At 49.3% G+C, this 121,896-nt stretch overlaps 1 protein-coding gene, 1 long non-coding RNA gene and 1 other non-coding gene across 5 annotated transcripts; 1 reads left to right on the forward strand and 2 right to left on the reverse strand.

The window, feature by feature from the left end:
- Positions 1-36,964: 36,964 nt before the first annotated feature.
- On the reverse strand, positions 36,965-65,651 carry LOC133052233 (uncharacterized). 2 transcript variants are annotated; one of them, XR_009692004.1, is made up of 3 exons: positions 65,538-65,651; positions 45,305-45,444; positions 36,965-41,356 (listed from the first exon to the last, which is right to left on the reverse strand). It is a non-coding gene; the product is annotated as an uncharacterized LOC133052233 (long non-coding RNA). The 2 variants fall into 2 exon arrangements; XR_009692003.1 differs by lacking the exon at positions 65,538-65,651 and adding an exon at positions 64,687-64,942.
- Positions 55,685-55,789, reverse strand: LOC133053357 (small nucleolar RNA U13). Its single transcript, XR_009692269.1, has one exon. It is a non-coding gene; the product is annotated as a small nucleolar RNA U13 (small nucleolar RNA).
- On the forward strand, positions 64,557-121,308 carry PRKX (protein kinase cAMP-dependent X-linked catalytic subunit). 2 transcript variants are annotated; one of them, XM_061137005.1, is made up of 9 exons: positions 64,557-64,720; positions 86,155-86,323; positions 97,186-97,449; positions 105,846-105,965; positions 109,847-109,942; positions 111,648-111,705; positions 113,468-113,545; positions 115,070-115,219; positions 116,212-121,308. In XM_061137005.1, the coding sequence occupies exons 1-8, from the start codon at positions 64,588-64,590 to the stop codon at positions 115,193-115,195; spliced, it is 1,044 nt and encodes a 347-aa protein (XP_060992988.1). In that variant the 5' UTR covers positions 64,557-64,587; the 3' UTR covers positions 115,196-115,219; positions 116,212-121,308. The 2 variants fall into 2 exon arrangements, with proteins under 2 accessions (XP_060992988.1, XP_060992989.1); XM_061137006.1 differs by lacking the exon at positions 64,557-64,720 and adding an exon at positions 65,725-65,865.
- Positions 121,309-121,896: the final 588 nt, after the last annotated feature.

The following is a 121,896-nucleotide window of genomic DNA, read 5'->3' on the forward strand; positions in this document are numbered from 1 at the left end:
CATCAGCATGCATTGAATCCCAATGACTGGTTAGGAGGCTGATGAATCGGCCCCGAGAACATTAATTTAATGCTTGAGATGTCAGCAAATAGAGTGAGGGTATTGTTTCAGGCCCGGCTTCGTGAAGTCTCCATTGGATAGATTATTTTTTCAGGCAAGGCTCTCAGTGGGAAAGGCCGATCTTTGTTAACAGACGCAGTCTTGAGCCTGAGAACAAAGCCGGTTGAGTTAATCCCGGTTTTTAATGCTCAGACAGACGTGAAAGAAGGCTGGGCGCTGAAGAATTGATGCATTCGAACTGTAGTGCTGGCGAAGACTCTTGAGAGTCCCTTAGACTGCAAGGAGATCAAACCAGTCACTCCTAAAGGAAATCAGTCCTGAATATTCATTGAAAGGACTGATGCTGAAGCTGAAACTTCAATGCATTGGCCACCTGATGCAAAGAGCTGACTCATTGGAAAAGACCCAGATGCTGGGAAGGATTGAAGGCAGCAGGAGAAGGGGACGACAGAGGATGAGATGGTTGGGTGGCATCACCGACTCAATGGACATGAGTTTAAGTAAGCTCCGGGAGCTGGTGATGGACAGGGAAGACTGGCGTGCTGCACTCCATGGGGTCGCAAAGAGTCGGACATGAGTCACTTAGAGTCACTAAGGTGACTGAAAAATAACAATAACCATAACAGATGCTAAACAGTGGCCTCATATAGCATAACCAACAGAATGGTGGGTGGCTCTAGACAATAGGAAATGTATTGCACTTTCTTTGTTTCTTCTTTTTCTGCCATACAACGTAGCATGTAGGATCTTAGTTCCCTGACCAGGGATCAAACCTTCATCCCCTGCAGTGGAAGTCTTAACCACTGGACCACTGGACCAGCAGGGGGGCGTTCCCTAGATACAGGAAACATTGGTAGGCATCTTCATTTTAGGAAGCTTGTTCATAATGAGTTCTGCTTTATTTTTCTTTTTTAAAAAATTTAGTTTTTATTTTATATTGGAGTAGAGTTGATTTACAATGTTTTGTTAGTTTCAAGTGTGTAGCAAGGTAACTCAGTTTTACATATGTTCATTCTCTTTCCACAATTATTAAAGCTTCAGTTCAATCTCACTCATGTCTGACTCTTTGCGACCCCATGGACCGCAGCACGCCAGGCCTCCCTGTCCATTACCAACTCCTGGAGTCCACCCAAACCCATGTCCATTGAGTCGGTGATGCCATCCAGCCATCTCATCCTCTGTCATCCCCTTCTCCTCCTGCCCTCAATCTTTCCCAGCATTAGAGTCTTTTCCAATTATTCAGCCATAAAAAAAGAATGAATGAAATATTACCATTTGCAGCAACATAGATGGTCCTAGAGATTGTCACACTAAGTGGAGTAGATCAGACACAGAAAGACAAATACCAGACGATGTCACTTATATATGGAATCTCGGAGGATGAGGGACTTCACTGACGGGACAGAAATAGACTCACAGACATAGAAAAGAGACTTACTGTTACCAGAGGAGAAGAGAGCCAGGGATAAATTATGAAGCTGGGATTAGCAGACGCAAACTACTCTCTATTAAATACATAACCAATATGAACTGCCCTGGCGGCTCAGATAGTCAGGAATCCGCCTGCCAATGCGGGAGACCTGGGTTCAGTCCCTGGGTGGGGAAGATCCCCTGGAGAAGGCAATGGCAACCCACTCCAGTATTCTTTCCTGGAGAATTCCATGGACAGAGGAGCCTGGCGGGCCACAGTCCACGGGGTCACAGAGAGTCAGACACGACTGAGCGTGTAAGAATACAACAACGCAAACCTACTGTTCGGCACGGGGAACTCTATTCAATATCTTGTAATAACCTCTAATGGAAGGGAATATAAAAATGCAGTATACATATTATATAAATATATCTATAAGATAGATATACATACGTATCTCTTCTATATATACACATTTATAGTCTATTTTAAGTATACGCATATATATGCTGCGTTTAGTTCTTCAGCCATGTCCGACTCTTTGCGACCCCATGGACTGCAGCCCGCCAGGCTCCTCTGTCCATGGGATTCTCCAGGCAAGAATGCTGGAGTGGGTGGCCGTGCCCTCCTCCAGGGGATCTTCCCGACCCAGAGGTCTCCTGCATTGCAGGCAGATTCTTTAGCATCTGAGCCACCAGGAAAAGCCCCAAAATAGACCTCTAAATGAATCTAAAGGGATGATTCCCACAAGAATTGTGTGTAGTCTTGTGCGTGAGGTCTTGAGCTATGAGTGTGCTATCTCCACGCTCCCAGCAATCACCCTTGTGGAGAGTGTCCCTGTTAGCATCGTAATTACAATCACGGCGAAGTGGAATCATCATTTAATGCATCATTTGCTATGCAAATTGATTTTCACACAGAGTTGTTTTCGCTCTGACCTTTCTGGGAGTTGTCATCTCAAAGACCCAGTCGTCCCTTATTCTTCACCTCTCAGAATACTGCTCAAGAAGCTCAGAGATGAATTGAAATAGTGGAGGGGTCGCCCGCAGACCATATTTATTTAAACCCAGAGAAGGCAGAAGCTCATGCTCCTGAGAGAAGAAATAGCTTGGCCGGCAGGAATTCATCCTTCTGAGCTCCGTGTTCATCTGGATCCCTGGTCTGTATCGGAAACCATCATCATTAGAACATGCCCCCTCCAGTATTTGAATACTATTCTATAACTTGCAGAATGATAGAGGCGATTCGATTCAACTAGATTGCCCACCCTATAAAACACACCCCCTCACCTGAATGTCCAACCAGCAGCAGTCCCCAAGCTTTTCGGCACCAGAAACTGGTGTCTTGGAAGATAGTTCTTGCATGGATCGAGGGCAGGGGTTGGGGGGATGGTTTTTGGAATGGTTGTTCACTGCCTGCTTGCCTCCTCAGGCCCTCAGTCATGGCCGACTCTTTACAACCCCATGGATGGAAGCCCACCAGGCTCCTCTGTCCGTGGGATGCTCCAGGCAAGAATACTGGAGTGGATTGCCATTTCATCCTCCAGGGGATCTTCCCGACCCAGGGATCGAACCCACGTCTCCTGCATCTCCTGCATTGCCAGGCGGGTTCTTTCCCACTGAGTCGCCAGGCAAGAAGGTGCACTGTGTCTCCATTACAATTACACCAGCTCCAGCTCAAATCAGCCATTAGATCCTGGAGGCTGGGGACCCCTGTTCAAAAAAAAACGAAAGTTTGATGAGATCAGCCATCATTTTTCTGGCTTTTATGGAGAGATAACTGACACGTACGATTCTGTACATTTCAGTTCAGTTCAGTTCAGTCGCTCAGTCGTGTCCACCTCTTTGCGACCCCATGGACTGCAGCACGCCAGGCCTCCCTGTCCATCACCATCTCCCGGAGCTTGCTCAAACTCATACCCATCGAGTCGGTGATGCCATCCAGCCATCTCATCCTCTGTCGTCCCCTTCTCCTCCTGCCCTCAATCCTTCCCATCATCAGGGTCTTTTCCAATGAGTCAGTTCTTCGCATCAGATGGCCAAAGGATTGGAGTTTCAGCTTCAGCATCAGTCCTTCCAATGAGTATTCAGGACTGATTTCCTGAATATTTCCTGAATATAGGATGGACTGGTTGGATCTCCTTGCAGTCTGAGGGACTCTCAAGAGTCTTCTCCAACACCACAGTTCAAAAGCATCAATTCTTCAGCGCTCAGCTTTATCTATACTAATAAAATATAAGCTTTATCTGTACTAATAAAGTATTAGTTTTATGTATAATAATATTGCAGTCAGGCTAACAAAGCTTCTGTCTCTACTTTGCATTCTCAGAGTACATTTCTGTCTCTTCCTTAAAGCTAGGAACCGTTTTTCATTCATCTTGCTTCATCCTTGGTGTCAAGCCGAGGCCATCACACAGTGAGTGTTGGAAACACGAAATGAAGGAAGGGGAGAAGGGGGCAAGGAGGAAGGATGGTGGGTGGAAGGAAGGAGGGAAAAATGCAGGAAAGGGCAGAATACAAAGGAGCTCTTATCTCAGGGTTGCTATTAGCCAGTTTTTCACAGACTTCCCTTTAATTCCTGTCACTGATAGTGATAAGCTTTACCTTTACAGCTCAAGAACATTTCACTGATAGATGGCTGAATGCCTTAGGGACAGTATCTGCATGATGTAATAATAATTTCCTCTATTTTTATAGCTCACCAAAGTCCTAACTCTAGTGGAACACAGTGGTGAGATATGATAGCCCCCATTATTCAATCTGGCAAAAAAAAAAAATTCAACAGGCAAAAATAACATTAGCGAAGTCTCCTGGAAATTTATGTTTTTCTACAGTACTTCCTCAGTAGCAGACTATTTGCAACCCTGTTTGGCGCATAATTTACAAAGAAACAGGGAGACGCCATCAAAATGTTAATTCGAAATAAATAGCTGCTCGGGTCCCTGCTCCAGACCTCCAACTGTGCCACACAATTTCATGCTAATGGATTATTAATTACAATGCCCTCTGCATATTAACTGATGCCTTGCAAATATTTTCATTGCAAGTGGTTTGTTCGTAAAAGAAACAACAACCAAAAAATAAATAAATAAATAAAACACACAAAACCAAATCTACATTATCTTTTTTATTGGAATATAGTTGATTTACAATGCTGAGTTAGTTTCAGGTGTACAACAAAGCTATTCAATTACACATATAACTATATATATATATATATATATATGTAACTATGGGGCTTCCCAGGTTGCTCAGTGGGGAAAAAATCCACCTGCCAATGCAAGAGATGCAGGTTTGACCCCTGGGTTGTGGGAAGATCCCCTGGAGGAGGAAATGGCAACCCACTGCAGTATTCTTGCCTGGAGAATCCCATGGACAGAGGAGCCTGGTGGGCTACAGTCCGTGGGGTCTCAAAGACTAAAGCGACCGAGCACACACCTATATGTAAATATGTATTCTTTTTCAGATTTTTTTTCATATAGGTTATTACAAGATATTGAACGTATTTCCTTGTTCTATACAGTAGGTCCTTGTTGGTTATCTATTTTATATATGTGCGCATGCTCAACCGCCCACTCATGTCCGACTCTGTGCGACCCCACGGACTGTAGCCCACCAGGCTGCTCTGCCCGTGAAATTCTCCAGGCAAGAATACTGGAGTGGGTTGCCATGCCCTCCTCTAGGGGATCTTCCAGACCCAGGGGTCGAACCTGTCTCTCCTGCCTTGGCGAATAGATTCTTTCGCACTGAGCCACCACGTTTCATATCTAGTACTGTGCACCCATGAATCCCAAATTCCTAACTGATCCCTCCCAACCTTTGGTTACCCTGCATTTGTTTTCAGCACAAAATCACCCCATCTCCTAGAAACGCAGAAAGCTTTAATAGTTTTGCCTTGAGTTCGCTCTGATCATCACAGTGGATGCAGCTGAACAAACTTGCAGAGAACTTCATTAGCAATTATTAAGCCTTTCGAGGTAAACTTCCCGTGATACGAACCGTGTTCAGTGGACAGAGTCGAGGTTCTTCCAACAGGGGGGCCACTTGTATAAATCAGGTTCCCCCGAGTTGGTGGCGGGGTAATGGAGAGACCGACATTGAGTTACCGCTTCACAGGAATATTGAATCCTTAAATGAACTGTACACTCTCATTTTTTAATAGGAGCGAGCAGTAGCCGGGCATAATAAAAATAATTGAAACGAGGGTTCGGATCCATTAATCTGCTGAGAAGCGCCTCGGAGAATAAGTGAGGCAGAAAAGGCGGCAGACGGTCATGACAGCCCCCGATAGATGTCACTGGAGCCTAATGGTCTCAGCGGTCATCAATAAAAAAGGCTGAACGGTGTAGATAATGCGGAATGAAAGTTGAAGACAAATTCCTGCCCTGGAAGGACAGAAGAGAGAACAGGAAAAGTGTTGGATGACGCAGACGTGCCTCTCCATTGCCGTCGAGAAGGAAAAATAGGATCCTGTATGTACACTGTGTTGGTGGGCTAAGTTGTTCCAGTCGTGTTGGAGTCTTTGCAACCGTACGGATGGCAGCCCGCCAGGCTCCTCTGTGCATGGGATTCTCCAGGCAAGAATACTGGAGTGGGCTGCCATGCCTACCCCCAGGGGATCTTCCCGACCCAGGGATCGAACCCACCTCTCTTGTGTCTCCTGCACTGGCGGGAGGGTTGTTTACCACGAGCCCCACGTGGCAAGCCCTTGTATCTACGCAATGCACAGAATTCATGCAGAGCCAAAAGGGCTACCAGATGACAGATTTCCCTAGTGGTCTAGTGGCTAAGACTCCGAGCTCCAAGGCAGGGGGGTCTGGGTTCCATCCCTGGTTACTGCACTATATCCCACACGCCACAGTTAAGAGTTTGCATGCTCCGAGGAAGACTGAAGATTTGGCTTGCTGCAATTAAAATCTGGCACAGCCAAATAAATGAATAAATAGAAAAATACATATATATATATATTTTTTTTTTTTAAAAAGAGTGGCACTTTTTATCAATTACAAAAAAATCTCCTACTGGATGAACAAAATTTTTTTACCCTTCCCTTCAGCCATGTACGCCATATACAGCAACATGTAAATCCATCCTGGAAGAAATATCTATTATTGACTCAGATTTCACCTGAGCCTTTTTCCTGGTGTCTGAGAAGGACATGGCCACCCACCACACTCACAGGTTTCTAAACAGTATCTTCTTTTTTTGTTCCCTTCTCATGAATTCTTTTAGTTTGGGGAATAGAGTTGTTTTCCATAAAATTATCTATTTATAGACAGATGATACTATAACATAGCATTATCTGTATTAACATGTAGTGATTTTATTGTTATTTTAAGATGAATTAACACATAAATGCACTTCCCCGCTGGCTCAGTGGTCAAGAATCCAGCTGCCAATGCAGGAGATGTAAGAGATGTGAGTTCAGCCCCTGGGTGGGGAAGATCCCCTGGAAAAGGGCATGGCAACCCACTCCAGTCTTCTTTCCTGGAGAATTCCATGGAGACAGGAGCCCGTTGAGCTACAGTCTGTAGGGTCACAAAGAGTTGGTCATGACTGCAGCAAATTATCATTCACGCAGCTCATCAATACTGAAAAAAATATCTGCTTCCATTTCCTCCATGGTCAACATCAATAGACACAATTCAAATAGACAAAAGTTTTTTGGGATCCTCAACATTTTTTTTCCCCAGCTCTATTGAGGTCTAATTAATCAGTTAAGCTATGTATATATTTATCTTTTAACTTAAATGTGTTTATTTTTAATTAGAGAATAGTTGCTTTCCGATATGGTGTTGCTTTCTGCCATCCATCAACGTGAGTCTATCATAGGTATAGGTATGTCTCCTCTGTCTTGAACCTCCCTCTCTAAACACTAGCTTCCTAAGAGCATCTTCTCTCAGACCTCTCCAGGTACTGATTTTTCCAGCTGGACCTCTGCACAACTGGACACGGAGATGGATCTTTGGGGGAGTGGGGGTGGCTCAAGGTGTTTGTGAGCTCAAGAACAATAGAGCAGGTCCAATCTAGCTTTGCCAGGGTAGCACTGGTTTCTGCAGCCAGCTCCCCTCATCTGAGCGGAGCCATGGCGGCCAGTCCTCTAGAGCCTAGATCCCATCGCTGGACACGGACTGCCTCCGGAAAGAAAATCAGGACCCTGGACAGCGAGGTCTTTCAGGAGGAGGAACCTAGGAGTTGTTTTTCTGTATTTACAACAGGAGTTATTGTGCATGTATGTGTTTAAATATTTATGTGTTTATTGGGCTGTATTGGGTCTCAGGCGAGGCATGTAAACACTTAAGTTTTGGCATATGGGGTCTAGCCCCTCGACCAGGGATCAAACCTGGGTCCCCCATACTGGGAGCAAAGAATCTTAGTCACTGGACCATCAGGGAAGTCCTAGCATGACTGTGTTTGATTGCTTTGGGCTCCTCTGGTGGCTGAGATGGTAAAGAATCTGCCTGCAGTGCAGGAGATCCAGGTTCCATCCCTGGGTTGGCACGCTTCCCTGGAGAAGGCAATGGCAACCCACTCCAGTATTCTTGACTGGAAAATCCCACAGACAGAGAAGCCTGGCTGACTATAGAGTCCATGGAGTTGCAGAGTTAGACAAGACTGAGCGACTAACACTTTCAATTTCATTTATAAAAATCAGCTCTGTCCTTGTGTGTGAGTATCGCTCAAATGAATGAGTTTGTATAGGAGCAAGCCAAGTTATAAACATCATTCAGGAAGACTGTTTTCAGAGTTATAGTCCCGCGTTTGTGATTGTTTTCCTTTGTTTCTGTAAGATCTTTACAACCAGCTAACATGAGATTGTTATGGAATCAATTTGTTCCACTGTCTTGTCCCACTGTGATTCATTAAATACTGTCCATGGAGTCAAATCTCACCTACAGAAGGATGAAGGGTTAATTTGGGGAATTATCAGTTAAAAAAAAGATAGGAGCCTCTTTAAGGCATTTTGTGTAACAAGTGCATCACTGAGGACTCACTCTTGCATTTCTGTACAATCTCATTGAAACAGAAAACCTGTTGCTTATCGTGAACCCCTTTCAACGTCACATGTCCTGAAGCATTTGTGGCTTATTGAGTTACTTCCAGTCGCTTCAACATCTGTCTTTGAAAATCTTCAAAAAAAAAATTAACATCCGCTATTGAAATCCTTCAGACAAAAGTAACTCGAGTGTCCTCGAAAGTACTTGGAACCAGATTTCCCTGTTTAAGTATGATGTGATCTATTTTATTTTTTTTTTGCTGAAGTGTAGTTGATTTACAATGTCAAGTTCATCTCTGCTGTACGTCAAAGTGTCTCAGTTTTATATATATATATAAAATTCCTTTTCATATGCTTTTCCTTTATGGTTTATCACAGGATATTGACTATACCTTCCTATACTGTACAGTACCATCTTGATGTTTATCCGTCCTATATGTTACAGTTCACATATTCTCACCCCAAACTCCCACGCCTTCCCTCCCCACCCTGCCTCCCCTTGGCACCCACAAATCTGTTCTGCGTCTGTGAGCCTGTTTCTACTTTGTAGATAAGTCCACCTGTATCACTTTTGAGATTTCAGGTGTAAGGGACATTGTATGATATCTGCGTTTCTGTGTCTGACTTACGTCACTCAGTATGACAGTCTCTAGCTCCACCCATCTTTCATACCCTTTTCCATCGTATGTATTGCAAGATGCTGAATATGGTTCCCTTGGCTATATAGTAGGACCTTTTTTTTTTAAAATCTATTTTATACAAAGTTGTGTCTGTATGCTAATCCCAAACTCTTAATGCATCCCGCCTCACCTCGCCTCTTTAGTAACCGTAAGTTTGCCTTCTATGTCTATGAATCTGTTTCTGTTTTATGGATAAGTTCATGTGTATCATATCTTTAGTTTCCACGTATGTGATACAATGCGATATTCATCTATTCAAAACTTTATTAATGTAAATACAAAAACTGATACAACTGTAACTTATATTGTATTATATTGTGTGTGATGTAATATATTGTGTACAACATATTGTGTATAATTATACATGTGATATAAGCATATGATACAATATCTTTACATATATCTTGTACATGTGCATTATTATACATGTAATAATATATGCATATAATATATATGTAATAATATATGCACTCTATAGCACTCTGTACTTGTCTATACAAAACTATACTGATATACACACAAAATTGATACAAATATAATTTAAATTGGGTTATATCGTGTGTAATGTGTAATTATACATGTGATATGGACATATGATACAGCATCTTTCCATGTAGCACTCTATGTGTAATAACATATGCATATAATATACATATAATAACATATGCACTCTAAAGCACGATGTAACAAAACTATATTAATATAAATGCAAAAATTGACACGAATATAATTTTAATTCCATTATACTGTGTGTAATGTGTAATTATACATGTGATGTATACATAGGATGCAATATCTTTACATGTAGTAGTCTACCTGTGATAATACATGCATATAATATAGATATAATAAAATGCACTCTATAGTACTAAAGGACTGTATTTCTATTAATATATAAATATAGCGATAGTAAACAGTTTACTTGTATAAATATATATAATAAAATACAAATATGATCTACATGAGGAGGGCATGACAACCCTCCCCAGGACTCTTGCCTGGAGCATCCCATGGACAGAGGAGCCTGGTGGGCCGAGAGCAGAGAGCAGACGCTCATTCTGATTTGCAAGCCTGTGTGGAATAGTGAGTTTGAACGTGTTCAGCAAGAAACGTTAATTACTTTATTTTGGGCTGTGTGAGTCCACCTGTTTCGGGAGTACCAAGCCGACGAAAATATGCTTGAGATCACGCCTTTGATTAGAGGGGCGTCAGATGCGGCTGATTAAAGACAGCAGAAAAGTCCTGAACATCTGTCCTTTTTGACACCTTGGGGAAGAGACGCCTACCCCTCCTTAGACACTGATGAAGCCAAGAACAAAGCTGGGGGAATCATCTTCCAGCCAATCACCCTGACAGCAGGTGCTGGCAGCCCCAAGCCCCTCACACAGACCAGGCTGGGAAGCAGTCCAGAATATTCCCCAGCTAGAAAGGGGGACTATTCATCGTAGCCCTAAGGAAGTTCTGAGGACCGTGCTTTGATGAAAACATGAAAGTCGCTCAGTTGTATCCAACTCTTTTCGACCCCATGGAATTCTCCAGGCCAGAACACTGGAGTGGGTAGCCATTCCTTTCTCCAGGGGATCTTCCCAACCCAGGGACTGAACCCAGGTCTCCCGCATTGCAGGTGGATTCTTTAGGAGCAGAGCCACAAGGAAGCCCAAGAATACTGGAGTGGGTAGCCTATCCCTTCTCCAGGGGATCGTCCCAAACCCAGGAATCAAACCAGGGTCTCCTGCATTGCAGGCAGATTCTTTACCAGCTGAGCTACGTGAAATACCACAAGGCAAAGCTTTGGAAGCGCTCTCTCTGGGAACATCTTTTTGAAGTCCCTCGTCGTGTACATGAGAAGCTCCGTGACTCATCATGTGCAGATTAAAATGCTTCCTGAACTCTCCAATCAGAATTCTAAGACAGATACCCTGCCCTGCCTGGGACTCAAACACACAGCCTGAAGACCCTTCTCCGGCAGAGACGTTCTACCTTGTCACTGCCTGGCCGAGATTTTCTATCACGATTCCAAACAAGGACCAAGAGAGGATGTCCACAAGAAGAGATGAGGTCTATTTAGTCTCACCAAGGTGCTGCCCAGGTGATGAAAATTTGTTAAACACTCTGCCAGACCTTTTCGGTTAAGTGGTAAGTGTCTACGCTGACAATTCTTCAACCCATAAAGAGGGAAGAGGGGCTTTACCATCTGAGGGTGGCTCAGATGGTAAAGAATTTGCTTCCAATGCAGGAGACCTGGCTTTGATCCCTGGGTCGGGAAGATCCCCTGGAGGAGGGCATGGCAACCCACTCCAGTATTCTTGCCTGGAGAATCCCATGGACGGAGGAGCCTGGCGGGCTACAATCCATGGCGTCGCAGAGTCGGACACGACTATTTTCACTGTTTCACGACTGTTTCACTTTCCATGGTCTCTTGTACATAAGGAACCACTTTGAGTCAGAAAGAACGGACGGGATGTTTCTTATGGAAATGTGCTACACCTGATCTTGCTTGGATTCATATAATAGATCTGCACTTACTGTTTCTTTTTCTTTTATGACTATGAATAGAACCAGACGACTATCAGTTAAAGACCAACTTAAGCAAAAATGGCATTTAAAATATGAAACTTTCAATTCCGAACATGTTATACTCCTCTATTTATTGAAGCCATCCTTTGTTTTTCTTAGCATTTTATAGTCTCCAGTGTAGAACCCTTTTGCAATTTTTGCTAAAATTCTAAGCCAGCTCTGTTGATGCTATTGTAAATGGCATTTTCATTGCACGTTCTATTTGTTGATATGCAAATCTATATTAAGATTTTTATGTATATAAATGTTGAATCACTGACGATGCACACTTGAAATGAATATAATGTTAACTGTAGTTCAATAAAAAAGGATAGATAGATAAGTAAAAATTTTAAAAAGAACAGATTTTTATCCAGGCCCTGTAGTCAGTAACTGCACTACAGTCACTTAAAAATTTAAAGGGTATACAAATTATTTCAAATTTTCTGTATATACAAACATGTCAATTATGACCAAAATTTCCTTTTCTCCAGCTCATAATTTTTTAAACTTTTTGTTTTTTACTGGGGTATAGCCAATGAACAATCTCATGATAGTTTCAGGTAAACATCAAAGGGACTCAGCCATACACAAACATGTATCCATTCTCCCACAACCAACTCATCATAGTTTAATCTGATAATGCAACCTTTAGAATTTTGCTTTGATGTTCATGATGACAATTAGCCTGTAATTTTATTCTTATAAGGTCCTTCTCAGACTTATATTAAACAGGTACACTGCCTTCAGATAATGAGTTGGAAAAACATCCTCTCTTTTTCTGTTTTGTGGAGAAGTGTGTAAGATTGATGTTATTTCTTCTTCCTAATGGTTTTGTAAAAACCACTGGTAAATGTCAGTCTTGAGTATTCATTGGAAGGACTGGCGCTGAAGCTCCGATACTTTGGCCGCCTGATGCGAAGAGCCGACTCACTGGAAAAGACCCTGATGCCGGGAAAGATTGCAGGCGGGAGGAGAAGGGGACGACAGAGGATGAGATGGTTGGATGGCCTCACCGACTCCATGGACATGGGTTTGAGTGAGCTCCGGGAGTTGGTGATGGACAGGGAGGCCTGGCGGGCTGCAATCCATGGGGTTGCAAACAGTGAAACATCACTTCATGACTGAACAGAAACAAGAAAAAGCCAAGTGTCCTTACTAACATTTTAAATTAGATTCAATATCTTCAGTGGATAAAGGCCTTTTCCTAGTTGAAAAAAAGACACGGACGGGTCCCAACTTTATGTTTGCCTGGGGTGCCTCAAATTCCCATTTTTCACCTGAATCATCTTTGCTCAGGCCGTGGGTCTGGCTTTCTGCAGTAGATAAAGGAGCCCTGCTATCGCGCTTTGAATGTTACCCTGGGTTTCTTTGATGCCGAAGGACACACGTCAACACCACGCTGGCCTCCAGGTTTCCCCCAAACCGAAAGCCACTTTGTTTGAAAACCGACAGCGTCCACCCGTGCTGTCGACAGCCCTCTCCCCATCCGAGGTCACGAGATGTCTTAAAAGGAAGATAAATGCCTTGTGGTGGGGGAACAAAAAGTCTTTTGAGTTCTGAAGCTACGCAGCTGGAATAGCAAAGGAGCCGTGAAGGAGAGAAGTAAACAAACCAAAAAAACCTCTCTTAGATGCTCTGTTGTTGTTGAGCTGCTAAACAAAACCGGCACATCCTTACCGGTGCTAGCCTGGGACCCTGTTGCTGGCTTTTTTAAAAAAAAAAAAAAAAAGTTTTTTTAAATTGATTTTTGGCTCTGCCGGGTCTTCATGGCCGTACCAGCTTTCTCTGGCTGCAGCAAGCAGGGGGTACTCCCGAACTCTGCCATACGGGCTTCTCATTGCGGTGGCTGCTCTTGTCACACAACACGGGGTCTAGACCCCAGGCTCAATAGTTGGGGTGCACAGACGACCTAGTCTCCCCACGGCATGTGGGATCTTCCCGGCCCAGGGATCGAACCCGGGCCCCCTGCCTCGGCAGCTGAAGAGGCAGGAAGCTTTGAGCCATGGGCAAGAATAGCTGTCTTAACAAGTCTTTCGAGTGGCTTGAAACAAATGCTTTCCCCAGGACAGGGGGCTGGGGGTGGGGTGGGGACACGATGGTTGCCTCATTTTGTCACCCACTGGGATATACACGCTACAGGCCAGGTATCGGCACATAGCAGGCAAGATTTGGATGGACAAAGGTGTCGCTAGGAAGACTGCTCTGTGGGTGACTTTTGCCACTGACGAGAAGAGTCCGCTGGGCACTTTTCCTCTCTGTCAGCTCCGTTGGACCGGGGAGCATGGCAACCCACTCCAGTATTCTGGCCTGGAGCATCCCATGGACGGAGGAGCCTGGCGGGCTTCGGTTCATGGGGTTGCAAAGAGTCAGACGCGTCTGAGCAAGACGGGTAACCCATGCCCTTGTTCCTTCTCTCTGCACATGTTTTTTTTTTTTTTTTTTTTTTAATTTGTTTCAAAGAGGTGCTGTTTCTCTCTTACTTAAAGATCTATTTACTTAATATCTGCGCTGGGTCTTCGCCGCTGCGCACAATCTTTTTTTTTTTTTTTTCTAGTTGCAGCGATCGGGGGCTACTCTCTAGGCGTGGTACGCGGGCCTCTCTGATTGCGGTGGCTTCTCTGCTTGCAGAGCACTTTCTCTAGGGTGCTGGGGTTTCTGGAGATGCAGCCCACGGGCTCAGTCGTCGCGGCCCGCAGGCTGGAGAAGACAGACTCAAGTCGCTGTGGCGGACGAGCTGCGCCGCTCCAAGACGTGTGCGATCTTCCCGGACCGGGGAGCGAACCTACAACTCCAGGACCGTCAGGCGGGTTCTTTACTAGACCCGGCGCCCCAGGGGAAGGCCCTCCGCGCACGTCGTGGCCCTAGCGAGAAGCGAGTCTGAATTTCCAGCGGCAGCTAATGGATGAGCCGGAAGCCACAGACTGCAAGCCCTCCTGAGGTTTACCAGCGGGGTGTGCCTTCGGGTCGGGAGAGCCTCGGAACCCTCCCCACGGCCAGCATCGCAGAACCCGCTCGGCGCGTCCCCCGCGAACCGTCAGAGCTCTTCCTGGCGTGAGGTCCTGCTGGCTCTTTCCTTTGCATTTCTTTGTTGGAGGGAGAAAGGAGAGGTGTCCGGAGCTCCTCGGAGTGGCCGTGGGTTTTCCATGGACACACAGCTCCCCCTACTGTTGCGAGGTTTATCCGCGTGAACGAAACGGAAGGAACGGTGACCAGCCTGTCCAAAGGGCAGCTTCGCGCGCTTCTTGGGACCTTGAAAAGGCACAGACGTGTCCGATCAGATGGGCCAGGCTGCAGAGAGAGGGTGGGTGAGTTTCGAGCTCACGCCCGCTGTAGGACTTTCCTCTGTATCAAAGATGTTAATGTCTCCAGCCCAAGAGATACTGAAACTGCATTTTCTTGTTGTTGTTTTCTGGTTGCTCCGTTGCGTTCGACTCTCTGCGGCCCCGTGGACCGCAGCCCCGCCAGGCTCCTCTGTCCGTGGGATTCTCCAGGCAAGAATACTGGAGTGGGTAACCATGCCCTCCTCCAGGGGATCTTCCTGACCTAGGGATTGAACCTGGGTCTCCCGCATTGCGGGCGGATTCTTCACCAATGAGCAACCTGGAGACTGTCTCAGCCGTGAAGTTTCTGATGCTCCAAGAATATCCAGTCTCACATGGCAGCTTTCCCTGTCCTTGATATGCTGGGTGTATTATAATTTTATTAGCATCTATTAAAATGGTATCATATCCTAAGACGATGCAATTTCATCGTTTCTGAATTATCTGAGAACTTGGTTTAGGTGACTCTCCTTGTGCTATTATTTATTCTGCCTCCTGAGAGCCTTTTTTCCTAATATTTATTTATCTAATGTTTATTTTCGAATAGTTACTTTTTCTATTATTTATTGCCCCTTTAATATTTAGCTAGTTACTTGTTTGGCTGCACGGGTCTCAGCTGCAGCATCCGGCATTTTCAGTCTTCGTTGCAGTACGCGGGCTCTTTGGCTGAGTCATGTTCCCCGATCAGGAATTGAACCCAGGCCCCCTACACTGTGGGAGCTGGACCACCTCAGCCCCGGGACCCCTAGAGAAGTCCCTAGAAGTCCCTAGAAGCTTTTTAAGATGATCTCTATAATTCTTGATGTATCGTATGTATGCTTTTTGCATATATAATGAGCTTGTCAGTCTCTTAATTGGGTTACATTATCTTGCCTGGAAAATTCCATGGACGGAGGGGCCTAGGGGGCTGCAGCCCACGGGGTCGCTAAGAGTCGCACATGACTGAGCGACTTCAATTTCACCTTTCACTTTCAGGCATTGGAGAAGGAAATGGCAGCCCACTCCAGTGTTCTTGCCTGGAGAATCCCAGGGACGGGGGAGCCTGGTGGGCTGCCATCTGTGGGGTCGCACAGAGTCAGACACGACTGAAGTGACTTAGCAGCCGCAGCATATGCCAGGGTAGGAGGGGAAGGGGGGGCTTCCCTGCTGGCTCAGATGGTAAAGAATCCACCTGCAATGCAGGAGACTCGGGTTCGATCCCTGGGTCGGGAAGATTCCCCTGGAGGAGGGCATGGCAACCCACTCCAGCATTCTTGCCTGGAGAATCCCACGGACCGAGGAGGCTGGCCGGGCTGCAGTCCATGGCGTTGCAGAGTCGGACACGACTGAGCATGCCTAGCCAGCATACGCCAAGGGGAAAGGAAGTCTTAAAAATTTGAATTAAGGTCCCTGATCTGGTCACTGGGACCTAATGAAATGCAGACATGAACTGGGGTGGGCCTTGTCTACTCTTCTTATGAAGAGGGTCCTGACGTTGCCTGAGAAGAGTGTGTGTGTGCGTGCGATGTGTGTAATGGAGTATCACTGAGCCACAAACAGAAGGACATCCTGCCATTTGCAACAACACCTGTGGACTCGAGGGGCTTAGGCTGAGAACGCTGAGGCAGACAGAGAAAGACAAATACAAAGCTATGGTTTGTTCAGTGGTTGTGTACAGATGTGAGAGTTGGACCATAAAGAAAGCTGAGCGCCGAGCAATGGATGCTTTTGTACTGTGGTGTTGGAGAAGACTCTTGAGAGTCCCTTGGACTGCAAGGAGATCCCACCAGTCCATCCTAAAGGAAATCAGTTCTGACTATTCATTGGAAGGACTGATGCTGAGGCTGAAACTCCAATCCTTTGGCCACCTGATGCGAAGAGCTGACTCATTATAAAAGACCCTGATGCTGGGAAAGATTGAGGGCAGGAGGAGAAGGGGACAACAGAGGATGAGATGGTTGGATGGCATCACCGACTCGATGGACATGAGTTTCGGTAAACTCTGGGAGTTGGTGATAGACAGAGAGGCCTGGCGTGCTGCGATTCATGGGGTCACAAAGAGTCGGACACGACTGAGCGACTGAACTGAACTGAACTGATATGGTACCACTTGTATGTGGAATCTAGAATCAACCACCCAATACATAGATACAGAAAGCAGATTGGTGGTTACCAGAAAGACGTGATGGGGTCGGGTGGGATGGGGAGGGAGGGGAATGGGTCAGAAAGAAACAAGAAGGGAGGAAGAAAGGGGGAGACAGAGAGAGAGAGAGGGATGGAGGAAGAGAGAGAGAGAAACAGGGAGAGAGGAAGGAAGGAGACAGATGCAGTGTAGAAAGCCCAAGGGGGGAGAAAAAGCATAGTTGGGAGCCCTAATCTTGAGTCTCAGCTCACCTTCTGTGAGTGCAGAAGGCCCCGGAACATCTATTCTGAGTACTGACCTGGCTCCTTCACAAACCAAATGCCTTTCCATGAAAGCTTCTCCCTCGGCGACAAGCATTGCTTTCCGAGAACATCTCATTTCCTACTTGGCATCTTGCTAAGTCTCAAGATCTAGTCACACGTTCACACAATGATTGCCTGGGAACTGAACATTTTTTTAAAAAAATCTGTTTTGCTGCCGTGGGATCTTTAAGGGCTCACATGTGGCTGGGTTCATTGAACGCCTTGCGTTCTCTCAGAGCTCTGAATTAATTTGCTTCTTGAGATGTCTATATGGTGAGCTCCTGCATGCGGGCCAAGTGGCTTCATTCATGTCTGACTCTGTGCGGCCCCATGGACCGCAGCACGCCAGGCCTCCCTGTCCATCACCAACTCCCGGAGCTTGCTCAAACTCACGTCCACTGAGTCAGTGATGCCATCCAACCATCTCATCCTCTGTCTTCCCCTTCTCCTCCCGCCCTCAATCTTTCCCAGCATCAGGGTCTTTTCCAATGTGTCGGCTCTTCTCATCAGGTGGCCAAAGGATTGGAGCTTACGTGTATACACGGGGCCAATAGACATACAAAGGTTCTCAACATCATCAGTCATTGGAGCGAAGCAAATTAAAATGGAAGTGAGACATACAATTATCAGGAATAAGATATCTGTGCTTTGTGGTTAGTCGATCAGTCGTGTCTGACTCTTTGCGACCCCACGGGCTGTAGCCCAGCAGGCTCCTCTGTCCATGGGATTCTCCAGGCAAAAATGCTGGAGTGGGTTGTCATTTCCACCTCCAAGGCATCCGCTCAACCCAGGGATGGGAACCGAGTCTCTTGTATCTCCTGCATTGGCAGGCGGATTCTTTACCGCCAACCCACCTGGGAAGCCCATAAAATAGCTACAAGGATATACTCTACAGCACAGGGGAAATAGCCAGTATTTTCAAATAACTTTAGAGGAAATATAACCTTTAAAAATTGTGAATTCGTGTATCATACACTGGTACCTTACGTGATACTGTACATAATATTACTTCAATTTAAAAGAAAAAATAAATTAGACAAAATGACAGTGAGATACCACCACCCAAACACGAGAATAGACAAAATTTAAAAGCCTGACAATAACAAGCAATGCATGTATATACCCGGTGAAATTCTCATGCCTTCCGGGGTGGGGTATTAAATGATACTACTCATGAAAAATAGCAGCCTGGCATATGAACCAGAAATTTCACTCCTAAGTAAGGAACCAAGAAAAAAAAAAAAAAAATGGCTGGGGGAAAAAAAGAAATTTTTTAGTACCAAAAAAAAAAGAAGATTTCTGTACTAAGGTTATTGCAGTTTCATGCTCACGCCCTGGGTCAGGGAGACCCGCTGGAGAAGGGACTGGCAACCGACTCCAGTGTTCCTGCCTGGAGAATCCCATGGACAGAGGAGCCTGGTGGGCTGCAGTCCCTGGGGTCGCAAAGAGCCAGGACACGACTGAGCAACTAAGACTTGCACTTTCATGCAAATACCCAAACAGATAAATTGGTTATACAAACTATGGTCAGCACAGGCGTCACACACACACACACACACACACACACAAACGTTTTTTATTTATTTGTTGGCTTTTTTAAAGTCTTTACTAAGTTGATGACAATGTTGCTACTCTTTGAAGTTTTGGGTTTTTTTTTTTTTTTTTTTTTAATGCACGGCACCTGAGATGTTAGCTCCCCAACCAGGGATTGAACTCATACCCCCTGAATTGGAAGGCGAAGCCTTAGCCGCTGGACCGCCCTGAGAGTCCCCCACAAAGACATAGAGAGGTGTAGATTCTGCTCACAGCGCTGCATGTGTGCGAACCCATTCTTGTGTCCGACCCGGCGACCACAAGGACTGTGTAGCCCGTCAGGCTCCTCTGTCCATGGGACTCTCCAGGCAAGAGTACTGGAGCGCGTTGCCGTTCGTTCTCTTCTCCAGGGGATCTTCCCCACCCAGGGATCCAACCCGGGTCCCTTAAAGTCTCCTGCATTGGCAGATGGGTTCTCTACCACTAGCGTTTACCTGGGAAGTAAACCCATGACACCCGTGCGTTCCAGCTTCCCACCTTCGTCCTGTCTTTCCTGCACGGAGTCACCCCCGGCAGGCGATAAAAAAGCCTTTGCTCACCCTTTGATTGCCCTCACTCGGAGGTATTAACGCTATTCTCGCATCCTAAGCCCACCGGGGGGGACCTCTAATGGGATGATTAACATGCCGCAGGTGGGGGTCCGTGAACCAGGTGCAGCCTTTCCGTTCCAAATTATTACCAGTGCACGTTTCCACCTACCCGCTGTCTCCAACGAGCTTTTAAAAATTCTTAAGATGTGTCCAAAATAATGTTTCTGAGTGAAATCAGCAAAGAAAAAAAAAAAAAAAAAAAAAAATGCTGGTGTTTGCCGCCACCTAGCGGCAGTGTTTTGGTATGACGCCACTTAACTATTTCTTGACCGTTAACTATTTCTTGACCATTAACAGAAGGAAGGCAAGAAAAAATTTTTTTAAGGTTTGGCTTTTTTTTTTTTTTTTTTTCTGACGTGGACCAAGACGAAAGAAACTGAGATGTGTCCAAAATAAAGTTTCTGAGTGAAATAGAAAAAAAAAAAATCGCCATACTATTTTTTTTTTTTTAAAAACAATCAGATACCATTTTTCAGGACCAGATGAGCAAAAATCTATTAATTAGAAATCACCCACTGTAAGAAAATGGATATCTCAGTACATGCTTAATGCACATTTATATTGCTATAACCTTTTTGCAGAACAGTACCTGAGTTAGAATTTTATTTAATTTAATTTTTTTTTCTGAGTTAGAATTTTAAATGTGCGGTCCTTTCAGTCTAGAAATTCCACTCCTACAAATCTATTCTAGAGTAATGTTTACACATGCACACCGGAAGGCACATAGGAGGGAGTATTAATATTCATATTGAGTATTAATGTTAATATTGAGTATTAATACTGATGTGTTGTGGGTGACAAGTGGCTCAGTCTAACTCTCTGCGACCCCATAGACTGTAGCCCACCAGGCTCCTCTGTCCACGGGATTCTGCAGGCAAGAACACTGGAGTGGAAGTGGTGTTTAAAAGACTATAGCATGATGTATATGGAATTTAGAAAGATGGTAACGATGACCCTCTATGCGAGACAGCAAAAGAGACACAGAGGTAAAGAACAGACTGTTGGACTCTGTGGGAGAAGGCGAGGGTGGGATGATCTGAGAGAACAGCATGGAAACATTTCTATTACCCTATGTGAAACAGACCGCCAGTCCAGGTTGGGTGCATGAGGCAGGGTGCTCCGGGCTGGTGCTCTGGGATGACCCTGATGGATGGAATGGGGAGGGAGGTGGGAGGGGGGATCAGGATGGGGAACACATATGCACCCGTGGCTGATTCATGTCAATGTAAGGCAAAAACCACCACAATATTGTAAAGTCATTAGCCTCCAATTAAAATAAATAATTTAATATAAAAAGACTATAGCATAATTACACTAATAATGTTTTATATTAAATCTACTATCACATCAATTGTAAGATCCATCATTAAAAAACTATATTTTATTGAGGTTAAAAAAAAAGAAAAACTTCCAGCTTTACTGATGTACAGGGGACAAGTAACATTGTATACATTTCGGGTGTAGAGTGTGTATAGATCCTGCTAGGATCAACCCCAATCAAGTTGCTTCACACACCCATGACATAGTTCGCTTTTCTCTGCGTCTGTAGTGAGAACACTTGAAAACTACCGTCTTTGCAAATTTCAAATGCAGAATGCAGGCGGGTGGTGGTAGTTTCATCACGTTAGTCGTGTCTGACTCTCTGCGACCCAGTGGACTGCAGCCCGCCAGGCTCCTCTGTCCACAGAATTCACCAGGCAAGAATACTGGTCTCCTGCATTGGCGGGCAGGTTCTTCACCACCAGCGCCTCCTGGGAAGACCCATCTGATGTATATTCACAATTCCTCCTGGTGCCTCAGACGGTAAAGAATCTACCCGCCAATGCAGGAGACCTGGCTTCGCTCCCTGGGTGGGGAAGATCCCCTGGAGAAGGAAGTGGCAACCCACCCCAGGATTCTTGCCTGGAGAATCCCCTGGGCGGAGGAGCCTGGTGGGCTGCAGCCCGTGGGGTCACAGGGAGTCGAATACAGTGGAGGGACTAACACTTTGACCTTTATCACAATTACACATCTTCAAGCCAGGATAGTACTGACTTCAGAAGCATAGATACAAAATGTAAGCCATTCTCTTTGGACAGAAAGGAAGTTCAAGGGCTTTATATGTCCTGGGTCCGTGTGTTCTTGGATGTTCCCTGGCCGGGCTGCCTGATGAAGCTCGTTGTCCGAGTGTGGCTTCTCGGGACCTCCTGACTGAGATGTGAAGGTCGTTTCCGAATGCTGGTGGTCGCGATACGATTCGCTTTTTGACTATAAACAGCCCCAACGTGCTTCTTTTCTGCCCTCTGCCATCCCTCCGCAGAAGCAAGGTGGGGTTTCCTGTGACCTAGAAACCTGTGGGTGATGCAAAACCATTGTCTCAGACTCCTGAGATGATGCAAAGTGAAACACGAAGGAAGAGGGCAGGGCGCGCGACTTTGAAAAGAATGACACAGCCTGAGGACAAAGTGAAAACTGATTAGAGTCAAACGGGTCCAGGATGGCAGCCAAGCCAACATGACTAGACCTTCATCCTCAGTCTGCAAGCTCAATGACACGTCCAGGGGCGTCGCGACACTTCCAGGTGAGGTGAAAGTCGCTCAGTCGTGGCCGACTCTTTGCAACCTCATGGACCATAGAGTCCATGGAATTTTCCAGGCCAGAATACTGGAGTGGCTAGCCATTTCCTTCTCTGGGGAATCTTCCCAACCCAGGGATGGAACCCAGGTCTCCCGCATTGCAGGCGGATTCTTTACCAGCTGAGCCAACAGGGAAACCCAAGAATCCTGGAGTGGGGAGCCATTTCCCTTTCCAGCAGATCTTCCCGACCCAGGAATTGAACCTGGGTCTCCTGTATTGCAGGCAGATTCCAAAGCACTTCCAAGGCACTGTCAAAAGACCAAAGAGTGGGCAGGTGGCCGACTTCCTGGAAATCTCCACCTCTTCCCCAGAATAGTTGGAATAATCCTCCCACTCGTTAGCCTGTGGAATTACCCAGCCCACGGAAACTACCCACGCCACGTATTGCAGCCGCTGAGCGTGCCCTCGGCAATGGCCTCCAGTCTGTCTGAGGACTGTGTTTCTCTCTGAATAAATCCACTTCTTACCTACCACTTTGGGTCTCGCTGAATTCTTTCTACGATGAGACATCACCAACCTGAGCTTCATGACATCCTGAAACCAACGTCTGTGATCTCAGTTGGAAGACCATGGGTTTTGGCCGGGTTTGAGTCCCAAGCCACGTAGGTTCAAGTCCCCATCGGAGGTCAGTACGTTCAGTCACTCCGTAATGTCTGACTCTTTGGGACCCCATGGACTGCAGCACGCCAGGCCTCCCTGTCCATCACTGACTCCCAGAGCTTTCTCAAACTCATGTCCATTGAGTCGGTGATGCTAACTCTCTCATTTCATTCCAATCTGACATAGACAGTTTCAAAAGGAATCCTGGGACTATGGACCAAAACAATTCTGGATGAAACTTCTCTAACCAGGGCAAGAGTGCCCACAAGACAGGCAGTGACGGTCATGAAACTATAATCAATCTGCAGAGCAGTGTTCCAGGTATGATAGTCCATGCAGGAAAGAATTGAAACTGAGGAACTCAGGAATTCACAGGATGAGATGTTTGGATGGCATCACCGACTCGACGGACATGAGTCTGAGCAAACTCCAGGAGACAGTGAAGGATAGTTAGGGAAGCCTGGCGTGCTGCAGTCCATGAGGTTGCAAAGATTCAGACATGAATGACTTACAGCCTGGACAACAACTCAGATTGGTCTTTTTTTTTTTTTTTTTTTTTAACTGAAATCACACCTAGTCTTCTCCAGTAGTCACATATGGATGTAAGAGTTGGACCATAAAGAAGGCTGAGCACCAAAAGAATTGATGCTTTTGAGCTGTGGTGTTGGAGAAGACTCTTGAGAGTCCCTTGGACTGCAAGGAGATCCAACCAGTCCATCCTAAAGGAAATCAGTCCTCAGTATTCATTGGAAGGATGAATACTGAAGCTCCAATGCTTTGGCCACCTGATGTGAATAGCCGCCTCATTGGGGAAGGCCCCAAAGCTTAGGAAGACTAAAGGCAGGAGGAGAAGGGGATGACAAAGGATGAGATGGTTGGGTGGCATCACCAACTCAATGGACATGAGTTTGAGCAAACTCCGGGAGTTGGCGATGGAGGCCTGGCGTGCTGCAGTCCATGGGGTCACAAAGAGTCAGACACTACTGAACAAAGACAATGGACTCTTTCCGTTGATGGTGGCGAGAGAACGCCCTATAGATAAGCACGGGTCTCCGTGAGCACCTTCTCAGCCTACGAGATATGACACGCTTCAGTCGGTCCTTTCCTGATTAGAAGTGTCAGACCCTGAACATCCTCTTTGTCATAGAGCCCTCTCCCCTGGCCCTTCAGTTAATGGACAGCTACATGGGCTGGTGATGTCATTGTTCCTAAACAGCCCCGGAGGCTGTGAGGGGTTCACAAATTCAATTGTGTCGATAGCATTTCCCTCCGTGTTTCCATTAACTAACGTTTAATTCTGATTGGCAGCAACACCCCTACTGAGACTAACCAGAGCTTCCTGAGTATCAGGAGAGTCTTTGTCATCAGCAGCCTCTGCATAGAGAATACCAAATCAGGGATAGAAGAAAAAACATTACAAAGTGACAGAGCCTTCAGAATCAAGGGGTAAACATCAAAACCTTAGAAATTCCTTAGAAATTTCGTCATGAGGGCAGTTGTGGGAATGGGGGCATTTAGAGACAATATGGGCTTCCCTTGTAGCTCAGTCAGCAAAGAATCTGCCTGCAAAGCAGAAGACACGGGCTTGATTCTTGGGTTGGGAAGATCCCCTGGAGGAGGGCACAGCAACCCACTCCAGTATTCCTGCCTGGAGAATCTCATGGACTGAGAAGTCTGGCAGGCTACAGTCCATGGGGTCGCAGAGAGGCTGACATGACTAAGCACAGAGCCAAATTAATTCTGCCAAGTTGCATTCCCTTCCACCTCCTCAAGTGGATGGACCTTTCTTCAGTCAGTTCAATTCAGTTCAGTCGCTCAGTCGTGTCCGACTCTTTGTGACCCCATGGACCGCAGCACGCCAGGCTTCCCTGTCCATCACCAACTCCCGGAGTTTACTCAAACTCATGTCCATCGAGTCGGTGATGCCATCCAACCATCTCATCCTATGTCGTCCCCTTCTCCTCCCGCCCTCAATCTTTCCCAGCCTCAGGGTCTTTTCAGATGAGTCAGCTCTTCGCATCAGGTGGCCAAAGGATTGGAGTTTCAGCTTCAGCATCACACCTTCCAGTGAATATTCAGGACTGATTTCCTTTAGGATGGACTGGCCGGATGTCCTTGCATACAGGTTGGATGCAAGAACTTTTCTTGCATACAGACAAAACATTTGGATCTTTCTGCTTGGGAAAGTGTAAAGAAGGAAGTGAAAGGGTTAGTCACTCAGTTGTGTCCGACTCTTTGTGACCCCATGGACTGTAGCCCGCCAAGCTCCTCTGTCCAGGGGATTCTCCAGGGAAGAATACTGGGGTAGGTTGCCCTTCCCTTCTCCAGGGGGTAATCCTGATCCAGGGATCGAACCCCAGTGTCCTGCCTTGCAGGCAGATTCTTCACTGTCTGAAGTACCCAGGAAGCCCTCCTTGGGAGAATCTGTTGCTTTTGTGTTAATTATGCTTCTGTAGTTAAAACATGATGACCAAGTGAAGTGGTCCTGTGTGGGGGATCCAAGAGGTATTGTCACAGTATTGCTTTCTCCTCGATTGTGGAGAGAGCAGCTGATTAAAGACTTTGTTTTCTTGCAGTCTTAGGACTTCTCTGGTAGTCAAAACCCATATTGTTTTCTCAGAGAGAAAGGGGAGTGAAGCCAGCATTTGAGATGAGATTACTGAAGGATTTTTACGAATGTCAGGAGAACGTGATGAATCCTACGCAGGAAAAGCAGAACGCCAAGCAGTGTTCTTCCCCCTACGCAGCAGCAAGGTGGTGCCTCAGGCAAATGCAAACTCAGCTGTGTGCGCGCACACAGGTGCCAGAGCAGAGAGCAGAGAAGCAGCTTCTGTCATCAACACCATCACCGTGCTCATAATCATCTCATCAATACCGTCATCACCACCATTGTCATCGTTATCATCACCACCACCATCACCACCACCATCACCATTACCAGAACCACTCATCACCACCACCATCGCCATCGTTATCATCATCACCAATCACCACCATCATCACCACCATCACCATTACCAGAACCACTCATCACCACCACCATCGCCATCGTTATCATCATCACCAATCACCACCATCATCACCACCATCACCATTACCAAAACCACTCATCACCACCACCATCGCCATCGTTATCATCATCACCAATCACCACCATCATCATCACCACCATCACCATTACCAGAACCATTCATCACCACCACCATCGCCATCGTTATCATCATCACCAATCACCACCATCATCATCACCACCATCGCCATTACCAGAATCTTTCATCACCACCACCATCATCATCGTTATCATCATCACCAATCACCACCATCATCATCACCACCATCACCATTACCAGAACCACTCATCACCACCACCATCGTCATCGTTATCATCATCGCCAATCACCACCATCATCATCACCACCATCACCATTACCAGAACCACTCATCACCACCACCATCGCCATCGTTATCATCATCACCAATCACCACCATCATCATCACCACCATCACCATTACCAGAACCATTCATCACCACCACCATCGCCATCGTTATCATCATCACCAATCACCACCATCATCATCACCACCATCGCCATTACCAGAATCTTTCATCACCACCACCATCATCATCGTTATCATCATCACCAATCACCACCATCATCATCACCACCATCACCATTACCAGAACCACTCATCACCACCACCATCGCCATCGTTAGCATCATCACCAATCACCACCATCATCATCACCACCATCACCATTACCAGAACCATTCATCACCATCATCATGATAAATGCCCGGCAGATGTCAGCATCATATTTGCAAATGCACATATAACAGGTTTAACATAAATCAACTCAGGAGGTGCCTGGAATAGGCAACTGCATACACATAAAAAGTACAATTCTGGTTCCCAGAGGTTGGAGGGGATGAGAAAGAGGGGATGAGGAGTTGGTATTTGACGCTGACAGAATTGGCTTCCCAGGTGGCTCAGTGGTAATGAACCCGCCTGCCAGTGCAGAACATGTGGGTTGGATCCCTGGGTCAACAAGAGCCCATGGAGGAGGAAATGGCAACCCACTCCAGTGTTCTTGCCTGGAGAATCCCATGTACAGAGGAGTCTGGCGGGCGACCATCCACGGGGTCGCAAAGAGTTGGGCACGACTGAGCACGCGGGCATGCAGGTGGACTTTTAGTTGTGAAGATGAAAAAGTTCTGGAGATGATGGTGTGATGGTTGCACCACCATGTAAATATGCTTAACGCCTCCTCCAAACTGTGCACCCAAAAGGGGCTGACGTGGAAGTTTTTGTCAAGTGTATCTTGACTCAATTAAAACACACATACTCGCAGAGTTGGATTTATCTTTGACCTCTGATTTCAGGCATTCCTGGGAAACTGTCCTGTCTTATCACCTCCCCACCACAATGCCCCGATCCCATCACAAGCTGCGTGATACACGCCTCCTTCATGTTGTCTTCTTCCCCCAAACCCCTTAAATAATTATTTTTTGGCCTCAACCATCCCTTCTTGTTAACCAGGAAACTGTGTTCTGGAGGAAGACCATACAAGTCAGATTGTTTGGAGACTGGAAGGAACTGCTTCTATCTGAAGCTGGATGCAAAGCCTTCTTGAGCTAACAGGAGCTGTTATCTGGCAGCACCAATACTGGCAAAACCCCAGGACTCAGACGGCTGATACTACATCATCGGTCAGCCTGATAATTGAGTCTCCAAGGAGAGGGTCACTCCTGGGAGCAGGGATGCTCTCTCCCCACCAGGACGATGAAACGGGTGTGATTTTCCTTCTTAATCCCTCAGGGCTCCCAGGCAAACCTCACGATTAGCCTGCTGCTGCTGCTGCTACTGCTAAGTCGCTTCAGTCATGTCCAACTCTACAAGTGAAATAAACACAGTTCCCATATCAGAACCTGTATCCATGCAGAGAGCCTAAAAACACAGCACCCCAATACTTCAAGGGTGATCAGAGACCTGTGACCACGTGGGAAGATTTAAAAGATGGTACCCTAACACATCAAAAGTGATTAGAGACCCGTGTCCATATGGGGAGGTTGAAAACACAGCACCCCAATTCTTCAAGGGTGATCAGAGACCTGTGACCACGTGGGAAGATCTGAAATATGTCAGTCCAATACCTCAAGTGTGATCAGAAACCAACCTCTATGCAGAAAGCTTTAAAATATGGCCCTCCAGGTGAAGAGCCGACTCGTTGGAAAAGACCCTGATGTTGGGAAAGATTGAAGGCAGGAGGAGAAGGGGACGACAGAGGGTGAGATGGTCAGATAGCATCACTGACTCAATGGACATGGGTCTGAGCAAGCTCCGGGAGATGGTGAAGAAGAGAAGGCGGGTGTGCTGCAGTCCATGGGGTCGCAAAGAGTCGGACCCAACTGAGCGACCGAGCAGCAACTAATACTTCAAGGGTGATCAGAGACACGGGACCACGTGGGGAGACTGAAAACATGGCACCCCAGTACTTTTCAAAAGTGACCAGAAACCACTTAACAAACCAACACTTCAAGGGTTAAATGATTAGATTTTAAGGAGGCACCCACTTGACATAAGGACATTTTCACTCTCTTCTACCTCCTGCAGAAAAAGGCATTCGGAATGATGCTGGAAGCAAGCTAAGAAGAGCTGATCCAGGTTCAACCCTTGGGGCCCCCTCTTCATTCTTGGTGGCTCAAACGGTAAAAAGAATCTGCCTGCAATACAGGAGATTCGGATTCCATCCCTGGGCCGGAAGAGGAAGACACCCCCCCGGAGAAGGAAACGGCAGCCCACTCCGGTATTCTTGCCTGGAGACAGGCAAGGCATGGCCGGCTGCAGTCCCTGGGGTCGCAGAGTCGGGACACGAATGAGTGACGAACTCTTTCACCCTTCACCCTTTCTTTCAACAAGAAAACTGCCTTTTGGAGAAGAACATGAGCTTGGCTGTGCCATATTGGAGAGAGGAGGTCCTGATGAAAATAAGTAGTTAGTCTACGGCCATGCCACCCTGAACGCGCCCGATCTCATCTGATCTCGAAAATATGTAGTTACCTACGGACTTGCATTGAACGAGGACCCTGAGGAATTTCCCCAACCCAAAAGAAAATGACATTTGGGAATCAGCAGTCACTTTGCTGTCTTTTTCCTAAAGGAGGGGGAAAGGAAACAGCCCATGATTCTACCTCGGTTCTGCCTCTAACCTACCTGTCTTTATTACAAGTCACGTTGCATCAAATCTGACCGTGGTCCAAGCTTCCGAGGCTGCCAGCATCACCCACAGGCTGGTTAGGAAAAGAAACATCCCACCCAGGCTTCTGAACTCAGCCTGTGCACTTTATTACAATCTGCAACTGATCCCTTTGCAAGTTAATGATTGTGAAACACTTAACTTAGAGGGCATTTCCTTAAGCTGCTCAAACTCCGGGGTCTAGACCAACTATCCTAGCTGGTCTAGCACCTGTTCTCAACCAGGACTGGTTCTGCCCCCATAGGGACACTTGGAGGTTCCACAGACTTTTTTTTGGCTGGGAAGCCCATACAAACAGTGTGTATGATACATGTATCCTTGAAATTTTTGAAAATTTTTGAATTGTTACCTAGCTAAAAAATGTTTGACACTTTGATTCCACTTGTTTGGCTTAGTATGAATAGAACGCTAGAAATCTAACTTTAAAAAAAATAAATGCGCAACAAGCAACAAAGGTTTATTGTATAGCACAGGGAACTATATAGTCAATATCTTGTAAAAGCCTGCGATAGAAAATAATCTGAAAAATAATATCTGTGTATACGTATAACTGGGACTTCCCTGGCGGCTCAGATGGTAAAGAATCTGCCTGCAATGCAGGAGACCTGGGTTTGATCTCTGGGTCGGGAAGATCCCCTGGAGGAGGGCATGGCAACCCACTCCAGTATTCTTGCCTGGAGAATCCCACGGACGGAGGAGCCTGGTAGGCTGCAGTCCATGGGCTTGCAAGAATCGGACATGACTTGGAGACTACACCACCACCGTATGTATAATTGAATCGCCTTGCTATGTAACTGAAATACTGAGTCAACTATCCCTCAATTATATATATTTATATATGAGCATAACTCTCAGCTTTTAGGTCGTGAACACTTTTTCAGTCCACAGCCTCCTGCCTTATGCTTTCCCCCACCCCGAGCTCCGCTGCTCAGCCACGCCTGACTCTTGGAAGCCCCATGGACTGTAGCCCCACCAGGCTCCTCTGTCCATAGAATTCTCCAGAATTCTAAGGATACTGGAGTGGGTTTCCACTTCCTCCTCCAGGGGATCTCCCTGACCCAGGGACCCACTGTGTCTCCTGCATCAGCAGGCAGCTTCTGTACCGCTGAGCCGCCAGGGAAGCCCAAATTGCCTCCAAACGGCCCGTTTTCTCCACTACAAGAAAAATCCACGTGGAAAAAAGAACCACTTACAGCCGTGGCTCGGAGCCAAAGAAAACTCACCTTAGAAGCGCTGCAGGGGGGTGGGGTGGGGAGGCGGAGGGTGGGGGAGGGGAGCTGGCCTCGCCCCCATCACCTTCCAGAGGGGGCTCCCGGTTCCCTTCACAGCCCTGGGGGGCAGGGCTGGGGGCGGCCTGCAAAACCTCCTGCGGGTCCATCTGGGGCAGAGCCTTTAGCAGACAGATGCACTGGAGTCAGGCTTCAAAAGGATCAGCCTGAAAGGTCGGCGGGGGTGGGGGTGGGGGTGGGGGGGCCTCACCGGCCCTCTTTCTCAGGACCCCTGTGGGGTTGGATTGCACCCAGGGCGCCCCAGCTTTGTTGGGAGAACTCCTAAGGGGCTCAGAGGAACCAGGTCTCTCTCCCACAGCCCCTCCCGTCTCTTTTATTTTCCAGGTTTTTGGAGTGGTCTCCAAGGGAGGCGCCAATGTGGCATCAATTTACAGAGGGCTGGAGAGAAAGAGAAGGTGAAAAAACAACAACAACAAAAAAAAACACTTAAGGGCAACCTGGAGCTCTGGCTGGTGTGTCTTCCCTGTTCATTTCGTGAAACGGGGCGGAAAAGAAAGGCAAAACCAGCCACCCCCCCCCCACCCTACCCCCCTAAAGTCAGGCGAATGGAACCGCTCACTCCAGGCGAATGGGACCGCTCACTCCAGAGCCCTTAGCTCTGAGCTAACCCTGGAGTTCCTTTCTCCTTTCTGTTTATCTCCTCCGACGGGAAACAGGCCAACGCATGTGGAAAATTCCTCCAGCGAAGCACTCAGCTCGCCCAGGGGGTCATTCCAGGCGCGATTCACACCCACGTCCCTCTTTGCAAATTACGCCAGCTTTCCAGCGCAGGAGGAGACGTCGAAGGGGACAAAGCTACGCTGGTCCCCGGTGCCTCCTGTTCTTTTCACTCACCCTTCCTATTCCTAACGTCAAAGTCAAGTTCAAGATTCCGTTTATAATGGGACTGAAGAATTTATTTACAGGGCAGCAATGGAGAAACAGATGTAGAGAATGGACTTATGAACGTGGCGAGAGGGGACGAGAGGGGGGAAAAAAAGTCAAGCTCATCCTCGATTGCACACACCAGAACGGGCTTTCCTGGCCGGTTCTAAAGTGTCTTTCAAATGGCTCCCATATCTAAAATTGGCTTTGTCACGGGACATCAATCCTGCATAAAAGGTATTGTTTCATGTTAAGCTTGAAATGGGATTTGAGAAATGGAACATTTCCTGCTGTATCTAGACAGCGTATGAAAAAGCAGAGACATCACTTTGCCCACAAAGGTCCGTACAAAGTCAAGGGTTTTTTTTCAGTAGTCATGCATAGATGTGAGAGTTGGACCACGAGGAAGGCTGAGCTCCAAAGAATTGATGCTTTCAAACGGCGGTGTTGGAGAAGACTCTTGAGACTCCCTTGGACTAGCAAGGAGATCAGACCAGACTATCCTAAAGGAAATCAACCCTGAATATTCTCTGGAAGGACTGATGCTGAAGGTGAAACTCCAGTACTTTGGCCACCTGATGCGAAGAACTGACTCGTTGGAAAAGACCCTGATGCTGGGAAAGATTGAAGGCAGGAGGAGAAGGGGCCGACAGAGGATGAGATGGCTGGATGGCATCACCGACTCGATGGACATGACTTTGAGCCAGCTGCAGGAGCTGGTGATGGACAGGGAAGCCTGGCGTGCTGCATCCATGGGGTCGCAGAGAGTCGGACACGACTGGGCGACTGAACTGACTGAATGTGTTTATGTTAAATGCAAACTCTTAAACTAACTGCAATTCAACAGAAACCAGCCTTTTTTCCCTGTCATTTTGCCCAGAAGTTAAAAGCAGACCCATGCAAGTCCCAAAGTCATTCTTTGCCCAGAGAGAAGCCCTGATATCTCTGCCCCAGATCATTTCTAAGAACTGAAGAAAAAAGAAAAAAAAAAAAGACCTCAGAAAACTGTTAAGAGCTGAAACACTCACCCACCCCCAGGAGCAGGAAACAAGATCCCCACATGGATAAGCACCCTGACTCCCTCCCTTATTCAAAATATAATCACGTGGATTGAATGGTAGCTTAAAAAAAAAAATGAGCAAGCCTCAAAACAATGGCATTCGAAGCAGTGGTTGAATGACAGTGGTCATGGATTGAGCATCTTGTCTCTTTGGGGAAAGAACACAGTTGAATTCACTCCATGACCCTGGAAGACCTAACCCAGGACATGCTGGAGGAGGGTAGTGGAGACCTTGTGTTCCCGTGATGGCTTACTATAGGATATCAGATATAGCCCCCCGTACTATACAACGTGTGTATATGTCCTCACTCACTCTTTGTGACCCCTTGAACTGCAGCCCTCCAGGCTCCTCTGTCCTTGGGATTCTCCAGGCAAGAACACTGGAGTGGATTGACATACCCTCCCCCAGAAGATCTTTCAGACCCAGGAATCAAACCCCGTGTTTCCTGCGACTCTTGCATCGCAGGCGGATTCTTTTTGAACACTGATCCACCACGGAAGCCCTCACACGATACAGTAGAACGTTGTTTATCCATTCTGTATGTAGTAGTTTGAAAAAGAAAGTGAAAAATACTGGAGTAGGTTGCCATGTCCTCCTCCAAGGGATCTTCCCAACCCAGGGGTTGAACCCACATCTCTTATGTCTTCTGTATTGGCAGGGAAGTCTTTTACCACTAACTGGGAAGCCCAACCTCAAGCATAACTTGTATCTATTTAATTGTTTCCCTCTTGCTTTCATTAAAACCCAAACCCCAAATAAAGGTCTCCCTGTCCTTGGGAACCTTGCTTTAATGTCTTATTGTCAAGGAAAGAAGACATAGAGAATCAGGACCAATTACTTTGGTGAGAAATCCAAGATGAGTAGAACACACATTTTCAAAATTGCATTTAAAACTTGCGTCTACGGCATACTTTCCGGTTCATACAAATGCCACTCTCTTCATAACTGGAACAGTGAAGAAACCCAGATGATCACTTACTCATAATACACTTTCACAGAGATAGCTCTTTCCTGGCAATTACGGGGATGCATCGAGTTGAAGACTGGTTTGATCTATCGCTGCTTCTTCTAGAGAGAAATTTAATTTCTCCTGTGTTTCTCAGAGCACACGTCAAGAGAAATTCTCTTTCATCCGTTTAGTAGAGTCCAGCCATCCTGGGCACCAGGGGAGAATTGTGGAGACAAAGGAGTGTCCTCCACGGGAAGCAGATGATAACTAAGATTTCCTTCACAGGAGCACTTTATTGATTTTAGTACATATTGTGCTGTACATATTCTGCCTTTTTCCTACTAAGAACTGTAACCTCGGAGAATCATGAGTGAGAGATGAAAGTACCCCTTTCTGTCTTCTGTACATGATGCTGCAATTTCTCCTTTTTTTGATAAGTAGATTTTTTTCTCTCTTTTTTTTTTAATGAAAAACCTAGACTGTATTAAGAAGCAGAGACAGTACCTTGCCAACAAAGGTCCGTCTAGTCAAAGCTTTGGTTATTCCAGCAGTCATGTATGGATGTGAGAGTTGGATCATAAAGAAGGCTGAGTGCCAAAGAGTGGATGCTTTTGAACTGTGGTGTTGGAGAAGACTCTTGAGAGTCCCTTGGACTGCAAGGAGATCAAACCAGTCACTCCTAGAGGAAATCATTCCTGAATGTTGATTGGAAGGACTGATGCTGAAGCTGAAGCTCCAATACTCTGGCCATCTGCTAGGAAGAGCCGACTCATTGGAAAAGACCCCGATGCTGGGAAAGATTGAGGGCAGGAGGAGAAGGGGACGACAGAGGTCAGTGAGATGGTTGGATGGCATCACCGACTCGATGGACATGAGTTTCAGTCAGCTCTGGGAAATAGTGAAGGACAGGGAGGCTTGGCGTGGGTCATCTAGAGATCGACATGACTGAGGGACTGAAAAATACCAAGAAATGAGGCACTGGTATCTTCCCTCCCAGACCAGAGATGGAACCCAAGCTCTTCGTGCAGTGGAAACCGGAATCTTAACCCCTGGACAGCCAGGGAGGTTCTCTCCTCTGTCTTCTTCCATCACTTCAAAGCAAGTCATTTCTCAGTTCAGGCAAGCTTTCGCTTGCTTAGGACAAGAACTTCCTCCAACAGCCATCAGCTCCTGAATGAAATGTGTCCACGGGGCGCATTGTCTACTTTGCATTCTTTGATATCTACACACCAGTATGAGTTGCTGAGAAATCTTTTTTTTTTTTTTTTTTTTAATGTGGACCATTTCTAAAGTCTTTATTGAATTTGTAACAATATTGACTCTGTTTTACCCCTTGGTTCTGTGTTCTCAAGGCCTGTGGGATCTTAGGTTCCCCAACCAGGGATTAAAGCCATACCCCTGGCATTGGAAGCTGAAGTCTTAACCACTGAATCACCAGGCAAGTCCCTCAGAAACCATTTTAATTCACCCACAAGTTCACAGGGAAACATTTGGAAGTCTAGCTTCCTTGATGTCTACACACCAGTATCAGTTGTTGAGAAGTCCTTTATTTTTTTTTTAAGAATTTTTTTTTTTTTGGTCTTGTTTTTGATGTGGACCATTTGCAAAGTCTTTACTGAATTTGTTACAATATTGCTTCTCTTTTACATTTTGGCTTTTTAGCGGCAAGCCAAGCTTGATCTTAGCTCCCTGACAAGGGATGGACCCCCACCCCCACCCCCACCTCCTGCATTGGAAGCACAGAGTCTAACCCTTACTGGGCCACCAAGGAAAATCCCTGAGAAATCTTTTTATTTCACCCAATGTTCACAGCGGGACACTGAATCACATACACGCCCGTAAAGAACAAGTCTTAAAAGTGAAGAAAGAGTGCATAAAAAGAGAAACGTTTTCTAAACGTCACCATAGTTGACATGGCTGAGCCTCTCAGAGTAAAGCCAAAAAGATGACCCAGTATCTATTTAGCAAAAAAATAATAATTACAAAGAGGGGAAAAAAAATGCAATTTAAAATAGCATCAGAGGAACTGCCTTGGTGGTCCAGTGGTTAGAACTTTGTACTTTCAATGCAGGGGGCAGTGGGCTCAATCCCTTGTCAGGGAATTAAGATCCCACATGCTATGCAGCATGGCCAAATACATCTAAAATAAAATAAATAAATAAAAAATAAAATAGCACCCCCAAAAATTACATTCATGGGAATGATTACAAACAGATACATAAGATGTCTGTGAAAAAAACAATGAAATATTACTGGTAAAGATAAATGAGAAGACAGGTATATGCAGGATCCGATTCCTGTGTTTCCTCCACCTGCTCTCATCCGTTCATCATTCCTCCTCTTCCGACCTCTGGGAAATAGATGACGCGGGCGAACCACATTATCTGAACACACTGCATCAGCTCATAACCTGCTTCCACCGCGAAACATAACCACCGAGGGAGCTCCGCGATGGACCCCTCCCAGGAAGCAGTTACATCGTTGCCTGCAGACCACTCCCCTTGCACAGTTTGGGGTCTTACATACCCCCAGCTGTGCCGGTCACAAGATGAAGCTTCCATCCAACATGATACAAATGAACTGATTTACAAAGCAGAAAGAGACTCGCAGACTTAGAGAGGGAGCTTATGGTCACCAGGGGGAAGGATGGTGGAAGGGATAGTCAGGGAGTCTGGGATGGACATGGACACACTGCTGTGTTTATCATGGAGAACCAGCAAGGACCTGCTGGACAGCCCAGGGAACTCTGCTCAATACTCTGTAATAACCTGATGGTCACCAGGGGTAAGAGTGGGGGAAGGGATAGTCAGGGAGTCTGGGATGGACATGGACACACGGCTGTATTTAACAAGGAGAACCAGCAAGGCCCTGCTGGACAGCACAGGGAACTCTGCTCAACACTCTGTAATAACCTTATGGTCACCAGGGGGAAGGATGGGGGAAGGGACAGTCAGGGAGTCTGGGATGGACATGGACACACTGCTGGATTTAACATGGAGAACCAGCAAGGACCTGCTGGACAGCTCACGGAACTCTGCTCAATACTCTGTAATAACCTTATGGTCACCAGGGGGAAGGATGCGGGAAGGGATAGTCAGGGAGTCTGGGATGGACATGGACACACTGCTGCATTTCACATGGAGAACCAGCAAGGACCTGCTGTCCAGCCCAGGGAACTCTGCTCAATACTCTGTAATAACCTTGTGGTCACCAGGGGGAAGGATGGGGGAAGGGATAGTCAGGGAGTCTGGGATGGACATGGACACGCTGCTGGATTTAACATGGAGAACCAGCAAGGACCTGCTGGACAGTGCAGGGAACTCTGCTCAATACTCTGTAATAACCTTGTGGTCACCAGGGGGAAGGATGGGGGAAGGGATAGTCAGGGAGTCTGGGATGGACATGGACACGCTGCTGGATTTAACATGGAGAACCAGCAAGGACCTGCTGGACAGTGCAGGGAACTCTGCTCAATATTCTGTAATAACCTTATGGTCACCAGGGGGAAGGATGGGGGAAGGGATAGTCAGGGAGTCTGGGATGGACATGGACACGCTGCTGTTTTTAACATGGAGAACCAGCAAGGACCTGCTGGACAGCCCAGGGAACTCTGCTCAATACTCTGTGATAACCTTGTGGTCACCAGGGGGAAGGATGGGGGAAGGGATAGTCAGGGAGTCTGGGATGGACATGGACATGCTGCTGTATTTAACATGGAGAACCAGCAAGGACCTGCTGGACAGCACAGGGAACCCTGCTCAATGTCACGTGGCAGCCGGGATGGGAGGGGGGTCTGGGGGAGAGTGGATACGTGTCCACGTATGCCTGAGTCCCTTGGCTGTCCGCCTGAAACTATCACAACGCTTTTAATCAGCTATACCCCAATACAAAATAAAAAGTTAAAGAAATTAAAGCTCAGGTTCTTTTTTATTTTCCTTTTTCTAAATTTTTTTTTTTTATTAGTTGGAGGCTAATTACTTGACAATATTGTAGTGGTTTTTGCCATACGTTGACATAAATCAGCCATGGATTTACATGTGTTCCCCACACTGAACCCCCCTCCCACCAAAGCTCAGGTTCTAAATGTGAGTTTATTGTACTCAGTGCTATAGAGAACAGACCAGAAGGGAAGCACAATGTCAGTACCATTAGACACTGTTGTTTGGGAAACTTTGCTGTCAGAGATGGGTGTATTTTCATTACTGGTGAGAACCAAAACCCATCCCAGTCCATCCTAAAGGAAACCAACCCTGACTATTCACTGGAAGGACTGATGCTGAAGCTGAAGCTCCAACACGTTGGCCACCTGATGTGAAGAGCTGACTCACTGGAAAAGTCAGCTGGGAAAGATTGAAGGCAGGAGGAGAAGGGGACGACAGAGGATGAGATGGTTGGATGGCATCACCGACTCAGTGGACATGAGTTTGAGCAAGCTCCGGGTGATGGTGATGGACAGGGAAGTCAGGCGTGCTGCAGTCCATGGGATTACATGACTGAGCATGTATGCATGAGGGTGGAGGGAGATGGGTTGGTAGCAATAAACTGGTAGAACTAAAAAAAAAAATAAAAAGAATCAGAAACCCTTCTAAGCAGTTTCCAAAGCCAGTTCTTGTGCCAGCAGCATCAAGGCAACCTAGAAACTTGATCCAAATGCAAGTCTTCAAGCCAAATACAAACCACCCTGCAAGACCCACTGAAATAAAAACTGCTTTCAGGGTTTCCCTGGCGGCTCAGTGGTAAAGAATCTGCGTAGCCACGCAGGAGACACAGGTCCGATCCCTGGGCCGGAAAGATCCCACTTGCCTTGGAGTAACTCAGCCCGTATGCCACCATTATTGAGCCTGTGCCATAGAGTCTGGGGGTCACAGCTACTGAATCTGGTGTGCCCTAGAATCTGTGGTCTAGCAGTGACAGAAGCCACTGCAATGAGGAACCACAGCTATAAACAATTAACCCATAACAATGATCCCCAGCTCATTGCAACTAGAGAAAAGCTTGTACCCAGCAACCAAGGCATAGCGCAGCCAAAACTAAATAAATCAGTACACAGCCAAAAAACAAATAATTAAAATGACTTTTAAAAAAAAAAAGCTTTTCACAGGTCCTGCGTCTTTCTGAACCACCCTGACGTTCAAGACCCACCGCGTCTGGCGTCCCTTTCTCGTAAAGTAGTTTCACATCATATTTGGTGTCTGGTTTCCGGAATCACATTACTGTTCCAGCACAGCCAAAACCACAATGAGCAGAAGCCGTTCTGGAGATAATGGCTCAGACGTCTGTGTGTCTAATGAGATGAGGGAAAAAAACAACAACAACAACAACAAAAAACACAGGCTGCCCTGCCAGACAGGGCGTTTAGGCAAAGATGGACGAGCTTGTCTCTAATCCTGGGACAAGAGAAATTGCCTTTGCGGAACAGAGCATCATCTTGAAAATGACGTTTGCCTTGAACTTGCCTATGAGGGGTTTGGAGGGTGGTGGGTTATCAGGTACAGTCACGGATACGACCTCCTTTATACATCACCTGGTGTGGTTATTCTAACTTGACAGTGGGTGACCATCCCTCATTTTAAATGAATAAAAGTCCATATGTCCCCAGGGAAGGGCCCCCCTGGTGGCTCATGCGGTAAAGAATCTGCCTGCTCATACGGGAGACCTGGGTTCCATCCCTGGGTCACGAAGACTCCCTGGAGATGGAAATGGCAACCCACTCCTGTCTTCTTGCCTGGAGAGTTCCAAGGACAGAGGAGCCTGGTGGGGCTACAGTCCATGGGGTCGCAGAGAGTCGGACACGACTGAGCGCCTAACACGCACACGCACATCCCCAAGGAAAATGAAACGTGTGTCTCAAAGAGATTTCTGCCCTCTGATATCCGCTTCAGCATCATTTCTTGGTTTATTTTTTGGCTGCCCTGGGTCTTCCTTGCCGCCCTTGGGCTCTCTCTAGTATTCTAGTTTCTCTAGCTGTTTCTTGAAGTGGCTTCTTGTGCTGCAGATCACAGGCTCTAGATCTGTGAACATGCATTGTGGCTCTCGGGCTTAGCTGTTCCGTGGCAGGTGGAATCTTCCCGGACCAGGGATCCCCTGCACTGGCGGGCAAATTCTTATCCACTGTCCCAGCAGGGAAGTCCCCATTGCATTATTAACATAAGTCATTAACACATGGAACAATCTAAGTGTCTGCTGCTGGCTGAATCAATAAAGAAATTTTGGTGTATGTATGTGTGTGTATATACATATAAATATATGCAATGCAGTATTAGTGAGTGAGTGAAGTCGCTCAGTGGTGTCCGACTCTTTGCGACCCCGTGGACTGTAGCCTACCAAGCTCCTCCCTCCATGGGATTCTCCAGGCAAGAATACTGGAGTGCGTGGCCATTTTCTTCTCCGGGGGATCTTCCCGACTCAGGGATCGAACACAGGTCTCCTGCATTGCATGCAGACGCTTTAATCTCTGAGCCACCAGGGAAGCCCAATGCAGTATTATTCAGTCTTAAAAAAGAAGAAAAGTTCAGACATTTCCAACAACTTGAATGAACCTGGAGGACAGTATGCTAAATGGAGTCAACTCATGACCAACCTAGACAGTATTAAAAAGCAGACAGATTACTTTGCAACAAAGGTCCATCTAATCAAAGCTATGGTTTTTCCAGTAGGCGTGTATGGATGTGAGAGTTGGACCATAAAGAAAGCTGAGCACCAAAGAATTGGTGGCTTTGAACTCTGGTGTTGGAGAAGACTCTTGAGAGTCCCTTGGACTGCAAGGAGATCCAACCCGTCCATCCTAAAGGAAATCAGTCCTGGGTGTTCATGGGAAGGACTGATGCTGAAGCTGAAACTCCAATCCTTTGGCCACCTGATGCGAAGAGCTGACTCACTGGAGAAGACCCCGATGCTGGGAAAGATTGAAGGCGGGAGGAGAAGGGGGCGACTGAGGGTGAGATGTTTGGATGGCATCACCGACTCGATGGACGTGAGTTTGAACAAGCTCCGGGAGTTGGTGATGGACAGGGAGGCCTGGCGTGCTGCAGTCCATGGGGTCGCAAAGAGTCAGACACGACTGAGTGACTGAGCAGCAACCGGGAGTGACCTGGGTGGATAGCTTGGAGAGATTTCCTGCCCTCTGGTTTCCCGTGAGTCACAAAGGAGGGGTTTCCCAGCAGAAGAGAGGAAGGTGAGGGCGGATTGCAGGGGGTGGGGGCGGGGGGGCGGGGCTGACCACACAGCCCTCTAAGCGTCCAGGTTCTGGGAACCCTTCTCCCTCCCAGGAAGACAAAGTCCTTCGTGACGCAGACTTTGGCATTCTTTTTTAAATAGTTGGTTATTCCCTGATATACATTTACCTTTTTCTTTTACAGGTCTCATAACTCCTTTCAAAGCCACACTCAGGTTGGATTATCTACGCCAGTCCTTCCTTATACTGTGAATTGTTGTTTTTTCTTTTAATTTATTTGGCTTTCTGGGTCTTATTTGCACCTTGTGGAGTCTCCATGGCATCACAGGTTGGGTCTTTGCTTGTGGCGTGTAGTCCTCTAGTTGTGGTTCACAGACTTCGTTGTTCCAGAGCCCGTGGGATCTTAGCTCTCCGACCAGGGATTGAACCCGCGTCCCGTGGGCTGCAAGGCAGATTTGTAACCTCCGGACCACCAGGGAAGTCTCCTGCGTTCTTGCCTGTGTCTTTCCCAGACTTTTGAAATGAGTTTCCTGTTCACAACCCATCACAAAACTCAAGGCTCCCGTGTGTCCCCACCCGGGACCACCCGCTTAAGTGTCCCCCACGTTTGGAAGAAAACTTGCTGGCTGGCTGGCTCCCGTGTTTAGACGTGGAGTGCCTCACGTGACCGTAACCCCGTAACATGAAACCCACCTGCTGTCAACATGTTCATGTTCTGCCCTGTTTGCGGGTGGGCCTGTTGACCGTGGTTTCTTTCTGCTTATCTCAATGACCACAGAAACGCCGTTAGGTGATTTGAGATGGTGTTTGCAGAGCGGATTTCAAATGACTCACGGGAGACTCTCGAAGAGAAAAGGACTTAAGGTCTGACGGACGCGGACAGCCCCGTGCATTATTTACATGCTGTGTGAAACCTGTAATTATGAATAGAAGTGATAGTATAATGCTCACTGCAGGAAATCAAGAACAATTTCCACAGTCATGCTCTCGTAATGTACTTTGGTTTTTAAGACCAATGGGTCACGGGCAGGGAGCTGCAACTATTTTTTTTTTTTTTTTTTTAAGTGGATCATTTTTAAAGTTTTTATTGAATTGGTTATCACATTGCTTCAAGGGTATGTTTCGGTTTTTTGGCAATGAGGAATATCAGATCTTAGTTCCCTGACCAGGGATGAAACCCACACCCCCCTGCATTGGAAAGCAAAGTCTTAGCTACGGGACCACCAGGGAAGTCCCAGGACTGGAAACTTTGGAACCCAGCCAACGGTACCTAGGAGAACTCTCACTGTATCATGAGATATTTCAGACTGGAGAAATTCGTGCAAACTGAAGCATCCCAAGGATGTTGACTCCTTAACATCCTTTAGTAGCAAAGCTGCTACTGAAAGAGGCTGATTTGGGAAAGGAAGCCTTGCATGTCCGCAAAAATTATTGGATATTTCAGGTATTTCTGGCTGGAATGAACGAGTAAAATGACTCAGTCCTTCAGTTGCACTTTCCATGTTTCTTGGCATTTAACCATTGCGTTATAACAGCATCTCATTGCAGTCAAACAGATGTGGGAAATATTGGGAGTGGAGTGGGGAAGGTGAATACACCTGTTCAAGCTTTACACACAGACAGTGAAGACTTCCCAACTGCTCATTTTTACCTCCAAAGCCGTGGACACAGAGGGCTCTGTCTGAAAGGCAGTGAAATTAGATCAAATAGAGAAATGTTGGCAAATGTTTTCTTTCTTTCTTTTTTCTTTTTATTTAGGTCTTTATTGAGCTTATTATAATACTGCTTCTGTTTATGTTCTGGTTTTCTGGGTGGTGAGGACAGTGAGATCATAGCTCTCTGACCAGGGATCAAACCCATACCCCCTGCTTTGGAGGGTGAATCCTCAACTAGTCGACCCCCAAGGAAGTCCCAGCAGATGTTTTCTGCAAAAACAGCCACAACAAAACAGTGACCAAAAAAAAAAAAACAAAAAAACACAGAATAAACGAGACTCTCAAGAGTCTTCTCTAACATCACAGTTCAAAAGCATCAATTCTTTGGCACTCAGCTTCCTTTATGGTCCAATTCTCACATCCATACATGACCACTGGAAAAGTCATAGAATTGACTAGATGGACCTTTGTTGACAAAGTAACGTCTCTGCTTTTTAATATGCTGTCTAGGTTGGTCATAACTTTCCTTCCAAGGAGTAAGCGTCTTTTAATTTCATGGCTGCAGTCACCATCTGCAGTGATTTTGGAGCCCCCCAAAATAAAGTCTGACACTGTTTCCACTGTCTCCCCATCTATTTCCCATGAGGTGATGGGGCCAGATGCCATGATCTTAGTTTTCTGAATGTTGAGCTTTAAGCCAACTTTTTCACTCTCCTTCACTTTCATCAAGAGGCTCTTGAGTTCCTCTTCACTTTCTGCCATAAGGGTGGTGTCATCTGTATATCTGAGGTTACTGATATTTCTCCCAGCATTCTTGATTCCAGCTTGTGCTTCATCCAGCCCAGCGTTTCTCATGATGTACTCTGCATATAAGTTAAATAAGCAGGGTGACAAAGCCTTGACGTACTCCTTTTCCTATTAGGAACCAGTCTATTGGTCCATGTCCACTTCTAATTGTTGCTTCCTGACCTGCATACAGGTTATTGCATACCCATATACAAATGAATGTATGCAGCTGTGTCCTAATAAAACTTTATTTATAAAAGCAGACCGAGGGCCAGACTTGGCCCACGGTTCGGCGCCTACGGAGGCTTGACATGGAGCAATGAAACCACTTCTAAGAGATTACTGAGAGCTTACAACTGATATGTGAACTTCATGTAGAGCATCTGTTTCCCAGACACTGAGTTACCTTTTCCATTTTCTTTTCAAACTACGAATCTCTGCCTGCACACCAGAGCTTGATCGCAAATCCATTTAAATTCTTAATATGGAAAATTTTAGAGACTCTCAGGGAAGCACTTCGCTGTTCTCTTTGCCTTCTGCATTAGTGACCACAGAGGTCTTCCAGGACAATGCCCTGATCATCACCAGCAATTGAACTTTCCAGCTCTAAGCTTTTCGTACTGAGCAATTAAAGTAAAACCCATCAAAGGGGACCTTGCCTGTGCTCAGGTCTACTTCCAATTATTATTTTTAAGATGTGGACTTTTTTTTTTTTTAAGTCTATATTGAATTTGTTGGGGCTTCCCAGGTGGCTCAGATGGTAAAGAATCTGCCTGCAATACAAGAGATCTGGGTTCAATCCCTGGGTGGGGAAGATCCCCTGGAGAAGAGAATGGCAACCCACTCCAGTATCCTTGCCTGGGAAATCGCATGGACAGAGGAGCCTGGAAGGCCACAGTCCATTAAGTTGCAAGAGTCCGACAGAACTTAGCAACTAAACCACCACCACTTATGGCATTTGTTACAATAATGCTTCTGTTTCACGTTTTGGTGTTTTTACTGCAATGCCTGTGGGATCTTATTCCCGGACCGGAGATCGAACCCTCACCCCCTGCCTTGCAAGGCACAGTCTTAACCACTGGACTGCTGGGGAAGTCCTTTGGACTCTGCTTCTTAAAATACATACAGAAAGAATGAATATAGGTAGATGCATAACTGATTCACTGTGCCATACACCTGAAACCGACAAAACATTGTACATTAAACTCTGCTCCAATGTGAAATAAAAACTAAACTAGAAAAACACATACACAGTCTGAACCAAGGCAGTGTGCATGTGAGCTTAGCTGCTCGGTCGTATCTGAGACCTTGTGACCCCGTGGACTGTAGCCCGCCAGACTCTTCCGTCCCTGGGATTCTCCAGGCAAGAATACTGGAGTGGGTTGCCCTTTCCTCCTCCAGGGGACCTTCCCGACCCAGGGATCGAACCGGGTCTCCCTCATTGTATGCAGACGTTTTACCGTCTGAGCCACGGGGGAACCAACTGCAGAGGTCTCAGCTAACCAGCCTCTAGGAAATCCCCAGATAAAACTGTCTGATTCTTCCAGTCTGATTTGCCTCAGTCTCTCTCTCTCTCCCTTTTTTTTTTTTTTTTCCTATCACAAAGCCACTATGGAATGATGCCTTTAAAAAAAAAAAAAAGGGAAAAATTAGTTTCGGATTCCAAGACATAGCTATAAAGCCAGGGTAAGAGTAAAAATTTCAAATGGACAAATGGACAACTCATCTTAGCTCCCTTAAAGGAATCATCCATGAGGCCCTTCTTTCTGGCTTGTGCTGAAAGCAAGTTATCAGCCCAGCTCCTTCCCCCACCCCCCCCCCCCCCACCACTTCCTGGTTCTGCCAGCAGGTCAGAACCCTCCAGGTGAAACCCCCTCTCTCTCTCTCCTTGAACTTCGTCACTCAGCAAACGGAGGTTACTCTTGCCTTCAACAACTCTTGGCTGCTCTTATAGCTGTTCTGCGTTCCAGAACCTTGGACCTTAACCATCAAGATCTGCGGTACCCAATGAGCCGCTCCCTGTCCCCTCTCTACGATGATCACCCCGAGCAGATAAGTCTTTTTGCCAGGCTTCTTTCACCCCATATTGTCGTTCAGTCACTCTGTCGTGTCCGACTCTTTGCGACCGCATGGACTCTAGCCCACCAGGCTCCTCTGGCCGTGGGATTCTCCAGGCGAGAATACTGGAGTGGATTGCCATTTCCTCCTCCACGGGAATCTTCCCGAAACCAGGGATCAACTGCCCACATCTCTTGCATTGGCAGGTGGATTCTTTCCCACTGAGCCACCAGGAAAGCCCATCAAGCAGAGTGCCAAACATGAAATTTATTATAAGGATTATTATTATTATTCTGTATGCAAAGCACCACAAAACTGATTATTATTGTTATTGTTAAGCAATGTTTATTTTTGGTTACTCACCAGACGTCAGACGTTATCATAAGCTCCTTACAGGAAATATCTTGTGCTGTTTTCATCACATGGGTTTGTTACATAGGCGTAGCCAGGATGCAACGTCAGGGTGGTTGGACTTGAAGGCCAGTTTTCTTAACCTTGACAGTCTGATAAGAACATAAACATTCAATGCAAAACATGCTGCTATGTGGGACTTCCCTGACAGTCCAGTGGTTTAGACTCTGAGCTGTCAATACAGGGGCCACGGGTTCGATCCCTGCTCAGGAAACTAACATCCTGCATGTCAAAAGATTTTAAAAAGATAGAAAAAAACGCTGCTATTTATCCTGAGTTTGATCCCTGCATCAAGAAGATCCGCTGGAGAAGGAAACGGCAACCCACTCCAGTATTCTTGCCTGGAGAATCCCATGGACAGAGGAGCCTGGTGGGCTACAGTCCATGGGGGTCGCAAAGAGTCGGACACGACTGAGTACACACACACACATGCATTTATAACTACAGCTATTTTAAGAGGCTGTTCAGTCGCTCAGTCACGTCTGACTCTTTGTGACCCCATGGGCTGCAGCACGCCAGACTTCTCTGTCCATCACCAGCTCCCAGGGCTTACTCAAACTCATGTGCACTGAGTCCGTGATGCCATCCAACCACCTCATCCTCTGTCGCCCCCCTCTCCTCCTGCCTTCAATCTTTCCCAGCATCAGGGTCTTTTCCAGGGAGTCAGCTCTTCCCATGAGGTGGCCAAAGAAGAGGGACTCTCCCTAAACAGAAATCTTGATGTTATTCTGGGTCTTATGAGGGACTGAATATGTGGCTTGGGGAGAACAGGGTAAATTTTCAGAATCAGTGGGAAGGGAGAAGAACTTTCAGGAAGCCAGAGGATATGTTTACAAACAGGAAGCTTTACCTGGGTGAAAAAGTGTTTGCGTTTCTCCACCATAAACTATTTCCACCTTCCCTGGTCAGTAGACAAAAAGGAGTATTAAATTCAATTTTGGCTTCAAGATACACAAAGACAAACAGAGAATAAAAGATGGATAGATGGATGGATGGGTGGGTGGGTGGATGGATGGGTGGGTGGATGATGGATGGATGATGGGTGGATGGATGGGTGGATAGATGGATGGATGAGTGGATGGATGGATGGGTGGGTGGGTGATGGATGGATGGATGGGTGGATGGGTGGAAGGGTGGATGATGGATGGGTGGATGGATGGATCAATGGATGGGTGGATGGATGAATGGGTGGATGGATGAGTGGGTGGATGGGTGGATGGATGGATGATGGATGGATGGATGGGTGGATGCATGGAGGGATGGATGGATGGGTGGATGAGTGGATAGGTGGATGGATGGATGGGTTGCTAGATGGATAAGTGGGTGGATGGATGGATGAATGGAAGGATGACTGGGTTGGTGGTTGGGTGAAAAGGTGGATGGATGGATAGGTGGATGGATGGATGGATGGATGGATGGATGGACAGGTGGATGGATGAGTTGCTGGAGAGATGGATGCATTGGTTGGTGGATGGATGGACGAGCATTTATTCATCTGTGGATGGAATAGTACTATCTAAGAAAAATCATTCAGTCTGCTTCATCAGGGCGTGTGATAGTCCAAACAGAGCCCCAGAGGACGGCTGTGGCCAGCACACAGGTACCGGCCCCTCACGGTCCCGGCTGGGAGGCTGATGGCCGAGATTAGGGGAGAAAGGTTTCCATCTGAAGGACCTGATAAGACCACAGTCAACAGGATGTGGCCGTGACCCGCATTCAGAAAAAAGAGAACAAAGGCTCAGATAACGTCCCCTTTAGGATCTGGCATGATTGAAAGGAAACGTGTGTTTATTTATTTTTAATATTGAGAAAAGGGAACTACCAGCTTGAATGGTGGGGGGGGATGTGCTGTAGAAATGAATTCTACTTGTTATTTTTGTGATCCTTACTCTAGACCCTGGTCTTTCACAAGGAAGTAATCAGAATTAACAAATCATGCTGACTTTTAAAATACATGTGCCTGTTTCATTTATTGATTTGCATTATCCGAGATTGCCCTTATTATTATTATTATTTTTTAATTTTATTGGAGGGACTTCTCTAGTAGCCCCAGTGGTTAGGACTCTGTGCTTCCAATGCAGGGGTCTCAGGCTCAATCCTTTTTTGGGGAACTAAGATCCTGCAAGTTGTGTGGTGCCAGCAAAATAATATATAAATATAGATAAAATTTGAAACGAATGTGTTACAAGTGCATTCTTAAATAACACTAATTTTAGCAAAATTCGATGCTCACTTTCAATGGATTTTAGTAAAAATTTTTAAACGCTTTTAATGTGGACCACGTGGATCTTTTGTTTGGTTATTTTTTAAATTTACTTATTCTTCACTGAAGAATAATTGCTCCACAGTGTTCTGCTGGCCTGTGACACACACCAGATGCGTCAGCCACAGCTACATGTGTGTCTTCTGTCTCTTGAGCCTCCCTCCCACCTCCCACCCCATCCCAGCCCTCGAGGTGGTCGCAGAGCTCCTGTTTGAGGTCCCTCTGTCAAACAGCACACTCCCGTTAGTTACCTATTTCACACGTAGTGTAATGTACACTGCTGTCTACTTTCCTTTCTGCTCCCGCGGTGTGTGTTCTGTTGTACTCTTTGCAAACCTCACAGGTCAGACTCTTCTTTTTTTGCTGACACCAATTCTCCCTCCCTGACACAAACTCTGGACCTTTCCACGGGACCTCTGTGCGTCCCATGGCTTCTAAACCGCTCACGTGGGCACAAAGCTGCCGAAAATGGAACTCCCAAACGTTTTCTCAGGAAGACGAGATTGTCCCGGTACATAGATGGGCGCAGATGAGTTTCAAAGACAAACATTTGCCCCTCGTGAGGGTCACTCTCTTCTCTCTTCTCGGCAGTGAGTTTGGAAAGAAGAGATACTTTTTTTTCGTTTCTATAGTAGAAAGGCATCACTATAAGAGATGTGTGGTTGTTCAGTTGCTCAGTCGTGTCCCAACTCTTTGCGACCCCGTGGACTGCAGCACGCCAGGCTTCCTGGTCATTCACCATCTCCCGGAGTTTGCACAAACTCCTGTCCATCGAGTCTTTGATGCCATCCAACCGTCTCATCCTCTGCCGTCCCCTTCTCCTCCTGCCTTCAATCCTTCCCGGCATCACGGTCTTTTCCAATGAACCGACTGTTTGAATCAGGTGGTCAGAGTATCGGAGCTTCAGCTGCAGCCTCAGTCCTTCCCATGAGCATTCAGGACTGATTTCCTTTCGGATTGACTGGCTTGATCTCCTTGCAGTCCAAGGAACTCGCAAGAGTCTTCTCCAGCACCACACTTTGAAGTGACAACATTCCCTGAGCCCCTTAGGGGAGACTTGTGTCGTTGGAACAAAAGAAGCAGGCAGGCAGATGTCCGTTCCTTTTGCCCGTGCTAAAAGCATCTGTGACCGTGTGACTGGGTGACCCGAAGTAGCACAAACAAGACCCAGAGGGAAAGCACGGAAGGGAATTCGCTTTCACGCCTGTGTCTCTGCACGTAGATGGCAAGCCCCCTTGCGTCTTGTCTTTTATATATATATATATATTATGAAGGTATAGTTAATGTTGGATGGAGGATTCAACGGACATGAACTTGGGCAAATTCAGGGAGATGGTGAAGGACAGGGAAGCCTGGCGTGCTGCAGTCCATGGGGTCGCAAAGAATCAGACATGACTGAGTGACTGAACATCAACAAAATAGTTAATGTACAATCTGTCAGGTATACAATGTGAAGTGAAGTGAAAGTCGCTAAGTTGTGTCCAAGTCTTTTGTGACCCCATGGACTGTAGCCTGCCAGGCTCCTCTGTCCATGGGATTCTCCAGGCAAGAATACTGGAGTGGGTTGCCATGCCCTCCCCCAGGGGATCTTCCCGACCCAGGAAGCTAACCCACATCTCTTATGTCTCCTGCACTACCAGTCAACTTGTTTACTGCTAACACCTTTTAATAAAAGGTACCTAAAGTAAAATAAAGGGCTTTCCAGATGGCAGGAGTGGTAAAGAACCCCCATGCCAATGCAAGAGACATGAGAGACACAGTTTGATCCCTGGGTGGGGAAGATCCCCTGGAGGAGGGCGTGGCAACCCACTCCAGTATTCTTGCCTGGAGACTCCCATGGACAGAGGAGCCTGGCGGGCTACAGTCCGTGGGGTCGCAGAGAGTTGGACACAGCTGAAGCAACTTAGCATGCACGCAAAGTAAAACAAAACCCACCTTTTCCCCCAAACCACTGTAATAACACTATAATTACTAATGCAAACACACACACACACACACACACACACATTCCTGTCCTTGCAAAGAATGTGGTCCCATTAGCTGGAAAACTTCAGATTATACTTAACTGTATAGTAATTAGGCTTGTAATGGCACTTTTATTATGCATTGGATTAGATGGTTAGCATAATTATAGCAACCGGTTCAGTCTGTATCAAAACCATGTAATTGCTTGGTGGGGCTGGGTGATACAACACAGAGCCGATGTTCCTTGAAAAACATAGATGTTAAATCAATTTTCCCCCATGTCCTTAAAAAGTCCTTTTCAAGCATGGCTGTTTCTTTAAAAAAAAAAAAAAAGAAAGAAAGAAAAGAAAAAAACCCAGCTATTTAAAAAGAATTGAAATGCAGCTCAGAGTTGCCTTTCTTGGAAAAGGATGTTGTTGTTCTGTCACTATCACTAACGCATGCCCAACTCTATCCATCCATCCATTTATCCATCCATCCTTCAGAGTGAGGCTGAAAAACCCTGACACAGCATGTGAGAGTGTCGAATTATCTATCTAGTTATTCTGGTGGCTCAGCTGGTAAAGAATCCACCTGCAATGCGGGAGACCTGGGTTTGATCCCTGGGTTGGGAAGATCCCCTGGAGGAAGGCCTGGCAACCCACTCCAGTATTCTTGTCTGGAGAGTCCCCATGGGCAGAGGAGCCTGGCGGGCTACTGTCCATGGGGGTGCAAAGAATCAAACATGACTGAACGACTAAGCAAAGCATTTATTCTATCCATCCATCCATCTAACCATTTATCTATCTATCCATCCATCTATCCATCCATCCATCCATGCATCCATCCATATATCTATCCATCCACCCACCCATCCATCCACCCATTCATCCATCTATCCATCTATCTATCTATCCATCTGTCCATCCACCCATTCATCCATCCACCCATTCATCCATCTATCCATCTATCCATCCATCCATCAGAATGAGGTTGAGAAATCTGGAGTTAGCATAAGAGACTGTCTCATTATCTATCTACTTATTCTATCCATCTATCTATCCATCTTTCCATCCATCAGAGTGAGGCTGAGAAATCCCGAACTAGCACAAGAGATTGTCTAATTATCTGTCTGTTGAGTCTATCTTTCCATCCATCTATCTATGTATATACATCTAGCCATCCATCTATCCATCCATCCATCTATCCATCTATCTGTCCATCCATCCATCAGAGTGAGGCTGAAAAATCCTGAACTAGCATAAGAGACTGTCAAATTATCTATCCACTGAGTCTATCTATTCATCTATTTATCTATCTATATATATATATATCCATCCATCCATGTATCTATCCATCCATCCATCCATATATCTGCTATGGTTGCGGTTCTCAACCAGGGACAACTTTGCCCTGAGGGAACATATGACAATATCTGGAGGCATTTTTAGCTGCCAAAACTGGGGGACAGGGTGCTCCTGACACCTGGTGAGTGGAGACCAGGGACACTCCTCAACACCCCACACAGTGCCCAGGACGCCCCACATCAGAGACTCGTCCAGCCCCGGGCATCAGACATGCTGAGGTTAGCAAAGAGTGATTTCACACACAGTAGATCAGTTCAGTTCAGTCACTCAGTCGTGTCCGACTCTTTGCAACCCCATGAACCGCACGCCAGGCCTCCCTGTCCATCACCAACTCCCACAGTCCACCCAAACCCATGTCCATCAAGTCGGTGATGCCATCCAGCCATCTCATCCTCCGTTGTCCGTTCTCCTCCTGCCCTCAATCTTTCCCAGCATCAGAGTCTTTCCCAATGAGTCAGCTCTTCGCATCAGGTGGCCAAAGGATTGGAGTTTCAGCTTCAGCATCAGTCCTTCCAATGAACACCCAGCACTGATTTCCTTCAGGATGTACTGCTTGGAGTTGCAGTCCAAGAAACTCTCAAGAGTCTTCTCCAACACCACAGTTCAAAAGCATCAATTCTTCGGCACTCAGCTTTCTTTATAGTCCAACTCTCACATCCATACATGACCACTGGAAAAACCAAAGCCTTGACTAGACAGACCTTTGTTGGCAAATTAATGTCTCTGCTTTTTAATATGCTATCTAGGTTGGTCATAACTTTCCTTCCAAGGAGTAAGCGTCTTTTCATTTCATGGCTGCAATCACCATCTGCAGTGATTTTGGAGCCCAGAAAAATAAAGTCATCCACTGTTTCCCCATCTATTTGCCATGAAGTGATGGGACCAGATGCCATGATCTTAGTTTTCTGAATGTTGAGCTTTAAGCCAACTTTTTCACTCTCCTCCACTTTCATCAAGAGGCTTTTTAGTTCCTCTAGACTTTCTGCCATAAGGGTGGTGTCATCTGCATATCTGAGGTTATTGATAAACATCAGTGTATTTTAGTTGGGGGTCGGGGGGTGGGGTGGGGATGAGCCACGTGCAGTTTCTCTGTGCTCATGTCTCATCTCTTAAGCAAGCGCTGTGTTTTAGATCTTCTTGTCCAGAAATAAAACATTTGCGAAATTTTCCCTATCGCTTGCCAGAGAGCAAACACAGAATCCTAAAACACCTTTCAAACGGACCATATAAGCAGACTTCATATTTCAGTTCTTAAGGGTGTATCCATCCTTCCAGTTCAGTTCAGTTCAGTCGCTCAGTCGTGTCCGACTCTTTATGACCCCATGGACTGCAGGCTTCCCTGTCCTTTACACTTTGGACCTTTTAAAATTCTTTTTGGCTTCATTTGTTTGAAGCATTTTATTCCACTCCAATATCCAAACTATATTTTAGGAAATGCATTTTGGTTTGCCAGTGTGTTTTTGTAATACAGGTAAGTGCCTCAGGGGTAGAGCTCACGACTATATTTCTCTAGGTAAAAATAGAAGATCAGACCTCTTAGGATAATCAGAGGCTATTTTGACACAATGGAATAAACACAGCAGTCTCAGGTATCTCAGGAAAGTTGAGAGGATGAAAGCTAAACTCAGCATTGAAATGACAGCGTCTTTCAATTCCAACTTAAATCAATAAAGGAGGTTTCATCTTAGTTGCTAATTCTACTTTGGCCACCTGATGTGAAGAACTGACTCACTGGAAAAGACCCTGATGCTGGGAAAGATGGAAGGCAGGAGGAGAAGGGGACGACAGAGGATGAGATGGTTGGATGGAGCGGGGAGTTGGTGATGGACAGGGAAGCCGGGCGTCCTGCGGTCCATGGGGTCAAAAAGAGTCGGACATGACTTATTGACTGAATGACAGTAACAACAATGCTGAGGAAGACATCCAGCTCACCTGTGTCTTCACAGAATTCCATTTAAATAGCACAGATGTACTGATACATTGTTTCACGTTTTTAAAAATCCTTTATTAAAACAATCAACGTAACATATCTGATTCTCCTTCCTTTTAAAAACTAAATACATTACCATGTATCAAAGAGATAACTAGTGGCATTCTTCCTGGTGGCTCAGACAGATAAAGAATCCGCCTGTAATTCAGGAGACCCCAGTTCATTCCCTGGGTTGGGAAAATCGCCTGGAGAAGGGCGTGGCAACCCACTGCAGTGTTCTTGCCTGGAGGACAGAGGAGCCTGGCGGGCTACAGTCCAAAGAGTCAGAAAGACTATACAGTCCATGGAATTCTCCAGGCCAGAAAAGTGGAGTGGGTAGCCTGTCCCTTCTCCTGGGGATCTTCCCAACCCAGGGATCAAATCCAGGTCTCCCACATTGCAGGCAGATTCTTTACCAGCTGAGCCACCAAGAAAGCCCAAGAAAACTGGAGTGGGGAGCCTAACCCTTCTCCAACGGATCTTTAATGAACATTATTCATTTAATAAAAGATTAAATGCATTCATTTTAAATGAATTCGGCAACATCTCTCTGTTCATACAACTAGGCTTTCTCCACTTTTTTTTGTCCATTGTTAAAAGAATCTCCAGGTCAATCAACAACCCTTGAGTCAGACTCCTGACCCTAGATTTTCTCTTCTGAGTCACTATGAGATAAGCCCTAAAGTTAGGAACAGTAAGGTCAGCTGACATAAACACTTTCAACCCCCAGGAAAGGCAGAGACTCATCAGACAGATAAGATTAGAATTCCTTAGACAGATCACCCTTTTCCCCTCTAAGTCGCCAGGGCTCCATTTAAACCAAACACCACAGACCAAAAGAATATGGGCATGTCTACAGATGCCTTAGGGGTGGTCGGCTCCAACGTTTCACACTTTTGTGTTTTGGCCTCGAGGCATGGGGGAATCTTAGCTCCCCCACCAGGGAATCCACCCCACACTCCTTGCGTTGGGAGGGGAAGTTCTGACCACTGAACTTCCAGGGAAGTCCTTGAAACATTTTAAAAACGCCTCAAAAGTCAGGACCAGTGTCTGAGTATTTTTTAAGAGTCATCATCGCCTGACTTCAACCTCATTTTAAGCTGTTTGCTTGAAGGGAAAGTGAAAGCCTTCATCACTGAGTTGTGTCCGAGTCTTTGAGACCCCAGGGACTGTACCCCGCCAGGCTCCTCTGTCCCTGGGATTCTCCAGGCAAGAATACTGGAGTGGGTTGCCATTTCCTTCTCCAGGGGATCTTCCCGACCTAGAGGTCTAACCTGCGTCTCCTGTTTTGACAGGTGGATTCTTTACCCTCAGAGCCACCAGGGAAGCCCATAATAATCTATAGTGGAAAACAATCTCAAAAATAATATATATGTATAACCGATTATAAAGCGATTATCCTTCGACTAAAAAAATAACAAACTCGTATAGGTATATGTAAAAGCTAAGGCACTCTGAAATTCAGTGAACTCCAGGTCAGCCGAGGTCACAGCACATCAGATTCATTTGGAAGTTGTTTTCGGTTCTGTGTCCCTCAAAGCTTCCACACCCCTCGAGGTCCCTATCCCACCAAGGTCGTTTTCTCTCTGTATTTACCCTCGGGCTTATCTGCCACACTTGCCTCATCTCTGTGTTCAACTGAGAGTTGAGGTTCAGTCGCTCAGTCGTGTGGGTGAAGAACCTGCCTGCAAAATGCAAGAGATGCGGGTTCGATCCCTGGGTCGGCAAGATCCCCTGGAGGAGGGCACGGCAACCCACTCCAGTATTCTTGTCTGGAGAATCCCATGGACAGAGGAGCCTGGTGGGCTACAGTCCACGGGCTTTGCAAAGGGTCAGACAGGACTTGGTGACTCAGCATTGCAATGCAGAGGACATGGTCTGAGAACTAAGGTCCCATGTACTTTGTTTGCAGTGCGGCCAAAAACAAACAAACAACCAGAAACAAAAGCCAAGACTTCTCCTTTCACAGAGAGTTCCAGAATCCCATTCCTATCTCTTATCTGGCTTCCCTGGTGGCTCAGATGGTAAAGAATCTGTCTACAGTGTAGGAGACACAGCTTTGATCCCTGGGTAGGGAAGATGCCTTGGAGAAAGAAATGGGAACCCACTCCAGTATTCTTGCATGGAGAATCCCATGGACGGGGGAGCCTGGTGGGCTACCGTCCGTGGGGTTGCAAAGAGGTGGACACAACTGGGCGACTAACGCATTTCTCATCTGGCAGCTTCCGGGAAGCCAGCAAAGCCCCGTTCTAAACGAACAAAAGACTTGATGCCTTCAAAGGTGTCCCAGAATCTTCTCAGCTCAGGTCCAAATCCCAGAGAAGAAGCAAAAGGTTCAACTCTTTGGCTCTCTTACCCAAGTGCAGAGTTGGGTATTACCTTAAAAACCAGCCACGTATTTTCCTTAGAAAGACGTTAAGAGCCCAGTTTATTTATTTCTCTGAGTGTCTGCTCTCTATCCTCCATCGCAAGGCATCTTTTGATGAGAACGATGCTTATAAATTAAAAAAATAAATAAACAGCAATTAGTGGCGTGATTTTTCATAGCCCATCATTTTGGGCCTCAAGTGGGTTGGTCTAATTATACAGGGTAAACCATAAAAAATAAAAAATGAGGACCACGAGATCATTAAACAAATCCAGTATGGACTAGATGGTATTCTACCCTGTCTTTATTTTAGGTGTTTTTTGTCTTTGCCTCCATCTACTTTATAAATACAGACCAAATCGTAGGAACAACACAAATCATCCTAATTATGGGTCTAGATGTAGTTTTCTTTTTTTTTTCACGTCAGACAGGTTATGTGCCGATGTCCTTACAAGCTTTGGAGGGAGGCACATATCACGCAGCAGCGTGGACACCCAATCATCATGCTCATGAACTACAAAAGGATCTAGATGTAGTTTTCTTGTTGTTGTTCAGTCACTAAGTTATGTCTGACTGTTTGTGACCCCGTGGACGGCAGCACGCCAGGCCTCCCTGTCCATCACCAACTCCCGGAGTTTACTCAAACTCACATCCATTGCGTCAGTGATGCCATCCAACCATCTCATTCTCTGTCGTCCCCTTCTCCTCCTGCCCTCAATCTTTCCCAGCATCAGGGTCTTTTCCAGGGAGTCAGTTCTTCGCATCAGGTAGCCAAAGTAGAGTTTCAGCTTCAGCCTCAGTCCTTCCAATGAACATTCCGGACTGATTTCCATTAGGATGGACTGGTTGGATCTCCTTGCAGTCCAAGGGACTCTCAAGAGTCTTCTCCAACACCACAATTTGAAAGTTTACAGTCTTCATATTCTATTTTTTAAACTGAAGTATATTTGATTTACAATGTTGCATTTTTGTTGGACACCTGTGATTCAGTTGTACATATACAATGTATATATAACATATATATAGATATAAGTTGTATATATTGTGAATGCCATGGGTGCTCAGTCACTTCAGTCATGTTCCATTTTTTTTGTGACTCTATGGACTGCAGCCCGCCAGGCTCCTCTCTCCAGGGGATTCTCCAGGCAAGAACACTGGAGTGGGTTGCCATTCCCTTCTCCAGGGGATCTTGCCAACCCAGGGATCAAACCAGGGTCTCCCGCATTGCAGGCAGATTCTTAACTATCTGACACACCAGAAACACCCATAGATTTCCCCATACATGTGTAAATGTATGGCATTTTCTCTGAATAAGATTTCCTGCATGACCCCCGTTCTCTGCGTTGTGAAAATAGCATTTGCGTTCCAGAGTCTTGTCAGGTGCAGTTCTCAAGATTTTCTTTCCTCTCTAATCCCAAGATGATTTTCAAAATCGTGGCTTTATTATGAGCAAAGCTAGCTGCCACCTCTCGACCAAACTTAATTTTCCGCATTGTAGAGCATCATCTCTCACATGTGCCCTTCGAGATAAATGTCACTTCGTTTTCTCTGGTTCAAATTGTTGACTAAAACTTAGTCACAACCTGAAAGTAGAGAGTTATTTTATTTGGTGGGCATGTTTAGGACTTGGAGGCGGGGAGACAGCATCTCAGTAGCTCTGAGAAAACTGCTCCAAGGAGGCGGGAGGGGAAAGTGTTAGAGCTCAGTCGTGTCCGGCTCTCTGCGACCCCAAGAACTATAACCCACCAGACTCCTCTGTCCATGGGATCCTCCAGGCAAGAATACTGGAGTGTGTTGCCATTTCCTCTTCCAGGGGATCTTCCCAACCCAGGGATTGAACCCGGGTCTCCTGCATCGCAGGTAGACTCTTGACTGGCTTAGCCACCAGAGGGGACTCATGGGAAGGGAAGTCAGACTGTATACAAGTTTGCTACAAAGAGAGCAGGTAGTCCCAACATAGAAGATCAGGTATCAGGTTAAGGAATCTAGCATTCTATGAACGGGAGGATGTAAGCCTCTGGGCTCACTGAATTCATTCCTTTCCCATGCACTTCAGTTCAGTCACTCTGTAGTGGCTGACTCTTCGGGACCCCATGGACCACAGCACGCCAGGCCTCCCTGTCCATCACCAACTCCTAAAGTTTACTCAGACTCATCTCCATGGAGTCGGTGATGCCATCCAACCATCTCATCCTCTGTCATCCCCTTCTCCTCCCGCCTCCAATCTTCCCCAGCATCAGGGTCTTTTCCAAGGAGTCAGCTCTTTGTATCAGATGGCCAAAGGACTGGAGTTTCAGCTTCAGCATCAGTCCTTCCAATGAATAATTCAGGACTGATTTCCTTTAGGATGGACTGGTTGGATCTCCTTGCAGTCCAAGGGACTCTCAAGAGTCTTCTTCAACACCGCAGTTCAAAAGCACCTTGGTTATCTGGGGCCAAATGCTGTTCCTTGTTCCCCTGGCTAAGTCACTCTTGAACCTCCCTCCCACCTGCCATCCAGTCAGACCCCTCTAGGCTGTCAGAGAGCACCGGGCTGAGCTCCCTGTGTTACACGGCAAATTCCCACTGAGAGTGAGTTGCCATTTCCTGCTCCAGGGGACCTTCCCAACCCAGGGATGGAACCGGATTCTCTGACGTCTCCTGCATTGGCAGGCAGGTTCTTTACACTAGCGCCACCTGGGAAGCCCCGAGTTTACCTTAAGGAGTGGCAAAGATGGCAGATGACTGCTTCTTGCATCCCACCCTCCCCCAGCTCATCAGCAATCACCTTGGGGCGGCGGAGGTGGGGTGGGGACAGCATTTGTTTGGTTGAAGGCATTGTGTCCAATTTGGGGAGCCCTCATTCACATTTGGAGGCCAGGAATCGCTCATGGCTGTGACATTTCTTGCTCACCGATACAGCAGGAAATAGTTTCATTTCATGGACTTCCCCGGTGACTCAGTTGGTGAAGAATCTGCCTGCAATGCGGGAGACCCGGGTTTGATCCCTGGTGAGGAAGATCACCTGGAGAAGAGAGAATGGCAACCCACTCCAGCCTTCTTGCCTGGAGAATCCCATGGGCAGAGGAGCCTGCCGGGCTACAGGCCACGGGATCTGCAAGAGTTGGACACGACTGAGCAACTGACTCTTCATTTTCATTTAACCTCCAAACCTCCGAGGGAATGTTACGGTGGTGCTCTGAGGTGCTGGCCTGAATCACACATGAAGGGAGAATTCTAGCCACAGACGCCTTCCTCCAAGGTCTGGGGGACTGTTTCTACTCAGTCACATCTTCCTCATGTCCTTCAGGAGTTTTCAACTTTCCTCTCTGTACCCATAAGTACTGATGACCAACGACAACAATCTTTCTCAGATAAGGATTAACAAACGTTCTTGCTGTCCCTCCTGGAAGTTAAGATAAACTACAGAACCACAGCTTCTGAGCAAGACCTCAAGATAACTCTAATCTAATCCATCACTATTTAAAAATAGAAAAGAGCAGGTTTCCAAGCCTTTCCATCTGTGTCTCCTGTGAAATCCTGTGTATTCCAAAACCTGTGTTCTCAGGATCAGAAAATCTGCACAATAGAAAATTTACTGTATTTTCTAATCCAGATAAAACTTTTTGGATATTTTCCTACTTTTCAGGTGGGTGGGCCATCTCGTTACATAATGAAGATCAGAGTCTGTTAGAAAATGTGGATGACTATAATACTTCATGGGTTTCCCTGGTGGCTCAGGCAGTAAAGAATCTGCCTGCAATGCAGGTGACCTGGGTTCGATCCCTGGGTCGGGAAGATCTCCTGGGGAAGGCAATGGGAACCCATGCCAGTATTTCTGCCTGGAGAATCCCATGGACAGAGGAGCCTGGTGGGCTGCAGTCCATGCCAATCTGCTTCAGTCTTGTCCAACTCTTTTCAATCCCGTGGACTGTAGCCCACCAGGCTCCTCTGTCCATGGGGATTCTCCAGGCAAGAACACTGGACTGGGTTGCCATTCCCTCCTCCAGGGGATCTTCCCAAGGCAGGGATGGAACCCAGGTCACTGCAGGCAGATTCTTTACCATCTGGGCCATCAGGGAAGCTCACTCTGTCTCAGGGCTGCAGTTCATGGGGCTGCCAAGTGTCGGACAAGACTGAGCAACTTAGCACGCAGGCAATCCTAAAAGAAGTGTCTAGCTGCACTCCCAGACCACCCTTTGCCTCTCTCCTCTCTGCCTACACCTGTTATGGCGTTGAATTGACACCTCATCTTTGGTAGAGGTGGTTGTCATTCCTTCTTGATTACAGAACTCTCTGTCTCCCATCACAACCTCAAGCTTATCACAAAGGCAGTTATGACTATATAATGTCTTGCTTAAAAGGCTTCCCCCCCACCCCTCTCTTTTGCCTTTCAAGAAATATGCTGTGGTTGCTGAAGACTTTTTATGAACCTTGCAGATGAAAGCTGCTTTGTTTTCAAGGTGTGGTGAGACCCGCCCAGGATATTTATAGCAACAGGTAGGTAACAAGATCACTCCCCTGGACTAGACAGCTAGGGTCAGATCCACCCCGCAACCCAGACTTGAAGTCTCAAAGTGTCTCTGTTAACAGTTTTCCTCCTGGGATATCACTGTTGCAGGGAGAAAGCCAACTCTGACTCCATGTTGGAAACTTGTTTGTCTGACTTGCTTTAATTATTATAATCATACTCAGTGGCTTGCCTGGAGGACCCTGCCCCTCTGCTGGACTGAAAACTAAAGTGTCTTTGTTCAGCTCAGGGAGACATGGTTTGTCTCTGCCCACCTGTGAAGAGATGAGATTCAGTTCTGTTCAGTCGCTCAGTCGTGTCCGACTCTTTGCAACCCCCATGGACTGCAGCACGCCAGGCCTCCCTGTCCATCACCAACTCCCCGAGCTTGCTCAAACTCATGTCCATTGAGTCAGTGATGCCATCCAACCATCTCATCCTCTGTCGTCCCCTTCTCCTCCTGCCTTTGATCTTTCCCAGCGTCGGGGTCTTTTCCAGTGAGTCAGTTGGCCGCATCAGGTGGACAAAGGATTGGAGTTTCAGCTTCAGCATCAGTCCTTCCAGTGAATATTCAGGACTAATTTCTTTAGGATGGACTGGGTGGATCTCCGTGCAGTCCAAGGGACCCTCAATAGATGAGATTAACACATCCCTCCCTTGAAGATGTTTTTGCAAGACTGAAGGCCCTTTCAGTTTACTTCCCCAGTTCCTCTCCCTCTCTAGGCTTCATTTTGACCTTAGTTCCTGATTGCTTATTTCTCTCGGATCTATAAAAGAACCTAGCATCCAGATGCCAATAAGATGCTTATTTGGAGGCGCTAGCCTGCCCTCCTCTCATTGTCCCGGCTCCCCGATTTAAAGTCTCTTCCTTGCCTCAACATCTCCTCGCTCGGATTCACTGGCCTGTCGGGCTGTTGAGCCGGAGAAGGAAATGGCAGCCCACTCCAGTGTTCTTGCCTGGAGAATCCCCGGGACAGAGGAGCCTGGCGGGCTGCCGTCTATGGGGTCGCACAGAGTCGGACACGACTGAAGTGACTTAGCAGCCGCAGCAGTTAAACAGAGAGAGCTTGGACTCAGAAGGGGAAGGCGTGCCTCTCCCTGGGTGTAAAAGCCCAGCCTTGACCATCGACCTTCATCAGCCCGTCAGACACCCAGGCGACCCCTCTGCGGGATAGAACCTGGCGGGTGGCCTGAGCTGAGGGCACTGGCCTTTGTCTAAACCAGCCGCTGGGGCGAGCGGCCCTCCCCACCTCCCCCGTCCCCCGCCCCGCCCGCTCCCGGAGCGCATTCTTCGCATTCCAGCCCACTGCCTGGCAACCTGCCGAGAGCAGGCGTCACGCGCCCGGGGCTGAAAGCCACCCACAGGGCCACAACAGGCTGGGGTGAGGCCGGCTGCAGAGCCACACCCAGGGTTGGTTCCGATTTCCTGCCACCCCCTCCCAGCGGGCCCAGGCCTCCTTTCTGAAGTTCTTCCCGCTGCGGTAGGCGGTCCCCACCCCGACCCCCAGGACGCAGGGGCCGGACACACCCTTCCAAGGGCGGAAGGGCTGGAAATCCGCCAAACTATTGGCTGGCACGGTGCTCAGATTGTAGGCCGCGAATGTGTGGCCCGGGGAGCCGGGTCGGGGTGGGGTGTGGGGGTCGTGGGGTTGGGGGGTTGGGGGTGGGGGCGGGCGGGGACGGCTCAGAAAGGTTCATTAGAGGCGTTTCTAGTTGGGCCAGCCGGGCTGCAGCTGGAGAAGACTCCTGAGAGTCCCTGGACTGCAAGGAGATCCAACCAGTCCATCCTAAAGGAAATCAGTCCTTGAATGTTCTTTGGAAGGACTGATGCTGAAGCTGAAACTCCAGTACTTCGGCTACCTGACTCGAAGAGCTGACTCATGAAAAGAGCCTGATGCTGGGAGAGATTGAAGGCGAGAGGAGAAGGGGACGACAGGGGATGAGACGGTTGGATGGCATCAGCGACTCAAGGGACATGAGTTTGAGTAAACTCCGGGAGTTGGTGTTGGACAGGGAGGCCTGGTGTGCTGCAGTCCATGGGGTGGCAAAGAGTCGGGCGGGGGGCTCTTTGGTCGTTGGCGGGGGACTCGTCGGTCGTTGGCGACTGACCAACGACCTGAGAAGCAGTGCCTGGCTGGTATAAGTGGTACAGCTATAATCATAGGTGGCCTGAGACACACTTCCACTAGGGAAAAAGAAAACAAAAAGTATCCTTGTGTGTCTGAAATTTGAACGTATCTGATCATCTTGCATTTCTTTCCCCAAATCTTCCCTGGTGTGTTTAAACCAGCAGCCCATCAGCTCCCATGCACTTCATTGGCTATCATCTGCCTCTTAGTATTTTTTAAAATAGTTCTTTTGAAATAATTAAAGATTTATCAGGGATTTCCCTGGTGGCCCAGTGGTCAAGACTCTGTGCTCCCAATGCAGGGGACCAGGGTTCGAACCCTGGTCATGAAACTAGATCCCACATGCTGCAACTAGGACCTGCAGCAGCCTAATAAATTATAAAAAAAAAAAAAAAAGCATTTATCTGAAGCTGGCAAGAGACCCTCAAGGGAGGTCCCCGTGCAGCTCCACGCCTTCCCCACTGTGCACATCTTTATAACATCACTTTTGTCCAACAAGGCTGGGCTGGAAGTCACCCTGGTCCCGCTGATTACTCGCCAGATCTGTCTACCCCCTGCTGTGGACTAAAGGGCAGGACGCAGTCAGCTGAGCACCCAGTCAACTCCAGTTTTATTTTTTAGTGTAAAGTGATAGTCGCTCAGTCGTGTCCAACTCTTTGACAGCCCATGGATTATAGCCCACTAGGCTCCTGTGTCCATGGAATTCTCCAGGCAAGAATACCATAGTGGGCTGTCATTCCCTTTTCCAGGGGACCTTCCAACCCAGGGATCGAACCGTAGTTTCCCAGCTTGCAGGTGGATTCTTTACCATCTGAGCCACCAGGCATTCAGTCGTGGCCGACTCTTTGCCAGCCCATGGACTCTTTGCCGCCAGGCTCCTCTGTCCGTGGGCTTTTCCAGGCAAGAATACTGGAGTGGGTTGCCATTCCCTTCTCCAGGGGATCTTTTCCATGCAGGAATCAAACCCATGTCTCCTGCAATGCAGACAGATTCTTTACCAACTGAGCTATAAGGAAATGCCAAGGGACCAACCAGGGGATCTCTTAGAAAAAGTGATTTTTGAACCATGCCCTTAGGCTCCTGGGTCGGTGACACCTCACACGCTCAGTCTCCCAGAGGAGCTTGGCAGGGACTCCACCCTTGGGGTGCCCCGGGATGTGGAGGCTGAGTGCGCACCTCCCCCTATGAGCACTTGCTCTCACTTGTCCCTTGGAAGAAAAGCAATGACAAAACCTAGACATGTAGCCAAAAGCAGAGACATTACAGTCAAAGCTATGGTGTTTTCAGTAGTCATGTATAGATGTGGGAGCTGGACGATAAAAAAGGGCTGAGCAACAAACAATGGATGCTTTGGAGTTGTGCTGGAGAAGACTCCCCACAGTCCCTTGGACTGCAAGGAGATCCAACCAGCCCATCCTAAAGGAGATCAGTCCTGGGTGTTCATTGGAAGGACTGATGTTGAGGCTGAAACTCCAATCCTTTGGCCACCTGATGCGAAGAGCTGACTCAGTTGAAAAGAGCCTGATGCTGGGAAAGATTGAAGGCGGGAGGAGAAGGGACAACAGAGAATGAGATGGTCGGATGGCATCACCGACTTGATGGACATGAGTTTGAGTAAACTCCGGGAGTTTGTGATGGACAGGGAGGCCTGGCGGCCAGGGTTCGCGCGGCTAGGGGATGAGGGCGTGGTACCCCAGTGTGTGGGCGGGGCGGAGGCGGGGCGTACCGGAGGCGGGGCGCAGCGGACGCGAGCAGCGGCGGAGGCGGGGCTTAGCAGAGCGCAGAGGAAGGGGCGTGGAGGAAGAGGGGCGTGGCGTGGGCGGGGCTTAGCGGAGACTCGCCGGAGGCGGGGAGTAGTGGCGGCGCAGAGGAGGCGGGGCCTAGCGGAGGCGTGGCGTGGCGGAGGCGGAGCATAGCGGAGCGCAGAGAGGGGACGGGGCTCGGCGGAGGCGGGGCTCGGCGGAGGCGTGGCTTAGCGGAGGCGTGGCGGAGACGGGCCATAGGGACATGGGCTAGCAAAGGCGGGGCTAGCCGAGGTGGGGCGGGGCGGAGGCGGGCCATAGTCGAACGTAGAGTAGGAAGGGGCGTGGCTAACGGAGGCGTGGCTAGCAGAGACGGGCCGTGACGGAACGCAGAGGGAGGCGGGGCTTAGCGGGCGGGGCTAGCAGAAGCGCGGCCGGCGGAGGCGGGCCATAGCCGAACTTAGAGTAGGAAGGGGCGTGGCCAGCGGAGGAGTGGCCAGCGGAGGCGGGCCCACGCCCGAGCCGCGCGCGCAGGGTCGGGGCCGGCGCCCGGGGCTGGCGCAGGGAGCGCGCTCGCGGCCCCGCCCAGCCCGCTTCCGCCGGCTGTTCCCTCGCTCGGAGCAGCGCGCTCGCAGCGGTCGGCGTTAGGGGCGGCGCACGCGGGCCCCGAGGAATGCACGCGCAGCCCGGCGCCCGTGGCCTCCGGGACCCCGCCTCGCCGCCGCGCACCCGAGCCGCGCCTCCGCAGGCCGCGGGCTGCTCTCTCCAGCCGTCCCTGCACTGAGCGCCGCCGCGCCGCGCCTTTGTCCCCGGCGCGCTCGGCCGCCCCCTGGGATGCGCATGGCGGGGCCCGGCTGATGCCGCCGCCTCCGCGCCGCCCTCCGAGGCTGCGTCCGCAGGAGCCCGGCCCCGCGCGGACCCCTCGCCGCGCCCCGCGCCCCCCCGGGACCTCTGCGCGCCCCACATGGAGGCGCGCGCGCTGGCCGAGGCGGACGCCGCCGGCCCCCGAGAAAGACCCGCGGAGCCCACCGCGGACGCGCCCGAGCCCGAGCTGCTCACCTACCGGCCGGAAGATTTCCACATGCGGGCCACCGTGGGTGAGTTTCGTGCGCCGCCGCCGCCCCCGGAGTGTACTCGGGCCCGCACACAAAGGGGTCGCGTGCGCTCGCCTCCCCAGCGCCGGCTCCCGGGGCGCGCCCTGCTGGCGCGGTCCCTCCCCGCCTGCCTACGCGGGAGTCACCGAGCGCCCCTACACTTGGAGGGCTTCTCCCGCGACTCCTCTGGTCCTGGAGAGCCTTCCCTCTCTCCCGATCGTCCAAACTCTCTTTATTTACATCTCTCCCCATCCCCCAGAGTCCCCCAGCAACCTTCCCCTTGTCTGGACTCTGCCCCCCACTTCCCGAGCGCTCCTTGATTTAGAAGACCTCCCCCTCTCTCCCTCCACCCCGCCCCGGTCCTTAAGAGCCACCCCACCTGAAAACCTCTCCGGATCTTTCAAAGTCTCTTTATTGCGATTTCCCGACCGGACCCACCCCCCCCCCCCCCCCCCCCCGCCAGCAACCATCCCTTTCTCTGGACTGTCGCCCCCCACCCCTCCCCAGCGCTCCTAGATTTGGAAGGCTTCCCCCCCCCCAACCCCGGCCCCGGAGGTCTCGTCTCCCCACCTGCGGGCACTCTCTCTGGATCTTTCAAAGTCTGTTTATTGAGTGCCCCCCCAACCCCCCAACGCGCGGTCTTCCCCAGCGACCGTCTCCTTGTCTGGCCGCCCCCACCCCCCACCCCGACGTCACAAAGCCTGCCGGGGATCACTTCACACTGGTGGGCTCGCGCGGGCCTTCCCCACCCCCGCCCCCTACCCGGGCCGGGACTCTTGGGCGCACAGGCAGCTTCCGTGGAGACACCTGCCGACCTCACCTTGGTCAGTCTCCCCTTCCCCTGCCCAGCGGCAGGATGCTCCCGCTTGGACTTTAGAATTCTGGGGTGTCCCGTGGCGTTCTGGGGGGAGGTTCCTTACATCGCAGTTCTTTTCCTGTGTGCGTTTGAACACCTGGGTGGCCCATGGAGTTTTGGGGGGCAGTGGACGGCATTGGAGGTAGATGACAGCAGACTTCACGTTTCGTTGCATCCTGCTACTTTTCCTGTGTGCATTTGAAACTTGGCTTTTTTTTTTTTTTTTTTTTTAATGCAACACTAACTTTCCACCTCCACCTTTGTACCTGACCACTCCTACGCAACTGAATAGGTAAAGTGTCCCGGTCCCTGGGCGCCTGGGTTGGTTTCTGGAGTCCGCCCCCGAGTGGTTAGAATGTCCCAACCCCACAAGGGCGCTTCATCCAGCCCCGGGGGCTCAAGCCAGCCTGTGACTTCTTGACCACTCTTTGTTGCTAAGGGCCTTGTGCCAGCCTGTCCGTCTTTTGCCTTTTTCATACTCTTGTGGGGTTGTGGAGAGACAAGAATACCGGAGTGGTTGGCCAGTGAAGGACAGGGAGCCAGGTGTGCTGCAGTCCGTGGGGTCCCAAAGAGTCAGGCATGACTTAGCAACTACCATCACTACCCTCTTTTTTCAAGGGAGGAAGCACGGAGTTCAGGATCATGCTTGAGGCATCATAAGACCAAAGGGCACAGCCGGGGTGGCCTTGAAACTTCCCCTTTTCTTCTGTAACCTCTTGGCCGTGTGTAGTCAGCAGTGAGGGAAGGGTCCCCAAGAAGCCTGATTTGGGACAGAGTGAATGGATGGCATCCTCCGTCTGTCCTGCCGTTCACCTCCTCTCCTTGTCTGCCCAGTTCTCCTCTTCCTCCTTCCATCTACTCTGTCTCTGTCTGTCTCTTCCCTTTCCTGTCTCTTTCTGTCCCTCCTTCTCAATTTCATCTCTCTCCTGTTTCTCTCTCTCTCTCTGTCTCTCAGCTTCTCTGTCTCTCTCTTCCTCCCTCTGGGGCACTCCACTGGGCTGGTTTAAGAAGCTGCCCGGGTTTTTGTGTTTTTTTTGTTTTGTTTTGTAGGGCAGCAGAGGAGGTGAGAAACCCCAGACCCGGGGCAGCCACCGCCCCTCCCCACTCCCCCAGGCTGTAAAATGCACATCAGCCAGCAATGGAAAGTTGGTGGAGGCCCTGCCGGCCCCTTGGCACACAGCTCTGGCAATTGGATCTGTTTGGGGGCACTGAAGCCAGTCTGTCCTGAAAGATGCCAGGGCGTTGGGCGGGGCCCCTCCGGGGGTGGGGCAGATGGGTGGGTTGCGGGTGTGACGTCACCTGGTGTCTGCAGCACCCTGGGGACACTCTGGGTGCTTGCCTGGTGGGCATGGGGAGCCCCGGTGAGTCATCTGGTCCTTAAAAATAGAGCCTCACTGCCTCTGGGGACGGAGCGGGGCCAGGTAGGGTAAGACGAGCTCTCTTTGCTTTTCTTTAATGAAGAAGATGCTTACGCTTGAAGGATAACTTCCTGTGGGCTCCAAGGGTATGAAGGGAGAGCCAGGTCATCCATATTTAGGATGTTGGACTAGGTCAGGGGTGGGACCAAGGCGGGTGTGTGTGTGTGTGTGTCTGTGTGTGTGTGTGGCTTTGGAGCTTTGCTGACTTTTATTTATTTTTTTATTGAAGGATAATTGCTTGACAGAATTTCGTTCTTTTCTGTCAAACCTCAACATGAATCAGCCATGGGTATACAGCTGACTTTTTCTTTTTAAATCACATTTGTTTTGAAATCACCTTTTGCCAAGACCTTTTTCTTTACTGTTAAAAGATTCGTGTGAGAATCTTTTAACATTAAAATCAGGCAAACTGCACTGCCCGAGATGCTAAGAAACTCAGAATAGGCTTGAAGAAGTCCCAAAGCCTCCAGAGGTGTCACCGTTTCCAGTAAGTTTATATCATAAGGTGTCCCGAGCAAAAGCGAGAGGCTGCCTGCTGTTAGCATGCAGTCCAGGCTAGCCTGCTGTCTCTTCATCCTAAGGTTCCACTCGGGGAAACTGCAGTTTTCCTTTTCACTGCTTACGGACCCGTGCCTCACCAGCCCCCATCACAGACAGGCACCCCCGGTGTCTGTAAACTGTCTGTACGCACTCTTCCAGCTGAGGAAGGCCTTTCTGCATGATGTTAAAGGAACCCACACGCAAAGCACAAAGCAAAGTAACTGCTCCCGCAAGCCTCTCAGCCTTTCTTATTGCAGGCCCCACCCCCTCGGAAACTTCCAGAATGAGTCAGGGTGGCCGGACCTGTCCCCCAGCCTGAATGTGTCACTTGCCCTGTTGTGTCCAACTCTGCAACCCCATGGACTGTAGCCGCACCAGGCTTCTCTGTCCATGGGGATTCTCCAGGCCAGAATACTGCAGTGAGTTGCCATTCCCTTCTCCAAGGGGATCTTCCCGACCCAGGGATCGAACCCGGGTCTCCTGCATTGGCAGGTGGATTCTTGACCAACGGAGCCAGCACCCTGAAAGCTGTCTTAGAGCCCTGGCCTCACACAGTCAGGCATTTGCATCAGGTCTCGCGTCCACTCCAGTGGGTGAGCTCTTCTGTTTTCTTACCAACACACATTATTTTTCCTTTCATCATTTCCTTTTGCCTGTGAGCTGAGCCCCAGGCGGAGTAACCCATGGGACCGATTTGCTGACTCACCATCCTCCAGGGATGGTTGTGATGACGTTTGATCTCTTAGCTCAGGTGGGCACAGGTGTGCCTCTGCCTGATTTAGCAAAAAAAAAGGGGCCAGGGCTTCTCAGATGGTGGGACAGCCCCCTCCGCCCCCCAGCCTCCCCGCTGTTGGGCGGAGGGACCATGACCTCAGAAGCCGGCTGGAAGCAGACGGCCCGGTTCGTGGGGAGGTCACGACACCTTGGAGGGCTAGACGAAGGAAAGTCAGTGAGCGGTAAGTGATCAGATGCTCTTGTCCTGTGCTCCTGGATAAACCCTCTCTGGGAAAACTGTCTGGAATTGTTGACTAGTTCTCCACGAATTCAAACAGCTGGGAAGAACGCTCTGCTTGTGTTGGTGAAAAATCTCAGAAAGGGCATTTTTCTTTATTCATTTTTAAAATGTGTATTTATTGGGCAGCGCCAAGTCTTAGCTGTGGCACGTGGGACCAGGTCCCCCAACCAGGGAGCGAACCTGGACACCGCTGCATTGGGAGTGTGGTGTCTTATCCGCTGAACGACCACGGAAGTCCATGAAGGGCATTTTTCAAAGGGCGTGAGGCGGCGGGGATGGGGTGGGGTGGGGTGGGGTGGGGTGGGGTGGGGTGGGGTACCATCTTGGCCTAACTGATTTCCTGGATTGGGAAACTCAGGCTGATTTACAGCAGGAATGGTTGGCAGCCGCGCTGGATTTCTTGCCATGAGCACAGACAGTGGTCCTGTTAAAAAGAAATGTTTGTGGGAATTACAGTAGATGCTCAGGGCATTCCGAAACCCTCACCTAGTCTCGTGTATCAATCACAAAGCTCTCCTTCCTGTGACATCTTCTTTGGCTGTCACACGCTATCCAGACCAGGAGGTCGGCTATACCTATGGCTGTGTTTAACACGGAGAACCAGCACGGGCCTGCTGGACAGCACAGGGAACTCTGCTCAATGTCACGTGGCAGCCGGGATGGGAGGGGAGTTTGGGGGAGAAGGGATGCGAGTGTGCGTATGGCTGAGTCCCCCTGCTGTCCACTTGGGACCATCACAACATTGTTAATTGCGTATGCTCCAGTATAAGATAAAAAGCTTTTTATCTTCTATTTTTTTTAGAAAACGAACCAGGATGTTGGAATGGGTTCCATATCCTGTGAAGAGAGCATAGCCCCGATCACTGTGCCCACTTTTCATGGAAGCTCTTTTGAGTATATGAGAAAGGGGTGTGTGTGTGTGTGTGTGTGTGTAATTCTGTGCAGTTTTATCCTGTGTGTCTGGCCAGCCCCTCTGTGGCCGAGATCGAGATCAAGGCACAAAACTCCTTCCCTGACCAGGAAATGTGCTCACGTCTGACTTTTTGTTTTTTAGCGTCGCGTCACGCTGTCAGAAGGCCGTGTGTTCTTACACGACCTGGGAGGCCTTCCGTAGTGAATAATTAAACCTGCACTGTTCTCTCTTACGATTGTTTTCCTCGCAGCTGCTCCGCCTCTTGGTTCCCCAGAATCGACCCTAATCTTGCTCCCTCCCACGTGGGCGAGCTTCTGCTCCCAAACCACAACACAGACATAACCTCCGTGGCAGGCGGGATCCCGACGGGCGAGATCTCCCATGCTGCTGAATTGATTCCTTGTCCGGGCGGTGTTGACAGGAGCCGCCATTAGCAGGGAATGTGGTTTCTTGTGCAAGGATACCCAGAAAAATCTGTTTGTGTTCACCTTTTAATCTTACTCACCTTGCGTGGGCGCGAAGGATAGTTTCATCCTGAGAGCGTCACGGCAACTTCGCAAGTTGGGTTAAAGACCAGAAAAGAATATTGCTTCTTACACAAGTCCTGCAGGCTGTTTGTCCTCATTTAAAAAAACAACAACAACTTTATTTTTTACTTTATGGCCATGCTGTGTGGCTTGTGGGATCTTAGTTCCCTGAGCCGGGGTCGAACCTGCACTCCCTGCGTTGGAAGCGTGGATTCTTGACCCCTGGACCACCAGAGAAATCCCTGTCCCTTCTCAGTTTTTTAAAGATTGCAGTGACACTGATGTAACGTAAAAGGAACTGTTTTCAAGGAAACCGTCCGCTGGCCTTTTGCATATTCAGAGTTGCGTGGCCCTCCCGTCTGTGAGGTTCCAGAACATTTTTGTCCCCCGCAAAGGAGACTCTCTCCCAGTCATCCCCGCCCCCCACCCCAGCCATTTCTTGCTCTTGCAACCACTAAGAACCCCCTGTCTGCTGTCTGTCTCCTTGGTTTTGCCTGTTCCGTGTCGTCGTCTTCATATAGGCTCTGTTTTCTTACGTTCCATCTCTGGGGGGGGGGGCTAGAGCCTTTGTAAACTTTCATCTCCAAGGGTTGGGCTTCCCTCGGAGCTCAGCGGATAAAGAATCCGCAATGCAGGAGACCCGGGTTCGGTCCCTGGGTGGGGAAGATTCCCCTGGAGGAGGGCATGGCAACCCACTCCAGGATTCTTGCCTGGAGCATCCCACGGATGGAGGAGCCCAGTGGGTTACAGTCCATGGGATCGCCAAGAGTCGGACATGACTGAGCGAGTGATGCTTCCCTTCGCTTCAAGAGAAGCTTGGGAGGTGCAGAGGTGGAAGTTCCCTGCTCGGGAGAAAGGAGAGGAAAATTAACCTGAGGAAGGAAAATTACAGGAGGGGCAGGACCATGCAGGAGTAGAAATGTGCATCGGAAAACAATTGCGTTCTCATTCTCCCTCGGGGAAAGAGGGACACCGGGATGCGTGAACAAGCCACAGGTACGTCCACGCAAAACCCGTGGTCCTGGGTAGGCTAGACCCCTGGCCACGGACACACAAAATTATGTCCTCTCATAAGCTCACAGTGGGGAGCCTTACTTTGAAACAGGCTCTCTGCAGATGTGATGGAGTGAAGGGTCTGAGATGAGTTCCTCCTGGACGGGGGTGGCCCTAAACCCAGGGACAGGGTCCTTATAAGACTCAGAAGAGGAGAGACACGGACACAGAGGAGAAGCCAGGTGGAGACGGAGACGGGAGGGAGGCGGCCACCAGCCCATGGACTGTAGCCCAACAGGCTACCTCTGTCCATGGCAAGAATACTGGAGGGGGCTGCTATTTCCTTCTCCAGGGGGATCTTCCCGACCCAGGGATCGAACCCGCGTCCCTGACGTCTCCCGAGTGGGCAGGTGGAGTCTTTACCACGAGTGCCACCTGGGGAAACCCCTTCAGAGGATGAGGCGTTCCCTCATCCACCCCCCCCCCCCCCCACACACACACACTGTTTGGCAGAGCTCCTTGGGGCAGAGTCTCCACCAGCTTCCCGTGTGGTTAGGCCAGCGGGTACCATCTTGAATCCATCCCAACCTCGATGTCCTGGTGTGCGTGGGCCCGCCAAGAGCACCATCCATGGGGTATCTTGTCCGCAACACAGACCAGCTTCTCACGGTTCTGGAGGCTGGAAGTTGAAAGGCAGGGTGGTTGGATTTTGGTCCCCCGAGAGGTTTCCTGGGTGGGCTTCTAGCAGTGTCCTTAAGGGTGCTGGATAGTAGAAGTACTCCTGAGGATGCTCATCCCATCCTCGTGAATTCTTCTCAGCCTCATCCCGTCCCAGAGAGCCACCTCAAGACACCATCTCATGTGTGTGTGTGTGTGTGTGTGTGTGTGTGTGTGTGTGTGGTGTTTGGACTTCCACCTGAGCGTTTTGAAGGGGCATGCACGTTCAGGCCGTAAGACCAGGGTTGACGTCTCCTGACGTGTTGACCTACCTCCTCTTGAGGTCGAAGGTTGACCTGCCTTTGGGGCTACAGGGGGCCGTCTCCAGGAGCACCAGCCCCTGGCCACGTCCTAGAATCCTCACAGGAGAGCATCTGTCCTGGGGCTGGGAGCCCCTCCTGGGTCATCCGTGTGGACCAGGACACGGCCGTGTGATGCTGGAGTCAGCCTTGCTTCTCGCCTGGGTACCACCCAGGAGGTCGCGTCCTTCTCTAAGGAAAGGGCCAGAACAGCATGTGGCACAGACATGACCATCCCCTCCCTGGGCGCACTTGACGCTTGTAACCACCTTGTCCTTCCTGTAGGGGGGAGGGGAAAAAAAAAAGCCTCATTCACCACTCTCAAGAAACCTTCCTCATTCGCTTTGGGCTTGACTCTGTGGGTCTTTCCTGATATTTTCCCCAAGTTTTCTTTTTTTAGACACCCACATGTCACCACCCTCACACCATTCGGAAACGTTTCCCTTTGTCCTCTTTTTGTTGACACTGCAAGTAGTTTTTCTTGCCGGGAGGAATCAGGCAATACCGGGAAAAAGCAAGGTTCACTGTTTTGGGAGCTCCGGTCCCGGGGAAGACCACGGGCATCTCCCTGGATTTTCACGGAGGTCTCTGGGAGGAAAGGGGTCCAACCGGGGCGTTTTGGGGTGTCCTCCCCAGACGCTCAGGATGTGAGCTGATAGGGGTTTGCGGTGACAGCACGTGGCTTCTGGTTTGGCAGACGGCTGGGTCCACAGGTCCTCTGTTGGCTGTGTGTCCGCAGAGAGAGAGAGAGAGAAGAAGGAAGTGTCATCTCTGGGGTTTCCTCTTCTGAGGACACGTGGATGGGCCCTCTTGGATCAGGGTTCTTAAGACATCCTTACTCCTTAGAGGTTTCATCTCCACTTACCGTCCCACCAGGATGCTGGGTCATGTCAGACTCTTTTTCGACCCCATAGACTGTAGCCCACCAGGCTCCTCTGTCTGTGGGATTCTCCAGGCAAGAGCACTGGAGGGGGTTGCATGCCCTCCTCCAGGGGATCTTCCCGACCCAGGGGTGGAACCCAGGTCTCCCACATTGCGGGCGGATTCTTTACCAGCTGAGCCAGAAGTGAAGCCCAAGAATACTGGAGTGGGTAGCCTATCCCTTCTGCAGGGGATCTTCCCAACCCCGGGATCAAACCTGGGTCTCCCGCATTGCAGGTGGATTCTTTACCATCTGAGCCACCAGGGAATGCCTTGGGACAATTTAAGACCCGTAGCAGCCAAATAAATACTGGGAAAAAAAAAAAAAAGTTCTTCCTTACTACAAATGGGAAACACGATGAGCAACAGATGGGGCTGGAGGTGGGCGTGTGTGCGCAGCGGGGAAGGTATTCATGACCACTTGAGGCTGTCAGGCTGTTCCGGAGTGTCCACCACTAATCACCATCTCCACCAGGCCCGCCCCTCCCTGACGCCGGACGAGCAGAACCAGTTCTGGGTGTTACAGGATGGCCCCAGGCCCAGGGCTGCTCCTGGATAAGCTGCAAAAGCTTCCCTTCTGAGGAGGAGCTTCTGGCTCCGGCATGCGCCTTTAGACACGCAGCTCTGAGCCACGGGTCTCGGAGTGGGGACGTCGGGCGGGCAGCCGCGTGGAATCCCGGAAACCAAGCTCGTATCCACCCGGGCGAGGGAGATGCGGGTGATGGAGGGGAGGCTTGTTCGCAAAGAGCCTTTAGAGTGGCGCTTGATTTGACATCACGAGTCCATTTACCTCCCTTTTTTTGGTAACCTTTGTTCAGTCGGGAACTCCTGTCTGACTCTCTGTTACCCCGTCGTGGACTGCAGCACGCCAGGCTTCCCGGTGCTTCACCGTCTCCCCGCGTTTACTTAAACTCATGTCCATCGGTAAACTTGGCAGGCTGTTTTATTTTTTCTGAGGTTACCCTTCGAAGAATAACAAGACCAACACTACAGATACTTCTGCGTTTGTGTCAATTGCTCAGTCGTGTCCCACTCTTTGCGACCTCATGGACCGTAGCCCACCTGGCTCCTCTGTCCATGGGATTCTCCAGGCATTCCCTTCTCTATGGGATCTTTCCTACCCAGGGATCGAACCCCAGTCTCCGGCCTTTGCAGGCGGATTCTTTATGGTTTGAGCCACCAGGGAAGTTAATGAATGCTTGTAAGCTACTCCTAATTGCAGAAATAGCCTTCCCCACCTTTCATGGCTGGGATCGCCAATGCTATGGTGGATTGGGTAGACAGGATGCTGCATCTTTTGCTAAACTCCTGAAGCTGAAGCTCCAATACTTCAGCCACCTGATGTGAAGAACTGACTCATTGGAAAAGACCCTGTTGCTGGGAAAGATTGAAGGCAGGAGGAGAAGGGGATGACCGAGTATGAGATGGTTGGATGGCATCACCAACTCCATGGGCGTGGGTTTGGGTAAACTCCGGGCATTGGTGATGGACAGGGAGGCCTGGCGTGCTGCGGTTCATGGGGTTGCAAAGAGTCGGATACAACTGAACTGAACTGAAGAGACATTTCTAAGTATGAGGTGAGGAAGGATCAGCAGGTACATGCCTGACTTTATCTTATAATCTGTAAACAGTACATTAGAATACATGAGTGCAACACCCCTTTTCCAAAGAAAGACCTGAGGGAAAAGGAGCAATAAAGTCATGATTGCGAGTCATCAATCAGATGAAATAATTCAGTTGAAGCGTATCTCTTTCCAAGACATGGGGACTGGGCAGGTGGTCAGGAAGGAAATACGAAGTGTTTTTAGCTTTGTGTGAGAAATGGTGTTGCTGAACGTAGCTAGGTTTCTGCTGGTCTCTGAATTCTCTCCAGGTGATTCGTGTGGACACTTGCTTGATGAGGCAGCTCGTTGCAGGTGGCGGGGTTTGAAGGGAAGCCTCCCTGGGGTTCCTGTGACAAGGCCAAGGATGACTTGAACAGATGGCTTCCCCCTGCTGGCTCCTTCTCTGGGGAGCCTCTTCTCGGAACGAAGCAGCCAGCACATCTGAGGCTGGGTGTGGCCAGCGGGGCTCTGGCTGAAGAGAAAGCCACCCTTTGTCGTGGTGAAGGCGCCCGGACTCTGAGTCTGGAGGTGAGGGCGCCCGGAGTCTGAGTGTGGAGGGACAGACGGAAGCAGGGCTCTGTGACCCTGGGTGTGTGTCTCTGCGTGTGTGCGCGCCCGTGCATGCACGCTTAGCCCTGGGGCTTGTAGGAATCGTGGAAGAGGTGGACAGGGAACCAGCTGATGTTTGGGGGCAATTATTTCCCCCCCTCAAAAAAAAATTATTTAGTTCAGGTTGAAAACTGGAGCTTGGAGTCTAAAGTAAACTCAAGTGTTATTTCCTCAGTTGTGTCTGACTCTCTGCGACCTCATGGACTGCAGCACGCCAGGCCTCCCTGTCCATCACCAGCTCCCGGAGCTTGCTCAAACTCGGGTCCATGGAGTCGGTGATGCCATCCAGCCATCTCATCCTCTGTCGTCCCCTTCTCCTCCCGCCTTCAATCTTTCCCAGCATCAGGGTGTTTTCCAATGAGTCAGCTCTTCCCACCAGGGCCTATTGTATAATACAGGGAACTCTGCTCAATACTCTGTGATAACCTTATGGTCACCAGGGGGAAGGATGGGGGAAGGGATAGTCAGGGAGTCTGGGATGGACAAGGACACACTGCTGGATTTAAAATGGGACACTATCTCAAATTTCATCTTTCGGAAATTCTGCTTGCTTGAGTGATAGTTTCCACTTATCCTTAACACGTTCATAAAAAAAAAAAAAGCAAATTTACCCATTATAAAAAAACAAACCCACCAAGGAATCAGAGGATTATGTGGATTCTTGAATGGAAATAGTTCCTGTTGGGATGTGATTTTACTCACAAAGATGTTCATTTGGTTGATCCTCAGAAAGATTAGTTAGCTTTTTTTTTTTGGTAACAGATTCTGGGGTATTTGTTGTATCGACTCAGTAGCTTTATTCCTATTTTATTCCTAGTTTTTTTTTTTAAGGACTCTCCATAGTGTTCTCCCAGAAGCCTGTTTCTGAGAGGTGTCCATTTCGGGACAGTTGTTTGGCTTCCTTAAAAGTAAAAATGCAGGGGCTGACAGCTTTCAACATCACCTTAAGGATTGCCGTCTAGCACCTGGGATGCTGCTCACGGTTGGGTGTGAGGTTGGGTGGACCTGGCTCTCGACCTCCTGGGTAAGGTCTGCCTTTGGACAAGAGGAATCCAACTTCTTTTAATTGTCCAGCGACTTCGTGTGCTTTTCTTTCTGCCCACATAAGTCGGGGCACACACCCGTATACGTAGGAAGGTTTCTGCCCAAGGGGCGGGGGAGAACCCTTCTGGCTGTCGAAAACACTCCGGTTCTTTGCATGTTGACAAATAACTCTGGACGAAACCTGAGACCCGCTGCCTCTTGGGACGGGAAAAGCCATCCTCTGTTCTGGGACTCAGAGCCTGGCCTGCCTGTTGAGTCAGGACGCAGGTCATTCCTACCTGGGCAGGTAGTTCCCAGGTGTGTGTGTGTGTGTGAAAGTCGCCCGGTCGTGTCCGACTCTTTGCAACCCCGTAGGCTGTATAGTCCATGGGATTCTCCAGGCCAGAATACTAGAGTGGGTAGCCTTTCCCTCCTCCAGGGGGATCTTCCCAACCCAGGGATCGAACCCAGGTCTCCCGCATCGCAGGCGGATTCTTTACCAGCTGAGCCCCCACGCAAGTTCCCAGGCAGACAGTCCCAAACCTGCCCCGGAGGTGGTTTGTGCTTGTCCCCTTAGAACGTCTTAGGTGGGAAGCAGCGTGACCTCTGACGGTCGGGGCTCCAGGCGGCTGCGTTCCCAGCCCAGAAAAGACGCCAGTGGATGGTGACCAACATCTCACAGGGATACGAGAGCGGAAGACTGCATTCGAGTAAAATCAGGATGTCAGCCCAGCCCAGGAGCTACCCAGCACCACTGAGGGCAGGTGGATTCTTGAAGGAAGGCGGATTGACAGGCGGGCCGTGGAGACGGAGCGACCAGCTTTTATTAGGGCTCTTGAGGAACGGCTGGGGTGGTCCTAGGAGTAACAGACCCGCCTGCCACGCAGGAGACCTGGGTTCCATCGCTGGGTCGGGAGGATCCCCTGGAGAAGGGAATGGCAACCCACTCCAGTGTCTTGCCTGGAGAATCCCCACGGACAGAGGAGCCTGGAGGGCTAAGTCCAGGGGGTCACAAAGAGTCAGACACGACTACAGTCCAGGGGGTTGCAGAGTCAGACACGACTGAGCAAATGAGCACGTATTTTCGGTCCACTTGAAGAATGGAGCCGTGGTCTTTCGGTGGCTTTTTATTTGTTGCCGGCGTTGAACTTGACTTCCCCAGGTGGCTTGGCGTGGCGTCGCCCTTTGAAGACAGATCTCTGGCGTGTCCAGACTCTGCTCCGATCTGCCGTGCCTGGGCTTGCAGAACGGTGTGTGCCCTGGGTAATGACTGTGCTCTCTGCCTCCTGCTGGGCCAGCCTCAGGCCGGGAGCGTTTGGAGACACACCGCTGTTTGTTTTTCCTCATAGACGTGAGGATCCCGTGGGCTTGCCCAGAACATGGTTTGCGTGCATCGTGCAAAAATGAAGGGTGGGTGCTTACCCTAGTCCGGGGTCACAGACTAGGGGGGCTTTTTTGTTCAATGTGCTGCAGCATCTTTTAAAAAAAAATTACTCATTTATGTATTTATCTGACTGCACCAGGTCTTAGTTCTGGCATGCGAGCTCCTAGTCACGTGGCATCTGGTTCCTGCTCTTTAGTTGTTAATGAGTATCTGACACTTTGCGACCCCATGAACCGCAGCACGCCAGGCCTCCCTGTCCATCACCAGCTCCTGGAGTTTGCTCAAACTCATGTCCACTGAGTCGGTGATGCCATCCAACCATCTCATCCTCTGTCGTCCCCTTCTCCTCCCACCTTCAATCTTTCCCAGCATCAGGGTCTTTTCCAATGAGTCGGCTCTTTGTGTCAGGTGGCCAAAGGATTGTAGCGTCAGCTTCAGCATCAGTCCAGTGAATATTCAGGACTGATTTTCTTTAGGATGGACTGGTTGGATCTCCTTGCAGTCCAAGGGATTCTCAAGAGTCTTCCCTAACACCACAGTTCAAAAGCATCCATTCTTCGGCGCTCAGCTTTCTTTATGGTCCAACTCTCCCATCCCATACATGACCACTGGAAAAACCATAGCTTTGACTAGACGGACTTTTGTTGGCAAAGGAATGTCTCTGCTTTTTAATATGCTGTCTAGGTTGGTCATAGCTTTTCTTCCAAGGAACAAGCATCTTTTAATTTCATGACTGCAGTCAGTGTCCACAGTGGTTTCAGGCCCCAAGAAAATAGAATCAGCTGCTGTTTCCGTTGTTTCCCCATCTATTTGCCATGAAGTGGTGGGACCAGATGCCATGATCTTAGTTTTTTGAATGTTGGGTTTTAAGCCAGGTTTTTCACTTTTAGTTCCCTGACTGGGGATCAAAACTGCGTGTGAGAAGGTGACGTTTGAACCACTGAAACCCCAGGGAAGTCCTTCTCTCCCACTTAACAGGAAAAGGCCAGCAACCTCACTGTGACCGGTACGTTGACAACTGTCCAAGGCTTCGAGATAGCAGAAGGTTTGAGATCCTGGAACAGACAAAGAATTCAGGGAACCTAAGTGACGATAAGAACCAAGAGGGGACCCTGAGAGGATTTTTTTTTTTTTAACAAGTCTCACTTTGACTAATATTTTCAGAGCAGTTTGACAAGATGCTGTGTTCATGAACAAAAGTAGGAAGTGGCAGTAAGTCACAGTCAGACTTTTTGACAGGCTGTACGGACATGACAGAGGAGAAGGGGCTTATTCATCCTGGTGAATTTTGTTATCGTTCTGGAGCCGGGGGCTCCCAAAGGCACCACTTGCATCAACAGCTCTCTCTTGTGGGCTTGAGGGGGTGTCCCCAAGGCAGTGTTTGTTGGGGGTCCGTCTCTCTCTGTGAATATCCAGGGGTCCCCTTGTGTTAGCTTCCTGGAGCTGTTGTTACAAATCATTACTAACCAGGTGGCTTAAAAGCACACCCATCCACCCTCCCCCAGCCCTGGAGACCAGACGTCTGAGTTCAAGGGGTCCCAGGGCTGGGCTCCCTGCAGCGTCTTCAGGGGAGGGTCCTTCCAGCCTCTGGGGGCTCCAGGCGTCCGTCCCTGGGCTGGGCTCCCTGCAGCATCTTTGGGGAGGGTCCTTCCCGCCTTTTCCAGTTTCTGGGGGCTCCAGGCGTCCGTCCCTGGGCTGGTGGCCGCCTCCCTCCCGTCTCCGCCTCCGTCTCCACGCGGCTTCTCCTCTGTGTCTCTGTCTCTCCTGTTCTATGTCTGATAAGGACCCTGTCCCTGGGTTTAGGGCCACCCCCATCCAGGAGGGCCTCATCTCAGACCCTTCACTTCACAGTGTCTGCAAACACCTTCTTTCCAAGTAACTCCCCATTCTAAAGTTCTGGGTGGGCACTTGCCAGGTGGTCCAGTGGCTAAGATCCGACGCTCCTAGCACAGGGGGCCTGGGTTCGATGCATGGTCCGGGAAGCAGTTGCCACATGCAGCTAGTAAGACCATTTGCAGCCAGGTAAGGGAAAATAGTGTGTGTTAGTCACTCAGTCCCGTCCAACTCTCTGCGACCCCCTGGACTGTAGCCCACCAGGCCCCTCTTCTCCAGGCAAGAATACTGGAGTGGGTAACCATGTCCCTTCTCCAGGGGAATCTTCCCGACCCAGGGATCGAACCTGGGTCTCCTGCATGGCAGGTGGATTCTTTACCAGCTGAACCAAATTCAGTAAATATTAAAGAAAAAGAAAAGGTTGCAAGCGGATATGAATCTTGTTTCGGGGACGAACATCCTTCCGTCCACTGTATCCCACATCCTCCGCTTGTCCGAAGCCTCCGCACGGAACTTGTCGCCATTTCTCCCCCAGAACAAAGCAACTCCGCAGACCCCTCCGGACACCCGCCAGGGTTCCCCTGTCTGCGAGGGGACCGTCAGGACCTTCTCAGATGCTTCAGCCACACCCTGTGGTCCTCCTTGCCCTGCCTCCCTCTGCCAGCCCCATCCCCGCCCGTCCCCAAAGCAGCATTTTCTCGTTGAGTCTGCAAGGCCTTCTTTTTCGGTTCTTCCCTGCGGCCACAGGGAAATCTCTGAAACAAACGGAGAGCACGCCAGAGCTCGGATCCGCCGGGCCACTTCCCTCCTCTCTGCCTCGTGACTTCCTGGAACCCGTCTCTTACACAGAACACTACGGAAGGCTTTCAGAAGGCCCGGCCCTTCTCCAGCCCCGTTTCCCCCGCCCTCTTGAATCTCAGCTGGTCTGTGGCTGGCACCCTACGTTGATTTCAATGAGACCGCAAGCTCCAGTCTTCTCCCTCCTCCCCTGTTTGCACCGCAAACTTCAGTCGCTCAGTCGTGTCCGGCTCTCTGCGACCCCGTGGACCACAGCACGCCAGGCCTCCCTGTCCATCACCAGCTCCCGGAGTCCACCCAAACCCATGTCCATCGAGTCGGTGATGCCATCCAGCCATCTCATCCTCTGTCGTCCCTTTCCCCTCCCACCTTCAATCTTTCCCAGCATCAGGGTCTTGTTCGATGGGTCCGTTCTTTGCATCAGGCGGCCAAAGGATTGGAGTTTCAGCATCAGTCCTTGCAGTGAATATTCAGGACTCATTTGCTTTAGGACTGGCTTCCTCCAAAGACAGTGTCTTGGGACTTCCCTGGCGCTTCAGTGTTAAAGACTCCACACTCCCAGTGTGGAGGGGACGCAGGTTCCAGCCCTGGTCAGCTAACTACATCCCGCACGCCCCGACTGAACGTACTGCGTGCTGAAACTGATACAGAACAGCTAAATATCAGTCTCGCCTCCGGGAGGGCTTCTCTGGTGACCCAGTCGGTAAAGAATCTGCCTGCAGTGCGGGAGACCCGGCTTCGATCCCTGCGTCGGGAAGATCCCCTGGCGGAGGAAACAGCAAGCCACTCCAGTTTTCTTGCCTGGACAATCCCATGGACAGAGGAGCCTGGCGGGCTGCAATCACTGGGGTTGTAAAGAGTCGGACACGACTAAGCACGGACCATACGACATCGTCACCTCCCACCCTGGATGCAGTTTACTGCTTTGAGTTTGAAAGTGGCCAGCTCCTGTTATCAAATTACAGAGACCAACCTTTGCTTCTGGGTCAAGAGTTACCAGGTGAGGTTCAGAGCACCTCATATCTCCTTGCTGGGAGCCCAGTGCAAGACCAGGAATTCCAGGCATCTCCTTGTGTAATGTTTGTTAGCAAGTGGGAGTTAGCCTGGCGACTTCCCGTGTTCCTGGTTTTCTTTTGTGATTATATACTTTGTGTCTTTGATAGGAGACAGCGTAACTTAAATAGCCTGCAACCAGAGGAATTGGGTGGGCGCTGAAGTATCTGTTCTATTTTTATCCTTTAAAAGTAAATATCTTACAGAAGCAAGGAGGGCACTGTGCAACTGGAATGTGGCTTGACTCTGCTGCATTTTGATGGAATGACTGGTTTTTGTTTTAGAAAGCCTGTCTAGACGAGTGGACTCACAAGGGCGGTCTGCCCCACCCAGTGCCCAGCTGAACTGTGTCCAGCTTATTCAGCTGATCTTTGAAGCTGAAGATTCCAAGCTTAAAAAAATAAAAAAAACCTTCATCACTTTATCCAAAGCACACATTTTTTTGAGGGTAGATTTTGCTTATTAAGAGATAATTCCCAAATCAATAAAATTCACCTGTTTGAAGGGTCCACTTCCGTGATTTTAAATTTAATCAAAGTTAGTGCACATTCTTTACAGAACACTTGAAGGTTCCCCCCGGCCCAAATGAAACAGGAGTTTGTACTGGTTTACAGCCCAGAAGCCAAATTTTGTTCTGTGTTTCTTAATCTTTTTTATTTTATGCTGGAGTATAGCCGATTAACAGTGCCGTGATGGTTTCAGGCGGACATCAGAGGGACTCAGCCATACATATACACGTATCCACTCTCCCCCAGACTCCCCTCCCATCCAGGCTGCAACGTGACATTGAGCTGAGTTCCCTGAGCTGTCCAGCAGGTCCTTGCTGGTTCTCCATGTTAAACACAGCCGTGTGTCCATGTCCATCCCAGACTCCCTGACTATCCCTTCCCCCGTCCTTCCCCCTGGTGACCATCAGGTTATTACAGAGTATTGAGCAGACTTCCCTGTGCTGTCCGGCAGGGCCTTGCTGGTTCTCCATGTTAAATACAGCCGTGTGTCCATGTCCATCCCAGACTCCCTGACTATCCCTTCCCCCGTCCTTCCCCCTGGTGACCATCAGGTTATTACAGAGTATTGAGCAGAGTTCCCTGAGCTGTCCAGCAGGTCCTTGCTGGTTCTCCATGTTAAACACAGCCGTGTGTCCATGTCCATCCCAGACTCCCTGACTATCTCTTCTCCCTGGCAGTCATGAGTTCGTTTTCTAAGTCTTGTCAGTCTCTCTCTGTTTTGTATGTAAGTTCATTTTTGTATTGTTGATATGCAATGTTGTATTAGTTTCAGGTGTATAGCAAAGTGAGTCAATTATACATACATCTCCCCCGCCTTTTTTTAGATTCTTTCACATATAGGTCGTTACAGAGTATTGAATAGAGTTCCCTATGCTATGTAGTAGGTCCTTGTTCATTATCTGTCTTCTGTATTTAATGTGTGTGTGTGCATTCAGCCACTCAGTCGTGTCTGACTCTTTGCCGCCCCGTGGGCTGTAGCCCACCAGGCTCCTCTGTCCATGGGATTGTCCAGGCAAGAATACTGGGGTGTGTTGCCATGCCCTCCTCCAGGGGATCTTCCCAACCCAGGGATCGAACCTGGGTCTCCAGCATTGAAGACAGATTCTTGACTGTCTGAACCACCGGAGAAGCCCCTTTAAAGCATGATCTCGGTCATCTTCAAGGAACCAGTGCTATTGGCTTGCCCAAAAAAGTTTGTTTGCCTAGCGAGTCCATTGTTCTGTAAAATTCTTGGTGTGAAAATGAAAAATGTTTTACTCAAACCTGGATGAACTTTTTGGCCCACCCAGTGCTTCTGAATTTCTGAAACAGGAAGATAAGGTGATTGCTCATCGGGTGAAACTAATAGTTCAGTTCCCTGTTTTTCAGCAGATCACAGGAGATGAAATTCCTGCGTGTAGGGTCTTCTTGTATGTTTAACCAGGCTTTGGTAAATGTCTGCCTTGATGGGGTTTCTGTCGATTCTAAATTCACCAATTATCATCATTCTGTTGTTTCCCGTTGTCTTTTCCTTTATTGGTGAAATAACGTTTCTTTTTAAACGTGTCTTCAGATGGTTTGTTTCTGCCCCTTTCCTCATCAGAACCCGCTCCAGAACACTTGCCTGGAGAATTCCATGGACAGAGGAGCCTGGCGGGCTGCAGTCCACAGGGGTGGTAAAGAGTTGGGCACAACTGATCGGATAATTCTTTCATTACTCTCATTTTCCTTTCTTCATGAACGAGTGAATATATCCTTCATCACGGGGTGTTTTCGTTCTTAAACAAAGAGAGAAATATGTCAGAAAATGCTACTACTGGCCTCCTTGATGTTAAAGGTATTAAAAAAAAAAAAAAAAAAAACTCTGTGATTCTTCCAAGTTAAATTGTGCCAGAAGTATCTGGATAAAGATACAGAGGCATCGCATATTTTATTTGATTCCTGCAGTCTCAAGGGTAAAAAATGTAACACAAGGTGTAAGCATGTAAGAAAATGCCTCTGATGGTCTCCATGATGTGGAACAATTAAAACCAATGCGATTTCTTCCAAATTGTGTCAGAGGTATCAAAAAAAAAAAACAGATAGAGTGTCATCACATATTTGATTCCTGCAGTCTCAAGGATTAAAAATACAGTTTTGGGGAAGCAAGACTTTATGTCTTAAGAGAAGTGTTACTGTGTCCATTTTCTGCATGATTCACCCTGCAGAGACACGTGTAGAAACATTTTTTAATAAGATGAGGAATCCTTTCCCTTCCAATAATTAAAATGTACAGGGCGAGTAAAGCTCGTAAAAAGGACTGTGGATTGTGGCAGCCTTTTTGGAGAAACTTCCTCTTCTAGGAAGTCTGAGAGTAATTCCCCTTTCTAGCCAGCGTGTGTTCCCAGTGAGGACCGCCCAGGGGCTTACCCCACGGGTAGCAGAAACTCAGCACCATTTCCTTTGCCAAGAAAATGTTGCTATTATTAGCCAGAAGCAGACACACTGCTTGCGCCTGCTTCTTTTGATAAGCTTTTGGAAAGTTCATCACTTTTCCAGAACAGGCTGGCTTCTCTTTTTATGATTTCTGATTGTCTTTCTTTTGAATTTGTCCTCATCAGCATTAATCTGGACAAAGACAATTGAGCGTGGTGTCCTCACTGTTGGCCTTTAATTTTCCCAGACCATGCCAGCGTTATCAGAAGACCTGAGCGGAGATCTGCTGGGGCACTTGAAACATGTATGTTTCTATGTCCAGACCTGTTCTCAAACCAGAGGAAGATTAAAGTTGTGTTAGGTTCTATATGCAAAAACATGAATGTGTGGTATTAAGTGATTAAACAACAAGGATGCTCGGAGAATTCCTGAGCACTGTTGGGTTGAATTCATACCCCCTGGTGCAGCCATAATAAATTTCCACCAAACTGGGAAGCTTGAAACCGTAGACATTCATCTTCTCTGAATCCCGGGGACCGGACGTCTGAGGTCAAGGGGTCCCCAGGCTGAGTTCCCTGCAGAGGCTCCAGGGGAGGGTCCTTCCCACCTCTTCCAGCTTCTGGGGGCTCCAGGCGTCCGTCCCTGGGCTGGTGGCCGCCTCCCTCCTGTCTCTGCCTCCGTCTCCACGCGGCTTCTCCTCTGTGTCTTATAAGGACACTGTCCCTGGGTTTAGGGCCACCGCCGGTGACTCAGTAAAGAGTCCGCCTGCAATGCAGGAGGCTGGGGTTTGATCTCTGGGTCGGGAAGATCCCCTGGAGAGAGGGCACGGCAACCCACTCCAGTAACCTTGCCTGGAGAATCCCCACGGGCAGAGGAGCCCGGCGGGCCGCAGTCCGTGGGGTCACAAAGAGTCCGTCACTGCTGAGCGAGTTTACGGCAGCAAGCGTTAATTGCAGTGTGGCGTTAGTTTCAGGTGTACGACAGAGTGAGTCAGTTACATATCTGCTCTTCTTCACATTCTTTGCCCATATACGCTTGTTACAAGATGTGGACTCAATTTCCCTGTGTCGTACCGTAGTAGCTCCTTGTTTGTCTAATGTTTTCCGTCTAGTCCTGTGTGTCTGTTCATCCCAAACTCCTCATTTAACCCTCCCCCAACCCTTTGCCCTTCGGTCACCCTAAGTTTGTTATCTGTGCCTCATCCTGATTTGGAAAAGCGTCAGGAAAAAGACGCGTCGAAGGAATGTATTTTGGTAGGCTTTTCCATCTGCCTTCACCTGCGTGTGTGTGTGTGTGTGTGTGTGTGTGTGTGTGTGTGTTTTCTCTGGGGTGACTCATTTCCAGGAACGATGGTCAGTCACGCTCATCGAAGGACAATTCAGGGGCAGGTTACGCTTCTTGTCATTAAGTTGCCGAGTCGTCTCCGACTCTTTGTGACGCCATGGACTGCAACATGCCAGGCCTCCCTGTCCATCATCAACTCCTGGAGCTTGCTCAAACTCGTGTCCATTGAGTCAGTGATGCCATCCAACCATCTCATCCTCTGTCACCCCCTTCTCCTCCTGCCCTCAATCTTTCCCAGCATCAGGGTCTTTTCCAAAGAGTCAGCTCTTCACATCAGGTGGCCAAAGGATTGGAGTTTCAGCTTCAGCATCAGTCCTTCCAATGAATAATTCAGGACTGATTTCCTTTAGGATGGACTGGTTGGATCTCCTTGGAGTCCAAGGGACTCCCCATAGCTCGAAAGCGTCAATGCCGAGGTGCGCTCAGCCTTCCTTATGGTCCAGTTCTCAGGTCCGTGCGTCACTCCTGGAAGAACCACAGCTGTGACTGTATGTAGCTTTGTCGTAGAGTGAAGTGATGCTGTGTGCGCGCGCGAATTTAACTTGACCATTCCAGAGGAGTGTCTGTTGCCTGGCGTCTCGCAGGGTATCGAGTCGTCCGAACCTGCCGGGTTGTCTGACCTTCCCGGTGCGGGGGATCCGTGGTCGCTGAGCACGCCTCTCCCCCCTCTCTGCCGTCCGCATGCAGGGACAGGGACGTTCGGGCGCGTGCAGCTAGTCCAGGAGAAGACGAGCAAGCATTTCTTCGCCCTGAAGGTGATGACCATCCCCGACATCATCCGCCTGAAGCAGGAACAGCACGTCCACAATGAGAAGTCGGTGCTCAAGGAAGTCAACCACCCGTTCCTGGTCAAACTGTGAGTCCTTTGCTCCGGGTCCCCTTCCCGCCCGCCCGCCCACAGCCCGCACTGTGGGGTTCTCCTGTGTGTGCCGGGGACGGAGCGTGTTCCCGGCGGGCCCTGACACACCTCAAGCTCCCCATCTTACCCGAGGAAGGGTGCTGTTCCCACCAAGTGCCTGCCCAAGGTCGGCGGGGAGAAGGGAAGCCTGGCTGCCCCAGCAAGACATCCACGTGGGCTCCCCGCCTCCCATCGCCAGAGCGCTCATCTCCTGGGTTTTCCTGGGACCTCAGTCACCCGCTCACCTCTGCTCACTCCCATCCTCTCTGGGGTGTCTCGTGGACTCTCTGAGTGTCCTCTCCTCCGATAGATCCTGGCCTCATCCAGTTGATGGTGCCCATCATGCAGTGGATACATTCCTCTCTCTCCCAGGCTCTTTAAAGTTTGATTTATTAGTTGATTCATGTTTTGGTGCGTCTTTGTTGGGCTTCCCAGGTGTTGCTAGTGGTGAAGAACCCGCCTGCCAGTGCAGGAGAGCCGAGAGACGCGGGTTCAATCACTGGGTTGGGAAGATCCCCTGGAGGAGGGCATGGAAACCCACTCCAGCATTCTTGGTCTTCTCTGGCAGCTCATAGGGTGCAGAATCTGCTTGCAATGCTGGAGACCCAGGTTCAGTCCCTGGGTTGGGAAGGTCCCCTGGAGAAGGGCATGGTGACCCACTCCAGCATTCTGGCCTGGAGATTCCCCACGGACAGAGGAGCCTAACAGGCTACAGTCCACGGGGTCACAGAGAGTTGGACACGACGGAGTGACTTTGACTCCCCTGCACGGGCCGGTGGAGTCTTTACCGCTGAGCCACCAGGAAAGCGGCTCTCCCATGCTCTTTGCTACTGAAAGGTACGCCCCTGGCCCACGGCTCAGAGGTGTCAGCGTCCACGGGAGGCTGTCTGTCCCCCTCCCAGGAGGGGGAGGGGCTTCATTCCCGGTTCCCACCTCCTGCCTCCTCCTGTATTCCTCTCAACCCCGCTTCTTCCCCAGCCTGGCCCCCTCCTCGAGGCTCTGAGTAAACACCTGTTCTGGCCTCCCCGACTTGCCTGCTTTCAAGGCATCCTTCGCTTTCCTGCAGCCGTCGGGGTCCACCCACCCACAACGCGCCCCACCGGCGCTCTGCGTCTCTACCCCAGGGGTTTTATTTAATCGTGTCCTCGAGACCGCTGGTCACGGGCTATGGCTTTGACTTCGGCTTTGACTCTTTTTTCGGGCTTCCCAGGTGACTCAGTGGATAAAGAACCCAGCCGCCAATGCAGGAGACGTGGGTTCGATCCCCGGCTCTGCAAAGATCCCCTGGAGGAGGGCATGGCAACCCACTCCAGTATTCTTGCCTGGAGTATCCCCATGGACAGAGGAGCCTGGGGTGGGGCGGGCTGCAGTCCATGGCGTCGCAGAGAGTCGGACACGACGGAAGCGACAGCCCGTGGGCACGGTGACTGTTTTGAGATGCCCTTCCCTCCATCATCCCAGCACAGTGACCCGCAGTGGAAGATGGGGTGCCACCCACATGGTCAGCCCAGGATCACCCCTCCGCTGTGGTGCTTGCCTCCGCTGCCCTGCCCCTCACCCCCTCCCGCCTCAGCCACCCACACCTGCCTTTCTTCCGCGATCCACCCGCCCGGGCATGCAGACACAGGACCATTTACTGTGGTCTCAGAGCATCTTGCGTGTCTCCCCTCCTCTCCGCCGCCACGCACGGACGAAAACACCCGTAAAGTCAAAACCACTGGACCAGCGTCTCGAGACGAGTAGGGGCATGTTTGATGGGAGACAGAAGGGAGCAACTGGCTTTTTTTGTGTGTCTGACTTTCCTTTTACGGAGCCAGAGGGCAGTCTGGGGTCCGTGTGGCCGGGTCACTAGAGTCTCATGTTCTGTCTGTGGCCAAGGCATTCTCACATGATTTAGGAGAACCGGCTTGAGCCTTTTTTTTTTTTTTTTAACCAAATACAGGAAGTCCTCAAACCAGAACCCCAGGGTGTGTCCCCAAGGATGCTTTGTGGCCCAGTTTTCCCAGGAAGACAGGCCTCCTGGTGACCGGATTCCTGTTTGTTCTGGAGACGTACTGGTCTGTTGAGCTGCTGTGGTAGCTTATGTGATGGTTAGAGAATCTGCCTGCGATGCAGGAGACTCGGGTTCAATCCCTGGGTCGGGAATAAGAGAAGGAAAGGCAACCCACTCCAGTGTTCTTGCCTGGAGAATCCCATGGACAGAGGAGCCTGGCGGGGTATGGTCCATGTGGTCGCAGAGAGTCGGACAGGACTGAGTGACTTAACACACGGAAGAGAAGCAGATAGACTTGATGGTGAATAGGAAAAGTCCGAGATGATGTTGTTGAGCAGACAAGAGTTTGCAAAAGAGGCAAGAAGCCGGCGGGAGAATCTCTTTTCAGGGCTGGGGGTGGCGGGGTGGAGATGCTGAGTTGACCTTGTTGCGTGTGTTCTGGGCTCAGGAAACATTAGGGTGATGCTCTTGTGAATCTTGGGCTGGGGTGGCTTTTCAGCTCTGGATATTCCACCTCTTTGTGGGTTTAATTGTGTCTGCCCCCCAAAAAGATGGGTCTTCCCTGGTGGCTCAGACGGTAAAGAATCTGCCTGCAGTGCAGAGGACCTGGGTTCGATCTCTGGGTCGGGAAGATCCCGGGAGGACGGAATGTCAACCCACTCCAGTGCTCTTGCCTGGAGAATCCCCATGGACAGAGGAGCCTGGCAGGCTACAGTCCATGGGGTCACAAAGAGATACACATGACTGATCATCTAGCACCCAAGCCCAGAAAGATGCCGTAAGTCCCCGTGAAAGTGACCTTGTTTGGAAATTGGGTCATTGCAGGTAGAATTAAGTTGCTGAGGTGCTGTAGAAATGTGATGTTCATCCAGTTTGATGGGTGGCCTTATACCAAGAGGCCTAGCTCGGGAAGATCCCCAGGAGAAGGCAGTGGGAACTTTTCCCTGTGATTCAGTCTACACAGCTGTCCCTCTGTGTCTGTCTGTGTCCTGACCTCCTCCTCCTGTATGGACCCCAGTTCTATGGGATCGAGACCCTCGCTAGTGACTTCATTCGGCCTTCATGCTCTCTTTGAAGACCCGTGTCCTAATACAGCCATATCGTCAGGTCCTGGAGGGGTTAGCAGTTCAACATATGGGTTTGGGATGAGGCAGACGGTTAAAAAAAAACAAAAACAAAATCTGCCTGAAATGGCAGGAGATGCGGGGTTCCATCCCTTGCTTGGGAAGACCCCCTGGAGGAGGAAATGGCAACCCACTCCAGTATTCTTGCCTGGAGAGTCCCATTGGACAGAGGAGCCTGGTGGGCTACAGTCCATGGGGTCCCAAAGAGTCGGACATGACCCAGCGACTGACACTTTCACCATCCAGTCCAGAACACCAGCTTACTGACTTGCTAAGTGTGGATCTTAGCCCATGAGGGTGTTGTTATAAGGTCCTGGAGGCTTGGGATGTTTTCCATGGCTTATCACTTTAGAGACCAGGTTGTGTTTGAAAACTGTGATTGCGTTGATCCAGGGCCAGCAGGTTCTGGGTGCACCCCTATACAGAGCTGTGGCGAGAGGGATCTGTGACCAGCCCTGGGAACAGACGGCAGGGGACTCCCAGGGCCACGGGGTGGAGCACCCAGTTGAGTGGGAAGAAACCAGGAGGCCAGCAGGTGTTGAATCCTCCCAGATGCGCAGTTTTCTCTTGGAAGGAGTCACTTCTCCCAACATCTGCCTTTTCAAACACTGTCCAGAAACCCCTAGTAGGGTTTTCCTTGCATTTACATGAAGCTGCGTGGAGCACGGAAGATCATGCTGAAGAAAGACTCCAGTTTGAACTTTCTCTTGAGTGGTTTGGCACATTTGCTCGGGGTGTTATCAGCAAGTTTGTGATTTGAAGTGCTACTGGTTGCATTTTTCTGAAAACCAGCCAGGAGGTTCATTACATAGAGAGTCAGACAACGCTTCTCTGTTCTGGGATAAAGCCATTCCGAAGGTCAGTGCGGCCTGTGAAGAGATAATTTTAGAAGAGCCGAGTAACTCAGTGTCCAGGGTGTAGAAGGATTGTGACGCTGTCAAGATTTCCCCGGGGAGGAAGGCTTCGGTCCTGTCTGAAGAACGCTACCCTGTGTCTGCTCTCTGTCCTTTCTGCCATATAGACATTGCTGGCATCAAAGAGTGGGACCTGGAAAAGGGCATGGCAACCCACTCCAGTATCCTTGCCTGGAGAATCTCATGGTCAGAGCAGCCTGATGGGCTATAGTCCATGGGGTCGCAAAGAGTCAGACATGGCTGAGTGACAAACACTTCCTGTTCTTTCGAGAGTGGCACCAGGACAGGTGTTCTCAGCACTGCTGACATTTTTAGGACTTAAGCCCAGGAGGCAGCATCTCTCTTAATCCTGAGAATTGCTCTTAGGAAGCAGGATGGAGCAAGGTTATATAGAAGTTTTGCAACAGAGAGCAGGTCGTGTCAACATCAGAAGGTGGTTGTTAATGAAAGAAATCAGATATCCGAAGTTAAGGAATTTAGTGCTTTTCTCTGTATGGATGTGAGAGTTGGACTATAAACAAAGCTGAGCGCTGAAGAGTTGATGCTTTTGAACTGTGGTGTCAGAGAAGACTCTTGAGAGTCCCTTGGGCTGCAGGGAGATCCAATCAGTCCATCCTAAAGGAAATCAATCCTCAATATTCATTGGAAGGACTGATGATGAAGCTGAAACTCCAGTCCTTTGGCCACCTGATGAGAAGAGCTGACTCATTGGAAAAGACCCTGATGCTGGGAAAGATTGAAGGCGGGAGGAGAAAGGGATGACAGAGGATGAGATGGTTGGATGGCATCACTGACTCGATGGACATGAGTTTGAGCAAGCTCTGAGAGTTGGCGATGGACAGGGAGGCCTGGTGTGCTGCAGTCCATGGGGTTGCAGAGTCGGACACGACTGAGCGACTGAACTGAACTGAACTGATGTGTAGGAAGATGCCAAGAATCTGGACTCACTGAAGACATTCTTTTATTCTGCATCTCAGCTACCTGGGGCCAGCATCCTGTGTGTTCACCTCCTGAGTTTCCTCAGGGCTCCCCGTGGGGAGTGGCTCTAGTCTGCTGGCTGCTAGAAGGCAGGTGCTCTTTCCTGAGTTCCCTTAGGAACTATCACTCATGACTGTGACATCCTTGGTTTACTGATAAGGCTGGAAATAATTCCATTTCTCACGAGTTTCCATAGAGGTTCATTGTGCAGGGTCATCAGTCACGTGTCATTGGGACCCTAGAAAACATTTCCCCATCAGAAAAGCCCTCTCTGAGTGCTAAGCTCTCCCATAAAAGAACAGCGAGGCTGTCATGCCTTTGGGATACTGTGTGCTTCTGTTTGAGCCTCACGGCAAGGAATAGGCTGGCTAGACTGAGACATGTCATGACGTGACCCAGAGAAGGAGTGCATGCAGCCCAGAGAAAGAGGCTTGTCTCGATTATAAATGATGGAAAAAAGACGGGCGTTTCGTCACCTGGTTTCTCTAGACAGTGATGCCAGGGAGGAAGACATGTTCCTGATCCTTCCAGGCTCTTCTGGCTGGTCTAGGAATGACATGGACGTGAGACAGATGAACCAGGAGAACAAGCACACAAAAATTTAATCTCACATATACATGGGAGAGAGCTATGAAAATGGCCCAACGTGTAGCCTGCATGTTCAGTTGTGTCCCGACTCATCATGACCCCCGTGGACTGTAGCCTCGCCAGGCTCCTCTGTTCATGGGAATTCCCAGGCAAGAATCCTGGAGTGGGTTGTCATTTCCTCCTCCAGGGGATCTTCACACCCCAGGGATCGAAGCTGCGTCTCATGGGTCTCCTGCATCGGTGAGCGGACTCTTTACTATTGAGCCAGCTGGGGCTCCCCACATGGCCCTAACCCTCCCCTTAAATACCGTCTTCAGCTGAAGACAAAAGAGGATGTTGGGGGTAGTGGTTTGAGATATCAAAGAGGAGGAAGGGCAGTTGACATAGAAACAGATAAAAAACAAAAGTTTTATAAATAAATGTTTGCTGGGCCAGGAGAGACGTAGAGACCTAGCGTGAACTCTGGCCTCCAGGCTCTGTTCGCCCCACCACAGGGGGGCCCGTATCCTATGCAGACATCTCTGCTGAAACTAGAGATTCCAGGACCAACTCCTCTATCTGCGTTCTTTTAGGCAGTTCAGCGAGAAGCTCCAAGTTTTCTCGGGAGTCTGCTTGACTTTCTCTTGATTGTTTTCAGCTGGAGATAATCTGCATGCTAGAGAGATACTGGGGGAGGGCAGGTTTTGTTCCTTTTCCAGTAACAAAAGCCACAAACCACCCCCACCCCACCCCAAGCCCTCTTCCTGCCCCCTGCCTTCCGTCACATCTCAACACTGCAGATCTCAAGCCTTGATACTGGGAGCGGGACAAAGATACACAGGAACTGGGGAAAGAGAAACCCCTGGAAGTGGCTGCCACTGTGCTTCCTAAAGACGCGGGTCCCTGGGTAGCTCTGGCCGCAAGAGGCAGAAATCTAGCAATGCAGAAAGAAAGGCATTTGTAGGAGTGCAACAAAGTGACGTTAGTATATCACTTAGCATGCAGCCCTCAGTGTGCATCACTACTCTACACTGTTACTAGGCAACAGGTCCCGCTCAGCCGTTGGTCAGCTCTGCAGCGGCCCTGCCTACAAGCAACCAACTGTCCATAAGCGACGCTTAGTGGGCCTGCTCAGGCATGGGTTGAGGCCTCAGTGGGCTTAGCCCACTGGCGACCAACTATGAATGAGCGCCCATCAGTGGTCCCGCTCAGCCATTGGTCGGTGCTGCAGAAAGACCCGCCCAGAAACAATCGTCAATAAGCGACCCTTAGTGGCCCTGCCCAGCCATTGGTTGATGCTTTGGTGAGCTCCGCCCACTGACAACCAACTGCCAATGAGTAACCCTTAGTGGTCCTGCTCAGCCATTGATTGGCACCACAGAAGGCCCCACCCACAAGCAACCAACTGCCAATGAGCAACCATTAGTGGTCCTGCTCATCTAGTGGACAGCGCCTGAGTGAGCCCCGCCCACAAGCTTCCGGCAGTGAGCAACGCTTCATGGATCCAGTCAGCCATTGGTTGACTCTGCAGCAGGCCCCGCCCACAAGCAGCCAGCTGCCAATGAGCAACCCTTAGTGGTCCTGGTCAGCCATTGGTCAGCATAGCAGTGGCCTGCGAAGCAAGCATCAATAAACAGCCCTTAGTTATGCTGTTTAGTCATTGGACGGTACTGCAGTGGGGCCCGCCCACAAGCAGCCAACTGCCAATGAGTGACCGTTAGTGGTTCTGCTCAGCCATTGGACAGCACCGAGTGGGCCCCACCCACTGGCAAGCAAGCATCAAACAGCTTAGTGATGCTGCTCAGCCGTTGGACGGTGCTGCAGCGGGCCCGCCCACAGGCTAGCAGCTGTCATTCAATGATCGCCCTTTAGTGAGGGCCTTCATCCAAAGGTGTGTGGACTGGTGGTCATCGGGTGGACAGAGAGCGCAGACGCGGGTCCTGGCCTTCCCCCAGGGGCCCTCCAGCTCACCCGGCCTTGGTCCAGCGGGAGAGCCCGGAGCGCCCAGAGAACAGGCTGCGGGTTTTGACTTGGGAGGAGGGGGCGCTCCACGGTGCTTGCCACGGCCACCCACTGGCTGGACCCGTGGCTTTAGGCCGCAGTGACCCTCTCCCCCCATCCTTGGGTCTGTGATGTAGCTACAGTGGGCGTCTGTCCTAGCTACCCTGCAGTCAGGGACCGCCATGGGACCCGTCTCCATCTGGGCACCCTGAGAAGCCTGGGGTTCTCTGCCCATCCTTGGTCCGTGATCTAACTACAGCGGGTGTCTGTCCTACCTACCCTGCAGTCAGGGACCCCCATGGGACCTCGTTTCCCCATCCTGGGCACCCTAGAAGCCTGGGGGTCTCCGCCCATCCCTGCGTCCATGATCTAACTATAGCGGGCGTCTGTCCTGGCTACTGTGCAGTCAGGGACCCCCGTGGGAGCTCGTCTCCCCCCATCTGGGCTCCCTGAGAAGCCCGAGGGTCAGTTCAGTGATGACAGCTGGGCAGCGTCTGGGGACCTGGCCCTCAGGGAGTTGCCCGCTGAGTTCTGACCCTTCTGAGCCAGGCCTGGGACGCTGGAGGGTGAAACCTGTGCCTGGGGACCTGGCCCTTTCTTTTCAGAACAGAAAATATAATGTGTCTGGTAGAGATTTAGCGGAACATTGTCCACTGACCGTGAAGTGACCTCAAGAGCGAAGGATGTGTGTGCGTGTGAATGTGCTCAGTCATGTCTGACTCTTTGCGGCCCCGTGGACTGTCACCCTGCCAGGCTCCTCTGTCCATGGGATTCTCCAGGCAAAAATCTGGAGTGGGTTGCCACGCCCTCCTCCAAGCGATCTTCCTGACCCCGTGACCCAGGGATCAATCTGTGTCTCCTGCATCGCAGGCAGATTCTTCACCCCTGAGCCACTTAGGAAGCCTGAGTAAAGATTCTGACATCAAGAAGTTGGCAAGAGCTAAGCACGTCCACCCTTCACCTTCCATACAAAAGGGCTTTGCTGAAAGCTGGCAGTAACTTTGGGTTTCTTAAGGCACGAAGCACCCTTCTCCTTGTACAGCCCTGTAACAAACTTTTCTGTGTTCCGGACTCCAGTATTCTAGTATTGTTTGGTCTCACCGGGTATCAGGCAAATTATCTTGCGTTTACGGTAACAGCAGCTCCATCTGAGCGTAGCGGGTTCCCCAAGTGACCCAGATGGTAAAGAATGCCGCTTGCCGATGCAAGAGACGCAGGTTCAATCCCTGGGTCTGGAAGATCCACTTGCAGAAGGGAATGGCAACCCACTGCAGTGTCCTTGCCTGGGAAGTCCCGTGGACAGAGGAGCCTAGAGGGCTGCAGTCCATAGGGTTGCCAAGAGTAAGACAGGACTGAGCGACTACGCATCTGAGCCTAGCCTCACAGAGTCTTCACATTTAAATGCACATTTAGAGAAAGCCTCTTGTATGCAGGATCCATACTTTCCTCTAACGGATAACCACGGTGATGAGCGAAATAGACATTCATTTGAACATCAGAACAGTATGTTGTTTTTCCTTTTTGAAAGGCTTTTCTTGGACATGGGAAAGTTTTTCCTCTCTGCAGCCCATCGTTTTTCTTTATTTTTAACTTGCCCACCTTGTGCAGCTTGTGGGATCTTAGTTCTCACACCAGGCTTTAAACCCACGTCCTCAACAGTGAAAGCAGAGTCCTAACCGCTAGACCGCTGGTGAATTCCCTCATCTTTCTTTTGCTTAAACTTATACTTCCCTGTTGCTCACACGATAAAGAATCTGCTTGCAGTGCAGGAGACCTGGGTTTGATCCCTGGGCTGGGAAGATCCCCTGGAGGAGGGCATGGCAACCCACTCCAGTATTCCTGCCTGGAGAATCCCATGGACAGAGGAGCCTGGTGGGCTGCAGTCCATGGGGTCGCAAAGAGTCAGACACGACTGAGTGACTTAGCACACATACTTTCCTGACCTCTGCACTTGATTACTTGTGATTTTCCTTCCAGTTATGTTTTGGGTCATTGCAAGTGATCTCCAGTGCTTCGTCTATATATTGATCACTGTTTACTATAGGCAGACCTCAGAGATACAGTGGGTTTAGCGGCAGAACCCGTCAGTAAAGCAGATGAGTGCAGTAAAGCAAGTCACAAGAAGTTTTAGGTTTCCCAGTGCGTCTAAAAGTTTTGTTTAGGGGGCTTTGTCATTGTTTTTTAGATTCCGCATATAAGATCATATAGTATTTCTGTGATTCTGTCTGGCTTCACTTAGTAGGATCATCTCTTTCTTAATGGGTACCTTTTCCAGGGCCGTATCTTATACAATTGTATTTATTCCAGTATATGGAGAAGGGAATGGCAACCCACTCCAGTATTCTTGCCTGGAAAACCCCATGGACGGAGGAGCCTGGCAGGCTACATACAGTCCATGGGGTTGCAAAGAGTCGGACACGTCTGAGCGACTTCACTTTTCATGATGTGTGTACACAGACGCGAATACATGTCTGTGACTATGTGTGTTGTCCAGCACTTTGTGAACCCAGGGACTGCAGCACCCACTTTCCCACGACTGAGGGCCTTGCGCCGGTTGCTGAATCTGCCAGGCTGTTCTGTTCTTCTCTCCCTTTCTCCAACACCTCTGTCACCTCTGCTTAGAGTCCGTCACCCTCCTATGTGATGAAAACAGGACTTGGAGAACCAAGGAAGTTGTTGTTCAGTTGCTCAGCTGTGTCTGAGTCTTTGCAACCCCATGGTCTGCAGCACCCCAGGTTTCCCTCTCCATCACCAACTCCCGGAGCTTGCTCAAACTCGTCCATCCAGTCAGTGATGCCATCCAACCATCTTATCCTCTGTGGTCCCCTTCTCCTCCCACCCTCAATCTTTCCCAGCATCAGGGTCTTTTCCAAGGAGTCAGCTCTTTGCATCAGGTGGCCAAAGTATTGGCTGATGCTTCAGCTTCAGCATCAGTCCTTCCAATGAATATTCAGGACCGATTTCCTTTAGGATGGACTGGTTGGGTCTCCTTGCAGTCCAAGGGACTCTCAGGAGTTTTCTCCAGCACCACAGTTGGAGAGCATCCATTCTCAGATGCTGAGCCTTCTGTCTGGTCCAGCTCTCACATCCATATGTGACTGTGGGACAGCCCCTGTGGCTGTATCTTCACGTGACCTGTTCACACACCAGACCTCCGTCCTCTCCCCACCTCAGCCTCTGTCCGTCCGGCTGAGGCACGGCGCTCGGTCTCACTGTGATCCCCCCGCGCCTCCCCCGGTGCAGGTTCTGGACGGGCCATGACGACCGCTTCCTCTACATGCTGATGGAGTTCGTGCCGGGCGGCGAGCTCTTCAGCTACCTGCGGAACCGCGGCCGCTTCACCAGCAACACCGGGCTGTTCTACGCGGCCGAGATCGTCTGCGCCATCGAGTACCTGCACTCCCGGGACATCGTCTACAGGGACCTGAAGCCGGAGAACATCCTGCTAGACAGGGACGGCCACGTCAAGCTCACCGACTTCGGGTTTGCCAAGAAGCTGGTGGACAAGTGAGTGACTGCTGCTCTCCCCTGTGTCCCCCCCTCTCCCCGCCCTCTGCCTGGGGCAGCCTCCACTGCGTCCTCTCTGCGGGGAGCTCCTTTCTGATGAGATTCCGCATCTCGGCAGAAGTGATGGGCGGCTTCTCTGGTGGCTCAGAGAGTAAAGAATCCACCTGCAATGTGGGAGACCCGGGTTCCATCCCTGGGTCAGGAAGACCCCCTGGAGAAGGGAAAGGCTACCCACTCCAGTATTCTTGGGCTTCCCTGGTGGTTCAGCTGGTAAAGAATCCGCCTGCAATGCGGGAGACCTGGGTGTGATCCCTGGGTGGGGAAGATCCCCTGCAGGAGGGCATGGCTACCCACTCCAGTATTCTTGCCTGGAGAAACCCATGGACAGAGGAGCCTGGCGGGCCACAATTCATGGCAGAGAGTTGGCCATGACTGAGCAACTAACCCTCACCCTTATAAATGTTATCGTATAGTATTTGTCTTTATCTGACAGACTTCCGTCTGTACGTCCATCCATATAGCTGCAGATGGCATTCTTTCTTTCTTTTTCATGGCTGAGTAATATTCCATCGCGCATATGTACCACGTCTCCTTTATTCTTTCCTCTACTGATGGACAATGTGGAAGTTTCCACGCCTTGGCTGTTGTCTGTAGTAAGGGTGATGAAGTTTTAAGAGGTAGAGGTGTGCCCCCACAAGCCCAGGACAATCTTACAGACAGCCCCAGTGTCTGGAGGGTCCCCCAATCTTACAGAGAGCCCCAGGACTGAGTCCTTCTGACAGTCCTTGGGGGTCACAGAGTCGGACACAGCTTAGCACACAGAGGAGCATGCAGTACTGTATTTCCGAAGACAAAGATGTGTGTTCCCTTCCTCTGCACGATCTTACTAATTTAAATTCCTAAGGTTGCTATCGAGAGCATTGCTGTCCAAAACAAGTTTGACACAGACCTCCTGTATTATTCCACATTTTTAAGGAGCTGTGTTTCAAAAAGTCAAACCAGGTGTACATGATTTCATTCACATCTGGTTTAATTCAGGATGTCCCAAATGGGACCATTTCAGCATATTGTCCATATCCGCGTTGAGAGACTCTCTGTGAATATTTTTTGTCCACACCACACGGCATGGGCGATCTTAGTTCTCCCATCAAGGATGGAACCTGCGTGCCCCCTGCTTTGGAAGCGTGGGGTCTGAACCGCTCGACCTCCAGGGAAGTTCTCCATGAATCGTTGGTACTCAGGTTTTGAAGTTCCAAACACTTTTTCTCCTTTGGTGTATCTTTAAGGAGGGCACTGATATTTCCCATCAGAAACTCTAGATGTGTGTTTATTGCCCGTGACGTTTGAAACGGTTGGAAAGAAAGCAGATTCACGTCCGTTTTTCAGTCGGTGCATTGAGTATGGGTTGTTACATGTAAATTCAAATTAAAACTGGGTTAGAATTTCACTCTGTACAGTGAAAGTGCAGCTGGTGACTCCCATATCAGAAGCTAGATCTGGAACAAATACCCATGGTGTCCATTCCTGTGACGAATTGGGGTTGGTTCACGTGAGAACTGTTCCTCACGTTGAAGAAACATTTTATGGCAAACAATTAGCAGTTTTACATTAAACGAAATCAGTCCTAGAGGAAATTAATCCTGAATAGTCATTGGAGATGAGTCCTGTAAGTTCATTGGAAGGACTGATGCTGAAGCTGAAACTCCAATACTCTGGCCACATGATGTGAAGAACTGACTCATTGGAGAAGATGCTGATGCTGGGAAAGATTGAGGGCAGGAGGAGAAGCGGACGATAGAGGATGAGATGGTTGGATGGTATCTCCGACTCGATGACATGAGTTTGGGCAAGCTTAGGAGTTGGTGATGGACAGGGAAGCCTGGCGTGCTGCAGTCCATGGGATCGCAAAGAGTCGGACACGACTGAGCGACTGAACTAAGCTGATTTACATTAAATAACTCATGTCTGATGGCTTTTAGACAGGGGCCATCCTGGGGTTACTTTTTCTGATGCAGTTAAAAGTCAATGTCATCTTCCCCTATAGAATTTAATCACCTAACATGGCTAAGAATAAAATGGGGTGGTTTGTGTCTCAGCTGGGAAAGAATCTGCCTGCAGTGCGGGAGACCTGGGTTCAATTCCTGGGTTGGGAAGATCCCCTGGAGAAGGAAAAGGCTACCCACTCCAGTATTCTGGCCTGGAGAATTCCATTGACTGTATAGTCCACGGGGTTGCAAAGTTGGACACAGCTGAGTGATTTTCACTTTCAGTTTATGTAGAAGCGTGCAGGTAGCTTTAAACACTGGTTTTATTCTATGATAGTGGTGATGCCACCTATTGGCAGTGTTGGGTGTAAAGTCCACCCTTTTTTTTAAAAAAAAAATTATTCTTTTTGGCTGTACTGGGCCTCCATTGCTGTACTTAGGTGGTTCAGCTGGTAAAGAATCCACCTGCAATGCAGAAGACCCTGGTTCAATTCCTGGGTTGGGAAGATCCGCTGGAGAAGGGATAGGCTACCCACTCCAGTATTCTTGGGTTTCCCTGGTGGCTCAGCTGGTAAAGAATCTGCCTGCAATGTGGAAGACCTGGGTTCCATCTCTGGATCAGGAAGATCTCCTGGAGGAGGGCATGGCAACCCACTCCAGTGTCCTTGCCTGCAGAATCCCATGGACAGAAGGAGCCTGGCGGGCTTCAGTCCATGGGGTTGCAAAGAGTTGGACACGACTGAGCAGGTTACACAGGTCTTTCTCTAGTTGTGGCGAGCAGGGCCCCTCTCTGGTTGTGATCCGTGGGTTTCTCCTGCAGTGGCTTCTCCCGTTGTGGAGTGCAGGCTCTAGAGCGGGCTGGCTCACGATGGCACATGGGCTTTTCACTGCCCTGAGTGATGTGCGATCTTCCTGGACCAGGGATGGGACCCAGGGGACAAAGCAAGCAAACAGGGGTGATGATTACCTGTGACCACCCCCACTGGTGGATTCCCAATCTCTGAACTTCCAGGGAAGGCCAGTTTTTTTTTTTTAATCAATTAATTTTACCTTTAAAATTTTAATTAATTTATTTATTTTTGCTTCTACCAGTTTATTGATACCAGCCCATCTCCCTGAACCATCATGCATGCACGCTTAGTCAGGTAACCCCATGGACCGCAGCCCGCCACGCTCCTTTGTCTGTGGACTTTTCCAGGCAGGATTACTGGAGCGGGAGGCCATTTCCTTCTCCACGATGTATTTTTTAATTGAAGGACAATTGCTTTACAGAATTTCGTTCTTCTAAATTTATGTATTTTTAGTTGAAGGATAATACTCTATAGTCTTGCGTTGGTGTCTAACAAACATCCACATGAACGTCCGTTGTTTTTTTTTTTTTCCAAAGTCATTTTGTTTGGAAGCCTGATTCCAACAAACCATCAGTAAAATGCTTCACAGATGCGCTGGGTGATAACTTTGCCTGACCATCACCGGTTCCCAGCTGAGAAATCTGTGGTTCTGAGAGGTGAGACAGTCTGCCCACATCCCCACAGTTGCCAAGCGATAGTGCTTTATGAGCTTCAGGTTAAGTTTATTTCTGTTACCAAGAGCCTCTGTTAATGGAGGCACCTCAGGGGGCAGTGAGGCGTGAAGTGCAGCTACGGGGACCACTTGTCTGCCTTGGACTTGTGATTTTGCACATTTCCAGCAGATCGGATTGAGTGTGTTGTAGGTTAGGTTGTGGTCACCCCTGTGTTCCCTTGAGTTGCTTATCTCATTTGTGAAATGAGAGTTGTTCTTACTGTGTAGGGTGACAGGTAAGGATGGATGGATCTGCTCATTGGAAAGTCTTTCCTAAAAACAGTTCCAATCAGGTAGTGAACGTTGACTAGAAAGCCAGTGCTTCTGAGTTTATCACGTCCACCCTCACGGCACCAACATCATCTCCATAATTGTCATCGTCACTTTCATCACTGCTCCCAGCATCATCAGCATCAGTACTGTTATCAATATCACCACCATCATCACTGTCAACATCACCACCATCATGTCAATATCACCACCATCATCACCATCAACATCACCACCATCATGTCAATATCATCACCATCATCATATCAGTATCACCATCAACATCACCACCATCATTATCGTCACCACCATCACATCAATATTACCACCATCGTCACCGTCAACATCACCACCATCATGTCAACCACCAACATGGTTATATCAGTATAACCATCATCATGTCAATATCACCACCATCATGTCAATATCAGCAGCATCGTCATTAATATCACCATCAACGTCACCACCACCATCATCGTCACCACCATCATCACGTCAATATCACCACCGTCATCACCGTCTACATCACCACCATCATGTCAGTATCAGCATCAACATCACCACCATCATGTCAGTATCAGCATCAACATCACCACCATCATGTCAGTATCAGCATCAGCATCACCACCATCATGTCAGTATCAGCATCAGCAGCACCACCATCATGTCAGTATCAGCATCAGCAGCACCACCATCATGTCAGTATCAGCATCAGCAGCACCACCATCATGTCAGGATCAGCATCAGCAGCACCACCATCATGTCAGGATCAGCATCAGCAGCACCACCATCATGTCAGTATCAGCATCAGCAGCACCACCATCATGTCGGTATCAGCATCAGCAGCACCACCATCATGTCGGTATCAGCATCAGCAGCACCACCATCATGTCGGTATCAGCATCAACAGCACCACCATCATGTCAGGATCAGCATCAACACCATCACCATCATGTCAGGATCACCACCATCAACATCACCACCATCATATCAATATCACCGCCGTCATCATCATCAAGGTCACCACCACCATCACCATCAAGATCACCACCATCAATATCGTCACCCCCATCATCATGACCACCATCATGATCACTCTCCTTTGCTGTGGACTGCATTTATGTTCCTCCAGAATTCCTGTCTTAAAGCTCTATCCCCACCCCCATTGTGGCTTTATTTGGAGATAGTCTTGTTGCCAGGGAAATTAAGGTCAGGTGACGTCATGGCAGTGAGGTCTTAAAACTACAGGACGTGTGACCCTGTGAGATGTTTATTACCACCCGCAGTTCTGGAAGTCCACGATCAGCCTGCTGGCTGACCTGAGTTCCTGAGGCTGGTCTCTTTCCGGCTCATCCTCACCGTGTCCTCCCGTGGTAAAGAGAAATCTCTGTCCGCCTCCCTCTTCTAACAGGAACATGAGTCACGGGCTTAGTACCAGTCTTCTCTTGATTACGTCTTGCAAGACCCTGTTCCAAGCAAGATCACATTCATGGGTACCAGGCTTTCGTTAGGACTTTGTGGTTGAACACAGCTCATCCCAGTATGGCTGCCATGGTGGGCACTTGGGAATATGAACGTAGCACCAGCTGGACATCTGTTTTCCAGGGCAACGTCTCTCTCCTTGGATAACAGCCTCCTACCCCGTGAATGTGTTAGTCGCTTAGTTGTGTCCGACTCTTTGCGACCCCGCGGACTGTAGCCCCTCCAGGCTCCTCCGTCCATGGGATTCTCCAGGCAAGAATACTAGAGTGTGTTGTCATTTCCTTCCCCATGGACTGCAGCCCGCCAGGCTCCTCTGTCCATGGGATTCTCCAGGCAAGAATACTGGAGTGGGTTGCCATGCCCTCCTCCAGGGCATCTTCCTCACCCAGAGATCGAACCCGGGTCTCCTGCATTGCAGGCAGATTCTTTACTGTTTGAGCCGCCCAGGAAGCCCCCTGTCGTAGTGGAAATGCTAACACAGAGAAAAGTAACACCGGTGGGTATCACCTTGCCTTCTCTCCACGAGCTGAGTGAGTGAAAAAGAGAACACCAGAGCATCGATAATTCACAGCCTGGACCAGCACTTTTCCACCAGCATCGAAAGCTGTTTCTGTCGTTGGCTTTCCATATTTCCTGCAGTCAGAAGCTTGTTTCTATTGGTGTATGCCTCTGTGCCCAAGAGGATTGGGAAAAGTTTTTAAGTATAGAGAATTCTCTTAAGAAGACAAATCTTCCTGCTTTTCAGTAACTGCTACAAACGTGGGTGTACACAAGTCTGTTCAACTCCCAGCTTTCTGTTTTCCTTGGGGATATTAACTGAGGACTGACATTTCTGGGCCTTGTGGAAATTCTGTTGTAACATTTCACGGAACTGCAATACTGCTTCGAGATGTAAACTTTAAGAAATTTTGCTGCATTCTGGAGCTCTTTCAAGAAAATTTATGCCTCTCTAGCTCCCAGGAAGCATGGAGCCTTTTTGGAAAAAGGTTATGCTTCAAACAGATATGGAGAAGGAAATGGTAACCCACTCCAGTATTCTTGCCTGGAAAAGTCCATGGACGGGGAAGCCTGGCGGGCTGCAGTCCATGGGGTTACATGACTGAGCATGTGTGCCTGAGGTTGGAGGGAGATGGGTTGGTAGCAATAAACTGTTAGAACTAGAAAAGAAAAAGAAAAAGGTGTCAGGCTACCTGAGTCTACTTGGAAAACTGCTAAGTCATACAGCCTTCGATGTGTGGGCCCCTCACCTGAGGTTGCCGCCAGACAGAGACTCAGCTTTCCGCCTGTAAGCAGAGACACGGGTATAGTTACCTGCTACCGCCTCCAGCTGGTCTGGACCTCACAGCTGAGCCCCGGGCTTGCAGCTGTATTCAGGCAACCTTGGATGTGCCCCCAGGCTGGAAATGTAGCACAAACGGGATCGGACAGCAGAACTAAAGAATTTCCTGAGCCAAAGCAGCGAGCTGGTGCTAGTGCTTCTTAAAAAAAAAAAAAAAAATGCCTGCTGGTGCAGGAGACTTGAGACCGTTTCTCTGCTGGGTCTGTCTTTGCTGGTTGGATCTCCAGCTTTCAGCCCGATGTGCTGTGGTGTTGTTCAGCCGCTGAGTCTTGTCCGACTCTTTGTGACCCCACGGACTGCAGCACGCCAGGTCTCCCTGTCCATCACCAACTCCCAGAGTTTGCTCAAACTTGTGTCCATGGAGTCGGTGATGCCATCCAACCATCTCATCCTCTGTCGCCCCATTCTCCCGCCTTCAGTCTTTCCCGGCATCAGGGTCTTCTCCCTGCTGTCCTCTAGGTGGGGCCAAAAGCTAACTTTTCTGCAGGTCTCAGCTCATCTGGGGGAGAAAATCCTTTCTAAAGTTCTCAGCCCCGTTTCTACCGCAAACATCCCAGAGCCCCTTAACCTGAGGATTTTTGAAAGCCGCTGCCGATACTGACGGGACAGTGAACCCACAAAAGGTCAGCACACACTTCAGACCTTTTGCAGAGAGGGCAGAAAAGATACTTCACTGATGTTTTGCTTTTCCTCTCGGAGAAGAGAGCCAGCTCGTTTATTTATAAAGCAGACATGTGGGTTCCTGACAGTCACTTCCAGGCACAGCGGGCTTAATGAGTCGGTGGCTTGAATCTTTTTTCATATCGTTTTATGGGGAATCAGGACTGTGAGGGTTTTGCTTCTGAGCAGCGAAGGGGATCACCAAGAACAACACACGGCCGTGATAACAGGACTGTGACTTCGAGTCTGTTTTGCTTAATGAGTGTTTATAAAAGGAAGCAGGGCTTTCCTGGTGGCTCAGACCGTGAAGAATGTGCCTGCCAATACAGGAGACCCGGGTTTGATCCCTGGGTCAGGAAGATCCCCTGGGGAAGGGAACAGCCACCCACTCCAGTATTCCTACCTGGAGATTTCCAGGGACAGGGGTGCCTGGTGGGCTACAGTCCACGGGGTCGCAAAGAGTTGGACGCGACTGAGTGACATTCATCATTTCGTCATGATCATAAAAGGAAGAGATAGTCAGGGGAGACAAGGTTACTGTCTTTATGTATAGAGTAGGATAAAGACGAGGATCTGCTGGATATCACAGGGAACCCTGCTCAATTCTCTGTAATAACCTTATCGTTCCCAGGGGGAAGGATGGGGAATGGGATAGTCAGGGAGTCTGGGATGGACATGGACACACTGCTGTATTTCACATGGAGAACCAGCAAGGACCTGCTGGACAGCCCAGGGAAGTCTGCTGAATGTCACGTGGCAGCCGGGATGGGAGGGGAGTTTGGGGGAGAGGGGATACATGTATGTGTATGTGTGGCCGAGTCTATTCACTGCCCACCTGAAACCATCACAGACAGCATTGTTCATAGGCTATATGCCAACAACAAAGTGAAAGTTAAAAACCTTAAATTGGAAAAGAAGTGTTTATAAAAGGAAAGAAGTCACAGAGGACAGTGTTGCCATGTTTATCTCCGGGGCTGGGGTCTTAAGTCTCTGCGTAGGTTACTTCAGTGACGTAACCTCCCCGCTCCTGAGATGCACGTGTCGGCCAATCACAGCTGAGTTCTCTGGACACCCACCTCCCTCTTCTCTTCCCACAGGACGTGGACCCTCTGCGGGACCCCCGAGTACCTGGCCCCCGAGGTCATTCAGAGCAAGGGCCACGGCCGAGCGGTGGACTGGTGGGCGCTCGGCATCCTGATATTCGAGATGCTGTCGGGGTGAGTACCGCTTGCGTGGGGAAGATGCCTGCGGCTCCCTGCCCTGTTCGCTTGTTCTGGGGGGGCTCAGCCCCCGGGATTTGATGCAAGGGGGTCAGCGGACGGACATACTTGGAGTGGCGTCTTCCGACAGTTTCCCACTGTGGGTGATGACGCTATGAATGACCATTCGGCTTGCTTTCAAAAGAGGAAACAGCAGGAGCTGGGAGGACCAGCAGGGCACGTCTGGTGCGATCTTTTGTCTCAGAGTGTCCCTGTCTGCCGTGAACATGTGATTCATTACCCACCCATCACTGTGGAGTGATCCCCAGAGCTGGGTGTGATGTTAGCCGCTCAGTCATGTCCAACGCTTGGAAACCCCATGGACTGCTGCCCGCCAGGCTTCTCTGTCTTGGGATTCCCCAGGCAAGAACACTGGAGTGGGTTGCTGTGCCTCCTCCAGGGGGTCTTCCCGACCCAGGGATGGAATCCAAGTCTCCTGCATTGCACGCAGATTCTTTGCCATCTGAGCCAGCAGGGAAGCCCCGAGCTGGGTAGCGGGCGTGTGGATAAAGAAATCCTCTTCAGGACGTTCGGAAGGAACAGCGTTCCAGAAAGGAAAGAGTGTGTTCTTTCCTGAAAACCCCAAATGTGCCTCGGGGGATGTTTGGAATTCCATTGACCTCCCCGGTCCAGATTCCGGAGAGAGGCACCCTATATCAGCATGATTAACCACTCAAGTCTGGCATTGCTGTGAGGTGTTGCTAGGAATTCCATGAGGCGGTAAAGAATCTGCCTGCCAGGGCAGGAGAAGAAAGAGATGGGTTTGATCCCTGGGTTGGGAAGATCCCTGTGGGGAAGGGGAATGGCAGCCTGCTCCAGTATTCTGGCCTGGAGATTCCCATGGACAGCGGAGCCTGGCGGGGCTACAGTCCACGGGGTCACAAAGAGTCAGATACGACTCAGCCCGCACGCACACCGTTTCCCCACAGGGCAGACAGCACAAGCATCTTCCCCGCAGACGTCCGTGGACCCGATGCTTCCTGGCATCCTGCGCTCACCAGGCTCTTGTTGGACGCTGTGCTTGGCGGGCAGGTGGGGCGGTGGAGGGAGGGGTGCCTGCCCAGGTCTCTCCTCCCCGCCTGCCCCTCCTCCATCCCCTTTCCCTTCCCCAGTGCTTCTTTCTCTCTCTCTCTGCTCAGACTCCTCTGTAGTCAATCACATAGACCAAAAAAAGCCCTTCCGTGCACCGCAGCCCAGGAAGTCCCGGTCAGAAACAGAAGGCTGAAAGGCATTCCCTACGCTATCAGAAATGCAAGATGTTAAAGAAACGTGAAATGTAAAAAGAAATGTAAAATGGTACATCTTTCTGCACCTGTGCGTGATCGGTGTTCCACCCGTGTCCCAGCAACGGGTGGGTGTGTTCCTTCTTGACCGTTTCTGACCAGCAGAGGGTAGCGCTGCCCAACCGTTGAATCCCAGCGGCCGGAGCACTTTTACTAGAAATGACTTGCTGTGTCTTCTCTTTTGTCTGTATTATTACGGGGGGAAAAAAATACTGTCGTTTCACGGAATATAATAATATGGAATGTCATAGCAAAGATCATGTTGGAATATAGTATACGATTGGAACGTATGTTGTTGGAAGATAATGGCATATTATTAGAACATATGGGGCTTCCATGGTGGCTCAAACAGAAAAGAATCTGCCTGCCATGTGGGAGACCGGGGTTCGATCCCTGGGTCAGGAAGATCCCGTGGAGGAGGGAATGGCAACCCCACTCCAGTATTCCTGCCCGGAGAATCCCACGGACAGAGGAGCCTGGCGGGCTACAGTCCATGGGGTCTGTAGCCACCAGGAACGTTGAGGTAGGTCAAAGATGTCTATAAAAAAAAAGGTCATGGATAGATGATGGGAAGAAAATGGCAAAATTGGCATGTATTTTTGTGTGTGTGGTGGGGAGGTGGTTAGATACTCTGAGGCGTGTGGGATGTTCCCGGGTCAGGGCTCGGACCCGTGTCTCCTGAGTTGGCAGGCAGAGTGTTTACCGCTGACCCACCATGGAGGCCCTGATGTGCATTTTTTAAAAAGAACATTTATTTGGCTGAATTGGGGGTCAGCTGTCAGTTGCAGCCCGCCGGCTCTTTCACGGCGGCCTGCAGACCCTCAGGTTGTGTTGCTTGGACACCGTGGATCCAGCACATCAGGCTCACTTGCTCCATGGTCTTAGATCCTCGACCAGAGATGGAACCGGCGTCGTCCGTGTCGTGAGGCGGATTCTCAACCACTGGACCGCCAGCAAAGTTCCTGGCCATGCATTTTTCTAAGATGAAATGCTGGAGCCTGCCTTCGTGGGGCAGCACAGGTGGTCCCTCTGTCTACAGCTCGCCACGGCTGACGTCAAGATGCAAGTCGTGCCTACGTGTGTGAACAGCACTCCCTGCCAAGTAATTATCCTCCAGTTAAATTAGTCAATTAAAAAAAAAAATACTTAGAAGGAGGCTTCCCTGGCAGTCCAGTGGTTAAGACGCCGAGCTTCCACTGTGAGATACGTGGGTTTAATCCCCGGTCAGGGAACTGTTACCCTGTATCCCATGTCGTGCAGCCAGTAAGTAAATAAAGAAAATTGGGGAAAAAAAATTGGAAGGTTTCTGTTGGGTTAAAGATAGACGTTTGAAGATACTTTCAAATCTGGGCGGGCGTCCCTGATGGCTCAGTTGGTAAAGAATCCGCCTGCAATGCAGGAGACTCCAGTTCGATTCCTGGGTCGGGAAGATCTGTTGGAGAAGGGAAAGGCTACCCACTCCAGTATTCTGGCCTGGAGAATCCCATGGACTGTAGTAGTCCTTGGGGTCACAAAGAGTTGGACGTGAGCGAGTGAATAAACACACACGTCGGATCTGGGCACCGTCTTTGGCCGCTTTCTGCACTCTGACGTCTCAGATATGCGTTCCTTCTGCTTTTTCTCTCCGGCTGGATCTGTGGGCGCTCCCTCGTGATGAGTTTTTTCCGCTCGTTAGAGCTACTGCTTGAATACCTCTCCCATGACGGTGGCGTATCACGCCAGCTCCCTCGGAGCTCCGTACGCCGTATTCTCCGGGAGCCCGTGGAGGAATGTATGACGCGTTTTCTCCCGGGCCCGCTTCTCCATGGAGACCGTCCCGCGGCGTGTGCTCATTCAGAGCCTCCACTCAAGGCAGGAACACCAACCCCCCCGGCCACTGTTGGAACCGGCTTCTGGCTCATGGGCGGAGGCCCGACTCAGGGGTTTGTTCACTCAAAGGCGTTCACACTCGGCGAGGACTGGGTGTCTCTGGGCCTGAGTAGGTTCGCGATCCACGGAAGCTGCTTACTCTAGAAGTGCAGCTGGCCAGGCTAGTTGTAGTTAACAGACTGTAGTGGGCTTCCCGGGTGGGCTCAGGGGTGAGGATCTTGCCTGCCAAGAGAGGAGACGCAGGTTGGATCCCTGGGCTTGGGAAGATTCCCCCGGAGGAGGAAATGGCAGCCCACTCTGGTGTTCTGGCCTGAGCATCCCACGGACAGGGGAGCCTGGTGGGCCTACAGTCCACGGGTTTGCAGAGAGGCGGACGCACCTCAGTGACCAAACAGCCGTCAGCGAGTGGCCACACAGCTGGTCACAAGGGCTCATCATGGTCATTGCATTTTCTACATTTGCCTGCCCTCTGCTGTTGGGACAGAGTGCTCCGCGCTTGGCCCCTTGGAACCATGCCTTCATAGCCGGCCCTGAGTCATCCGTGACTCCCGGGTGAGAGAGGAAAGTGCACGCGGAAAAATAGAATTCTCTTCTGCCCATGCCAGGTGGAAGGAGCCATCCGTATAAAGCCTGGGGCTGTTCCCCCCACTGGCCACTAAAAATAAGCCGTTTTTATGTTTCTAACAGGTTTCCTCCGTTTTTCGATGACAACGCCTTTGGCATTTATCAGAAGATTCTTGCTGGCAAGATAGACTTCCCCAGACATTTGGAGTTCACTGTCAAGTAAGTCAGCCGTCTTCTCCGGTCAGCGGGGGCGTTTATTTCTAAAGCCCCTGAGAAACGGCCCAGTGGAGGCGTCCTTGGAGGGATGACACTTCACCTCTCCATGAGTCGCAGCCGTATTTTACATTTTTTGAGATAACGGGTGTGTGTATCATTAGCGAATAAAGGGCGTTCATCATCATATTGAATAAGGAAGCAGTTTTGTTATTCGAGAAGAAGGGCCTTGTTCCTCCCAGCAAGCTTGGCGGCTGGTGCAGGCGTCCACGACTTTGCCTGCTAAGTCGCTGTAGTCGTGTCCAACTCTTGGCGATCCCATGGACTGTACCCCGCCAGGCTCCTCTGTCCGTGGGATTCTTTCTCCTGGCGAGAATACTGGAGTGGGTTTCCGTGCCTTCCTCCAGGGGGTCTTCCCGATCCAGGGATCGAACCCGGGTCTCTGCATCTCCTGCGCTGGCGGGCAGATTTTATACTGCTGAGCCGCCGGGGAAGCCCTTGTATGATGTGTAAGTACTGTGAGTGATTACGTTACTTAAATAAAATTTTTAAGGGGGAGATAGAAGGAAATGATTTCTTGAAACACGCTTTGACGTAACTATGTTGAGTCCTCATCTGCTGTGTGAATACAGGCTTCTCTATCCTTCTGGGTTCTGATTTTTTGTTGCTGTTGTTCACTTGCTCCGTCGTGTCCGACTCCGCGACCCCATGAACCGCAGCACACCGGGCCTCCCTGTCCATCACCAACTCCCAGAGTCCACCCAAACTCGTGTCCGTTGAGTCGGTGATGCCATCCAACCATCTCGTCCTCTGTCGTCCCCTTCTCCTCCTGCCCCCAATCTTTCCCAGCATCAGAGTCTTTTCTAATGAGTCAGTTCTTTGCATCAGGTGGCCAAGATATTGGAGATTCAGCTTCAGCATCAGTCCTTCCAATGAATATTCAGGGTTGATGTCCAGTGAGTCAGTATTCTGATATCGTCAGCTATTTAGAAGGAAAATCTCAGAGACCCAGCACACACAAAAATACTTCCGTTGCTTCCCGGAAGGCAAGGACGTCCAGACAGGAATCCCACAGATAAGTAGACCCACCAGGCAAAGCGTGATGACTGATTATGGTAAAATCACATGTTGTGTAGTTGGCCGGGGTTGGCCTGGCAGGTATATTTGAAATGAAGGTCAGACATCCCCAGGGCAGAGAGAGTTTCTCCTGCTCATGTTCAAAGGCTGTTCCTCTCTACATTGATTTGATCAACCTCTGTGCCTTAGCTGGGTTGCAGCTCTGCATCGCATAAATTGTTTAGGTTGTTTAGGAACAGATAATGGTGAGAAAGGGGCTTCGCAGGTGGAGCTAGCGGTAAAGAACCCGCCTGCCCATTCACGAGACACAAGAGACGCGGGTTCGACCCCTGAGTTGGGGAAGATCCCCTGGAGAAGGGAATGGCAACCCAGTCCAGTGTTCTTGCCTGGAGACTCCCACGGACGGAGGGGCCTGGCGGGCTGCAGTCCACGGGGTCGCAGAGAGTCAGACACGACTGAAGCGACTTAGCAGTCAACAGTGGTGAGAAAGGAGCGCCAGAAGATGTTTAGCCAACGTGCAGACCGACCCGCTGGGCGGGTGTCCCTGCCAAACTGTGGATTTTATTGCTATTGACCTGCTGTGTTCCCACATTTCAATGTGTCTCTGTGTCTGTCTCCTTCCCCTCCGAAACAGAGACCTCATCAAGAAACTGCTTGTTACCGACAGGACAAAAAGACTGGGAAACATGAAGGTCAGTATTTGCATCCGCATATGTGGAACGGTAGGGGCTTCCCACTCGATATTTGCAGTGAAAAGTCCGCCTGCCACTGCAGGAGACATAAGAGACGCGGGTTCCATCCCTGGGTTGGGAAGATCCGCTGGAGTAGGAAATGGCAACTCACTCCAGTATTCTTGCCTGGAGACTCCCCACTGACAGAGGAGCCTGGCGGGCTGCAGTCCACGGGGGTTGCAAAGAGTCGGACATGGCTGAGCATCTCAGCACGCATTAAGTGGTACTCACTTTAAATGCCTCTCATCTGACTTCAGACATGTCAACAACGGCAGAACAGTCTTGCCCATTCCTTGGCCAGATTTCAGATTTGATTCACCCAGAATCAGGTCTCCTCATCCCTCCAAAGAAGCCAGTGGCTCAGCAGTGATCTATAAGTTACTAATCATCGCTTTCTTTATTATGTATTTTTTTTTGTTCCTGAATTTTTTTTCTTTTTTAATTTTCATTGATGGATAATTGCTTTACGATATCACGTTGGTTTTTCTGCCACACACCAGCCCGAGGCCGCCATAGGGATACCTGTGTCCCCTCCCCCTTGAACCTCCCTCTTGTGATTCACGTAGCACGTGGTTTACCCCTTTGTATCTGACAAGTCGGACGGCTTTTGTGCTGTGTTTGCAAAATGGTGCACCTGTCACCACCGTTTTAAAGAACAGGCTCGTTCCTTCCAAAAGAAGCCAGTACCCTGTACCTACCACTTCTCTGAGGTTTGCGGACTTCCCTGACTGTCCATTGGTTAAGACTCCAGGCTTCCGCTGCAGGCAGCCCGCTTCCGACCCCTTGGCTGGGGAATCAAAATCCCACATGCTGCAAGGTCTTGAGGAAAAAAAAAAAAAACCCATCTCTCAAGTGAGACATCCTCAGTTTGCATCGTAGTCACGTGACTTAATCTCTGGGCAGTGGTGAGCAGACGACATCACTTTGTGAACCTCGTTTTATGTGTTTGGAAAAGTAGCTCAGGTGGCGAAGCTTCTGCCTGCCAATGCAGGAGACCCGGGTTCGATCCCTGGGTCGGGAGGATCCCCTGGAGGAGGAAATGGCAACCCACTCCAGTGTTTTTGCCTGGAGAATCCCCATGGACAGAGGAGCCTGGCGGGCTACAGTCCATGGGGTCACAGAGTCAGACACAGTTGCGGGCCTAACACACACACACACACACACACACACACACACACACACAATGAGCCATAGCTTCAGCTGAAGGAAATGTCAAGGTGAAAATCCCACTTCACGTTGGGAGGGCCTGGACCACAGTTACGCTTTGGTCTTTGTGGTCCAGAGCTCCATACGCGTGAACACCATGTTGTCGTTTAATTGCTCAGTCGTGTCCGACTCTTGGCAACCCGTGGACTGTGGCCCGCCAGGCTCCTCTGTCCATGGGATTCTCCAGGCAGGAATACTGGAGTGGGTTGCCATTTCCTCGTCCAGGGGATCTTCCTGACGCAGGGATGGAACCCACATGCCCTGCGTTGGCAGGCGGGTTCTTTTACTGCGCCACCAGGTAAGCCTTGAACACCATGACTGAATTTCTGTCTGTAATGAAGAAAAGCATATAATGATGCTCAGATGCCTTCATTGGTAGTTTTCTCCGGGTACAGAGTCTCGAGCCCTAGCGAACCCGTGTTTCTCTCTGTGTGGAATCGTACGGCGCCTCTCTGTGACACGGGCTTTCCTGTCCCGCCGGCCTTCTCTGCGCTGATGACGGGTGTTCCTTTTGCAGAACGGAGCCGAGGACGTCAAACAGCACCGGTGGTTCCGGCTCGTGGACTGGGGCGCGGTCCCCGAAAGGAAGCTGAAGGTACGACCAGACGTCAGTCGGCCGGCTCGTACCCGGGGAGGCCTCAAGCTCTCCTGAATGCAAACTCGGGCTCTGAGTCTGTGGCTCAATTCCTTAGGATGAATACCTAATGGAGTGATTCAAGTCATTACTAAGTTCACACTGTTGAGGGAAGACTTTACCTGAAGACTCGGTGGCTTCCCTGGAGGCTCAGTTGGTAAAGAGACCTCCTGTGATGCATAAGTCCCGGGTTCAATCCCTGGGTCAGGAAGGTTCCCCTGGAGAAGGGACTGATAAACCACTCTAGTCTTCTTGCCTGGAGAATCCCATGGACAGAGGAGCCTGGCGGGCTGCAGTCCATGGAGTGGCGAAGAGTCTTAAAAGAACCATCTGTACCTTAATTGAAAAATTACAAAACAAAAGATATACCAAGGTCAGTGGTTACAGTAAAGATCAGTGGTCCCAGTTCAACCCAACAAGTCTAATCATAAAGTTTGAAATGTGAGAATTATCAGAATTAACAGAGCAAGAAGTGCAGCAGTGTTGTTGGAGACAGGACGCAGATAGGCTTGCTCGATGTTCAGTTTCTGCAAAGCTTCAACTTGCAAAAGACACAGCATGTGCGAAGTGCAATGGAATGAGGCGTGCTGAAATGTAACAACTTCCTGGGGCAGACTTGCCCCATGCTAGATTTCTGCAAAACTTTGATTACATTTTTTTTAAAAAAGGGAGTATGTACGTGTGTGTGGGCGTGTGTGTGTGTGTGTGTGTGTGCGCACGCTTAATCACTGAGTCCTGTCCGACTCTTTGCAACCCCATGGACTGTAGCCCACCAGGCTCCTCTGTCCGTGGGGATTCTCCAGGCGAGAATACTGGAGTGGGTTGCCATTTCCTCCTCCGGGGGATCTTCCCAACCTAGGGATGGAACCCACGTCTCCCGCATGGCAGGTGGATTCTTTACAGGGTGAGCCACTGGGAATCCCAAGAACACTGGAGTGGGTAGCCTATGCTTTCTCCTGGGGTTCTTCCCGACCCAGGAATCGAACCGGCATCTCCTGCATTGCAGGCGGATTCTTTACTAGCTGAGCTATAAAGTGCAATAAAACTAGGCGTGCCTGAACGTAGCAAGCTTCCTGGTGCAGGCTGTCTCCTTGCAAGGTTTCTGCAAAGCTTTGATTTATTTAAAAAAAAAAAAAAAGAAAAGCAAACATACATAGTATCTGTATAGTGCAATAAAACTAGGCGTGCCTGAATGTAACAACTTCCTGGTACAGGCTTGATCCATGCAAAGGTTTCTGCAAAGCTTTGATTAAAAACAAAACAAATATAGTATGTTAAAAGTGTGATAGAACTCTGGGCTTGCCTGGACGTTAACAACTTCCTGGTACAGACTGGCAATGTTTCTGCAAAGCTTTGATTTGTTTAAAAAAAAAAAAAAACAGTATCTGCAAAGTGCAGTCACACTGAAGCGTGGCTGAATGTAAGATCACCCGGTGAACACAGTTCCCCTCTGACCACGGCGCTGTATCTTTGCTGGTCCCTCAGCCCCCCATCGTCCCCAAGCTGTGCGGTGAAGACGATACCTCCAACTTCGAAGCGTATCCCGAGAACGACTGGGCTTCTGCCCCGCCGGTGTCACAGAAAGAGCTGGATGTCTTCAAGAATTTCTGAGCTCGGGACTCCCCCGCCTGGAAGGTAGATCTGTATTTTATGTATTGATTTTTGAAATGTCAAGGCCTCTTTTATTTCATTCATTCATTCTATCACTTGAAAGTATGTCACAGTGTTAGTTGCTCAGTTGTGTCTGACTCTTTGTGACCCCGTGGACCGTAGCCCACCAGGCTCCTCCATCCGTGGGATTCTCCAGCAAGAATACTGGGGTGGGTTGTCATTTCCTCCTCCAGGGGAATCTTCCCAACCCAGGGATCGAACCTGCGTCTCCTGCATTGGCAGGCGGATTCCTTACCATCTGAGCCACCCAGGAAGCCCTGTATCAGTTGAATTCTGTTTATTTTTAAATTTCTTATATAGTTTTTTTTTTTTTTTTTTTTTTTACATATACATGTATTTCTTCTTTCTCAAATTCTTTTCCCATATAGGTTGTTAGCAAGTACTGACCAGAGTTCCCTGTGCTAGAACAGTGGGTCTTGGTGGGTTGAAGCACACTTAGATTGTGAGTCTGGGCCCCTGTAGATTTTCTTCATCACAAAATGTTTTGTCTGATGGTGAGGTCCTGTGGCAAGGTACCAGGAAACCGGGACCCACTTTTGTTTCTGTCATGAATCTCTTTTCAAATTGTGGACGAACTCGGGCTAGTTCTATGGAACCTCGAGAACCCACCTTTAAAAAAATCGTTTCAATATTACTTCATCCGGCGTTCTCGCTCCGTAGAAGTCAGGCTTGGGGGTCTTTGCCATAAGAGCGTGAAAGGCATCTTTGGCTGCTTTTGCGCTACCATTGTTTGTTCTTGCTGTTGAGATGACAGATGTTCCCCGGGTGTTTTGGAAACTTAACAAAATCCAGACTTCCCTGGCGGTCCCGTGGGTTGAGACTCCCTGCTTCCAGTGATGCAGGTTCAATCCTTGATTGGGGAAAGAAGATCTCCTCTGCCACACAGGGTAAGCAGAAGATAAAAAAGAGTAAACATTTAGAAAAGTAACCAAGCTCTTTGTTTTATTTCATGCCAGACACAGGGTGATCTGAGCCTGCCGGGACACACAGTGGCCCCCGCCATGGGTCGGGGTCGGCCCCCATGGCCGGCCGGAGGAAGCATCTTCTTCTTGGAGTGAGGATGTTTCCGCCTTTGTATACGCCCGGATGTGTATAAAGAGATTGCAGAGCTGTTGACGTTCGTGGCCCTGGAATTATTTAATCTACTGGAAATCGACTGCACAGTAGGACACTTTGAACATTTCGTTTGGTTGTAGGTTTTCTGCTTTTTAGCCCTGTGTGTTCCTACTGGAATATCTTGGTTTCGTTTTTTTTTTTTCCCTCATAGACTTGACTTTTTATGTTTGAGCTGAACTTGTTCAGATTTAACCACAAATTTTGTGTGTGTGTGTGTGTGTGTGTGCGTTTGCTCATGTCTGTATAAAAAAGGCGGTATGCTTGGAGCTCAGAAATTGTGTAGTGATGTACATGTTCCTACTTTCCAGAGATAATATTTATGTTTCAGATTTTTCTTTTTTTTTTTAATGAATCTGTTCTCTTGCCGGACACAATTTTAAAAGTTATGATATATGCATTTTTTATCATCTTATATGCATTTTATGGTTATATCCTATGACGGTCTGTATCCAGTATGTTTAGTGGTTTATGTTTGGCAGCCTGGGGTCTTGAAACCAGAATGCAAAGGAAGGAGATGTGAGTTTGAATTTTACTGCAAGACTAAGCCACTGACCGCAAATGCTTTTCGAGGAATTTTGTCTGTGGCGTTAAAAAAAATTTCAGACTCTGTAGGGAGATGGCTAGCTGTTCGTATTCCAGGTTCAATTCCTGGACCAAACATGCATGTCCTGACATGGAAGAGTCTCTTTTCAGCATTGGCTTGAGGAACTTAACGCACATGTTTTCCTTTTCCCCTTTGGTTTTGGGAAAAGCAAGGAACGGCAGGGACACGATGGAACCGTTGGACCCTTCCTCATTTCTGCTTGCTTTCACTTCTCCTCCTCAGCGTTCGCTGTGTTTCTGGTTTCACAGATACACCGGGCCTGTGCCGAACAAGCCTGGGGGAAGCTTTCCTTTTCCCTTTGGGCCCGAGGGGCGGGGGAGGACCGTGGACCCTGTGGATCAGGAACGCTGGGTGTTGAGCGTGTCGCCGTGGGCGAGGGTTGCTGTTGACGTTTGCGTCCCCCCAGGAGCAGGGCGTGGTCAGAGGCGCCTCACTCCATGCCTTCTTAACCCTCCTCTCTTGCTTCTGCTTTCTGATGCTGACCTTTGCTGTGAAAAACACCTCAGCGGGCTGTGCTTCTTCTGTCGACTCAGCTGGAAAGACAAGCGTGGCTCGGACCTGTTGTGTAAAATCCGGTCGTAGGGTCCAGCCAGGCCCTTCCCCGGCGGAGGTCTGTGCATTGAAGCAGTCGAGCCTTCAGTGGCTGCAGGGGATCACCCGCTAGACCTCCGAGACCCCCCCGACCCCCAGGCCCTCCCTGCACCCTCGCTTTCCCCGCGCGGAAAGGTTCAGCTCCCCTGCCCACAGGGTTGCAGGCGGAGTGTGCCCTCGGGATGTGTTGCTGCAAAGGGTTGGGTGCGCCCTCAGCTCTCAGCTGCTCAGGTCTCTGCAACTCAGGTATCCTTGGGTCACCTGGTCAGTTCTTTGCTGTCGACACTGTTTCTTCCTGTGCTGGGGGCCGGAAAGCTGCGTTTTCCCCAGCTTTTGCTTCCCTTGCTTCTGCAGGCACACCTAGGGGTGTGGAGAGCTGCTGTTTGGGAAAGTCATAACAGTTTTTTTTTTTAACGTAGCACAAATGTCAGGGGACATACACGTATATGTCAGATTTGACCAGTTGCACCCTGAAGAATGGATGCTTTTGAACTGTGGTGTTGGAAAAGACTCTTGAGAGTCCCCTGGACTTGCAAGGAGATCCAACCAGTCCATCCTAAAGGAAATCAGTCCTGAGTGTTCATTGGAAGGACTGATGCTGAAGCTGAAGCTCCAATACTTTGGCCACCTGATGGTGCAGAGCTGAGTCATTGGAGACCTTGATGCTGGGAAAGACTGAAGGCGGGAGGAGAAGGGGACCACAGAGGATGAGATGGTTGGATGGCATCACCGACTCAATGGACATGAGTTTGAGCAAGCTCCAGGAGTCGGTGATGGACAGGGAGGCCTGGCGTGCTGCAGTCCACGGGGTCGCAAAGAGTCGGACACAACCGAGCGACTGAACAGCAAGAAGCAACTCCTGGATCAGAAGACAAGGGGTGTGTGTGCTTGGAGGAGCTATGAAGGGAAATGACACCTATAAAAGCTTTGAGCCGAAGGTGCTAAATCACCCCCTTCTCGTAAATGACCTCATCTTCAAAGAGCAGTCCATTCCGTAGGCGAGAGTGAGTCCAAGATTTAAGTAAAATAAACCTTACAATGGGCAACTCATTAAAAATTTACTTTCAAAGGGTGCACTTGGACAGATGTTCCCAGAGAGCTGTTATTTTGAGTCTGTGCTTGCCCATCACCGCGCTCTTTGGATTAAACGGTGAGCCAGCTGGGACTGAAATTTTATCATGCCATTTCTGAGCTATTACGTCGTTGAATGTTAGAAGGTTAAATGAGCAGCGGGAACCTGCACAGAGATAGAGACCCATGAGGAAAAGCATTAAGTCTTGTGTCCTCTGACTGTAAAAATAAATGACTGTTATTTGGAGCCTTCTGCTTAAGAAAATACAAAATAAATGAAACACCTTTCTTGAACACAATACAAAAGTTGTAAATACAGACATTGATCCCGATGCATATTTTTTTGGCTTGGTTCTCCCTCTCCAGGATGTAATTTATGAGATGAAAATAGCACAAGAATGCATGAAAATGCGTTGCCTTAATTTTGAAGAACTATGCAGGGCAAACAAAGGTTCAAATACCATGGATGGCTTGCTGCTTTATAAAAACATGGTCGTTGACCATCAGCCATGCAAAGCAGATTGGAAAGGAAGAGGAATTTCAACACTGCCAGATGGGGTTCACCTCACCTTTGACACCCCTGGTGTCCATTTAGTCGTCGAGAGCTTCATGTGCTGGTGGCTGGGCCGTAAATTAAATGGGCTGACATCATGCAATGCTGGGCGTGATCAAAATGAGTCTTAAAAGACATGGACGGCTCACTGCCCTATACCACCAGAAAATCGTTCACTCCCTGGAGGCATTCTGTGATGTTGGAGTCTTGGATCAAAAATAATCAGGGTGTGCTAGGTTTTGAAGAAAGTTCACGACCACCGTGACAACATTCCTTACCGGAAAAGGAGAGATCTGTTTTTTGTTTGCTGCCGTTTGACAAGTTGGCAATATCTCCTTAAATGACAATACTCTTTAAGAAGTCTTGGGGCTCCCCCCACCCCATCCCTGGTGGACCAGTGGTTAAGACTTCACCTTCCAATGTTGAGGGGGGCGGGGTGTGAGTTTAATCCCTGGTCGGGGGAGCTGAGATGCCACATGCCTTACTGTCAGGAAGCCAAAAATATAAAGCAGAAGCAATGTCACAAATTCAGTTAAGACTTTAAAAATGGTCCTTATCCTCCCCTCCCCCGCCCCGAAAAAAAATTCTTATAAAGTCTTTAGGAAATGCATTGATTTCAAGAGGTGGATCGGGGTGGGTCTTGGTTTCCTCAGGGAAAAAATAAAGCCAGCCTGCTTTGAGAGCTATCTGTAAAAACGGAGGAGATAAAATGCTAGCCAGTCAGCATATGGCCCGTGGTCCCGGCAGTTGGGATATCCCACTCAGCAGTGATGTATCATTGGCCAGCAGTGGGAAAACAAATAAAAAACAGAAAAACCATGATTTCTGCTGGCGATTTGTCAAAATATGCAAAGGAAAAAAAAAATTAAAAAAACCAGTAACAGATAACCGGCGTGCACGTCACACCATCACGATGCTTTAAAACTCCTCCCAGTCTTGCTCCTCAAGCAGGTTTGGCATCACCTGTTTTTCACCGTCTCAGGCGCTGTTTGCTTTCCTTCTCTCCATCTGTACATCAAGACCAACCTGCCACCCCTCCAAGTCAGCAGAAGCGCCAGGCGGTTGAGTGATATGATAGGCACCCCACCCGGGGGAACCCTGAAGGCTGCGTTTACACTGTAGCTTCAGCTGCAGGAAAGATTGGAATTTTTTTTTTTTTTTTTGGTCCCTAGCCCTTTGATTTTGCATTACAAAATTGACTGCATCATGTAAGTCTTTCCGTCGCTCCCAATTGAGATTAAAATGAGGTGCCTGTCTTGTTCTTTTTTTCTTCCCGTGGCACCTCTGCCTGGCGCCGTATTCTATACCTGCTGAAACATCGTGTATACTGTACACTCCTTTATCAGATTCTGACTAATCAGTTCAGCTTGAGTGGGCGTTGCTGACTCACCAAGAACAAAAGAGAAAAAGCGATTGTACGATTGTCTTAAATAATATATTTGAGTCTGTGTGTGTGTCTGTCTGTGTCTTGGTGGAGGTTGAGTGGTGGGCGATGCTTCCACCAAGCGTCACGTTTTCATACCGAGCTTGTTCCTGCTGACCCCGTGTGGTCACCACCACACGCTACCCTTGATAATCAGAAAGGAAATATTCTGGAACCATTCCCTCTAAGTTATCGTGTCTGCATTCGTTTTCTGTTGATACTCTCTTTGATCTTCCGTGGTGGACTCCTGTGTTATTTAAATAAAACTCATGGCACATGTGTGTTTTTTTTTTTTTTTTTTTGAAACTGGGATCAGAACCATTTCTGCTCACCGGCTGCCTTTCCTGGCTCCCCGAGACGCTTTCTCTGGCTCTGCGGGGCGGTCAGAGGTTCCTTCTTTGCTCCAGGGATGAAGCATCCAGGGCTGGTGTTCCTCCTTCCTGCTCAAGTCATACCGGGAGCCCCACCCTGATCGTTTCAGCTTCTCAAGTGGTTTAAAAAAGAAAGAAAGAAAAAAAAAAAAATCCTGTTTCTACACGTCTCCATTCCTTGCACAATGAAAATCACTGTGATTTGTATATACATATATATATATATATACACACCCGGGGAAGATTTTACTGCTGTCTAATTTATGGAATGATACCATTGATTCCAGGTTCCTTTAATAAAACTTTGTATCTTTTAAGATAGAAGTCTGACTCCGGTTTGATTATTTGGTCATGGGGAAAGCTATAGGCTTCTCTGCTTGCATCTAGCCCCGGGTGTCAGCAGTCTTTTTAAATTTTTATGTTTCGCTGAGATGTAAGTGACCACAAAATTATCTTTGTTTCAGATTTACATATGTATATAAAGCAAAACAAACAAAAGGAAAAAACCCTCCTGTGCATCTCCGTAGTATCCATCCCCTAACGTAGTTACAAAGTGTTTTTCTTGTGCTGAGAACTTGCACACTCTGCTCCTTTGAAACGAGTTGCAGGTATATGATACAGCCTTGTATTTGCTCCTGCAGAGGGCCAGATGGCCAGTATTTTTGTAACATCCGTCCCCTTACGTAGTTACAAAGTGTTTTTCTTGTGCTGAGAACTTTCACACTCTGCTCCTTTGAAACAAGTGGCAGGTATATGATACAGCCTTGTAATTTCTCCCGCAGAGGGCCAGATGGCCAGTATTTTGGGCATTACCTGTGTAGTGTGCAAAACCAGCCTCAGGCAATGTGTACAACGAAGGGGTGTGGCTGTGTTGAAATAAAGTTTTATTTATACGAGGAGGCTGGGGGGCTG

Source organism: Dama dama, chromosome X, assembly GCF_033118175.1.
Source record: "Dama dama isolate Ldn47 chromosome X, ASM3311817v1, whole genome shotgun sequence".
Lineage (NCBI taxonomy): Eukaryota > Metazoa > Chordata > Mammalia > Artiodactyla > Cervidae > Dama > Dama dama.

Excerpts from the sequence above, each read along its gene's own strand:
- PRKX (XM_061137005.1), top strand. The coding sequence starts at position 64,588 with ATGGAGGCGCGCGCGCTGGCCGAGGCGGACGCCGCCGGCCCCCGAGAA. Across the intron at positions 105,966-109,846 it reads ATATTCGAGATGCTGTCGGG|GTTTCCTCCGTTTTTCGATG; the intron begins GTGAGTACCGCT and ends TGTTTCTAACAG. Across the intron at positions 111,706-113,467 it reads AAAGACTGGGAAACATGAAG|AACGGAGCCGAGGACGTCAA; the intron begins GTCAGTATTTGC and ends TTCCTTTTGCAG.